The 144,179-nt window shown below is 32.3% G+C and overlaps 13 protein-coding genes, 1 long non-coding RNA gene and 1 pseudogene across 22 annotated transcripts in view; 7 read left to right on the top strand and 8 right to left on the bottom strand.

Annotated features, from left to right (window-relative positions):
- The window catches only part of LOC123906766, a 6,036-nt gene extending 1,114 nt beyond the window's left edge, over positions 1–4,922 (bottom strand). Inside the window, exons 1-8 of one of the 6 annotated variants that reach the window (XR_006809018.1) lie at positions 4,205–4,476; positions 3,987–4,045; positions 3,625–3,804; positions 3,429–3,505; positions 1,417–1,633; positions 1,249–1,334; positions 979–1,036; positions 820–881 (exon numbers count right to left, since the gene is read on the bottom strand). This is a non-coding gene — a long non-coding RNA (uncharacterized LOC123906766). Of the gene's footprint in view, positions 1–405; positions 519–819; positions 882–978; positions 1,037–1,095; positions 1,176–1,248; positions 1,335–1,416; positions 1,634–3,428; positions 4,046–4,204 lie in introns of those variants that run through there. The other 5 variants (XR_006809016.1, XR_006809017.1, XR_006809020.1 and 2 more) reach the window with 5 other exon arrangements.
- An 11,607-nt stretch (positions 4,923–16,529) lies between these two features.
- LOC123906765 lies at positions 16,530–22,042 on the top strand (annotated as a pseudogene).
- Positions 22,043–24,066: 2,024 nt separating this feature from the next.
- Positions 24,067–28,087, bottom strand: LOC123906764 (methylsterol monooxygenase 2-2-like). The gene is made up of 7 exons (XM_045956749.1): positions 27,925–28,087; positions 26,736–26,873; positions 25,729–25,874; positions 25,480–25,599; positions 25,186–25,398; positions 24,997–25,077; positions 24,067–24,432 (listed from the first exon to the last, which is right to left on the bottom strand). The coding sequence occupies exons 1-7, from the start codon at positions 27,952–27,954 to the stop codon at positions 24,345–24,347; spliced, it is 816 nt and encodes a 271-aa protein (XP_045812705.1). The 5' UTR covers positions 27,955–28,087; the 3' UTR covers positions 24,067–24,344.
- Positions 28,088–30,789: 2,702 nt separating this feature from the next.
- Positions 30,790–35,768, bottom strand: LOC123906763 (nucleobase-ascorbate transporter 7-like). Its single transcript, XM_045956748.1, has 15 exons — positions 35,653–35,768; positions 35,349–35,502; positions 34,340–34,437; positions 34,065–34,241; positions 33,866–33,966; positions 33,587–33,662; positions 33,426–33,485; positions 33,150–33,334; positions 32,918–33,014; positions 32,711–32,797; positions 32,470–32,528; positions 32,304–32,395; positions 32,132–32,209; positions 31,497–31,657; positions 30,790–31,149 (listed from the first exon to the last, which is right to left on the bottom strand). The coding sequence occupies exons 2-15, from the start codon at positions 35,473–35,475 to the stop codon at positions 30,931–30,933; spliced, it is 1,617 nt and encodes a 538-aa protein (XP_045812704.1). The 5' UTR covers positions 35,476–35,502; positions 35,653–35,768; the 3' UTR covers positions 30,790–30,930.
- A 5,345-nt stretch (positions 35,769–41,113) lies between these two features.
- Positions 41,114–43,179, top strand: LOC123904365 (xyloglucan O-acetyltransferase 1-like). Its single transcript, XM_045954040.1, has 2 exons — positions 41,114–41,441; positions 42,089–43,179. The coding sequence occupies exons 1-2, from the start codon at positions 41,114–41,116 to the stop codon at positions 43,177–43,179; spliced, it is 1,419 nt and encodes a 472-aa protein (XP_045809996.1).
- A 7,492-nt stretch (positions 43,180–50,671) lies between these two features.
- LOC123906762 (xyloglucan O-acetyltransferase 1-like) lies at positions 50,672–52,849 on the bottom strand. The gene is made up of 2 exons (XM_045956747.1): positions 52,428–52,849; positions 50,672–51,952 (listed from the first exon to the last, which is right to left on the bottom strand). The coding sequence occupies exons 1-2, from the start codon at positions 52,654–52,656 to the stop codon at positions 50,865–50,867; spliced, it is 1,317 nt and encodes a 438-aa protein (XP_045812703.1). The 5' UTR covers positions 52,657–52,849; the 3' UTR covers positions 50,672–50,864.
- A 7,303-nt stretch (positions 52,850–60,152) lies between these two features.
- On the bottom strand, positions 60,153–63,712 carry LOC123904364 (xyloglucan O-acetyltransferase 1-like). Its single transcript, XM_045954039.1, has 2 exons — positions 63,253–63,712; positions 60,153–61,252 (listed from the first exon to the last, which is right to left on the bottom strand). The coding sequence occupies exons 1-2, from the start codon at positions 63,710–63,712 to the stop codon at positions 60,153–60,155; spliced, it is 1,560 nt and encodes a 519-aa protein (XP_045809995.1).
- Positions 63,713–74,257: 10,545 nt separating this feature from the next.
- On the top strand, positions 74,258–76,175 carry LOC123906761 (xyloglucan O-acetyltransferase 1-like). The gene is made up of 2 exons (XM_045956745.1): positions 74,258–74,573; positions 74,925–76,175. Exons 1-2 carry the CDS (start codon positions 74,345–74,347, stop codon positions 76,034–76,036), a joined length of 1,341 nt encoding a protein of 446 aa, XP_045812701.1. The 5' UTR covers positions 74,258–74,344; the 3' UTR covers positions 76,037–76,175.
- A 1,894-nt stretch (positions 76,176–78,069) lies between these two features.
- On the bottom strand, positions 78,070–80,971 carry LOC123906760 (xyloglucan O-acetyltransferase 1-like). Its single transcript, XM_045956744.1, has 2 exons — positions 80,012–80,971; positions 78,070–79,365 (listed from the first exon to the last, which is right to left on the bottom strand). Exons 1-2 carry the CDS (start codon positions 80,247–80,249, stop codon positions 78,260–78,262), a joined length of 1,344 nt encoding a protein of 447 aa, XP_045812700.1. The 5' UTR covers positions 80,250–80,971; the 3' UTR covers positions 78,070–78,259.
- A 7,575-nt stretch (positions 80,972–88,546) lies between these two features.
- Positions 88,547–90,755, top strand: LOC123906759 (xyloglucan O-acetyltransferase 1). The gene is made up of 2 exons (XM_045956743.1): positions 88,547–89,016; positions 89,164–90,755. The coding sequence occupies exons 1-2, from the start codon at positions 88,791–88,793 to the stop codon at positions 90,267–90,269; spliced, it is 1,332 nt and encodes a 443-aa protein (XP_045812699.1). The 5' UTR covers positions 88,547–88,790; the 3' UTR covers positions 90,270–90,755.
- A 3,116-nt stretch (positions 90,756–93,871) lies between these two features.
- Positions 93,872–99,187, top strand: LOC123906757. 3 transcript variants are annotated; one of them, XM_045956740.1, is made up of 5 exons: positions 93,873–94,593; positions 95,674–95,942; positions 96,106–96,220; positions 97,753–97,868; positions 98,830–99,187. In XM_045956740.1, the coding sequence occupies exons 1-2, from the start codon at positions 93,944–93,946 to the stop codon at positions 95,930–95,932; spliced, it is 909 nt and encodes a 302-aa protein (XP_045812696.1). In that variant the 5' UTR covers positions 93,873–93,943; the 3' UTR covers positions 95,933–95,942; positions 96,106–96,220; positions 97,753–97,868; positions 98,830–99,187. The 3 variants fall into 3 exon arrangements, with proteins under 3 accessions (XP_045812697.1, XP_045812696.1, XP_045812695.1); XM_045956741.1 differs by lacking the exon at positions 97,753–97,868 and having other exon boundaries at positions 93,872–94,593; positions 95,674–95,955; XM_045956739.1 differs by lacking the exon at positions 97,753–97,868.
- LOC123906756 (probable serine/threonine-protein kinase PBL28) lies at positions 96,287–99,941 on the bottom strand. The gene is made up of 7 exons (XM_045956738.1): positions 99,487–99,941; positions 99,194–99,381; positions 98,811–99,009; positions 98,561–98,724; positions 98,370–98,474; positions 97,340–97,462; positions 96,287–97,069 (listed from the first exon to the last, which is right to left on the bottom strand). The coding sequence occupies exons 1-7, from the start codon at positions 99,554–99,556 to the stop codon at positions 96,833–96,835; spliced, it is 1,086 nt and encodes a 361-aa protein (XP_045812694.1). The 5' UTR covers positions 99,557–99,941; the 3' UTR covers positions 96,287–96,832.
- Positions 99,942–103,606: 3,665 nt separating this feature from the next.
- LOC123906758 (MLP-like protein 423) lies at positions 103,607–104,855 on the top strand. Its single transcript, XM_045956742.1, has 2 exons — positions 103,607–103,857; positions 104,399–104,855. Exons 1-2 carry the CDS (start codon positions 103,668–103,670, stop codon positions 104,671–104,673), a joined length of 465 nt encoding a protein of 154 aa, XP_045812698.1. The 5' UTR covers positions 103,607–103,667; the 3' UTR covers positions 104,674–104,855.
- Positions 104,856–108,402: 3,547 nt separating this feature from the next.
- Positions 108,403–109,988, top strand: LOC123906755 (MLP-like protein 423). The gene is made up of 2 exons (XM_045956736.1): positions 108,403–108,665; positions 109,494–109,988. The coding sequence occupies exons 1-2, from the start codon at positions 108,476–108,478 to the stop codon at positions 109,766–109,768; spliced, it is 465 nt and encodes a 154-aa protein (XP_045812692.1). The 5' UTR covers positions 108,403–108,475; the 3' UTR covers positions 109,769–109,988.
- Positions 109,989–128,052: 18,064 nt separating this feature from the next.
- LOC123906754 (WAT1-related protein At3g28070-like) lies at positions 128,053–134,851 on the bottom strand. Of its 2 annotated transcripts, none has more exons than XM_045956735.1 (6): positions 134,637–134,851; positions 134,441–134,503; positions 133,480–133,593; positions 132,388–132,619; positions 131,984–132,142; positions 128,053–128,330 (listed from the first exon to the last, which is right to left on the bottom strand). In XM_045956735.1, exons 1-6 carry the CDS (start codon positions 134,825–134,827, stop codon positions 128,196–128,198), a joined length of 894 nt encoding a protein of 297 aa, XP_045812691.1. In that variant the 5' UTR covers positions 134,828–134,851; the 3' UTR covers positions 128,053–128,195. The 2 variants fall into 2 exon arrangements, with proteins under 2 accessions (XP_045812691.1, XP_045812690.1); XM_045956734.1 differs by lacking the exon at positions 134,441–134,503 and adding an exon at positions 129,803–129,954.
- Positions 134,852–144,179: the final 9,328 nt, after the last annotated feature.

The following is a 144,179-nucleotide window of genomic DNA, read 5'->3' as shown; positions in this document are numbered from 1 at the left end:
GTGACTAAGTTGGTGACTCTTCCTTTTGCAGACTTCAGAGTCTTCCATATCAAGTTTGTAACTTCTTATGTCATTACACTATCGTGCAATCAACCAATTGATTTCATATTGAGAGAAAAAAACAACACCTACTGTAGTCTTAATTTATGAAGCATATGCATATAATTTGATCAAAAAGTAATAAAGAACCATAAATGCAAATATAATAACATCAAAACAGAATGCAGAATAAAAAAATACTTGAAATCAAAACAAAAGGTAAAAAAGAAAAATTGAAGAGTATATTCAATATAAAACTAAACAAAGATCATTGTTTGTGGCTTCCTCATTTACAATCAAATTAACATTCCATTTATAGAACCATAAAACATAGTAAATAAAAAAGAGGAAGAAACTACTATTTACCATGTGGTCAACACTCTCAAGTCATCAAAGGTAGATCCTACGGGGATCATGCAATAATGGATTCAACGAATATTTACTCATATATCTTTTATACTTGATAAATGAAGCCAAATCTGCCACAAAAGATAAAACTTAAAGTATGAAAGAAATGAAAAATAATAGAGGCTAGTATTCCCATTTGTCAGATGGAATCCTATTTTCCATTTGTATTTCATAAAAAAATGTGGTGTAATCCTACTAAATATATTACCGACAAACCTATACTAATGACCATGTCAATATGATGTCATTTTCAGAGATATGCCAATCATAACCAAATCATTTATCCGCATATACATACCAATAATTATTTTTGCAAATGGTGTGTATTGCAATCCAAAAAAAATGGGACAAAAGAATATGATGCAAACATACCTTTTCATACTCTTTTCCTTCGTAGCAATGGTAAACTATATAAATACGCTTTAACTCGATTCCTAAAAAAAGATAAATCAAAATTACAGTGGCAAGAAGCAAGCAAAAAAGTTGCAGTAAAAGCAAAATGAAAACAAAAAGATTGTCCCTCGTTTGTACCGTCTGACAGGGCGAGGACCATGAAACTTGAAAAATTAATGACTTGAAGACAGAGATGCTGCAAAGTGGACATAGTCCAGAGAAGGGCAAATATCATCATATTATGAGAGAAGGACGCATCTAGATTTTTCACTCTAATGATATTATCATATTATTAAGTCCTCTATCAACTTCAAAATCAAGTTATCAGTGACTTCCTATGATGAAAAATAAAACATCAGGAAAGAGGAAATGATGATAAAAAACCATAAATTATTTTACTTCAAAAACCTGAGTGTGAACTTTAGCAAGCTTTTTAATCTCCTCAGCATGACCAACACATTATTGCATATGCTCTTTCAATTTAGGTTTATTTCCTGAACAACAAATAAATCAAAATGATGCATGTCAACACAGCCAAATAGAAGGGAAAAAAACATTGTAAGATGTGCTAAATACCCAAGGATAGGCTGAAGCTGCACATTCCTTCGATCATGTTCAAGTTACTGTGTAGGTTGAAGGAGTGATGCCGCTGACGATGGATTGAGGAACGAATGGTTTGTTGCCATTACTTGTTTTTTATAGAACAAAAACATATCACACTGATTGTGTTGCTAAGCAAAGGCCCAATAATATGAAATATTTCAAAGCCTTTGAAACTGTGCATTTGGTCAATCTGTGGGGAAATTGGAATAATGAAAAACAACACATTTAAAACCATATTATTGACTTGCACAAATTAATTAAGAGAATCAATTCTACAGTTTATGAGTTTAAAACGGCTACTTAGTAATAAAAAGTAAAATAAACATTGTTACAGTTTTCCCTGGTTGCAATAAACATTATCAAAGACGTCATAATTACCGAACTGCGAGTGAGTTTCTTGTAACAACTATTCAAATAAATTATTAAACTAAACAAAGAAAGAAATAAACTGAGCCGATATGCAAGCTCGGATACAGCACAAGCATTAAGAGCATAACAAATAATTATCCAACCATTTTATCAATATTAACACGCAATTTGATTAAAAACACGCATACACATCTTAATTATACTTAGAGCGAAGAGACTAATTATGAATTAATTATTGTATAAGTGTTCTGTCCAGAAATTAGGAAAAACATGTTAAAGAGAAACTAAACCACATTATGCAGAGAAAAATTTTCTAACTCTAACCTAACAACGTCAAAAAATTTCTAACTCAACATGACAACACAATAAGAAGGATTGAGTATATCTATTATCTGTATTTATTCGATCAATCAATCAAATAAACAAATCAAAATTTCCAAAATCAAAATTTTCCAGAAAACTAAAACCTAGAAAAATTATAGATTTTTTAACAAATTGTACCTTTCTGTCGCATGGAGAAGAGAGAGTGAGAGACAAAAGGGAGAAGGAGATAGAGAAATTTTTCGTGGTGGTGGCGGAGACTGGCTTTTCCGGTGATTTTGATTTGATTATAGATTTGATTATGAGACATTAATGCCAAAACAATATTATAAGAGGATTCATCTGAGAGTACCACGTGTACAATAAAACTTGAAAAAAAGTTCTCAAATAATATATAAATAGATAGATTTCAAATAAGATCACTGTGGCATTATTGGTCCAATCGTAAACTCTAATCCCTTTCAAATACTCCCCAACCAAGACCGGCTACAGATGCACACCCAATGCTGAATAAGGTTAACTAAATGTATTAGGAAGGCCAACTCTAAATGTAGCATAATGCAAACTTCAAAAATATATATATGATAAAGCCACGTCAAGAATGTTGTACAAAAAAAAGGCAACATCAATAATGGATGCAAAACTAATGAATATATGCCCGCGAGACAATAAAATGTATCATTAATGATACAAATAATGGGAAAGAAAGTAAGCCAACCACAATTATCATAAGCTCTACAACTGAGAGATGTTAGCGGTTTTTAAGCAACTCGGCATGGTAGGGGATAATTTAAGTAAATTCAATATGTAGTACTTAGAGAAATGATAAATCACAAATATACCTATCCTGCAACCTATCCCAAGGGATCTAAACTTTCGAATCTCAGTAACATGAAACTGAATTGTTCTTTAAAAGAAAAGTATACCAACAAAAATAGGCCCCCTTTAAACACTTATCATGTGCTTGGAATGTCAAAGAAGGCATCCTTACAAAAATAGGCCCTTAAACTCTTTTAATGTGTTTGAATTGAATTAACAATGACAAAAACAATGCACTGCATTTATATATAAATTAATTGATTAAAATCTATGAGTATGTTTTGTTTTGTCGTGATCTTTGATTAGGTATTCAAGTTATCTCGTTAACTTTTGGTTGACATACGGAAAAAATATAAAATAAATGGTAGTTGATGAAAGTATATATGCTAAATCTAATTTAACTTCCTAATGGATATATAATTGTGCTATAATTTATAAAGATACAATCACAAACATGAAGTTTATAGTTGTATTACCACTTGTCCAATTTGAAGAAAATATTACATTAATGCAAGGACTGTGTCTATAGCTGGACCCTTAAGTTGCACCCCACCTGAAAATTATAGCAATTTATAATTACTACAGAAATTGCTGGACATAAATGATATGCTGCAAATTCCAGAAATTCAAACATTTTCTACCAATGTAAAAGGACTAAATTATAAAAGCTACCAGTATGTTTTAGCTTGTACATCTTCAACGCAATTGATGCGCTGTAACAACTATTTCTCCTTTACCAACTTTGGCCAATTTCGTTTGGGAAGAAGGCATTTGGTTTCAAGTTATGCATTTTCCAAATCATTCACTTATCAATCTGAAAGTAGAGCCTACACTTCATATAGAAATGAAGACCTTAATAAAAAATAAGTGAATGATTATAAAGAATTAGACTTATTTAAAGTTTTGCAATTGATATTTCTATAATTTACTTGCTATATAGTTCATAATCAAATTGCATTCTAGAATTTACTTGCTATATAGTTCATAATCAAATTGCATTCACTCTTATGATAGAAAGTAATTAGATAACATACAACATCCAGATTCAATGGTAGACCAAAAATGAATTCTTCATCAAGCTTGGTAGTTTGTCCTGAAACAAAAATTCAAAAGTTACAAAATCTTATCACGGCCGAATTCCCAATATGCGCATACTTTTGAAATTTTGTCCTCAAATAATTTTTTTAATGGTACTGAATATTACCAAATACTTGGCGATTAAAAATTTTGGTTGCACCTGTAAAAATTTTACCTCTTTGGGTCCGACAACTGCACACAATATTTGGTGTGGTTTTTACAGTCTCAATAGAACAAAGAGTCCATTTCCACTTGTGATAGCACTGCGCACATGTTTTTTAGTCCCTTCATCTAGCATGACACACTGTCACGTGAATTTCTATATATAAATAAGAAATTCGTTCAGTTCAATATGTGATAGAGAAGGTCAAGTTCTAATGCTAATACATCTTTAAATGTATAGTGCAGTTATTGAGAAGAAAATTGCATTAGACAAAATTAAAATCATATATTAAACTATATACTATTAATCTCAACTTGTAGAACATGGTAAGCTTCTAAATGTGAATGTGGCCGAACATCATTTCAAATTGTGTGAAAAAGTACAATTATTTGTTTTGTCGGTCAATATATAGTCTAGATGTATAGATTAAAAATGTCCATTTTCCTCAAATAACATCATTGTACCATGAAATGTATCAACAAAATGGTTAAAATGGACACCGAGAGTGAGGTATTTAAAAATAGGAACCATAAAAGAACTACCATATGCCAATGACTAACGGTCCAAATACACCAAGACATGACGATACACATAAATTTGAATGAATAAACCATTATAATCACAGACCTCTTCTTTCAATAATCAATAAATTATGTTACCGGGCCGAATAGTAAAGCACAATATGTAGATTAATCCTATAAACAAAGCCACACCATTATGCTTCAAAGGAGAATCCTGAATATTAAAATAAAAGATGAAATCAAATTGCATTTGTAATCATTAAATTACAAACCAATATATTAAAAATAAAAAATAAGATTCATTTATTCTAATTCTAATAAACCTTAAAAAAAGAAAAGAAGGGGAAAACAAACTTGCCTTGATTCCCTGGACCATGATGCATTCCATTCATGTATATGTACCACCACTAATCAGAGATTGGAAAAGCATGGTAACATGCTTAATCGATGCTTAATTGTCTATGTACCATTTCATGTCTATCTACCTTCATGTCTAAATTGATGATTAAAATTAGAAAGGGCAAGATGGAAGGGAAAAAAAAGACATGCGTTAAAATTGGAACGAAGAAACAAATAATCAGATATTGAAGACAATTGATTTGATGCAAAGTGCAAACACACCTTTCAAAATCTTTTTCTTCATAGCAATGGTGAACACAAATATGTAACCTTTAAGTCAATTTATATGACGGGAATAGTTAAAATTACAGAACAAAAAGCACCCCGATTGAAGGAGAGAAAAAAACAATTGTAGAAATCAAACAAATCAATAACCAAAGTCGAGATTCTTATGATTCCATACTTCTGAAAACAAAAACACAGAGCGAACAAAATATCAAAATGAAAACGAAAACATATTCACTTGTTTGTACCGTATGACAAAGCGAACGAAGACGACACATTGGGACTGTGGCGATTTGAGGACTAAGACCGCGCAAGGAAGACAATGACAGGGAGTGATGTAAGAAGACATGCTGGGGAGGGCGATGCTACAACGTGAAGAGGACAACCACCCTGCGACGTGAGGAGAAGGTGGAGCGGCGTGAGGACGACGACGGCACTGTGACGGTGTGAGGAGGGAGATGATAAAAAAGAGTGAGAGAGATGAGGAATTTCAATTGCCTCTAGGAGAAAAATTGACTTGGGATGCAAAATTTTAGGCCGAAAAGTATTCCGAATCAATTTCCAATTAAACAATGACCATTAAAATTCATAATTATATTAAATGTGAGGAATGAAGTTGAATGAGGAGAGGATAGATTATAGTGAGTAATTAAATGTGAGGAATTAAATTTGAGGAATGAGGTTGAATGAGGAGAGGAGAGAGAAAGGGAAATATGTCTGGCTTATTACATATTATAGATATGGGGGACTAGAGGTGATCGCGGTGCGGTTTGGTTCGGTTTTGAGCATAAAAGTCATCCTAACCGCGAGATAAAAATGCATGCGGTTCGGTTTGGTTCGGTTGATTTTTAAAAAGTCATCCAAACCAAACCAAACCAAACCAATGCGGTTTGGATCGGTTCGGTTGGTGCGGTTTAAAATATAACGATTGTACCGAACAATTTTAAGCATAAAAAAAAAATAAAAAATTGAAGTTCCAAAATAACATTGTAGTACCAACAAAAATTATTTATCCAAAATAACATTATAGTAACTTACAATTTTAAATATATAAAAAAATTGAATTTTCAAAATAACATCACGGTACCGATAAAATTTGTTTATTTAAAATAACATTACAACACCAAAATAAAATTTCAGTACAAAAAATAAAAACAACTTGAAGTTCGATTAATTTGGTCGACTGACTTGGTAATTGGGCATGTATATTGGAATATAAATATATTTTCTTTTACGATATTGGAATATAAATATATAATAGTAACTTAATGCGGTTTTTGCGGTTATCCGCGGTTTTTGCGGTTTGCGGTTTTTGTAACACCCAAACCCGTTATTTAATTAACTCTGCCTTTATAAAATCTTTTTCGAAAATACGCAGCGGAAAAATTGAAAATCTGATTTATAAAGCGCTGGTTTGAATATCACAAACTTCATTCAAAGATAATACTAATACATTTATCTAGTAAAATATTCGAATGAACTAAAAACAAAACCTCGCATCGAACGATGCGTTATTAGTTATACAAAACGGATACTTTTCAAATGAAAGCTTAAGACCAACAGAGTATACTAAGAGGACTACATGCATATACATATAAAAACCCCTTTTTCCCGTGTCTCAATCAGAGCAGAGCTTCACCATTGCACTCGGACGAGGCTAACACATAACCTGTCAACCTGGACCCCCAAAGGTCCAGCAATTAACACAAAGCAGAGAGTTAGAAAACATAAACATAAATATAAGTGTGAGTAGTATACTACACACTTCACACGCTATCATACATTTCTAACTCACGCACATACATCGTCAAATACGACTACCAATTAATCATTCATTTACAAACACACCAATCATATAGTTTCACGTCTTCTCGGACACTACCAAAGTGTTCATTTTATAGTCATGACGGACTCTACACTTGTTCATTTTATAGTCATGACGGACTCTACTCACATATCAAGTCATGGCAACAATCACAGTATTAAACAATTAGTAAATACCAACGCTTAACACATACGGAAAACACATTACAATCCAATCAGATATTGTCACATAACAATTATCAAATACATGTGCATTTACCCTAATGCATCTAATGTCAATTATCCAATGTCATGTCATCCCTAGACACGACTAATGCATGTGGTACCCATTTACATTGTTCAGATTTCAGTCATGACGGACTGTTCAGATTATAGTCATGTACGGACTGTTCAGATTATAGTCATGCACGGACTGTTCAGATTATAGTCATGCACGGACTCTACATCAGTTTTACATCATGCAGGATGCTGGCCAACTTAGACCATCTCATTCAGTTTTACATCGTTGTTGGATGGTGTCAGTTTTAGATCATGCAGGATCATCATCAATACAGTTTAAAATCATGTCGGATCTTGGTTATCATCAACCATCTCACTCATAAAGAGGAGTCACACAGTTTTATATCATGTTTGGATATGGGCTCTAGATTTCGGATAACATAATCCCATCTTCGGCCACTTTTGGAAAACATAGTCCATTTACTCTATTGGAATACACATGATTCCAATATCACAATTTTTTCATGAATGCATGATTACTTTTAAACACATCAAATACATGACGCTATCTAGCTCGAAGCTATTCATTCACTGATGCGGAAACACAATTCCAACATCTAACACATTAGGATAACACAATATCCTATCACTCGAATCATAATTATTCACATGATAATTATCTGCATAACCATTTTTATACACATAAAGTTTCATTTACACTTATGTCATAAAACACACATCATTTCCTTAACATTGCAAATTAATGCTAAAACATCACATTGCTCACTTTAAGCTACAACTTATTGCATACACGTTTATCAATCATATAACGATTAACAATAAGCATTAACAGTATCAACATGTATCAATGATCATGTAAGGATACCCTTAAACCATGTTACAAGTGCCTAATTACACTTATAAACATCAACAACAATTGCTGTCACAGAGGCCTTCGCTAAGCGAGGGCTTAGCGAGACATGGCGAACCTCACCAGGGGATCACCTGCTCATAGCGAGCTTCGGCGAGCTTCAGCGAACCTGTTCGCTACAGCGAACTCCTGGTCGCTTAGCGAACTATACCAGAAAAATATCTGTTCTTGAGTTTCAATAAGGCGGTTTAACCTCAAATCAACTCAAAAATCCATCTAGACATGTTATAAATTCTTATAAACAGCTAATTCAAGCATATATGGTATCAAGGAACATTAATCCTCCCTTCCAAACATCCAAATACATCAAACAATCAAAATCATGTCAATTTCTTGCAAAATAAGCAAGTTTAACAAAACATGCAAATCATTGATCAAACATCTACATATACCCACTTTCAACTCCCCAAAGTTGTTTACCTCATCTACCATGAGTTCACTACACATGTTAGGATCAAAAGAATCCATTTTCCATCAAGAAAATCACCCACAAAACCCACAAGAAAATAGAGTGGAAAGAGTTTGGGAATGGAGGAATCGACATCCTCCCCTCTTTCGAATCACTCACGAATATGCAATCTAACTCTCGTACCTTAGCTCGACGAATCCACAAGCTTGCTCTTCTCTTTCTCTCCCATGAGCTCTCCCTCTCCCTCATGAGCTCCTCCTCTTGCTCTTTCTCAAGAATTGCAACTTATGAGACTATTCATTGGTTTGACTTGGCTACTTATAGAGCTCCCATTGTTCTCATGGATCCAAGCCCACTTGGCTTAGGCCCAATAACCACTTACACGCCCCAAGGCCCAAACAACATAACTTCTCGCTCAATAACTTACGTTCTCGCTAAATGATTATTCGCCACTTAATAATTTAATTATAAATCACGCCCTCGCGTAATAAAATAATTAAATAACAAATACTAAATTTTGGGTCGTTACAACTCTACCCCCCTTAAAAGATTTTCGCCCTCGAAAATTACCCGACTAAAACACAACTCCGGATAAACTCCCTCATCCGACTTTCTAATTCCCAACTTGCATTCTAACCAACGGGTTTTCTTAGTCATAACACCTTAACCAATACGGTCTCTTACACAAACCCCGATTCAAATTCACACTTCTTCCGGATTCGTACCAACAAAACATACAAACTCCAAACCAAACCAAGTTTGACAAAATCAGTCAATCCCAATCGACACAATCTCGTCTACTCATCAACAATAGATCAAGGACAGCTAATCCCTTGATTTGTCGATAGATAGTCAACAATCGTGATGATGGCATAAACCATTCTCATCAAACTACTTAAAACTTTCTCTTAACATCTTACGGTACTCGCAGCACCACTCCAAAACAAAACCACTTAACCCAAAATACTCCGAAAGACCCTTCCGTTGCATACTTCACAACTTTTCAAACTCCATAAGTTCTTGACTGCGTCGAATCTCACTCCAACCATTCATTCGGTAGCACAACCTCTACACTCATCTGCTGTCTAACTTCTCAAATTTCTTAACACATGCCAAAAATATACTATCCAACCGTCAAATTCTTTTTCCTTGCAATTCCCCAAATCATTGCGTCGAACATTCAACATAACTGTTTTATTTTCCAAATAATCTCTTATCCAATTTCTGACTTCCTTAACATGACCTTCCCGATATCATTTCCCGTCGAAATATTCTTATCCAAAATATTACCTTAAGTCACTCGTCGACTCACTATCATCCCACCGTTCACGACGAAAATATCCATAATCATTTATTTCCTTCCCACATGGTATTACTATACTATTCCCATAGATACGATGTGTCCGACATCTCTAATCTCCACCGACTTTTCCATTTCATAAATAATTTTCCAATTGCTACAAAACATCTCTGATACTTACTTCAAGCATCACTTCCAAATTCTCAACACACATTTTCCAAACACAACAATCACTTATGTGTGAGATAGTCCTTTCCGCAATTTCTTACTTGACATAAGTCACTTTCTTACGTCTCTCTAATACTCGTGCTTGACACGTTTCCAAAGGCTAACTTTCTTATCCCCAAACATCCAAAGGTAACACTTCGCACTTAGCTTCTCAAATCCTTCCAAGAAATGACTACTCGGTTCAAACATACTCAACCTTTATAAATCCTTCCTAGGCTCTTCTTGATCACCTAGTAATTCTGTATTTAAATCTCAGCTACTATCAAAAGTTGATTTCCAAACAACCATGATCTCCGTCTTGTTGATTCCAACACAACTCTCATCAGATTCCTCTGAAAACTTTTCATCAACAAAGCTTCCATCTTTATCACTCTTCCTCCTCTTTGAGGATGAACCATCAAGTGAAAGACAACCAAACAATGGAACATTCTTGCTACGAGTTCCGCTAGAAACACCACCAGTCCCACTTATTGTAATCGGGTTTTCAGTTCCTTAACCACACCTTCCATCCTTGACATCAATCTCCCACTTAACTTAACCCTCAAGGTATCCACCATTCGCATACTCGTCGTATGATCATCACTAGGTTTTCTTACCCTCGACGCACACGTCTTCTCCGTTTCCCAGCAACGGTGTTCACTTAACATTCAATCTGCTCCATCGTTCCCCAATGGCCACATTCTCCCTACGGCTAAACAACTTCATTCCGACTCACTCCGAAATGATCATCTGATACTTTCTCCAAAATATTCTCCAAACAAGAACTCCACTTCGAACAATGCTACTCAATCTTAAATAATCCACTTCAAGAACATCTCTATTCGTCCTTACTTCTCGCGTTCGAAACATCTTGGAGAGACAAAATCTTCTCCCCCACTTATCTCAAACCCACCTTTACACTTCCACTAGAACATCCGGTGTAAGCACCTAACCGTCCTATCGATTCCAAATTTATTCCTCCCAAGAGAAGTCTAATACCGACAGCATTCACATGCATGTCGTATGCAAAGGGTAAACATAAGGTAAGATATCTAAGCATCTACTCAAAACCCCGGTGCAGTCCTCTTGACATACACACCACTGCAAAATACATAAACACACTATTCCAGTCTATGCTAACGTAACAACCTACGTAACAACTAGCATACATAATTACTACCACATGTCTATACATATATTTATAACTAAACTATATGTAAGACAATGAAACATCCATGTACACAAGACATCGAGTCAAGTACATGCATTACATTCCATATCACTCACAGATATGAATCCCACAAAATCAATTCAAACATGTATATATATATACATATAGAATATAGCATGCTTTCAACAACTTCTCAACACGAGAATACATTCACACTTAAGTAAACACTCAAGCTATAAACATAATAATACACAACAAAAACAGACAGACACAACTGGCACACATGCTCACTCGATCTGAATGCACAGACCGGCTCTGATTGACACCTAACCTCACAGTCCGAAGACGACCTGCTCTGATACCACTTTGTAACACCCAAACCCGTTATTTAATTAACTCTGCCTTTATAAAATCTTTTTCGAAAATACGCAGCGGAAAAATTGAAAATCTGATTTATAAAGCGCTGGTTTGAATATCACAAACTTCATTCAAAGATAATACTAATACATTTATCTAGTAAAATATTCGAATGAACTAAAAACAAAACCTCGCATCGAACGATGCGTTATTAGTTATACAAAACGGATACTTTTCAAATGAAAGCTTAAGACCAACAGAGTATACTAAGAGGACTACATGCATATACATATAAAAACCCCTTTTTCCCGTGTCTCAATCAGAGCAGAGCTTCACCATTGCACTCGGACGAGGCTAACACATAACCTGTCAACCTGGACCCCCAAAGGTCCAGCAATTAACACAAAGCAGAGAGTTAGAAAACATAAACATAAATATAAGTGTGAGTAGTATACTACACACTTCACACGCTATCATACATTTCTAACTCACGCACATACATCGTCAAATACGACTACCAATTAATCATTCATTTACAAACACACCAATCATATAGTTTCACGTCTTCTCGGACACTACCAAAGTGTTCATTTTATAGTCATGACGGACTCTACACTTGTTCATTTTATAGTCATGACGGACTCTACTCACATATCAAGTCATGGCAACAATCACAGTATTAAACAATTAGTAAATACCAACGCTTAACATATACGGAAAACACATTACAATCCAATCAGATATTGTCACATAACAATTATCAAATACATGTGCATTTACCCTAATGCATCTAATGTCAATTATCCAATGTCATGTCATCCCTAGACACGACTAATGCATGTGGTACCCATTTACATTGTTCAGATTTCAGTCATGACGGACTGTTCAGATTATAGTCATGTACGGACTGTTCAGATTATAGTCATGCACGGACTGTTCAGATTATAGTCATGCACGGACTCTACATCAGTTTTACATCATGCAGGATGCTGGCCAACTTAGACCATCTCATTCAGTTTTACATCGTTGTTGGATGGTGTCAGTTTTAGATCATGCAGGATCATCATCAATACAGTTTAAAATCATGTCGGATCTCGGTTATCATCAACCATCTCACTCATAAAGAGGAGTCACACAGTTTTATATCATGTTTGGATATGGGCTCTAGATTTCGGATAACATAATCCCATCTTCGGCCACTTTTGGAAAACATAGTCCATTTACTCTATTGGAATACACATGATTCCAATATCACAATTTATTCATGAATGCATGATTACTTTTAAACACATCAAATACATGACGCTATCTAGCTCGAAGCTATTCATTCACTGATGCGGAAACACAATTCCAACATCTAACACATTAGGATAACACAATATCCTATCACTCGAATCATAATTATTCACATGATAATTATCTGCATAACCATTTTTATACACATAAGGTTTCATTTACACTTATGTCATAAAACACACATCATTTCCTTAACATTGCAAATTAATGCTAAAACATCACATTGCTCACTTTAAGCTACAACTTATTGCATACACGTTTATCAATCATATAACGATTAACAATAAGCATTAACAGTATCAACATGTATCAATGATCATGTAAGGATACCCTTAAACCATGTTACAAGTGCCTAATTACACTTATAAACATCAACAACAATTGCTGTCACAGAGGCCTTCGCTAAGCGAGGGCTTAGCGAGACATGGCGAACCTCACCAGGGGATCACCTGCTCATAGCGAGCTTCGGCGAGCTTCAGCGAACCTGTTCGCTACAGCGAACTCCTGGTCGCTTAGCGAACTATACCAGAAAAATATCTGTTCTTGAGTTTCAATAAGGCGGTTTAACCTCAAATCAACTCAAAAATCCATCTAGACATGTTATAAATTCTTATAAACAGCTAATTCAAGCATATATGGTATCAAGGAACATTAATCCTCCCTTCCAAACATCCAAATACATCAAACAATCAAAATCATGTCAATTTCTTGCAAAATAAGCAAGTTTAACAAAACATGCAAATCATTGATCAAACATCTACATATACCCACTTTCAACTCCCCAAAGTTGTTTACCTCATCTACCATGAGTTCACTACACATGTTAGGATCAAAAGAATCCATTTTCCATCAAGAAAATCACCCACAAAACCCACAAGAAAATAGAGTGGAAAGAGTTTGGGAATGGAGGAATCGACATCCTCCCCTCTTTCGAATCACTCACGAATATGCAATCTAACTCTCGTACCTTAGCTCGACGAATCCACAAGCTTGCTCTTCTCTTTCTCTCCCACGAGCTCTCCCTCTCCCTCATGAGCTCCTCCTCTTGCTCTTTCTCAAGAATTGCAACTTATGAGACTATTCATTGGTTTGACTTGGCTACTTATAGAGCTCCCATTGTTCTCATGGATCCAAGCCCACTTGGCTTAGGCCCAATAACCACTTACACGCCCCAAGGCCCAAACAACATAACTTCTCGCTCAATAACTTACGTTCTCGCTAAATGATTATTCGCCGCTTAATAATTTAATTATAAATCACGCCCTCGCGTAATAAAATAATTAAATAACAAATACTAAATTTTGGGTCGTTACAGTTTTGCGGTTTGCGGTTCAGTAAGAAAGCCATCCAAATACATCCAAACCAAATGCGGTTTTTGCGGTTTTCGGTTTGGTTTGGTTCGATTTGCGGTTTTACTTTTGGATTGGTTCGGATACGATCACCCCTATATGGGACGCATCAGTTTTGAGTTTAATTTGCATGCTAACCATAGTGGAAGTTCTGAAGCTTATAAAATAAGGGTCGTGCTAAACCGTGCCTCCGGGGCACTTGTTAAGCATATCTAAAAAGGAAATAAAAAATAAAATTTATATTGAAAAGACAACTTTTTATACTTTTGAGGCATTGAATGCACGCATTTCGAGACAGAATTTCTATTTTAACATGCTTAACTAGTGCCCCTGGGACACTATTTAGCATTTTTCATAAAATAAAATAGTGGAAGTTCTGAGTTTAATTTGCTTATTGATAGCATTAAGAATTTGTTAGTTTTAAATTCCAACTTTAAGGTAAATAAATTCCAACTTTAATCTTTCAAGAAATTTATCAAAATAAGTCAATAATAGAAAGTGAAAGACACCGTTTAAAACAAGACTGAAGGAAAGGATTAATGATTTTCTGCCCAATTTGAGCTATAACTATAATGAAATTCCTCCAACTGATCTAGTTGACAAACCTATTGTTAGTATATTTTTCTCAAGTCCATCCATAATTCACCTATACAGGGATGGATCCAGAAAGTTATTGTACCGGGGGCCAAAAATAATAGTTATATATAATAAAATTAAGAGAAAATAGGATATGAACCGACATATAATAACAACCATTTATTTTGCCAAATCATTCTACTACACCCCACTTTAAACAATTTTTTTTTATTTTCATTGGATGTTGGTGTAAACTTTTTTTTTTGTCAACAAATACAAATAATCATATCCTTTTAGACAATAGACAAAATAATAAACACTACCGAAATTCAGATATAATCGCAAAGTTTAGAGTTCAAACCAAAATAAAACTGTCTTTACTTATTTAATGTATATAATCTATGCTAATATAGAGTTTATATGTATATTCACAATATCATTATTTTCCATACATATATAATTGGAGTGGGTGAATGTATACATATAAATATAAATGATACGTGAGAGGGAGGGGGGGGGGGGGGGGTTTGGCCACTGCCTGCCCCCCTCTATATCCGTCCCTCTGCACCTATAACATCTTCTTACATGTGATATACACTTTGTTGTATGTATCACATTTGTCCTGTGTCATGTACCGTAGTTTCTTTACCACTTGTCTTGTCGCATGTTTTTCTTTTGACACTTGTCTTCATTCATGTAAGTCATTGTAATTACTCCTTCTCCAATACCCTTTTGTATTTTCTTACACCTAGCAATATGCTCAATAATCTCTCGATTTTTCTTGAATTTAACTTTTATGATGTTTCACTTGCAACAGAACACCACCTTTTAAATCACATTCCTCACTTTGTCTCAGTCAAGAATGACTTCGACAAAGTAAACAAAGAACCTCAACCATGGTAGTCAGGTCAAGTTGGTAACTATTTAAACAAATTTCTAATTTAAACTACTTAAAATATTTAAAAAGGCATACTCAACTTTCAATACAATATTTTACAACTATATCCTTTCATCATAATTACCGTCACGACTTTCAAATAGGTCATCAATACATTTTAAGAACAATGCACATTTTATTTTTTTTTAATTATTACATTTTCTTAAATTGTATAAAATAATTATAAATACATCATTGAAAATGCAATAGAGGAGTATAAACATTTTCAAAAAATTATATTAGACGAGCTTTGATAAAATTTGGCCAAAAATATTACTCCAACAATCCCTAATTATTTTTTTTGTCTATTAATTTAATGGCTAAAAATTCCACCTTAAAAGAAAATAAGTGGAGTATCTGGGTTTCGAACCCGACTCTGCATAAAAACAACACCATCCATGAAGTTTCGGCCTGATATTAATGTAAGATATCTGTTTATTTAATCTAATATTATGTCATTTTCATCAGCTTGTTTCCACCAAGTTCCAAATTTTCAATGAAACAATAAAAAATTGATGAGCATTAACATTAATGGCTGTCATTTTCATCTAATTAGTTTCCACGAAATTTTAATCACACATAACTTTTCACCTTCATTTCTTATTAAACTTTTTGTTTGATCAAATACAATTATACAACCACTGCATTTCTCATTCAAACAAATTTTGCACTTTCATTTTGATAGTTATAGAACTTTGAAGATGGCTGAAGCTGTGCTTGAACTTGTGCTTCACAATTTGAACTCACTCATTCACAAGAAGTTGACTCTATTTCTTGGTTTCGATCAAGACTTTAAAAGTCTTTCAAGCTTGCTCACTACAATCAAGGCTACTCTTGAAGATGCTGAGGAGAAACAATTCACTGACAGAGCGATCAAAGATTGGCTGCTAAAGCTTAAAGATGCTGCTCATGTGCTCGATGACATCTTGGACGAGTGTGCCACTCAAGCATTGGAGATGGAGTGTAAAGGACTATCAAACAAGGTACAAAGCTCTTTCGTATCCTCCTTTCATCCAAAGCATGTTGCTTTCCGTTACAAAATTGCTAAGAAAATGAAAAGCATACGAGAGAGGTTAGATGAAATAGCTGAAGAGAGGAGTAAGTTTCATTTGACTGAGATGGTTAGAGAGAAGAGAAGTGGATTTCTTGATTGGCGCCAAACAACATCGATCATTACTCAACCTCGAGTCTATGGAAGAGACGAACAAAAGGAAAAAATTGTAGACTTTTTGGTTGGTGATGCGTCTCAATTGGAGGACTTATCCGTCTATCCAATAGTAGGCCTTGGTGGATTAGGTAAAACAACACTTGCCCAACTCGTCTTCAATCACGAGAGGGCAGTCAACCACTTCGAGATGAGAATTTGGGTGTGTGTTTCTGATAATTTTAGTCTGAAAAAAATGACTAAAGCCATCATAGAATCGGCAACTAAGAAGGCTTGTGAGGATTTGGATATAGAGCCAGCACAAAGAAGACTTCAAGACCTATTGCAAGGGAAAAGATTTTTACTTGTTTTAGATGACGTGTGGAACGAGAAACAAGAGAATTGGCATAGATTGAGATCTATGTTGGCTTGTGGGGGAAGTGGTGCTTCGATTTTGGTCACTACTCGTCTTGCAAAGGTAGCAGAAATCATGGGAACAGTTCCTCGTTATGAATTAACAAAGATATCTGACAAAGATTGTTGGGAATTGTTTAAACAACAAGCTTTTGGACCAAATGAGGTAGAACGAGCAGAGCTTGTGGTCATAGGAAAGGAGATTCTAAAGAAGTGTGGGGGAGTGCCTCTTGCGGCAATAGCACTAGGAAGTCTCTTACGCTTAAAAGAGAGGAAATTGAGTGGCTCAATGTCAAGGAAAGCAAACTATGGAATTTACAAGATGAAGATTATGTGATGCCGGCCTTGAGATTAAGTTACTTGAATTTGCCAATAAAATTGAGACAATGTTTTGCCTTTTGTGCTCTTTTTCTCAAAGACGAAAGAATAAGTAAGAAGTTTCTAATTGAGCTATGGATGGCTAATGGCTTTATTTCATCCAATGAAATGTTGGACGAGGAAGATATTGGTAATGGGGTGTGGAATGAATTATACTGGAGATCATTTTTTCAAGATATTGAGACAGATATATTTGGCAAAATTACAAGTTTCAAGATGCATGATCTTGTTCATGATCTTGCACAATCTGTTTCTGAAGAGGTGTGTTGCATTATAGACAATGATGACATGCCTAGTATGTCTGAAAGAATCCGCCATCTCTCATTTTATATGGGAATTTCATATAGGGAAGTCGATCCAGTCCAGCTGCGTAGCATCAAATCATTGAAGACTTGCACAGTGACATCGGTTAATGGTGACGAACTTCTACCTCGTATATTGAAATTTTATTCTTTGCGGGCTCTTGATTTGAAATGTATTAAAGAAGTTCCCTCTTCAATAAGTCATTTAAAACATCTAAGGTATTTGAACCTTTCTTCGGGTGACTTTGAAACTCTTCCAGAATCCATATGTAAGTTGTGGAATTTGCAAATTTTGAAATTAGATGAATGTTATAAACTCCAAAAGTTGCCTAATAATTTGATAAGATTGAAAGCTCTACAACATCTATCATTGAATTTTTGCAATAACCTGTCAAGCTTGCCTCCCCATATAGGGAAGTTGACTTCCCTAAGGACTTTGAGCATGTATGTAGTTGGCCACAAAAGAGGGTTCCTTTTGGAAGAATTAGGACAACTAAATCTTAAAGGAGAGCTTCACATCAAGCATCTTGAGAGAGTGAAAAGTGTAACGGATGCTAAAAAAGCCAATATGTTTAGTAAGCACTTGAACCTTTTGTCGTTGTCGTGGGAGAAAACTGAAGAGTCCCAATTGCAGGAAAATGTTGAGCAGATTCTTGAAGTTCTTCAACCTCATATCCATCAGCTTCATGTATTGGGTGTGGAAGGATATACCGGTGTCCATTTCCCACAATGGATGTCTAGTCCTTCTTTCAAAGATTTACAGTGTGTACATCTCAAGGATTGCGAAAGCTGTTTACACCTCCCACAGTTGGGGAAACTACCTTTTCTAAAGGAACTATTTATATCCAACATCAGTTGTATAACATACTTAGAAGAGGAATCCTACGATGGTGGAGTTGCGGGTGGATTCATAGCTCTGGAACATCTGTCATTTGAGAAGCTGCCAAACCTGATAAAGATATCAAGGGAGGATAGAGAGGAAATGTTCCCGCACCTTTCCGAACTTGTAATAATTGAATGTCCTAATTTGTTAGGCTTGCCTTGCATTCCATCTCTCGAGCATATGTGTATACAAGGAAAATGCAACCAAGGTTTACTAAGTTCAATTCATAGATATGGTAGCCTTGAATCGCTTTGTTTCTACGATAATGAAGAGCTAACATGTTTTCCAGATGGTATGCTAAGAAACCTCATTTCTCTTAAGTTACTGATGATTTGGAGTTGGTCAAAAATAGAAGGTTTGGATGAGGCTTTACAACATATGACTGTCCTTGAATCGTTAATATTGAGGGATCTTCCCAACCTTGCATCCTTGCCTGAATCGTTAGGAAACCTAGGTTTTCTTCGCCATCTAAAAATTTCTAATTGTCCGAAGTTGATGTGTCTTCCGATGAGCATTCAAAGCCTTACTGGTCTGGAAAGTTTGGGAATTTATAGCTGCAGTGAGTTAGAGAAAAGATGTGACAATGAAACAGGTGAGGATTGGCCAAAGATAGCTCATGTTCAAAATATTGAAATACGAAACACCAGATTGATCTTTTGAGTAGGAATACGGCGCCACCTTGTTATGCTGCAAAAGTTCTTCAATCACAGGTACATGTCTATGTATGCGTATTATACATTTTAATTGGATTAGTATATCACTATAACCTGGGGGCAAAGAAAGTTTAATGTATCACTATATGTTCTTTGGTAGATAATGTGGGTAAGATACTTGTAGGTATTGAACGATTCAGCCAAACACGCTAGTGGAGTTGCAAGGGTCACAGCTGTATTCGATATGGTTCTTCTGCATATAACAACAGATGTTACCCAAAGTTTTGGCTTATTACTTTGAGGACAAGTTGCTTCTGTTAGATTCAATTGACTTTTCATTGAAGGTGAGTGTTAGAACTTAAAGTCGAGTCATTCAACTATTTTATACTTTCTCCTGTTACTTATGTACATATTGGATTGTCTGCCACTTCTGCAGAATGCAGAATTTGGTTTATCATTTTTAGCTTTCAATTGTGTTTATGCATTGCTAAATTTTTCAAATTAGGATAGCTACTGATTAATTTAGTCTTTTGTATTTCTGTTTTAATCGGAACATACGCAGCTTAAATGCTAGTTTTGTATAGAAGCCACATTGCTGACCACAAGCATTGTCTGAGGCTGTATCCTTCTATTATCTAATGCAGATTGTGCTCACTGATATTTTCTCTCTTGGTTGATAGAAAGGAGAAGGTACCTTCTGTGAGCAATCTTTTCCACAATCTGTTGGTTTGCACGTGCAACAGCCAATTCAATCTGCAAAAAGACAAAATCAAGAAAGATATGGAACTATTGTGGCAGAACAACCAACACAGAATGAATCCAATTCCAAGGATTCACAACCCATCACATATGGAAATTCACGTGCAAGCTATGCCTTGTGCGGTAAATGACTCTGCCTGGAAGGGAGAGTAACAGTTTCTTGGATGCTCGATCAAGTCAAACCAGGGAAATTAACGTCGAATTTGTAAAGCTCTCCTTTTGAACTGAGTTGATATTTGCCAATTTGATTTTCCTTTCTTCACAAGAAAACATGATTCATTTGAGTCATCATCATCAATGATGGTAAACAAAAACAATAATGATGTCAAAGAGCTTCTTGATGGGGAAGGTATGGAAGTCGATAATAGAAAGTGAAGGACAGAATATAAACAAGATTGAAAGATTTATGCTTTCTGGCCAATTTCAGCTATAGAGTTCCTTCAAATAATCTAGTTGAGAAACCAATATTGATAGTGATCTGCAATATGCTCAACAATCTTTTGATTTTTCTGGAATTTAACTCTTGTAAAGTCGTCATTATATTGTATTATACATTTTGCGATTTATAGCAAATTGAAGTTTGCTTCAGTAATACTTTTTCTTTTAATTTCCATTTGTGAACAAATACATGGACAACTTAGCAGTAGATATCTACTGAAAAACCGAGACTACAGTAAGTAATCGTCTAATTTGAAATCAGTGCCAACAAAAACAGTTAAGAAAGAAAGTATGTGTATAAACAGTAATCGTCTAATTTGAAATCAGTGGCAACAAAAACAGTTAAGAAAGAAAGTATGTGTATAAACAGACCCTCCATTTTAATTCTAGAAATGACAAGATAGCTTAAATAGAAAAATTTCTTGGCAATTCATTCCAAGCAATCCTAAACAAGGTTTCAAAACTATAGCACGCGCGTTATTGGCATAGGCCTCTCACCAGTAAGAATCACCACAATACAATGCCAACTTAAAAGCTCTGCAAGGTTCACTTTTGCTTTCCAGGTATTGTATATTAACTATTGCAGCAACATCAATTCATTAACATGTCATCAGGTTTACAGTATCTAACTTGTCTCAAGACATTGGCAATTGGTAACTGTTCAAAAGTCGAAGGTTTGCACGAGGCTTTACAGCATATGACTACTTTGCAATCCTTAACATTGTCTGATCTTCCAAACATAGAATCCTGGCCTGAATGCTTCGAAAACCTTACCTCGCTTCGTGAGTTAAGGATTTATGTGTGTCCCAAATTGGCTTGTCTTCCAACAACCATCCAACACCTTAGTGGTATGAAAACATCGCGTATATGTGGTTGCTCCGACTTAGAGATGAATGTCGAAAGCAAATAGGCGAGGACTGGCCAAAAATAGCTCATGTTGAGTATATTGACATACAAAATTTTGACATATATCATGGTGGACTTGGTGATAGCTACTTTGATGAAGATGCAGATTTCCTATGGCCCTCTTTATTACTTGTAAGATATCTTAGAAATTGTGCACATGTGAATTGCTAAATTTTATCAGGTATATTATATTAGACAATTTCTTTTTATTAATTTCTTTAGTTTATGGTAAACAATTTCTCTATATGATTTTAAGTTATGGTTTTGTTTTTTGTTATCAGATCCTTAACTGGTTCTCCCACAGAGATAGAGAGCTATGCAAGGCCAATTTGTACCATGTTGACTATATATCTGCAATGAAAAATCTACATATGATGAGGGTATTGTTTGATTATATAATACTCTATCTAGATTTTCTATTGGAGCCCTCAAAATAATAAATCTAAATCTGCTTAATTAATAATACTATTTGATAATGCAATTATGCTATAATCTAGGTGCCTTCTTGCATGAGGAAGCTTCTTGATGTATCAAATGCTTCATTTGGAGAACATGATGGGAATATATATTGAAGGGTAACTTTTCTGCATAATGGTTTGTTCTCTGTTACTGTATTTGTTGCATGCAGTCTTCTCATGTGATTATATTTCAATTATCACTATAAACTTCTACAATAAAAAAGATGCGAGAAAGACACAATTTTCAGATATGATTATGATAGCATAGACATATAGTCAAATAATATGGTCACTTATTTTATATCTTCAATATAGATTTCTAATGTAATTTATACATTCTCACTATCAATTTCCATGAATACAAACACCTGCAAAACATATAAAAGTGGTTTTATTCATGGCTCGACGAAGTTTTTATTTATATTCGGATCAAGTAATATCAGAATTGAGGTGGAAGATACAATGAGGCAACTAACTCAAGGAGAGTTATTTCACAAATGAACAAGCCTCCTTAAGTTAGTTGCGAGGCAACTAACCTTGAAAAGGAGGACATGGAATTATGTAATATCTATCTCGAATATATTATTTTGGAAGTATGATGGGATAGAAATTTACATTTTACTGATTTTAGTATTTTACCATATTTCAATTTTATTGCAAACTAGGGTGCTGATCTAGTTTTTTTTTTTTACTTCATTGGGTATCAATATAACTAGGGTGCAACTAATTCAAAAAAATTTAGAGTTTTTTTTTTGCCACTCTGCCTGCTTCTCACGCGTCCTATGCATTTCCATTTTTACCCTTCTGCTATTTAAGTAACAGACATTATAAAAAACAAATCTGGTAAGGTGTTTTTGGGATGTATCCGCTATCTAAGTAGCAAACAAGGGTATTTTTATAATTTCGTAGGGCACGCAATAAAATATGTAGGGTGGCAAAAGAAAATCTAAAAATTTTATATGCTTGTTGTCCAACCCTAGATTCTACTATGTTTATTTACTTTGGAGAACTTTCTTTCAAAGATGCTCAATTTTGGCATTGGTTGTCAGTGTTACCAAACAAATGTATTCACATATATAATTTTTTGTTTTTAATATTTTTGGGATATAAAAGGGATCCAAATTGATCAACCGGCAATTCCAATATTGCTAAGCCGGACACCTTCACCCGGGTTCAAACACAAAACCTCACATATTGGAATTTTTCTTTCCACCCCATGTTTCTTTTCTACCCTGTTTTTCTATTTTTGCCCTTGTTAAAAACTTCGGAACATGTTTTCCGAAAGTTTTTCTAGTTCAAATTCGGAAAACACATTCCGAAATTTTTTTCCAAGGCAAAAAAAATCAGAACGCATTCCGAAATATTTATCCAAGGACAAAAATGGAAACGCGAGGGGTAAAAAAGAAACATTGGGTGTGGAATGAGAAAATTTAGCATCTGTGTGTGTTATATACCCAAAAAAGAAAAGGGATCCAAATTGACTGCAGTCAGTAAAGTCAATTGTTAGATAGGGATCTCATCATTTGTGTTTTAACTTACAACTTAAAATCATTCAGGTGTTGGAATCCATTTCCATATAAAATGTATCAACCATCTCTGTTCTAAACTTCCAATACAAAGCAACAACACAGAGGTCTTTTTTTTTAAAATGACTGCAAAAACTTGTAGTCAGGTAGTATGCAGTATGTGTTACTTAAACTAACAACCATAGGCCTTTGGCTTCAAGTGGTTGCATGCACCCTACTTTTATTGAGCCAAATGCAATTCTATCCATATCAATAAAAATTTATGAATAATAATTATATTAAGCCAAACACATGCATGAAGTAATTATGTTCATATATGGGTTTATATCAAACAAATAACAGTCATGAAATGAAGAGGTATTCCAAAATTTAAAGCACCTTAACTAAGTTTTTTGCATAACAAGCATGAATGTCCACAAAAAAACAATCAATACTCACTTTGTCAACAAGACCAGCTACAACAACAAAAAACACAAATACAATGTGGTTATAGGACAAGCATTTTTCAAATATACCCTTAAGTTGGGAATCAACTTTCTAACCATTCTAGATGTTCCCAAGAATCTATTCTTATTGTTTCTTTTGCTCATAATTGTCTTCGAATTCTGAGTTCTTCAATGCTTTTAACTTTCTGTATCCTACATCAGTTCCAAATATCCTAATACATAGCAAGGAAGTCACGTACCCTTGTCAGTATAGAAAACTGTTAAAGCATCCAAATTACAAGGCATTATTAAATGTGAAGTAAATTGTCATTTTTGTACTTAAATGTGTGAGGCGGTGTCACTATAGTCGATGAACGTATTGAAATTACAAAAACATCCCTTTGAGTGTCTTTTGTTAGTAATTTTATGGACTAAACTAACTATAGTCGATGAGAAAGTTCACACTTCACATATATATGATCATGATATATAGTAATTCAATCACCCTTCATTTTCAAAAATATTTTATAGTAATTCAATCATGATATATGATCATATATATAGTAATTCAATCACACTTCATTTTCAAAAATATTTTATAGCTTGCTTAATTTAAAAAAGAAAAACAAGTCCTCCCAAACAGACCCTAAGGAAACACACATTCGGGGATGTTTTTGTAGTTTTGATACGTTGAAAGACTATAGTGACAATATTTGACACATTCAAAGACTAAAATGACCGTTCACTCCAAAAGTAATAACAACTATCCTTAAAGGACAATATGTTTTGATACTTACCGGTCCATGTAAGTGAAAGTTGATGAATAGTTTCCGGACTTGGTGTACAACAAACGGTGATGATAATCGTGGAAATCAGCGCTGAAACGCAAGGGCACAAAGTTTAACATCAAGAAGTACAACAGCAGAATGAACAAACCAGCTGATATTAACTGATATTAAGTGAAGGTCGAGGAACTTGACACTCACCCGCCGTATAATGGAAAGAAGTTTGAGGGACTCCATGGAAAATGGTAACCACTATGTGCCTCAACTGTCTCTAGGACTCTCAGAACCATCCATAACCACAAAGTTATCAAGTGGGGCCCAGTTATGGCAGGACCGAAAATGGTTGCAAATCCAAGGAAAAGTATTTCGGCAGGATGAGCATATTCTGAAGTAAGTCCGAATGGTGTCGCATACCTTCACAATAGAGCAAAACCCTATAGTAGTTCATAGATGATCAATATAACAAGCATAAATTGCATAACACGTAACACTCACTCGTGATGTACACTGTGAACATGCTTATATAACCATTTTGTGTGCAGTATCCTGTGTCCCCAGTAGAATATGAAGTCCTCCAAAATGAAGTAAAACATTATTTGAGTTAGAATTATGTTCCTGCAAAACCAAATTTCATATTTTTAAGTAACCTTAATAGAAACACATTAGAAATATTTACAGGGAAAGCACCTAACAAGCGACTCCTATCTTCAGAACAATGAAAGGGATCAAAAAAAGATAAAGTACCAGGACGGTAGGGGAAGACTACTCCGCATGCCCATGTATTTGAAGACGGGATATGAAAAAATCATAACAGGTAGATTGACACCAAAATGATAAAGCAACAAGCGACCAATACATCTATCCTGAGCTGCAGGGCTATTATTTTTTGCCTGCATGAAAGGAAGTGTTAGAAAAAGGACCAGAAAACGAACTGGTGATACTGATAATAGCATAAAGTGGAATAACAGGAAAATTTGATTGCATACCAAAACCAGGAAAAAAAATAACTTTTGTTTTCTCTATAGAAGTATACAACTACACATTTACAAGTGAAAGTGGAAAACAATTGTAATTTTCTGTCACCAGTCACCACAGAGTCTAGCACAAGTGGTTGGTGCGTAGCGTGTGAGTGTTGTAAATCTAGGGTTCTTAGTTTGACTGCTAATCATTAAAAAAAAAAATTGTAATTACATGTCTGTATTGGGGCAATTCAGTTAATAAGTTAATCGAATATAGCATGCACAAGGCTCAAAAAAGAGAATAAATAACTGAACACTCGCAATTAGTTATTCAAACTAAATCACTGCAACATGCATTGTGATGCAGTTTTGTGGATTCTATTGCAACCACAGTATTGGAGCCGCATCATATGATGTGATCTGCAAATTAAAACGATGGTTACCAAATTTTGGAGAAAAAGTTGTGTGAATGCAACCTAAGGGTGAGAATCAGCACCGAAAGGCACTATTGAAAGTTGAAACATCCACCTATCACCACCAATGTTATGTAACACATACAAATAAGGAAGAAGAGCTTTCACTTGTAAAAGCCTAAATATCACTGTTCTTAGCACCATGAATAACAATGTGTGCGCTACCGAATATGCATATTATGTTGAAGCAAACAATGTTGGATCGGTTGAGTTATGAATGATGAACTTCCAAATACAACAACAGATCATTCATATCAAGGAGGACAAAAGGATGAATCTACAACATAAAGATAAACAACAAATTTTGTCAACTGCGGACCTGAATCTTGTACTTGCTCAACCAACCTGCCCTCTCGATCCATACAAAAGGAAGTCCGGATAAGAAGAAAACACTTTCATGTAGAAAGAAACTTCCCAAACATGCCAGTTGAAAGTCACTGAAATTTGTGATCAAGTACTGCGACACAAAAAAGAAGAAAATAATAATGAGAGAGAATTTCATTTCTCAAAATAGTTATAGTTAAAAGGAACAAACATCAAATATGTTATTCCAAAAAAAGTACAGGTATGAAAGCATGCAATCTAAAGAATGTTATGACAGTTAACTACACAAAATCACAACAAGGCAAATGAAATTATGTCCAAAACATGATAAATAAAATCACTAAGTTCCTTGCTTTGTCACTTTTCACACCTTGCTTTTAACAAATATTTCAATAATGGTTAACTTATATGCATCTTAAAATCCAAAGTAGTTCAAGACTACTTGCATGTTTCGATTGACAATGTGATTGGCAGTATCACAGTGGCATCATGATTTCGTGGAAAAGATCTAAAGTGTAGCTTTTGCCAAAATCAACTGGCACACCATGATTCAGCCAAACTCACCGTCAATCCAAACTGACAATAGCATCATGATTTCGTCGAAGCTCTAAAGTATAGTTTTTTCCAAAATCAAGGTGGCCCACCATGATTCAGTCACACTCATCATCAATCCAAACATACATCAAGATTCAAGAGTCTCAACTTCCAATTTTCACAATAAATGCTTGGACCAACAAAAAGTAAAAAAAAATAAAAAAAATCCCATGATTTGATTTCAAAAACTATCATCACTAACACTGATCTACAAGAATCTAGTTGACATCACACTAAAACCAATCCAACTTCCAAAAAGAGAAACAACCCAACATTTATTACACTAGCATCAATCTATACACTCATAAAAAACACAATGCATCATGAAATCCCATTTCTCATTCCAAACTCCAATGTCAAAACTCTCATCAACTTTATCAAATAAACAAAAAAAAAACTAACAATAACGTCATAAATCAAATCTAACAATAAACCCATTAATCTAAAACATAAAAAAAATCATGGGGTTTGAAAAAAGATAGTAAATTTACAAAGAAAACAGCAGAATAAAAAAGAAAGCGTTAAAGGGGTATTAGTGATAGTAGTAAGAAAGTAGAAAGAATGAAGGAAATGGAAGAAAGAGAGAGAACCTTCCAGGCAGATTCGAAGATGGAAGCCATAAGCGAGATTTGAGAATGAGTGATGGAGAGGAGAGGAGAGGAGAGGAGAGGAGAAGTGAGGAAGGTGGAAGAAGCAAAAGGCAATGCCAAAACGGCAGGCAGGCAACACCATCCAATACACAACAAAGTAAGGTAAAAGACAGACTGGATTAACTCTTAATTATATGCCACCTGTTAATTAGTTGCATTTTTTTTTTCCTAGGATTTACTTTTTTTGAGTATAATTTATAAAACCTTTTTTTTTCTATTTTTTTTATAATTGATTTTTTATTCCTAGAAAAAGATGGTCTGATGTCACGAGGTAACTAAAGTATGGCTAAAAATTATTTTTACTAGAAATCGAATTCGAATTCTTTCGAACGATTCATTTTTGAGACAGTTCAGTTCATTAACTACTTTGAGACAATTCATTAAACTAATCAAGTCATTGTCTGTGGTTAATTAGTTTTCCTTAAACACGAAATTAGAGAAAATTGAAGGTTCATTTATGTTGAAAAATAATTTTTTATCTGATTTTACTTATCTTTATGTTAAATTTTTTTTGATATTTTGGGATATAAAAGAAATTTTAAATCATTTGATATCACACTTTTAAATTTATATTTCAAAAAATGCTATAGTAATAAAAAAAATTGTAACCAAAAAAAAAAAAAGAAATAGAAAGAATACAAAACAAAGAGGATCTCAACTTACATTTAACATTAGATGAAAAATGAGATCGATGCATTTGATGACAATTTTGGTGGAAGGATAAACTTTATTAATATTTTATAAATCCAAATATTTCAAGGATTATTTATGAATATATTGATAATATAGATGAAAAAGTTGATCTGCTCCAAAAAATTTAAGATTAGATTGAGCATTTACTCAAATAAATTGTTGTGTGTAATATTCATGTTGAATTATTTTTGTTTAAAGGTAAGTAATTGGTTAAGATTTAAGAAACTCACTTGGATTCGTCTGGTAGTATTGTTTTGTGACCTAAGATTGTACTCCTTATTAAGGTCTCATGTTCAATTTTCTCTGGTGTCAATTTAAGTTGACTAATTTAGCTTCTTAAAAAAAAAAAAAACTTAAGAGTAATCAGTTCCTTTAGAACATTGTATAAAGAAATAATCTCAAATACACTTTTATAGTTTTACAACTAGCAGATCTTGACCTTTAGTTTTCTTTTCTTTTTTTTGTTGTTTATTAGATAGCAAGAGCAACATGTTATGCCATAGATACTTCAATAAATACAAACTCTAGGACCAGAAAATTAAACTGACTTTTTTTGTTTCACATTACATGCAACAGAATTTTATAGATTTTATTTTATGATTTTTCATGTGTTTTGAATTTCACGGTTGGAAATAAAGATACGTGTGTGCGAAATATACCAACATTTTGTATGAGATTTTTCTTTCGTAAGATATTTATTTTAGAATATTAAAAGACATTTTATAATAATAGCATTTTTTTTTTTACTATTCATAGCATTTAACAATATAAAGTTGGTATGGTAAAAAAAAAAAAAAACAATATAAAGTTGAACTTTCTTTGTTTATAATTTCACCAACAAACGTGACTTCTTATTTATATTTGACTTGAGTATCTAACAAAGATAAAACATAGAATTTCAAGTATTTGGTCTAATGATAAAAAACCAAGTTTTTGAAAATTTTCGAATTTGAGTCCCGCTAAATGCTAATGAAGGAATATAAATATAAATATATATATAAAAAAAAAAAGAAGATAAAACTCTATAAAGGTCCAACATATATTGACAACATACATGTGACAATCATAGAGAAAGTGTGCTCACTAGGGTGGCTAAAATTCAATCTATTGTCGATTATTGTTCTATCGCGTTTGGTACTCCGTCGTGAGTATCACAGATCACTATGAATCCTCGCTATGTTTCGTGGTATCGACCCGCAAAAGATACAATTTATTTTGCCTCAATGTTGATGGGAGTGTGGTGGGGTCGTCTAACACAACCAGATATGGTGGTATGTTGCGAGACCACAATGGAGACTTTATTTGGGGTTTCTATGGTGTTGCAGTTGTTCATATATAACATTTTATTTACAGAGCTTATGCCAATATCAATGCTACATGGTCCAAGACTGGGGTGGGAGAATGGTTAAGGAAGATTATATGTTGCTTGAACTCGTTACTCTCTTTCAAGTTAATCCAAGAAGGAATCTCAATTCATCACCACGATGCTAATAAAGTTTAGTGTATTTGTCAACTTTTAGCTAAGGACTAGGAGGTTGTTATCAAGCATACTCTTCGTGAGGGCAATGTGTGATGTTTTGAAAAAATTTGGTGTTGTTTCTAACTCGATGTTGGTGAAGATACTGTTCCTACTAGTGAGCTGATTAGACCACTCCTTGATGATGTTTGGAGTATAGAATTTATCAAGGAGTTTTGTATTTTCTTTTTTATTTTTCACTACGTCGTAACAAAAAAAGATACATGTGACGATACATATGTTTTTATCTTTATCTCTCTCCTACTTGTTAGTATTACACTACACAAATTTTTAAAAATACACACAAATTACACTTGACAATAATTTTTTGTTGTACAAAACATCATTTCTTTTAATTAATATAAAAAATTAATGATACACATAAAAAAATGAAAAAAATAAAATTAAAAGATATAGTTTTTTTAAAAAAAATAGATAATTTAATCACATAATTTATCATTGTTTAATTTCTTTTCTCCTTTATTTTTTATTTGTGTGTCTAAATAAATTTTTTTATTTAGAGTTAAGTACGAGTAAATACTCTATAAATTAGATCATAATGTACAAAACATGGGCCAGACCCGAACCGGTAATGGGAAGAATAAAGAAATTAACCTTTGTAAGTTATTAATTATTATAGACAATATTTAGTACCTACAATGAGAGACATTGCAGGAACATATTCTATAACTTCACACACCTAAATTTTTAATAACATGGTCCAATCCAATGCATAATCACACAGAAGGGAAAAACTTGTTGAGATTGAAAGGTAGAGAGTAAAACTCCTCACTTCTTGTATCTTTCTTGAATGAACTGAATCTGTCCCACCAATGCATGCCTCTGTCTTTACGAGTTTGGCTATCATTCTTGCGCAATGTTGCATCCAAGAATATTGCCAAAATACCAGCAACAAATGCTTCTGATGAGAAAGGGACATTGATCATGTCGTTGAACTGCAAAAACAAGAAAATTTAAAACTTTTAAGTATACTTTGAATAACCCTTTTACAAAAGAATGCACTTTCAACCAATGTTTTAAAAATCAGAGCGAACAAACCAGCTCAATCGAAAACAGACTAGTTTGCCGGTTAGTTTGGTTCAACCGATTTTATTTTATTTTTTTATTTATATTTTTACTTTTTTTATTTTACTTATCATATGGATAAACCGTGATTGAACTGATCAAATCAAGTTATCCATGTGACGTGACCGATAAGTCTCACTGATTTTATCTCTGGTCCGGTTTTTAAAATATTGCATTAAACAATAAGAAAAATGAGAACGAGAAGAGGTGGATATACCCATGTAGCATGAGTGTGCACAGCACCATAGTGCTTAATTGCTGTGTACTCCTTGAAGTATTGCGGTATAGAGAATCCCATGAAAATGGAGAATCCTATGATGAATTTGGTTCTAAAGCTGTTCAAATTGCAGAACTGAAGGAAACCGAGGCCTGCCGAACCTGTTTTAAGGAGAAAAAGAAATCAAATCCGAAAACGGGTGAACAAATCAAAGTTAAGGCTATATTTGGGGAAACAGCTTAATTAAGTGCTTATGTATAAGTTGTTTCTATAACAAAAAATAAAATAAAGTCAAATTGGTTTCATATTAGCTAATAGTTGTTTTGATAAGCTATCGTTGAGAGCTTATGGAAATAAGCTGAAAACAACTTATGAACATGTCATAAGCCAAGTTATGAACAACTTATGGAATTTACTTTAACTTATGAATGTATCATAAGCCATCTTGGAGAACTTATGGAAATAAATTGAAAAACAACTTATGAGCATGTCAAAAGTAGTTTCCATAAGCTCTCCCAAACAATCTCACAAGTATTAACTTATGTGAGTGGATAAGTTCAATAAGGCAATTCGAATAAGCCCTCGAATGAAATTTTGACCAGTGAAAGCTAAATTTTTGAGTTGATTATACATACCGACATAGGAAAAGAATAGGCAATATAATGCTGCAACTATTGGTGCTGGGATTGAAGCAAACACAGCTCCAAACTTTCCTGCATATAAAAAAAAAAAAAAACACTTCATTGTAACTAAATTGGTTAACAAAGGAGGAAAATGAAATCAGAAATGTTAGCCTCGTGAACTTACCGAGAATGGAGAAAAAGATCATGAATAAGGCGGATATTTGAACAACCCTTCGGCTACCAACTCGCGTCAAAGCTAACAGTCCAGCGTTCTCTCTGCAGAAAATGCAAGAATGTTTCTTAAACGATTCATATCACGTCCATAGAGAAATTTTGAACAAAAATCTTACATGGAAACTGATGATCCATTCCCGGTCCCAAAGATCCCGGACAACATAATTCCTACCCCCTGATACATAACAAACAACAATCAGTGATAATCACAAATGATGAGAAAAATGCAAGCTTGACAGTCAAACAAATCTAGATCAAGCACGAAACCGACAATGGCCAAGTAATGAAGGTGTCAATGGAGTTGCATTTGCGTATATACCTTGAAAATATACTTTTGATTAGTAAAATTATGTTTACCTGCCAACCGATGCCACGGCTAAGTACTGAAGGTGGCAATGGAGTCGCACTTGCATACCTTGAAACAGCAATATAACCACCAGTTGACTGCAGAAAATTGAAAAGTATGCAAAAAAGAAACAATCATTCATTATAAAGATATGAACAAAACTTTATAGAAATGATGGAGAAAAAAAGCGTTTATCACAAGCATAAAAATAAACACACCTCTATTAATGCAACAAATGAAGCAACCATCATAGCAAAAGCTTCTCCGGCATCAAATGTAGGAGCTCCCCATTGAAAAGGATATGGAACATAAATCCTGATTAATATATATTGTAAGAAGCAAAAGTTGCAAATTAATCAAAACTGAATTCATTTTTCTTGTCATCTAAGATGATCAAAATAACAAGTGTCATCGATCGTGTCCTCCAAAGGAAAAACACAAGACACTTACCACTTTGCGCCACTTATGAGTCCGGCACGGTCAGTTCTGCAAGTATTCTGAGTCTCAGTTTGTGCGTTTTTATAAGCTCCACCGACAGTGAGAATATGAGCATAAGTCCACACAATTGCCACAGAGAATATAACCGCAAAGCGATCAAAGATATGCCTATCTCCTTTTATCACATGAGGAATGTACTGTCCAAAAAAAAGCCGCTGCTTTAGAATATAAGACTAAAATGGAAGAAAAAATGCAACGGGAAGGAAAACAAGAATCGACAAAAACCACCTGTGAAAACAGTAGTAGGATTACAATTTCTGGCAGTCCAATCTCGACACATTTAGCAAGCTAAGATTCAAAAGACACAATCAAGAATGTGAATCATAACAATTATAAATTCATAAATGCAGGGGAACAAAAGGAGTAGATGTTGATGTAAATATTCCAACCATAGGAAAACCGAGCTGATAAAGTCCAAAGCCTGACAGAGCAACCAAGGGAACAGCAGAGAGAGGGCTTATGAACCTGAACAAAAATTTATCAAATTATTCACCAAGTGAATAACTTTCGAAATCGAAATAACAATCATATCTATCAAATATTTTTCCTAGTAGTGACCAAACATTTGTATTTTAGTTAGAATCACGTTTGGCATAGACAATAAATTCTGATAGCATTCACCACGAAATCAAACATTTTTGAGTAAAGTTATTGTGCCAAGTATCAACCTCACTACATTGCGCCAAAGGCCACTGAATCCAACAACAATTTGGAGGGATGAAGCAACAATAAGCGCGCCCTGCGTTCCACGCATTATCCTCTTAAATTTCTGTATTTTAATTACAAACCAAGTTAAACGAAAAGGATGTCTAATATAACGAAAATCGAAAAAACAATTTAAATAAAAAAGGTCTGTAATGAACCAACCTCCTGAGGATCCACAATATCATCATAGCGACCAGCCAAGATTATCGAAATGGTTGTTGGCACAAAGGTATACGATCCTCCAACAACTGCTGGTAGACGTGTCCCAAAAAATGTTTGAACCAAAGTGTTTATACCAGCGACAAACAAAAGAGTCTGAATCACCTTTGCTTTTTCTTCCTATTCAAGCGCAGATTCAGAACTTTGTTAGACTTAAGAAAGAACCACACAACATCATAATTTTCCTTTTTTCCTTTAACTTACTCAACAAGACTTACATTTCCTCCTCCCATCTGTGAAACTAGAGAAGCTGGTATCAAAACAGTTGTCCCCAGCATGACCAAGTAGTGTTGAAAACCAAGTATAATCGCCTCCGCTACATTAACATCAAAATTCTAAAGTCAAAAATCACATTGAATACAAAAAGTATAAATAACACTACTTAAATCAAAAAACAAAACATTTGGGAGAACCCAAATTCGTTTCCTTGTGGGAACAATTGTTGGCCAGACTTTACTTACCTCGTGGCCGAACTCTGGATTAGCGGGCCCCCTTCCCCCGGGAACCAGAGGGTTAATACAAAAAAAAAAAAAAAACACGTTCCTCGTAAAACATTGAAGGGCTATTGCATCATAAAGGTTGAAACTTTCAATCACGCAGACAACCATACGAAGAACTCAAACAGTCAAACTCACTCAAGCAAAACAGAATAACCCTTCATACACACCGGAAAAAAAATCGAAAAAATGATCTTATTGAGTTCTTCCGAAAAACAAAGATTAGAAACAAAAGTGATAAGTTGATGAAAAAGCATAATCACATTACAATTCACAAATAGAGGACTAATGCATTATAAAGGCAGAAACTTTCATCAAGTAAACAGAACACAAAAACTCTTCACACACACATGAAGGAAAAAAAACCATCTTAAGGATTCATTCCATATAACAAAGAAAGAAATTAAAGTGAGAAGTGAAAAAGCATAATCAGTAATCACACAACAAACTAATAAACATTCACACCAAAAAACAAAAGGGTCAGAAAAAAGCTCAAATTTTTAACATGAAACCAAATTGATAAATGAACAACAACAATAATCACATTACAATTCACAAAAAAGGGACTAATGCATGATCTTTATGAGTTCTTCCAAAAAAAACAAAAAATTGATGAATGAAGAAGCATAATCATTTATCACATAACAAACTAGTAATCATTCACAAAAAAGGGTCAGAAAAAAAAAAGTTCAAATTTTTAACATTCCAATGAACATTAAATTAAACTCACGCCATGGAGGGGGACTAGTGATACAGTATGAAACATTTGGTAGCTGATCTTTAACAGGATGAGGCAAAAGCTCTTCCTGTTTAGGTGGTGCTGCAGCTCCTCCTCCTCCACCTCCACCTCCAGCCATTTTTTCTTCTTCTGTTACTCCTATGAACTTGATCAATACCACAAATAAACCCAAAATAGAAAAATGAAAACTTTTTAGTACCTTGTAATACAAAATGAAAACTTTTTATTTTCTTTAGAGTTTTTAATGGGATTGGAAAAATGAGAAAAGGACGATGAAAAGTTAAGGGTGACACACCTCGTCGTTAGTGAGTGTGATGCAATGCAGCAAATGGTGGGAAGGTGAGAAGGTTACTTAGTACAAGAGAGAAAAAGAGAGAGAAGATGTGGAAAAAAGTAAAAGAGGCAAATGTGTGTGTGTGTATTCCCAACCTTACTAAGCAAGAAAGAAACAAATCAAATTCATCAAATAAAGTAATTTTTTCTAACCTCCGATTTTCTCGTGAAGGTTATCTGATAATTCAGAGTTCGATCGGAAAGTATGTAAAATTTGATAAAAAAAATTATTTATTTGAAAAAATAAACTTAAATTTCATCGAACGATTCATTTTTAGAGGAGATCAGTAATCACTTAAATTTGATTATTTGTTTCGTTGTTTTATTCCAATTTTTTTAAAATTTTAAATTAGTACTTAATAGCATTGCCTTTCTTTTCTTCACCAGACAAATACTAAAAAGTTTTCATGAAAATATTTTTACTTTGACTTTTATTGACCTTAGCATTTAGTTTAGCGTGATCCTTTAATTAATGCAAATATTTCTGAAAATTTTATTGAATTACTTAATTAATGAAAAGCATACAAGAAGCCCTCTATCACCTCTAAGCATCTCCTTATGTAATAAGTGATTTATATGACTATTTCACAAAAATACAAATATTAATCTTAAGAAATTATTTATTTAAAAAATAAATATTTTAATTTTTAATGTATTGACTCTACATATTTTATAAAATTTATTACTTCCTCCCGTCACTATTATATTCAAAAAATCATTTTATATATTCAATGAAAAACTGATGTATTTTGTCGTATATTAACAAGTGGTCCCTTTTATATGTATTTTTTAACTGAAATTAATGATATTAAATTGATGATACGGTACCTTAAATAAGGTATCGAATCATCAATTTTGATACCATGTATGTCACGTCATGGAACTCCAATGATAAAAAAAAAAAGGTACGGATCATTACCCATGATACTCTCTTTGATACTCTTATTGGAGATGCTCAAATAAGAAAGTTTTATCTTAAAACTTGTGAATTCAACACCTTAAAAATATAAAAATTATCTTTTTAACATTAAATTTATGGTTAATTTTGTACAAAAAAAATGACGGTTAATTTCATTTTTTAGCATGTTTAACAAGTTGTGCCCCTTGAGGCACTATTTAGCATGACTCTTTAATAAATTATATACTTATATTATGTATTCTAAGTTTCTAACCAAGTTATTTGACTCGATGGTTAATGAACTTCACCAAAAAACAGATCGTTTGAGAGAATTCGAATTCGATTCTTGAATTGAACAATTCTTTAACCATATTTTATTTCCTTAATGCCTCCGGATTATTAGGATCCTTTATAGAAACCGGAGTTTGAACACAAACATCATATACCTACCATATTTATAAGGTGAACAGCTTTTCTTTTTTTTTTTAAAAAATAATAATAATGACACAACTCAACTTTTATGTTACAAAAGTTCTTCTCTATATTAAAAAAGAAATTATAAAAAAAGTTGAACAAAAAAATAAAATGGTACTATTCAGTATTCACCAATACGAAGAGACGTGGGTTTTGGTGCTTGGTTTTGTATTCCAATAGCATTCCTAACTATAAATGTAAAGTGGATGAAATTATCTTGAATGTGGTACAAGTAATATTAATTAACAGACTTAATTAAGTAAAAAAATTAATAATGTATTAAAATAGAAGGGTCCTTTATTTAACGAATCATTATTTTATTATACAAACAATTTTTTTTTCACAAATTATAATATTGATAATAAAGATCGAACCTAGGACATTATGCATACTACCCAAATTCCTTATCATTCCAAACCTAATGACTTTCTTATACAAACAAGTTAAGTATTGTGAGAGAGAGGTATCACAAAATTATTGCGAGACTCAAATAAAGAAAACAAAAATGTCATGCCATGTCATTGTGTACCTTATTAAAATACATCTTAGGATATTTAAATATGAGAATTTTGTGTTAAACAATAAAAAGAAAATTTCAAAAAATTGAATCTACATTTTTCAAGAATATTTATATATTTACCTCTTTAACTATAGCATTTTCTATAATGGAATAAGTTGCATGGCTTTGTCTAACATGAACAAGTGGTGAAAGTCTTCCATAGCGCACAAGTTAGCAATTATACTATAATGAATACGAATTTTATAAAATTCACCGTTGGATTGAAAATTTATATCATATAGATCATCCATAAAAATTTTGTAAAAAATTGAAAATCATTTGATATGTCATTGAGACCCATCAAAATTAACGGTTTGTGGTTTTTTATTGACTACCGTTAATATTGATGGGTCTCAATGAACAATGATATGTTAGACTTGTGCACCGTGGAGGGCTTTCTCGTGCATGTTAGACTTGGCCTTTGATGCATAATACCAACTTTGTGTCACCGCGTTTAGTCACGTACTGGTCAAACATTCACATACAACTCATGCACACACTGAATCATAAGAAGTTGGAAATGTGTCATGGCTTGTGCCAATGGCAAATTATATTTTGACTAACACAATCTTGCTAACTTTTTAGCTAACTAAGGAGAATTGAATTGAAACTTTGTGTAAATTACCAAGAAAAGAACCATGAATGCAGGCATTTCTATATATTGTAAATTTAATTCAAATTCAAGTTCATTTTATAAGAAAAAATTGTAATTAAAATTTAAGCTTAAGAAATAATTAATTACAGGGTTTTTTTTAAGCAATTAATTATAGGCTTAAATTGTATATTTGGATTCTTGCGTTTAATTTATTTTATATTTTAATTTAATCTCTTACGTTCAAAAAGTTTCAAGTTAGTCATTTTAGTCAAATTTCTATTTAAATCGTTCATGTGACTAACATATTTGCATATGTGGACAACTTATGAGGGTGTCATGTGAAAGTTTTAGACAAAATTAGTTCAAAATTTAATGGAAATTTAGATGAAATTAATTCAAAATTTAATGAAAATGACGAACTTATGTTTACATCAGTGACATAAGGGACTAAATTGAAACTTTTTAAAAGTAAGAAATCAAATTAAAACTTAAAATAAACGTAAGAGATTAAATATGCAATAATTGCAAAACTCTTCCTGAATGCACCTGGATGTCTACACTCATCATAGTCAAATTAGTGCGCTAATACTACTTGTTGAAAAAACTAACGTGAGGAACAACGAGACAATAATTCAAGGCCACATGAGAGGAGAACACCACATCTCCATCGGAACCTTAAGAGATCAGGATATTAATATATGGGGGTAATGTAGTTTTTTTTTTAAGGTCAAAAAGCTAGCAAAATTATGTATTTGTAAAAGAATAATGGGGGCAGCAGCTCCAATTGTTTGGCATTCGACCATGCACATAATAACTAAGAATTTAGATGAAGATATGATGTCCAATCAACTTGTATATGAGGGTCGTCTAACAATCTTGTGAAGAATTTGAATTTTGAAAGGAAGTATCGCAAACTATTTTCCAAAAAATTATTATTTTTAAATAATTTTAATAAAATTATTCTTTGACAAAAGTTACCGTTAACCTAGAAAAAAACCGTTAATTATCACGGGAGAAAAAAGTTATAGATAAGTTGATTCGCGAATTTAAACATATCCATTTCACTTCACAAGGACTGCAAGTTGGTACTTGAGAAAATTTCTCCACCTTGAATATGAACAAAGGTGATAAGCATATATACCAAACCATATAGGCAATTGAATGAAGATTGATAATGCAAATTTGAAATTCCCATCAAGCAAGGACAAACATATCTACGTTAATGGCAGTGGAGATACTTCAGATTTGGACATATAGACCAATACTTTTTTAAAGAGAAAACAAACAACTGATTTTCTTTTTGGCCTCTAAGCCTTTCTCGTCCACCCGAAAAATTAAAAATATTTCGTTCAACTTCTAAAACTGAAACACTCAAAAATACAATTTGAGTCAAATTTAATTTGATCGCTTTACATATACACTTCATCCCCTCCATTTCCTGAGTTCCTAAAAAAAAACCAAAATTGTTAGAAGTCCCACATTGGTTAGAGATATGGCAAAGATAGCCTTTATAAGTGTAGTGCAAACCTCAACTCTCAAGCTAGCTTTTGTGGTTGAGTATAGGCCTCTCAAATTCTAATAAAAATACTTCAAATCCAAAACCACCTATATTGCGTCATTTTTCACCAAATCTTTATTAAATCTACTATTTCGCAGTAGTTTCCAACCAGAAAACAACAACTTAGTTTTACCGAAAAATAACCGTATTCATTCATTCCAATATTTAATATAGTAGAGTATATTAGATGCAAATACGAATTCAATATATATCGTTAAAAACAAAAAGGATGAACCTATAAATAAACTCATAACATATCTAAGTTAATAACATGCAACGACAACACTTACAAAAAATATAATAAAATTAAAGTGACCGAAATGTTAGCGCAACAATCGAGGAGGGTCAAGGGAGGAGCATTCACTTTTGTGAGACTTTTTCTTTTGAGCAACACACTTTTGTAGGAGACAGACCACTTGTCCACCCAACATCTTAAGGTGATAGGGGAATGAGTTCTCACAGTTATAAATGCTCAAAGTCACCACATTCCTATCTAATGTGAGACTATTTTCACAAACTCACACTTGCTATATTCTCAACATGCCCCCTCAAGTGTGAGTCCACAATGCTCCCTCTCAAGTGGAAGCACTTTCTTCCACATACACTTTGTACCGCCGTTGACTCTCTTCAACGGGACACTCTTTTACCCACACGTGGGACACTTATCCATGACCATGTGAGGTACTTTTCGATACAAGTAAGCCGGTCCCTTTCTTGAAACCAAAGACTCGTGATACCATTTGTTGGCGCAACTATTGGGGAGGGTCGAGCGAGGAACATTCACTTTTGTGGCACTTTTTCGTTTGAGCAATACACCTTTGTGAGAGACACTTGTGACTTGTTATATTCTCAACACGAAATTCACGCTTCCGGATCGGCAATCTCGACACCCGAATCATTGATTGATTTGTAATTAATTGAAGCTGATCTTTTAATAGTATGAAATAAACGAACACTACACACACAAAAAAAAAATTTAACAAACTCAATCTATGTAAAATCATTTATCATTTAAATTAAATGAAGAAAAAAAAATGCAAATGGGTTATTTTAAACCAAAAAATAACGTAAAACCACCCTACACCGTTGAATGAAGAAGAAAAACCTAGAGAAAGAAAACTTTGGGCGGGCTCAAACAAAGTAAACAAATTTTAAATCTTTGACCAAAATTAAAATAAGTATTTTGAGGGAAAAGCTATATTATTAAATTTTTGCTAATTTAAAAGCATTTGTCATGCATGGTCAAAAAAAGATCAAAACATATTTTGAATTTTTGACTCACGTTATTAGAGAAAACTTACAGATCTAACAATTATGGAAGAAATTGATAGAAAAATAAATGGGAAAGACATTGAGGGATACAAATTATTTGACTCTATTTTTCTTGCTTGAAAAACCTTCTCATCCAACAACACCACAAAACAGTCATTGGAGGAAGAGAAAGGTTTTGAAAATGGGAAGCACAAACCCCTTCAATGATAATTCTCTCTCCATTTTCAAAAGAATTTTTCATTTGATTCTTTATTTTTTGCTTTCCATATCCCTTATTTGTTTTTACTTCGATCTCTTTTACCTTACTCATTCACCAACTCAACTTATTCATTCTACCACCATTTTCACCTACAATTCCTCTATTTCTTCTTCTCCTCCTTCAAATTCTTCTATAGGTATATATGCATGCTTATTTTATATTTTGGCTACAATATATGGGACCTGGATTATAGCTACCAGACTACTTTCACGCAGTTTCATGCGGTTAATCATCTCGGCAGTTGAAATATATATAATCATACGGTTTAAATTAATTTAGTACTATAATTTAATTAATATTTTACAATTTCAATCTCAACTGTTAATATTTGATCGGACGGTTGCTAGTAATTACCCAATTAATGCAGTAACTACGTTAAATCCGTTTCTTACAATATTATAATCGTGTAAAAAAATTATAATTTTTAGTGAGAATTTTTTTAAATTGGGACCGTTAATTGCAATTTTTTACTTGCAAAAAATTGTGCTTAATTACAGATAGAATTAGTATATATATCTGAAAAACATTATTTGTATAATATCAATTTTTTTTAAGGGACTCAAATATCTACCACTTATATCTTGGACTTCCAAACTCCTTTTAGTCTATAACTCAATCAGTTGAGCTACTCATTCCACTTCTATAAAGTAGCTACAATTGTGTTGATAAAATAGCAAAATGTTTGGTGTTGCGGCCACAAATAAACTTATTTTAAAACCATTAATTATTGTGGATTTTGTCATAAATTCTAACTAGGAATTTGGTATTTAATTATTTTTGTAGGGAAGGACAAGACTTATGATTACAAGAAATCATCTTGCGACTATTCAAATGGAGATTGGGTTAGTGAAATGAGAGGCCCTATATACAATGTCACAACATGTGGCACAATCAAAGAGAGTGAGAATTGCATCACAAATGGGAGACCTGATTTAGGCTATCTTTATTGGAGATGGAAGCCAAATGAATGCAATCTTCCAAGGTTTGAACCAAACACTTTCCTCAAACTCATTAAGAACAAACACATAGCTTTTGTGGGAGACTCATTGGCTAGGAACCAATTAGAGTCACTTCTTTGCATGTTAGCAACTACTTCAACACCTAATCTTATTTACCAAAATGGTAAGGACAATAAATTTCGTAAGTGGCATTTCCCTTCTCATAATGCTAATTTTTCTTTATATTGGTCACCATTTCTAGTACATGGTGTTGAAAGAACAAATGAAGGAAATTATTATAATACAATGTTTTTGGATATTGTTAATGAAATTTGGGCAAGGGATATTGATCAATTGGACATGATTGTTATATCAACAGGTCGTTGGTTTTTGCTTCCTTCAATTTATTATGAGAATGATTTAGTTATTGGTAGCTTAAATTGTCCTAAGCATAATCATACTCAAATGGATTTTTATGGTCCATTAAGAAAGGCTTTAAGGACAACCCTTAATAGTATAATTGAGAGGAAAGTTGCTAAAGGAAACAAAATTGATGTGATTGTGAAAACATTTTCACCAGATCATTTTGAAGGTGATTGGGATAAAGATGGTACTTGTTCAAAGACTAAGCCTTATAGAAAAGATGAGAAGGTATTAGGAGGAATGGAGACTGAGATAAGAAAGATTGAGATTGAAGAAGTTGAAAGTGCTAAGGTAAAAGTTAAAAAATTTGAAGGGATTAAATTTGAGTTATTGGATATAACTAAATTGGCATTATTGAGGCCAGATGGTCATCCAGGTCCTTATATGAATTATTTTCCATTTGCTAATGGAGTTTTAAAATATGTACAAAGTGATTGTGTTCATTGGTGTTTGCCTGGACCTATTGATACTTGGAATGAGATTTTATTAGAGATAATCAAGAAGTGGAAGTAAGATTCTTATAGAGAAGGGTGAGGCATTTCTCATTTATACTTATAACTTACTTTTATTTCAATAATTCCACCATCCATGAGATGGATATTGCATTACAGAATAATAGAATAAGAATTTTTTTTTCTTCTATTGATTAGGAGATTTTAATGGAAAAATTATTGTTTGTTTATTTATCTTTTGCTTAATTGCACAAGGGAAAAAAATATGAGTTAGGACTAAAATTACAACAAATGTAAAAATAGAAGGATAAAAAATTTTGATTTTAAAATAAGAGACTATATTCGTGAGTTTGATATAATAGTGGGATCAAAAGTGCAGTCTTTATCTTTTTATTCACAATTTTAATTAGTAGTGTGAATATATTTTTAAGGAAAATGTTAAATAGTGCACTCGATGTACTGGTTAAACACATAAATGTTAAATAGTGTGACTATATTTTTAAGATAACATTAACTAATTTAACTTTATGTTTTTTTTTTAAGCTTAACAAGTGCATTGGGTGCACCGTTTAAAGCTATTTTTAAAAGAAAAAACTTCCAATAATTTATCGCATTTAATATCAATACAAGTGTGGATTCTCAACAGTCGTAGTATAGTAGTGTAGTTGTAAGAAGTTCTTACAACTAAGAACCATTAAATTTATAGAGTTATAGTTGTTTCTTTCTCTAAATTTTATAGTCCCTATAGCTGCAACACTAATACTACAACCATAGAGGACCTAACCTAAGTCCTTATGAATAAAGAAAGCAAAGTAGGCAACTAGTGTTGTGACATGAAAGAAAATCTCACTTGATTAAATCATCACATTAGTTAATGGAAGATAACTTGATAATTCAAAGTTTGGCCACGAAATAAGTAAAATTTGACCAATAATTGTTGTTGTCAGGAATCGAATTCAGATTCTCTTGAACGATTCATCATAAAGGAAGCTCATTATTCAGTTGAAGCTAACATTTTAATTGAAAAGGATGATATTTTGCCGTTGAAGAATATACTTTCTCCACAAACTCAAACTGATAGATTTCGGAATAATTCTTTATACTGGAAAAATTGAGTTTTCCAAACTAAAAATTTACTTAATTAGAAAGTCAAAATTTAAATTATGTGAATAACTATACATTTTCATAAGTGAATAAAAGTATAAACCGACGATTTCAATACTTTTATGGGGTATGAGGACAAGATGAGGGGGTATATGAGAGAATTAGTTGGACCGATTAATACGGATAAAAAACAAAACGCTTAGTCACTTAAAAAATAAACGTCATTTTACCAAATAAATAAATAAAATAAACGTCATGTTTGAGTCTTTTATGTTGTTGTTAGGGAGTAATCAGTTAGTTTATTCATTCACAATGAGGCCTTTTATAGGCGCAAGGTACAATAGATTGCAATCGAAGCCAACCAGTTGGCTAGCAAGCCTGCAGGCAAGGCAAGGCAGGCCAGGCCAAGGCACGCGCGCGCACATCTGCAGGCCAGCAGGCTTGGCTTGGCTTAGGCTGCAACTAGTTACTTAACATACAAGCTAACCAATCCTAACATACCCTCCCTTAATTGAACACATACAAACACAACACAAATGTTCAATGTACAAGACTACTAACATCACACATGCCTAAGCCCTCCCTTAATTTGCAAAAAGCTTCTAACTTCAAAGGCTTAGTGAGCAGGTCTGCTAACTGCTCCTCACTTCTGCAGTGAACCAATTCAATAGCTCGATCCTTAGTGAGATCTCTAAGGAAATGAAACCTGACATCATTGTGCTTTGATCTTCCATGCATAATTGGATTCTTTGAAAGCTTTATTGAGGAACTGTTGTCACAATAGATCATGATACACTCTGATTGCTTCAACTTTAAGTAATTCAACACATTTTTCAGCCATATCCCTTGACAAGCACAAGCAGCTGCTGATACATACTCAGCTTCAGTGGTTGACAGAGTCACAATTGGTTGTTTTTTAGAAGACCAAGAAACAACACCACCTCCCAACATGAACACAAAACCTGTAGTGCTTTTCCTATCATCCAAATCACCAGCATAATCTGAGTCACACCACCCTTTCAAACACAAACCAGACTTGGAATTAAACTTGTACTGAATTCCAAACCCTAAAGTACCTTTCAGATATCTCATAATCCTTTTTACCGCAGTCACATGCATCTCAGTTGGCCTTTCCATGAATCTAGCCACCAAACATACTGAGTAGGCCAAGTCAGGCCTTGTAGCAAGTAAATACATTAGGCACCCTATCATTTGCTTATAGACAGTTGCATCTGTGCCTTGCTCAGTTTCATCTTTGACAAGCTTGCAACCAGACACTATAGGACTGCTTACTTGGTTACATTGTTCCATACCAAACCTAGATAGAACTTCTGCTGCATACTTCTGCTGAGTAATGAAGATACCATTGCTGTTTTGATGAACTTCCACACCAAGAAAGAACCTCATCTTTCCTAAATCAGTCATAGCAAACTTCTTCTTCATAGATGACTTAAATTCATCCATCAATTTCTGATTGTTCCCAGTGTAGATCAAATCATCTACATACAAACTTACCAACAAAATTTTATTCTCCATACCATACTTGACAAATAAGGCATGCTCATATGGACACTTTTCAAACTTCTCTGTGCTGAAATAGGACTCAATTTTGCTGTACCAAGCCCTTGGAGCTTGCTTTAATCCATACAATGCCTTCTTCAATCTATACACCATGGACTTGTCTTTGCTGATATACCCTAATGGCTGACTTACATAAATGTTTTCTGACAATTCACCATGTAAGAAAGCAGATTTAACATCTAGCTGATAGATTTTCCATCCATTATTGGCTGCAAATGCTAGAATTGATCTGATGGTGTCCCATCTAGCAACTGGTGCAAAGACCTCATGATAGTCAATGCCATGCTTCTGTGTGTATCCTTTAGCCACTAGTCTTGCTTTGTGCTTATCAATCTCTCCCTTTTCATTATACTTTGTCTTGTAAATCCACTTCACACCAATGGAGTTGCAACCAGCTGGTAGAGTAGTGAGCTCCCAGGTATCATTATTCTTGATTGACTCCATCTCAATATCCATTGCATTTCTCCAAACCTCATGTTTAACTGCTTCATTGTAAGAAACTGGATCATTGTTGGTGTTAATCATTGCAAGATTGTGCAGCTCCAACTCATCTTCATCTACTTCTGTAGCCTGACCAGTTACATAGTCATTCAATCTTACTGAGGGCTTTCTTATCCTTGGACCAAGTGGTGAGCTTCTCTCAGCTTCACTATCACTAGATGTTTCATTGACCACATTTTCATTGTTGGTAGCTGGAAATTGATCATTAGCATCAACTGGCTTCTCATCATTACTACCATCTGCTGATTCAATTTCCTCCCAATCATCATCAGTTCTACCTGGCTTCTTTGACTTGTTCCAATTCCAGCTCTTGGATTCTTCAAATATCACATCTCTACTGATTATGATCTTATTCTCAACAGGGTCATAAAGCTTATATGCTTTAGACTCTTCACTAACACCAAGCAAAACACACTTTTTGCTCTTGTCATCTAACTTCTTTCTTTGACTGTCATGAATGTGCACATGAGCCACACATCCAAAAACTTTAAAATGATGCACAGATGGCTTCTTCCCACTCCATGCTTCTTCTGGTGTCATATCTTTTACACTAAGTGTAGGACTTCTATTCATCACATAGGTTGCCCATTTGACTGCTTCAGGCCAGAATTTCTTTGGAACATTTCTTGCATGAATCATACTTCTAACAATGTTCAGCAATGTTCTATTTTTCCTCTCAAATACTCCATTCTGCTGTGGAGTATAGGTTGCAGTTAGCTGTCTTTTAATCCATTCCTTACTGCAAAAGTCACTAAAGGCATTAGAGGTATACCCACCACCTCTATCTGTCCTAAGACACTGTATAGCACATTTAGCTTCTTTCTCAACAAGGGCCTTAAAAGACTTGAAACACTCAAGAGCAAGGGACTTTTCTTTTAACACATACAACCAAGTTTTTCTGCTAAAATCATCAGTGAAGGTTATGAAGTACCTGCTTCCTCCATTTGACTGAGGAGTGATAGGGCCACAAATATCTGAATGAACTAATTCAAGTTTTGCAGATGCTCTCCAATTTGCTTGTTTTGGGATAGAATCTCTGGATTGCTTACCAGCCAAGCAATCAACACAATTATCTTCTATTTCTTCCAGCTCTGGTAATCCCTTAACCATTTGCTTCTTGGAAAGGGTGTTCAATCCCTTGAAATGCAAGTGACCATATCTTCCATGCCACAACACAGTTGCATCTTGTTTTGCAGACATCAAACATCTAGGGTTGATAACAGTTGCAGAAATCATGTACATTCTATTGCTAGACATAGCAGTGGTGAACAACAAACCCTTTTCTTCATGATAGATCTTGCAAACATCATCTTTGAAGATAACTGTGACTCTTTTCTGCTGTAATTGGCCTATACTGATGAGGTTGGTTTTTAATCCAGGCACAAAGTACACATTGGTAATCACATGAACCAAATCATTAATCTTTAACCTCACATTGCCTTTTCCCATCACAGCCATTCTTGAATCATCACCAAGTTTGACTGAGTCTCTATAACTATCATCAAAATCAATAAACCAATCTTGATGACCTATCATGTGATTACTACATCCAGAGTCAAGATACCATGGTTCAATTGCATTGCCTTTTGATTCTTGATTGGTTCTTGACATGAGCAGCATTTCTTCTACACTATTGTACTCAGCATAATGAGCATTACCTTCATACTCAGGACACTCACTCTGATAATGTCCAAGCTTGTGGCACTTGAAACACTCAACAAACTCTTTGTTTTGCCTTCCCCTGCCACGACCTCTACCACCATTGTTTCTTCCTCTCCCTCTACCAGCTCCTTTCTCAGGATTAGAGATTTTCAAAGCCTGTTCATCTGTTACTTCAATCTGTCTCTTCATTCTCTGCTCTTGCACAATCAAACTACTCTGCAGGCTATCAATGGACATAGCTGTAACATCATTTGATTCCTCTATAGAGCAAACCACATAATTGAACTTTGAAGACAAAGGTCGCAAGATCTTTTCAACAACTTCAACTTCTTGCAGTGTTTGACCTTGAGCACTCATGCGATTTGCAATTGCAAGAGTTCTTGAGAAGTATTGTTCAACTGTTTCATTATCTTTCATTTCAAGAACTTCAAATTCTCGTTTCAATGCTTGCAGATGAGCACGTTTCACCTTTGTGGATCCTTAATACTTACGTTTCATAGCATCCCAAATATCTTTGGATGTGTTGCGAACAAGAATCGTTTCCATAATGGAACGCTCAATAGATTGAAAGAGATAGTTCTTTACTTTTAAGTCTTTCAATTTGAGCGCTTCAATTGCTTGCAATTGCTCAGCTGTAGCATCAGGTGGCGCCACCGTGATGCCTGGTTCAATTAAGCTCCATAGCTCCTTCGATCGAATGAGATTCTCCATTAGCATTGCCCAATGCTCGTAATAGCCATCAAATTTAGGAACTTTTGTGTGATTATACTTCGTTTCTTCCGCCATTGATGAAGAAAGAAAGCTTCAGATGAGAAAGAACGAAGAAGAATCTAACTGAAAACGGTTGCTAAAACGGTTGTAACGGATTTTGGTTAGAAATTGCAATTTCTCTCTCCACATGTCCCTAGAATAGGAGAACCTGATACCAATTGTTGTTGTTAGGGAGTAATCAGCTAGTTTATTCATTCACAATGAGGCCTTTTATAGGCAAGGTACAATAGATTGCAATCCAAGCCAACCAGTTGGCTAGCAAGCCTGCAGGCAAGGCAAGGCAGGCCAGGCCAAGGCACGCGCGCGCACATCTGTAGGCCAGCAGGCTTGGCTTGGCTTAGGCTGCAACTAGTTACTTAACATACAAGCTAACCAATCCTAACATTTTAACTAATTTTTTAGTTCGTGCACAAAGTCGCAATATTCATCTTCTTCCTTTCATCAATATCTTCAACACATCTCGGATTTTTTTTAAGCAATCCAAACTCATTTCCATTCTTCAACAACAAATTCAAAATTAAAATCTAATGATATAGAGTAGAATAGAGAAAGAACATGACGAAGAAGGTTGGAAGAAAGAGGATGAAGAAAAGTAGAATAGAGTTAGGTGGTGATGGTTACCATCATATAATAATATAGACGTACATGATCCAATGATTTTTTTAAACAAAAAAAATCAAATGATTAAAATTAAAATAATTAGTGAAGTCTATGATGGATCATCTATAATGTTGGTCCACCTTATACATTTGGGATTAGAAATTAACTGGAATGATCTTTTTGGCTAACGGAGATAAATTTAAAGGACCATAGCGTAATATTTATTAATTAAGAGAACAAAATAAAACCTAAAAATTAGTTAAGGGATTAAAACAGTAATTAAGCGAAAACAAAAAGTGTTAATTTTTTTTTTGACGAAAAAACTGTTATACTTTCTTTTTGAAGGAGAAAAAAAGTGTTATACTTGTCGGGGACTCGGGGCTAAACATAGGAAAATAATTATAGTGACCGAAAATAAAAAAATTGTATATTTAAAAGTAAAATTCCCTCAATCTAAAAATTTGTATTTAGATGAAACTATTTGTTTCGAAGTTTTTATTTGCACGAAATAACAACTCATCACTACACAATATAGTGTTCAATATTGGTCTTTGAAAAAGAAAGGAGGAAGAAGAAGATCGATGGTCATTACGATAAAAGTGAAAGTGGTAACAAATTTTATTGTGCAAAATAGTTTCAATAACAAAAGAACTAATGTGATTAACCACTTTGAATTGTCATATTTTTATTTACTCTTTCCTTCGCCTCATCAATTTTTGATCCTTTTAGAGTTTGACACATGAATTAAAGAAATAATAAATGTTGATAAGTTAAATCTATTTTTTTTACTATTAATTTATTCCTTGATTAAACCCACTTGAGTTGGTGCATTGGTATTGGCTTGGGACCTGAGAGTATGTTCCTCTTGAGGTCTGAGGTTCGATTCTCTCTGGTGCCAATTTAAGTGGACTAATTTAGCTTCTTCAAAAAAAAATTATTCCTTGATTAATATGGCAAAACAATATATGCAACAAAACTTTTTTTGAAAAAAAATTAAAAGAATTATATGATATGGAACAAAGATAATATTGTTTACTTTCGTTTTCTCCAATTGAAAACGTTCTTCATTTCTTGCCCTTAGATTATATTTGGGAGTTGAGTTTTTGAGGGAAGAAAAGAGGAGGACTTGTTCTCCAATTCTGAAAAGGTTTCTCAAATTTATTAAAATAGTGATTGTAAGTATTATACGTTCTTCAACGTAATACGTAAGAGTTGGAGTTCAAATTTGAATTTGGAATTTCAACTATTTATTTTAAGAGGTAAAATTATGACCACTAAACAAATAAAAGTAAGATGCATGTAAGATTGAACAAATGTATGATAAAAGATGGATCTGAGTAACTAATTCTATAATGTATTATTATCGGGATAAACATTCGATCATTCTTCCATTAAAATCACCTAATCAATAAAAAAAAACTCTTATTTATAATGCAATATCCATCACATGGATGGTGGAATTATTGAAATAAAATTAATTAGTTATAAGTATAAATGAGAAATGCCTCACCCTTCTCTATAAGAATCTTACTTCCACTTCTTGATCATCTCTAAAAAAATCTCATTCCAAGTATCAATAGGTCCAGGCAAACACCAATGAACACAATCATTTTGTACATTTTTTGGAACACCATTTGCAAATGGAAAAGGATTCATATAAGGACCAGGATGACCATCTGGTCTCAATAATGCCAATTTAGTTACATCCAACACCTCAAATCTAACCGCTCCAATTTTTTTTACTTTTACCTTAGCACTTTCAACTTCTTCTATCTCAATCTTTCTAATCTCACCTTCCATTCCTCCAACTACCTTTTCCTCTTTTCTATAAGGCTTAGTCTTTGAACAAGTACCAGCTTTATCCCAATCACCTTCAAAATGAGATGGTGAAAATGTTTTCACAATCACATCAATTTTTTTTCCTTTAGCAACTTTCTTCTCAATTATACTATTAAGGGTTGTCCTTAAAGCCTTTCTTAATGGACCATAAAAATCAATTTGAGTATGATTAAGCTTAGGACAATTTAAGCTACCAAGAACTAAATCATTCTCATAATAAATTGAAGGAAGCAAAAACCAATGACCAATCGATATAACAATCATGTCCAATTGATTAATATCCCTTGCCCACCTTTCATCAACAAGATCCAAAAACATTGTATTATAATAATTTCCTTCATTTGATTTTTCAATACCATGTACTAGAAATGGAGACCAATACAAAGAAAAATTAGCATTATGAGAAGGGAAGTGCCACCTACGAAATTTATTGTCCTTACCATTTTGGTAAACAAGGTTAGGTGTTGAAGTAGTTGCTAACAAGCAAAGAAGTGACTCTAATTGGTTCCTAGCTAAAGAGTCCCCAACAAAAGCTATGTGTTTGTTTTTAATGAGTTTGAGGAAAGTGTTTGGTTCAAACCTTGGTAGATTGCATTCATTTGGCTTCCATCTCCAATAAAGATAGCCTAAATCAGGCCTCCCATTTGTGATGCATTTCTCACTCTCTTTGATTGTGCCACATGTTGTGACATTGTATATAGGGCCTCTCATGTCACTTACCCAATCTCCCTTTGAGTAGTCACATGATTTTTCATAATCATAATCATTGTGTTTCACTGCAAAAAATATATTAAATAAAAATTAGTAAACAAATAAGTAATTTTTTTTCTATAAAAAAAAAAAAAAATTATTAGTATCACGTTGCTGAGACTGAATCCTCTCCAGTAAAATTCAAACCACATAAAAATAAAAATAAAAAATAACAAAATTTAAATAACAAAAAAAATGTTAAAGGTGTGGATATCACTATAAGTATCCATAAGTGAATTCCACGAGGGGAAATTCTTTCTCCAAGTAGCATGATTTTATTTAAAAAAAAAAAAAAGGAAATTACGACTGCAATTGTAGCTGCAACATCAAACTTTTGTATTATTGCAACGCAATTGTACTTGTTGCATCATATATATGTTTAACTAAGATTTTGTAAGATATTAAGAAAATTGCAATTGTGATTGGTACACAATTTAAATATTTGCCCCCTAAATTAAGAATGTAGAATATTCATTAAAAGATAATTATGCATGGATATACCTATAGAAGAATTTGAAGGAGGAGAAGAACAAATAGAGGAGTGGTAAGTGAAAATGTTGCTAGAATGAAGAAGTTGAGTTGGTGAAAAAGGAGTAGAGGAGAAAATGTTGAAGTATAAACAAAGAAGGGATATAGGAATCAAGGAATATAGATTCAATTGAAAAATTCTCTTAAAGATGGGTGGAGGATTATCATTGAAAGGGTTTTTGCTTCCCATTTTCAAAGACATTGTATGTTTTGTTTCATGCCACTAAATCACTGTTTTGTGGTGTTGTCGGTTGTGAAGAATGAAGCAAGCAAGAGTATTTGTATTTCACTTGTTTATTGCATTGTACTTGTCAAGATAGGATGAGAAAGGACACCCATTGATTTTTTGTCTCGTGACTTTATTTTATGTCTCTCTTTTTCTCAACTTTATTTCTCTATCTCTTCTTTCTTCCATGATTGTTGGATCTTGTTGAATAATTAAGTGTTTGTTTATTGTATCACGATAAACCTATTAGCTATTATTTTATATTGAATCTAACCCATTTTTTCTTGTACATATAAATCATCATATTCTATTATAAAGTTAAACATGAAAGGAAAAAAATACCAAAAAAAAAAGAAAATCATGAAAGGAAAAGAATAGATGATATTTTTGTTCACCGACAACAACTAGTATACAAAATACTATGTACTAAAATAAGAAACAAAAAATATTTATTTTTTTCTTTTACACAAAAAAAATTCTTTTACATTAGTCAGAATTATGATAATTGAATATTAAAAGTTTGATAAAAATAATTTCAATATTGATATCCGACAAATAATAAAGCTAAATCTTAATGTCAATTATTGATTCGGCTTCTTTAAAGTGAGTGGTTCACTTTAAAGTGTAAAACAAGTCATACCAACTGTAACTAATAAGGAACCTTTGACATATACTCAGTTTATGCATCTGACTTTGGACACTGATTCAATGTGAGCTTAAAATGATTCATCAATGGAGTATTCACAACCTTCGAATTACTCATGTCAATTTTGTCTAACACCTTTTCAACATAGCTTTTTCTGATAGAGCCACAATTTTCCAGCCCCCCTATTCTTGTGAATTTACATCCCAAGAATCTTCTTAGCAACATCTAAGTCTTTTGAGTCAAATTTTTTACCCAACTGAATTTTCAATTCATTTACATCATGTAAATGATTAGCAGCAATTAACATAAAGTAACAGAAAAATAAAAGAACCATCAACAGCTCCAAAAGTAAACACATATACACCGCTTGTAGTTAATGTAAAGCATGTAAGAATCAAATCGTTTGTACCACTATCTTGGGGATTGGTTTAGACCATACAAAGACCTCTTCAAGCAATCCCCAACATAGTAGTGCAAACAATTTGATTCTTACATGCTTCATATTAGCTATAAGGGGCACAAAAATGATCCGATTATCTATTACTGACCAGTATGACATGCTTGTAGAAATTCTTTTTATAACTTAACAAATAATAGGACTATAGGAGATTACAAAGCTATATATGTATGTATATATATATAGGGGGCTGCTAATTTAGACCCAGTTGGGTCTAAATTAGCAAAGTGCACCTTTTCAGTTGGACCAAAATACCCATTCTTTTTAATTAATTAACCAAATTACCATCAATGGACGCGGATCCAGTGTCGCGCGCGTACCGCAGGACCATGGTTACAGGCCGTTAATTTCCATCAGACAGCCAAGATCTGATCTCATCAAGACTGTCTGATCAATCAGACAGCCCATATCATCCGAATCCATCAGATTCCAGCGCGTGCACCACACTGGATTACAACCTGGAGAGAGAAGAATCTACTTTTTAAAAGCAGGACACGTGTCGCTGTCTGATTGGCTGGGCGTGATTTTTTTCCATTTAATACTTTGAACTCAATTATTTCGTTGTAAATTAATTTTTTATTTTTTATTTTTATACCAAAATTCATAATTTTTTTTTCTCTACAAATAGAGACTTGGTTCGTTTGATTTGGACACAGAAAAAAAAACCAAATTTTTCACTACCTTAATCTCATTTTTCACTGCCTTACATTAACTCACTGAAACCATTCTACCAGGAAAATGGTTTCAGAGTACAAATCTCTGAAACCATTCTACCAGCTAAATGGTTTCAAAAGCAAACACAATTAATAAATTACTCACTGAAACCATTCTACCAGTAAAATAGTTTCAGAGTACAACTATGTGCAACCATTCTACAAGCTAAATGGTTTCAGAAGCAAATAACTAATAATCAACTTACTGAAACCATTCTACCAGCAAAATGGTTTCAGATTACAACTCTCTGAAACCATTGTACCAGATAAATGGTTTCAGAAGCAAACACAATTAATAAATTACTCATTGAAACCATTCTACCAGTAAAATGGTTTCAGAATACAACTATGTGCAACCATTCTACCAGTAAAATGGTTTCAGAAGCAAACATTAGTTTTTAATTACCGTTTTATCTCATTTAATTAACTAAAAATAGTTTCAAGTCTCCAAAAATTTCATAAAATATACCAAAAGTTTCAGAATATTATCTACTATTTTCCTGGTATAATGGTTTCAGTGAGTTGGTTGAGTGGTGCGTGTTAAATTACAACACACAAGTAACGTATTTAGTAGACAAAAAATGAGATTAAGGTAGTGAAAAATTGCATTTTTTTTCTGTGTCCAAATCAAACGAACCAAGTCTCTATTTGTAGAAAAAAAAAATTATGAATTTTGGTATAAAATAAAAAAAATAAAAAATTAATTTACAACGAAATAATTGAGTTCAAAGTATTAAATGAACAAAAATCACGTACAGCCAACCATTGTGTGACACGTGTCCTACTTTTAAAAAGCAAATTTTCTCTCTCCAGGGTGTAATCCAGTGTGGCGCACGCGTTGGAATCTGATGGATCAGGATGATCTGGACTGTCGGATTGATCAGACAGTCTTGATGAGATCAGATCTTGGCTGTCTGATGGAAATCAACGGTCTGTAACCATGGTCCTTCGGTACGCGCGCGACACTGGATCCGCGTCTATTAATGGGTATTTTGGTTAATTAATTAAAAAGAATGGGTATTTTGGTCCAATTGAAAATGTGCACCTTGCTAACTTAGACCTAACTAGGGTCTAAGTTAGAAAACCCCATATATATATATATATATATATATATATATACACAAATGGGCTTATGGCCCAATACCTAATACTCTTAACAATGTTTCCCACCATCCTTAATGTCTTTTGATAGATGAATTGTGTACTGGATTGTGAATTTTTGTAAGCATGTGCTTGTATGATTTTGTGCATGTATGTTACAGAGTCTTGAACGACAATGCCTATAAATTATTGGCGTGTGTGTGTGTGTGTGTGTGTGTGTGTGTGTGTGTGATTGATGGATGCAGTATACAATCAATTGATCTATTTGCATTCTCTGTTAGACTTAATGGCTATATTCTCACATCTTTGTTATTGTATGCATGTTCAAATTATTTATTTTAGTACTTTTTATCAACTGACAAATTGATTTAATTATTGTAGTTAATCATACTCTTCCTACTTCTACCTTCAGATATGTTGCACTAAATGTGCTAATGAGAGCTGTAACTGCTGATGCTCAGGCGGGACAGAGGCACCGTGCAACAATTCTAGAATGAAACTAATGTTCAATTCGGAAAAGAGCCCTTGAACTTGTATATGTTCTGGTGAATGAAACTAATGTGAAGCCATTATTGGAAGTCAGCCTTACTACCAAAATTTGTCACTTCCTTACTTAGGGAGAACTAGAATAGAAAATTTGTATAGATCTGTGTAAAACTAGATTACTTACATGTGACTAGTCATTAGTTTAGATGCAAAATACATAATATTACTTACATTTTTTCCTGCTAAGGTTGGGTAGTTCCAGCCATTGATATCCCCACTTAGCTGAACTAATAGGGAATGGTTGATTTTGTTACCTCTAAAATTCAACCCAACTCTATTAAATTCTTTCTCCCCAAAATTTGTCCATCCAATCTCCTTCTGCATTTCACATATTTTTAAATATTATTAATTAAACATAATTTATTGTAAAAAAAAAATAATTAAACATAATTTGAAAAACAAAGATTTAGATCAAATCAATTTTATTTTAATTACCCTTGAATGCTTTGCATATAATTCCAAAATGTATGTCTTTCCTGGTTCGGTCTTCAAGAACTCATCAATGTAACCTATTAATTAAGAATTTTTGTTAGAATTTACACAATAATATAGTGTTCAACAATAAAAAAGTGAATTAAATTTATTTTTACCTTGAATAACTGGGTCAATTTTTGTCTCTATGAATTCTTTTCCTTCCTCTGAGTTGAGAAAGTTGATTGCTTTTTCGTAAATTATAGAAGCGGATTTGATTGCTTTGTTTTGAGCTATAGAAATGGATTTTTCCTTCAAATTGTCCTTCGAGTCGTTAAATATGTTTAAGATGTCCTCAATTTTCATCTTGCTGTGTACAGTGGAAATAATGCTGGAAAATCTCTAAAACCCCTTTCTTGCTGTGTTCACAGTGGAATAGTAACGCAAATCTCTAAAACCCCTTTGGTTCCATATTCATCTTGTTCTTGCTGTTTTCAGTGAAAACGCTAAAACCCCTTTCTTGCTACACAGTGGAATAATGTGTCTTTATTTTATTTTTGGTAATGTCAATTGTGTTCTTTAAAAATTACAAATAATGTCTATTTTATTTTTTTATGATGGAGATGAGAATCAAACCCAGGATCTCATGCATACTAAATTTATCCGATCTAAAGAAAAAATTATTTGCAATTCGGTTTGATTTTAGATGGCTAATTATATTTTTTGATTCGATCCAATTTAGTTATGTTTAATTTGGATCGATTTTTGGATGTACAAATTGTAACAACCCAACTCTAAATAATAATAGAGTTAAAATTGAGATTTCAACTACAAGATAAAATTAAGAATTTATTGAGTAATTGGAAATTATTCTTTAAGAGTACAGTGTTGGTTTGTAGTAAGTTTGTAATAACCCAACACTTTATTATTAAATGGAGGCTGTAATGGTAGAATTGTTATAAAATAGCTCATTCGTTATTTTGTTATACTTATTTTGTTATATCAGAAACACCTACACTCCCTGAAGATTCAAAGTAACCAAAGATTTGTGATGTATGTTTTGATTTCGTCTTTATCAATTGAATTAGTAATCGTGTTTGTTTCTTTGTTTTTTGGAAAATTTGATTCTGGTTCGGTCGCTCTTGTTTGTTAATTGTTAAAATTTCATCTATTTCATCTATATATCTACATATCAAATTCAAATTCAATTCGATCCATCTAGATCTCTATTTCATCTGTTTTTGATGTATGGTTTGTGTGTATGTATGTATGTATGTATGTATGTATGTATGTATGTATGTATGTATGTATGTATGTATGTATGTATGTATGTATGTATGTATGTGTGAGCATTATTCAATTCAATTCAATTCAATATATGTTGCTTTTTCAATTCAAATTATGTGTGAGAATTATTCAATATATCTATATATCAAAAAATTCAATTCGATACACAAGAACAAGAACCCCACGAATCAACCATTGAAACTTCACTGTTTGATGATTTTCGTGTGCTATGTGACTCAACTCCAATAAACTCACCTCTCCGCCTTCTCCTTCTGCTCCCTCTACTTCTATAGCTAACATCTTCGCCTCTCCATTCTCGTCCTCTTCATCTTCCATTATCATTACACGTAGTTGCCTATCAGGGCATTGGTGCAAAGGGTGAAATGCACCCCCACATTTAAAACACAACCTCTTCCTTCTTCTATCCATCAGCTCCTGATAAGGTAGACGGGTAAAACCTCTATCACGAGGCCCATTTTTTTCTTCTCATGTTGGGCTTGATTTTCATTCATTTGCCCGACAGATGGCCCTCTAGAACCTCCTGCTTATTTTTCTTTCACAAACACCTAGTCAGAATTGCTACTCTTACCCCCTCCAAAAGAGTTGGGACGATTTGGGCCAAACCCAGATCTAGGCCCACATTGGAAATTAGATCCACTTCCTCCTTTGACTTCTCTTTCTACAGCTCTGGTCACCTGTAGTAATTTAGTAGTGATAGAAAAGGCCCATTGTTTCTATCAGGTACGATTCAAATCACCTATTATTTGTTCTATGGACCCAAACTAGTATGTTGACTACTGAATATGGAGTAGCTATCACTTTTAATGCTAGTCCTTCTTTTAAGAGGCACAATAATGATCCGGTTATCTATTACTGACCAGTATGACATGCTTGCAGAAATTCTTTTTATAACGTAACAAATAATAGGACTATAGGAGATTACAAAGCTATATATATATATATATATATATATATATATATATATATATATATATATATATATATACACAAATGGGCTTATGGCCCAATACCTAATACTCTTAACAATGTTTCCCACCATTCTTAATGTCTTTTGATAGATGAATTGTGTACTGGATTGTGAATTTTTGTAAGCATGTGCTTGTATGATTTTGTGCATGTATGTTACAGAGTCTTGAACGACAATGCCTATAAATTATTGGCGTGTGTGTGTGTGTGTGTGTGATTGATGGATGCAGTATACAATCAATTGATCTATTTGCATTCTCTGTTAGACTTAATGGCTATATTCTCACATCTTTGTTATTGTATGCATGTTCAAATTATTTATTTTAGTACTTTTTATCAACTGACAAATTGATTTAATTATTGTAGTTAATCATACTCTTCCTACTTCTACCTTCAGATATGTTGCACTAAATGTGCTAATGAGAGCTGTAACTGCTGATGCTCAGGCTGGACAGAGGCACCGTGCAACAATTCTAGAATGAAACTAATGTTCAATTCGGAAAAGAGCCCTTGAACTTGTATATGTTCTGGTGAATGAAACTAATGTGAAGCCATTATTGGATGTCAGCCTTACTACCAAAATTTGTCACTTCCTTACTTAGGGAGAACTAGAATAGAAAATTTGTATAGATCTGTATAAAACTAGATTACTTACATGTGACTAGGCATTAGTTTAGATGCAAGCATATATATTCTATTCCAACTAATCCAATAATAAAATTTCTTATCTTACAATTACTCATCTATTCTAAAGTAAGTGACATAATTGGAGTAAACATCCACTTTTTTTTTCAAGTAGTGTGGCTAGAAATTACACTCTTAAGGTAGATAAGTAGGATGATCAGGATTTAAACTTCGGCCCCCTACATATATAATGCAATGTCTTGCCAATTGAGCTAAGCTCATTGGATAACACCCTCTATTTTTTATCCTTTCCATTTTTGTTATTACTAATGTTTTGAGAATATAAATATAATAATGTGACATTTGGTAGATTCAATTATTTAATATATTATAATAATTGAGAGAAAAAATGGAGAATTTAAACGCTTAGGTATATTCTGATGTGCATTCTAATCCTATTAGGACTTGAACCATCAACCTCCAACTTCTTAACCCTAGTTAAGCTAGTCATCCCAACCCTATGATACGTATCAATGCTATATAAAATGTATCAATTTTGTTTTAAAAACTTGTAACTTAGATGAAAATTAAGATCACTCTCATATAATAATAGCATTATTTACATCATGTATGAAAAGATCTTAATCAAAATAAACATGATAAATCATTCCTCAATAACAATTAACATATGCCAAATGTATCACTTTTCTCTTTGTGCATGATACTTGCCCTTTTTCATCATCTCAGAAAAAATCTCATTCCAAGTATCAATAGGCCCAGGCAAACACCAATGAACACAATCATTTTGTACATTTTTTGGAACTCCATTTGCAAATGGAAAAGGATTCATATAAGCACCTGGATGACCATCTGGTCTTAACAATGCCAATTTTGTTACATCAAGCACTTCAAAATTTAATCCAAATTTTTTAGCTTTTTCCTTAGCATTTTCCAATTCCTCAATTTCAATACTTCTTATCTTAGCATCCATTCCTTCAATTTTCTTCTCCTCATTTCTATATGGTTCTCTCTTTGAACAAGTGCCACCCTTATCCCAATCACCTTCAAAATGAGTAGGTGAAAATGTTCTCACAATCACATCAATGCCATTCCCTTTACCAACTTTCCTCTCAATTATAGTATTAAGAGTAGTCCTTAAAGCCTTTCTCATTGGATCATAAAATCCAATATCTTTGTAATTAAATTTAAAATCATGACATTTTAAACAACCTATAATAGAATCACCCTCATAGTAAATTGAAGGAATATCCAAAAGCCAATGACCAAATGATAACACAATCAAGTCCATTTGATCTATATCCTTAGCCCACATCTCATTTACATGATCCAAATATATTTTATTATATGGTGGCCCTTCTTTTTTTCTTTGATCACCCTTCACAAGAAATGGTGACCAATATAATGACAAATTTGCATTGTGAGAAGGAAAGTACCACTTTGAATCGGTGCCAATATGAGGGACAAGTTTAGGTTTTGAAATAGTGGATAATAGGCAAATAAGGGACTCCATTTGGTTATTTGCTAATGAGTCCCCAATAAAAACTATGTTCATGTTTTTTATGAGCTTAAGAAAAGTGTTTGGATCAAATATTGGAAGATGACACTCACTTGGTTTCCATCTCCAATTAAGGTAGTTTGAGTCTGGTCTTCCATTGACAATGCAATTTTGACTTTTTTTTATGTTACTACATGTTGTTCCATTATACAAAGGGCCTTTCTTGTCATAAATCCATTTTCCATTTGTATAGTCACATGGCTTCTCATAAAGTTTTTCCTTTTCTGCAAAAAAAAAAAATTATAAGAATAATTCATGTATAGAAACAAGAATAACATGGTAACCAAAAATAAAATACTAAACTTTTAAAATATATTTGATTTGATGTCGTAATTAAATACGACATCAAAGTTTTTGAAACATGTGTACCCATAACAACGTCAACACAATTGATATATTATAGAGCTATGTTATATTAACAATTTTCTATGGACAAAAACTGACACAAATACAGATACGTAAGTTGTCGTATTTTTGTTTAAAAATTTGTGTTTAAATAACATTTTTCTATATTATTATATACATAAAATATGGAATTAACTATACACTATATCAAAGGTACATTGTTAGTGAATTTACCTTTTGTCAAATGAGTGGAAGTAGAAGAAAGTGAAGAGTTGTGAATGATGGAAGGAGTGAGGAATGGAGCAATGGAGTAATGGGGGTAGAAGTATATGCAAATTAGAGCTATGAGTGGTAGAGCATAGAAAATAGAGTGAAAAAATATTTTGGTGAGTTTATAATTATTATCTTTGAATGTGTTTGTAATTGTCATCTTCTTCCTTCAAAGCCTTTTCTCCTTTTTTGTTGAGTTTATCAATGTCACTCCTTCAGTTCATAGCAAATGCTATGACCATAAAAAAAATATCATCACATGCTGAAGAGATTCCTAATATTATAACTTATTGACATTTAATTAATTAAAACTTTTTTAAGGCAAATTAAACTTTTAAATTTAAAACTTCTACCTTAGACAAAACGTTTGTTTTTTTGGTTACACTTTAGACAAAACGTTTTAATTGAAAACATCTATTTTAAGTGAAAACTAACATTATTGGTTCTATTCTTTTTTAAGTTGTCTTTACAAATTAATTAAGGATATATATTTTGTTTTTATTAAATCATTAGTCCTTTTACCATTATCTATACTAATACTAATACTATTATTTAGGACTTTTTTTCAAAACAAAATGTACACGTGGTATTCCCACAATATTCTTCTCTCATATTGTTTTGACATTAAATATCATTTTAGATTGAATAATTTTTAAATTTGAAAAAAACAGAAAAAGTATATTATTACCTGGCGCATATGCATTAAAGGGATTAAATGAATTGGTGATGTTATTATCTGGCACGTACCAAATTTTATTTAAAAATACTCATTAATTAATTCAATTTTAATAAATGCAAATATTATTCTTTCAGTGTTTTAATCATCCTACTTGGCAATGATCATGTTAGTCGACTGTTTGAAAACATATAAGGCAATAAAACAATAGCATAAAAAAAAATCAATGAATATAATCATCATCATCAATGAATATAAAGGGAACTTAATGTTATTATTTGAATTCATACGATTTTTTTTTTCATTTGAAATGAAAGAATAACAGCATTTCCAATGGTTATACGGTTATACCACTTTGAATATCATACATTACTAATAAGGGGTTGCTACAATATCATGTAATATTTATGCAACTCATATATATTTTGCTCCAATAATGATATCATTTTGGATAACATACATTAATAACAAGTGATCCATTTTATAGGCTTAAATATGATTTTGGTCCATGCAAATATCACTCATTTTGATTTTAGTCCCCATAAAAAAAAAGTTTTGATTTACATCCCTATAAAATTACAAAAGTTTTATAATAGCCCCTGAGTTGAATTTTATGCTGATGTGGCCAATTTCTGTTGATGTGGCAGTTGCTGACTGTGTATTGTCAGCTAACGTGGCTTTTATATTAACTTTAATATTAATTTATTGAATTAAAATATTATTTTCAATTTATATTAAAAACAAAATAATAAAAAAAAAAAAACATTAGTAAAAAAACAGAATTTTACTTAACAAAATATTTTTTTTTTTTTTTTAAACTTCAAATATCATAGATAAAAATAAAAAGTGGGATACAAAAGAGGGGGGACCAAACCTAAACCCTCAACAAAGGAAACAAAACAACTAGCTAGCAACATCTAAAATAAGGAAAACCTAACCTATTTCTAGTTAAATCTTCCCTAATTTCAACTGGAGCAGATGTCCACCATGTGAAACCTTGCAAAGATAGCCCGAGATTAGCAAGCTTGTCTGCACAATGATTGCCCTCCCTATAGATGTGAGATATAATGAAGCTCATGTTTCTAGTCATGTATATACAGTTCATCCATCTGTTCTTTAGTTTCCAAGGAATGATATTCGGAGATTTAAAGGCCAAGGAGACTAGTTTAGAATCACTTTCTATCCAAAGATGAGACCAATTCTGAGCATATGCATGTTCAATAGCAAGAATGACCCCCATTGCTTCCGCAAACAAAGCATTAGCCAACCCCAAATGCTTGGAAAAACAACTAACCATTTCACCTCTATGGTTTCTAAAAATACCAGAACAAGCAGCAATACCAGGATTACCCAATGAAGCTCCATCTGTGTTACATTTATACCAACCAAACATAGGTGGTTGCCACAAAACCTCAATGATCTTAGGGGGCCTAACATGATGTATATTGATTTTAAAAAATTTCAAGATACTAAAAACAAAAGAAGAAGAAATTGCAATCCCATTATTTCGATAAAACCCAGAAAAACAAAAGAAGAATAAACATTCGGATTGGAACAAACAGCAAACACCACACTTCAAAAGGGAATTAGGATTTGCAAAGAGAGAAGAAATTGAGGTTGTGACAGAACCATAAATTTGAGTGCCCAAATTTTCATTGGAAAAAACTCAACCTTTTTTCTATTTTTCTTCATACCCCACTGCCCACTTGTCAATTGTATGGACCACTTTGCGACCCTAAGTCGCATGAATGATCCCACAACCCTTTCTCATGCGACCCTAATCTCCCTGTGACCCTCCCTAAAATCCTAATTACAATTTGGGGATTTTTCCCCAACACTTATTGAGTCCATCTCACAACTGATGTGAGACTTCTTAACATGTGAAGATATGGCAGGTGAAAGAAGGGGTATTGTCGAAAGAGGTCGTAACGACCTGTGAAATGGTGATCGTCGCAGATCTGGACAGATGTATTTCAAGGACGACATTTCATAGCATCACGTTTTAGAAGATGAATTTAATTCAATTAAATCCTTTTATTTTTTTACTTTAAAAATTAAATGAATTGTTTTTTAGTTTTAAATAATTTTAAAAGGGAGTCAGCAACATTTATACGGTCACCACGTACCACATCATCAAAATTTAGCCACCTAATCATGTTTTCATTAAAAAATTACATGAAGGACTTATTTAAAACTTTTTGAAAATTGCAAGGGTATAAATCAAAACTTTTTTTTATAGGGACTAAAATCAAAATGAGTGGTATTTACAGGGACTAAAATCATATTTAAGCCTTTATGTTTTTAACTTTGTCTTAATTAAAAAGGTCATATTAAATTGATGATACGATAGTTTAAATAAGGTCTCGAACCGAGTTCCTCTATATTAGATTAACTCTTCAACCAAGGGGAGACAGATGTCGTATCTTCAATTTTGATATCCTTTATGCCACGTCATTGAACTCCAATAATAAAAATAAATAAGGAATGAATCATTAGTTTATGAAACTCTATATGATACTCTTATCAGATATGTTCTATTCTATGTTTATTTTTTCCACACGTTTCATCCCTAAATTAAGGGGCAGAATTTTTAGCTATAAATATTGTCTTTGAGATTCCGATTTTTCACACCACTTATTTGGATATCTCCCATTCTCTTTGATAATCATTTTTAAACAATAATTACATTTTTAATTAATGTTTTTTATTGTGTCAAGAAAAAAAAATGTTTTTCTAATTTTATTCACTGTTGCCAAAAAAAATGCAGTATACAACGCAGGAAATTTAATTATTGGTAGACACAATCCGATAAAATTAGAATTTCATAAGAGCATTTCCAATAAGAGTATTAAAGAGATTAACATTTGTTAATAATCTGTACCTTAATTTTATCATTGGAGTTCCATGACGTGACATAGAGGATATCCAAGTTGATGATACGGTACCTATCATTAATTTCAGTTAAAAAATAAATATAAAATGGACCACTTGTTAATAATTAAATGTATGATCCCGAAAGAGATATCACCATTGGAGCAAACTATGTATAAGTTGCATAAGTATTATATGGCATTGTAGGGACCACTTATTAGTAAATAGTAATGTGTGATATCCACAGTGATATCACCATTGGAGATGCTCTAATGTGCATAATCACGCCTTTATTTCACCATGAAATCAATATTAGCTTTTTCTTGGTCAAGATATTAGCTTATTTAATTTCCATTTGAAATTAACTAAAACCAAACTAAATAATTAAATGACCTCCATGCAAATTTAAATAAAGAATAAAATAAAAATATAATTTTTTTACTTAAGTAGTGGAGCTTACATATATTTTTGCTTAAATATTTAATAAATGACCATATATTTCTGCTTAAATATTAATACGAGAATTACTTTTTTTTTTGTTATTTATATTGTAGCCTATATTAGTATTACTACTCATGATTAGAGCAGGGTATACGGACTAAGGTCCGCGGGCCGACCCGTTTAACCCGCAGCCCGCACTGACTTAAGACCAATATTTTTTTGTCCGTTTATATTTTTGCCCGTGTGGGTTGGACCGTTAAAATCGCGGGTTATGCGGGTTAAATCCGTGAGTTAGCGCGTGGTCCGCCTTATTTTTTTTATATAATTAATTACAAAATTTATCACTTATAAATAACTTAGTCCATGTCCAAATTCAAATTTTTTAACAAAAAAAAACTTAATCTAAACATAATCTCTTATATAGAGAAGATAGATAAACTCAATGATATCACAAACTTTATTTATTTGTATTTGTTAGTTACAAGTTATCACATAAAATTATTAATATATAGTTTTTTTTTAGCTTTCATTATATCAATATTTTACTAATTTTGTTTATTTTTTTAAGAAAGTGGTTTTTTTTTGTAATAGTCCGCGGGTTAAACGAACTTAATATTATAACTTGTTTATATTTGCTGACTGGCTTGTTCGCCCCGTTTAATATGCGGGCTTATGCGGGGCGGGTTAAACGGGACGGGTTTGCCCGCATACCCAGCTCTACTCATGATCATATATTGATACACATACAATATTTTTTTTTAATTGATATCCACCTCAAAACTTTTTTACGAAACCTCGAAGTCTCTTCCATATATCCCATAGAGAAGTTATTTTTCATCAACTATATAATTCTTTTAGTGGAGAGTAATATAAATAACAGCTATGATACATTGTTAATTTGATAAAAAAATTAGGAACTATAGGAATTTTCCCTAAGAAAATTTATAACCATACATAAATTTTACAGTTAGTTTATATCACAAAATATTATTTTAATTATTAAATTATATAAAATTAAAAATATCTATGTAGTTGACATTAATTATCTTTCATTAATGATTAAAATTTTCAATTTAAAATAAAATATATTATTTATAAGTTAATAAATCTAGAAACGCATTTTTTACCCGTCCTTAGCACAAGTCTGGATACTAGTTGTTTTTAAGTAACAGATCGTTTTGCCATTCCACTTATTGTTGCAATAAATAGAGTTAATCTTTTATCAGAACAAACAAGAGTCCAATCCATCACAACTTTACTTCGATCTTAGTAGAGCTGGATGAGCCGCTATAAATATAAATCGAATATCTAAAAAATTTACTAAAAAAAAATATTCATAATTTATGATATATTTTAAAAATAGTTAAAAGATGGACCATTACCATTAAAAAAAATATAATTTTAAGAATATTTTATGATATATATTTTAAGAATATATATCTCAAAAATATATTTTAAGACTTTTATTATACAATTGTGAATTTTGAGATATTTGAAATACATGTATCTTATTATATGTTATGCTATTACCTATGGTGTTATTTTTAAGGATTTCATAAAATTTTAGTCCTTATAAATATATTATATTTCAATTTGAATCTCTTTATATTATATTATATTATGTTTGGGCTAGTTTCCATAGATTTGAGATTATTCTCTTATGTATTGAACAGTTATTAGTTAATGATATGAATTAAGTTTGTTTGGTTCAAAAAAAAAATAGCAAGAGTTGGGTCTTCCCGAATGTTTTTCATCACGACATTTAGTCCTATTTTTAAGTCAATTCCGACATATAGTCCAATTTTTAAGTCAATTCATATGTAAGCTTCACATTTTTTAATTAGTTCTTGTATTTATGATTGTAGTATTATATGAATGTCCCCCCCCCCCCACAAATATTTATAAAAATGGCAGATTATACGATAAAATTAAGTGTAGAATTCAGTGTTATTGGTTTACAATAAGCTGATGATCGAACTCGGAACCTCTAGCATATTACCCAACCCCTCACCACTAGACCAAACCTAGTGACTTAGTGTGGAATTCACTGTTGGATAACTATTTTTTTTTAAAAAAAATTATATGGTTCAATTTAATGCGGCAATATCCGAAATAAGATACGTTAAAATAATAAGTTTGATGCGAAATATAACATATAATATACATTACGTTTAAGTGCTTAATGAGTTCTCCTAGGACAAATCATTTTGGAGAACCTGAGTTTAATTCTTGGTGGGATCAACTCTTGAAAATTAGAGGGCTAGCACAAAAATTTAAAATTATAGAATGATAATGATCGATTGTGTTTGAAATAAATGAAACAGTAAAAATATTACATTAAACTAATAAGTAGTATTTAAAAAACTAAAAATCAACTAATAATAGATTAATACAATATATCATTCAAAAAAATAGTAATATGCAATATATCATATTATAAAGACACATCTATAATATTTGATTTTGTGTGGTTTTTATTTTTTTTAGATTGATTTGTAGTTTTAATTTGACTTAACTAGTAAAATGGTCCCTTAAAGATATTTTTGGTTTCACATTGGTCCCTTAAAGAAAAAAAAAGACCTGAATAGGTTCCTTAAAGACATCTTCGTTAATCAGTTTGGTCCCTTAAAGACATCTCTGTTAATCAGTTTGGTCCTCGAAAAAATGGACGGAAAGGATCAAACTGATTAACGGAGATGTCTTTAAGGGACCTATTCGGACATTTTTTTCTTTAAGGGATCTATTCAGACATTTTTTTTCTTTAAGGGACCAATGTGAAATTAAAAATATTTTAAGGGACTATTTTACTAATTAAACCTTTTAATTTATATAGGTTTGAATTTTTACTTTTTTTTTTTACGCAATGGGTTTGAATTTAAACACCCATATATAGTTGTAAAATTTGATTTCTTCAATTTTTTTTTTAATGATTTGATGAATTTAAATACATCCGATATGAATTCAATTGTAGTGCGCAAAGATGAAAATTTGCCGACAATAATGATACTCGCAACTAACTACTCCCCTGTATCGTGACTATTGACATATAAGAGGACAATGAAGCTAATGGATTTTCAGTCGCAATGGCAACTAATGGACTTGGTCTAAGCATAGATGGCCAAATTTAATGTTCGAAAAGTGCTTGTGGATGAAGTCAGCTCATGCGACATTATATTATAGGTTTAAATACATTGATCCTTTACATTTATTTTAGTTTTTAATTTGGTCTCTTACGTTTCTGCCGTTATGATAAGTTAGTCTATTTCATTAAACTTAAACTTAACTCCGTTTAAACTGATGACGTGGCTAACGGAAATGTCGATACGGATATTAATTTACTTAAAACTCAGATAAACCAATGAACACAGAAATTCATCACTAAAACTCAAATAAAACCTAACAAATTCAACTCATTTTTGTCTCTAATTATTGATTGTTGGACAAATTCAATATATGGGTGTTTGAGTTTGTGATGAGAGAGGATGATGGAGGTGGTTACATGGTTGCTGTGTACAGAGGATAAGGGTGAGTGTGGACGGGGTATTTTTTTTTATTTTTTTTAAAAAAAATTATAAAAACTTATTCTACTATATAAGAAAAGAAAGTACATATGAAATTCCTAATTTGTCCCTTTTTCATTTTTTGACACATAATCAATTCAGGGTTATTTTGTGTCTTTATTAAAAAAAGTTAGTAGAAAAATGCTAAAAAATTTCTTAGTAGGAATTGAACCCTTAACCTTTTAGTTACACTTCTTATTAGATTTACCACTAAGCCATATGAATTAATTTGTTATATTTTTGGAATCAACATATAATCAACATGAGTTAAGTTAAAAGAAGAAAGGGGAAGTGTTTATTTATTTTTTCTTTTGGTTTTTTTTTTTTTACAATATAGAGGTACATGGTATTGTTTCCATTTATTTATGATATTTTATTTGAGTCCAACCCTTTCTTTAGTGTAATTTTATCATTTATTGTTTATGTTTCGTTATTTTAGATTCACTCAACTTGATTTATGGACTTCAATCCAATATTTAATTAAGTTAATTTTTAATTTGTAGTTCAACTCAATAAATTTAATTAATTTAATACAAGAATATGGTGGGAGAAAAACTGAAAAACTCCGGTAAAAAATGGTGAGACAAAAACAATAAAAATTGTCAGTTACCTCAAGAGGATTATTCTCCACAGTTACGCGTGAATGATACATTTAGTTTTAAAAAAAAAACAGTAAAAATTAAATACAAAGTTGAAAATAGTTGAAAAATAAATGACATTTTTTAGAAGTTTTTTTTTTTAAAGATTTTTTGTTTTTGATATAAGGACTAATATTTTTTTTAACAAACCAAAATGAGATATATTAACATAGAAAACCTCCCCAACACAAGACGTACCGAGGTAGACTACAAAAGTTTACAAAGAGTCAGAGAAACAAAACCATAAACAAATCACACAAGAAAGATATGACTTTCGTTCTTATGAGATTTTTCTATGCGGAAGAAAATTATTGGAGAAAAAAAAGGACTAAAATATTATGTTGCCTATTTTTTTTATAATAATTTTACGGGTTATATTCAAATTAATACGGGAACCTAATTTTTATGGATATATCTACGGGTCTTATATTTTTACTCATATATTAGTAAAGTTGTTTATTTTTTTTTATAATTTTACGAGTTATAGTCATATATTAATATGGGGACATAATCTTTCGTGTAAATTCTACGGGACCTATGTTTTTCTTTTTTTAAAGACTAACAACAAACAATATTCTTTTATTCAAGTAAGTAGAGTACGTGTGAATCTGCACTGAATCTGAATCGGAGCAAATCTGCAAATCTGAACAAAACAAACATTGTACTACAACGGAATTAAACCGGATACCGTACCAAGACGTGAACTCAAGACAAAAAAACTCTGCACTAAGACGGGATTAAAACAACATCAGACAAGAACAACAAAAGAAAACTCAAATGAAACATAAGAATGTGTGAAAAATCACTTATTTAAATAAAAAAAATATAAAACAATCAAAAAGGAGTGATTTTATATCAAAATTGATCCAAAATCACCCCTCTTTGAAAGATGAACAAGAATAAAAAGCAAAAAGTAGGGTTTACTATGTTGTTGTTGTGGGGCGGCTATGAAAAAACAAAAAGTGACATATGTTTTTCCTCTTATTAATAAGATTTCATGTTCTTTAATAATTTATGTAGGACTATATATATTTATACTCATCAATTAATAAGATAACCTTTTTTTTTTATTTGTACGAGACTTATAATTTTAATCATATATTAATAAAGTTGTTTATTTTTTTATAATTTTACGGATTATACTAGATCAAATATTAATACAATGACCTAATTATTTTGTTCATTTTTACGAGCCATATATATTTTTTATTAATATATTAATAAGGTTGCTCATTCTTGACATATATTTATACTCATGCATTAACAGAAGGATATAATTTTTTGTGTGATTTATGCGGTGCCTGTTTTTTTTTTGAACAAACTAAAATGAATTTTATTATTAATAATGAGTCCTGATTGGCACAAGGTGTGCCAAACAAAACAACAACAGTTTATATCATACACGTACGCGGGGCCTATGTTTTTACTCTTATTAATAAAATTTACAGTTTTTAACTATTTTTTGTGAACATATATTTATACTCATATATTAATATACGATAATCTGATCTTCTGTGTGGTTTATGCGGGACCTATGTTTTTTACTCATATTAATACGATTAATATGTTTGTTCGTTCTTTTATAACATATACGGAACTTATAAAATACTCATATATTAATATGGAAACTTTTTTTTTGTGATTTCTACGGAGCTTATACTTTTATTTATATATTAATTAAGTTGCCTATTTTGTTTTACAATTTTACGGGTTATACTCATATTTAATATGGTGACCTAATTATTTTGATGATTTTTGTGAGACCTATATTTTCACTAACATATTAACAAGGTTACCTATTTTTTAATAATTTTAAAAGGATATATTTATACTCATATATTTAATACAGGGACCTAATTTTTTGGTGGTTTTTACAAGGCCTATGTTTTTACTAATATATTAATAAGGTAACCTATTTTTCCATAATTTCTACATTATCATTTATATTCAAATATTAATACGGAGACATAAGGTTTTTTTGTGATAGTTTTACCATTGTTCTTTTTCTATTTTTTTTACCAAATATTATATCTTTCTATTTTTTTAATCTTTTAATCTACTTCCCAATAAATTACTATTTTATGTTATCAAGTGAAGTTTTCAATTTTTTACTATTTTTTTAGACCTATATTTATAATTATATATTAATACGAGATCCTAATCTTTTGTGTGATTTCTGGGGACCTATGTGTTTTTTTTTGGTACATGGGGACCTATGTGTTTTACTCATATTAATAAGTTTGCCCATTCTTTTATAACATCTGCGAGACCTATATTTAAACTCATATATTAATATGGAAACTTTTTTGTTTGTATGGTTTCTACGGGACTTATACTTTTAATTATATATTAATTAAGTTGTTTGAAACAAAAATAAAATAAAAATTAAGTTGTCTATTTTTTTTTTACAATTTTTCTGGTTATACTCATATTTAATACGATGACCTAATTATTTTGATGACTGTTGCGAGACCTATCCTATATTTTCACTAACATTTTAATATGATTGCCTATTTTTTAATAATTTTTACGGGACTATATTTATACTCATATATTAATACGTGGACATAAGTTTTTTTTGTGATTTTTCAACACATATGTTTTTACTAATATATTAATAAGGTAGCCTATTTTTTTTCTTCATAATTTCTACATTATCTATATTTATATTCCTAAATTAATACGGAGACCTAAAGTTTTTTTGTGATGGTTTTACCATTGTTCTTTTTCTATTTTTTTTACCAAATATTATATCATTTCATCTTACCAAGTGAGGAGCGGCAACGCCGCGACTTCCGTGCGGACGCACGGGTGTCCTGCTAGTTTTTTAAGAAAAAGAAATTGATACTGTAAAAAAAAAAGAAATTGATGACTAAGAAAAATTAATTAATGTTTTAAGCAAATTAATATCCACATCAGCATTTTCGTTAGCCACGTCATCGGTGTAAACAGAGTTAAGTTTAAATTTAACGAAAATGACTAACTTATCATAACGGCATAAACGTAGGGGACCAATTTGTAACGTTTTAAATATAAGAGACCAAATTGAAACCTAAAATAAACGTAAGAGACTAAATGTGTAGTTAAACCTATATTATACTATCTAGTGTGAATACATGCTTCCTATAATCGTAGATTGTGCTACATTCCTTGCCGGAGGGAGCTTTTGTTAAGGCAAATGGAACCTCTACTTTCATTATGCATAAGAAAGGCCTTATGTAGCCAAGTTACAAGCAACACAAAACATGTTACAACAACAAAACTAACTCACACATGACATGAGGTGACTTGGCCCTCAAGCTAGCTCTCGCGCGCGCCAACAACACATACACATACACATACACATACACATATGCTTATGCAACAAGCCTAAACAATGCTTACAAACAACTAACACACATCTAACAACTTTGGAATATGTAGCTATTTCTGAGATTTAGTTTTGGTATGTTGTGTCCACGTGTTTAATTTAGTTTGTTTATTTTCAGATTATTTAGAGTTCGTTTGTTTTACCGTTAAAAAAATGATTTTTATGATAACTTAATTTTTTTTTTTATAAATTAAAAGAGTACTTTTGACATTCAATAACTTAAATATTCAAGTTAAATATTTTAACTTAATAAAAATTACATTTTTTTAAAAAAAAAACTCTCGAAAATAAATTTTATCCACTAAATTACTTGATAAAATTTTAAAAGTTAATGGGATTCAATCTAAAATCTCTCATGCAAGGAAATTTTTTTTGACATTAAATACAAAATAAGTAAACATTAATAACTTGCCATTTTTTAGGATACATAATACACGACACATATTAGTTCAATCGGTTAAAAATTGATTCATATTTGCGGGAGTATGAGTTCAATTTTCACAATAACTACCTCTTTGCTCATTCATCAGCCTCTCCATCCAAATTCACATAATTTGTTTTTTTTTTTAAGAAAATAGTCAGCTAGTGACAAAAAATTTATTCCTAAAAGCGAATAAATGAAAAATAACAGGTTGAATTTCAATCTTACAAATTATGATGTCTTTACGATAAAATTCACCTATACTATGAAAAGGAACGGTATAAAGAAATAACGATAAAATTGAGATATATACTAGTTTTATATGCCAATAAAAATTATTGATATAGTTCTTTGAGTTTAGCTCAGGATATTATTATATTATATATATAGGGATTTGGGGTTTGAACCTCCAATCATTCTATTTTTTCATATTTTAAGGATGAAATTTCTAACAAGAAGACTAGAAGAAAAAAATCCTTTACATAATTTCAAGATAAGAATAAGTTAATAAATTATGGATTCTGACGTGTTGTTTTCTACAACTCAATCAATCAATTAGCCACTAAACCTGCTTGCCTTTTTGACTTTCTCTTCACCTAATGTTAATGACTAATGCATAAACCATCCAAAACAAAACATAACAAAACAAAAAAAGTGTTTTTTATCATTGATCAAAACTGAAAACACATAAGGAGTGACAAACAAATTAAGCACAAAAAAAGCTATGAAAATTAGAACTTCGAATTTCATGAAAGATAAATCAAATTTTCTTTACATGAGAGTTCTACCTTTGACTATTTGTTCTTTGCTTTCAATATCTTTGCTTCTTCTATACTTCTACAATCTACCCTTTTCTCCATCTTCAAAAAATGAGTTTGCTCAATCCAAACCCATCATTAACATCATTTCTCAATCTTCTCTTCTTGTTCCTCCTCCTACATCTTCTTATTCAGGTATGTGTGTATTCATAATTTATTTTGTCAAAATTATACAATTGCTAGTAGATTTTGTTTTCAATAACACCGACACTTCTGATTAAAGATGTGTCACGTAACCGATGTGTGTCGGAGTTGTGTTAGTAGCACAGCCGAAACATGTGATTTACAATCAATTAATTCAATTGTATTAATCAATTTAGTCCATAAAACTACTAACAAAACACAATTTTAGTGTTGTTTTATAATTTCGAGATATTCAGCCATGATCATCGCGGAGATTCATAAAAAATGACTATTTACTCATTCTAATAAGTAACTTGAGATTGTTTTGTTGGTTAACAAGACTTTTACATTTCTTAATTTCAGAAAAGAAAAAAGCTTACCAAAAGCAATGTGATTACTCAAAGGGTGATTGGATCAAAGACACCAAAGGCCCTTTGTACAATGATACAACATGTAGTTTGATGAAAGAAGGAAGAAATTGCATCAAACATGGAAGACCAGATTCTGATTATCTTTATTGGAGATGGAAACCAAATGAATGCTATCTTCCAAGGTTTGAACCTAAAACTTTTCTCCAACTCATTAACAATAAACACATAGCTTTTGTTGGAGATTCTATGGCAAGAAACCAATTAGAGTCACTTCTTTGCATGTTATCAACTACTTCAATTCCTAAACTTGTGTACAAAAATAGCATTGGTAAAGACAGTCAATTTTCTAGGTGGTACTTTTCTTCATATAATGTAACTATTTCATTATATTGGTCACCATTTTTAGTGCAAGGTATTGAAAAATCAAATAATAGGCCAAATAATGAGTTATATTTGGATCATGTTGATGAGAAATGGGCTAAGGATATGGATCAAATGGACATGATTGTGTTTTCAATTGGTCATTGGTTTTTGCTACAAGCTATTTACCATGAGGGTAATTCAATATTAGGATGTCACTATTGTGGTCTTAATTACACTGATGTTGGGTTTTATGATGTATTAAGAAAGTCTTTAAGGACTAGCCTTAATAGTATAATTGATAGAAGAGGACATAAGGGTAAAAATGGAATTGATGTAGTTGTGACAACATTTACACCACATCATTTTGAAGGTGCATGGGATAAGGCTGGTGCATGTCCAAAAACTAAGCCTTATAAAAGTGAGGAGAAGAAAGTTGAAGGAATGGATAATGAGATGAGAAAAGTTGAGGTTGAAGAAGTGGAAAATGCTAAGAACAAAGGAAATGAATTTGGAAGGTTTAGATTTGAGGTATTGGATATTACAAATTTAGCCTTGTTAAGACCAGATGGCCATCCAGGTCCTTATATGAATCCTTTTCCATTTTTTAATGGAGTTCAAGAATATGTGCAAAATGATTGTGTTCATTGGTGTTTGCCTGGACCAATTGATACATGGAATGAGATTTTTCTAGAATTGATTAAGAAGTGGGAGGAACAACCTAGAATTAATTTATCTAGTTAATTTATTTATATTTTACTCTCTGCATTATGTCATAACATTGCCTTGGAATAGAGAATTTTTGTGCCTACTTAGGTATCAAAAGGAAATACTTTGTTACATATTGGTGAGAGTAAATTTTATATGACATCTTTTTTAATCATTTTTTTATTAGTATTTTTTTGTTTGATGAAAATTTTAGGGTAAGTGGGCCTAAGAGTTTGTAAACTTTGAAGGTAACATTTTGGGAAGTTTCTTCTGGTGTTCTATGAGTTTTTCGCGCTCTGTAGTTTTACTCATCCGTTATTTAAGTAGCGGATATTATAAAATAAAAATTTTGAGAAAAAAAAACCGTCCGTTACTTAAGTAGCGAATGGTGTTTAAGAAACTTATAGAACATCAAAAGAAACTGCCAACATTTTGTGATTTGGATCCTATATAAAGCCATTGCTTCAGTGGATTGGGTAGTATAAGTAAATGTCTTGGTGGTGTTAGGATAACAGAACTGGCCCAACATAGTTGATTGCCTAAACAAAATTTTATAGGAGAGCCTTATTCGATTAAAATTCAATGCAGCCTAACCTTACAAGGTAAAACAAGAAGAAAAACACAAAATAAATCATATGCAGCTAGTCATAAAATGGATTAAAGGAAGTGTTAATTTAGGCCTTGACTAACATGAACAAGTAAAATAGTCTTGTACCGTATACAAATATATTTCTATTATTTCACCAATAAATCACGTCATATTTCATTTGATCAATTGATAAAAATTATCTATCAAAATTTTATGCATGATTTAAACTTGTCTCATTGCCTATTAATGTAAGACACTAGTGGCCCTAAAGCCTTTGAAGTAGATGCCTTAAGCCTCATTTAGAATTTGAAGTTGATAAAGATTTTATTTATTTTTTTAATTAGCCAGTGATTCTCATCACAGGATTTTGTCTAATATTATGACTTGACCAAAAGGACACATTAAACAACTCTTTCTTCATGTCTTCTGTTTTTACCATTTTCATCTTAAACTGTCCTGCAATGCAACCTACTTCCAGTGCTAAGGGTCCCTACTGCCTCACCAATAATAAGGAGTCATTTGTTGTAATCTCTTGAGAAAAGTTCTCTCTCTTAATCTAATGGCCCATGATAACTTTTTTTGTATCCTCCTCAACTTCTATAAATACCCACATCACATATTTGACTTTATCTATATAGTACCCTAATTTCTTAGGTTGACGAATATATCATAAAAAATATGAACGAACACCAAATTATATGTCACATTAAATAATTCGATATCTCTAAAAGAGTTACTTGAGAAATAGTAATTGTAGTCCAAGTTATAAAATCAAAATTTAGTAGTGAATTACTCCTCAAGTTAAATTCAATTATATGTCCTTTTATTTCTTATAGAACCAATTCTTATGGTGTTGACCATATATTGTTAATCGTATTTTGTTGTTAATGGTTCTATTGTGGTGGAGCTCTTCAAAGAGTTGAAGGAGTTGGTCTCAAATCCTATGCCCATCCCTTCCCTTAACCATGTCGCTGTCGCCAGGATGCAACAAATAGTTGATGAACATAAGCCTATTCGACAACCATTGCATTTTGCTTTGGTGAACAAGTTCCTCTCTTCTCTAACAGACATGACTGATATCCTTACCATTATTCATGCCTTTGAACAAGCTTCAGCGTCGAAGGATCAACTGCGCCAACAACTATTTGACTTTTATCCGGAGTCCGACACTGTTGGTAAGGCCAATAAGTTGGACAAGCTTAGACAGCAATTCATCAAACTTGAGGAATAAGAAAATGCTAATAAGGCTAAAATAACAAAACAGTTACTTTGTCTAACATAATTAATTCAGTCTTGTATCTCTGTATGCAGATCCTAGATAATTTATATACCTATATGTATTGAAAGATTTATTCTGCTGTTGCTAAAAAGTAGTAAACTATAAAGTATGTCTCAAATTTTTATGCATAATTTACTGGTCATTAATTAATCAAACACTTCATATATTGTCACACTATTTTAGTCCTTAATTCATCCAACATAAAAAGCAATTTTTATGGATAGACATTGTAACTTACAAGAATAATGTACATCAAACTTTAACTTCTACATATTGGTCCCAATAAACTATAAACAAAAATCCCTCCCATCAACATATACCAAAACAGAATAAACATAACCTTTCTATGCAAAGATTTAGATCAATAAATTAACAAGATAAGATGAAAATCTCACTCTTCACTCCTTGGTTGTCCCTTCCAATCCCACTTCATCATCTCAAGAAAAATCTCATTCCATGTATCTATAGGCCCCGGCAAACACCAATGAACACAATCATTTTGCACATGCTCAGAAACTCCATTAGCAAATGGAAAAGGATTCATATAAGCACCTGGATGACCATCTGGTCTCAACAATGCCAATTCAGTTACATCCAATACCTCAAATCTAATCCCTCCGAATTCATTCGCTTTCGCCTTAGCACTTTCGACTTCCTCTATTTGAATCCTTCGAATCTCACTTTCCATTTCTCCAACTTTCTTCTCTCCATTTCCGTAAGGTTCGGTCTTCGAACATGTTCCGGCCTTATCCCAATCACCATCAAAATGAGTAGGTGAAAAAGTTCTCACAATCACACTAATTTCTTTCCCTTTAGCTCTTTTCCTCTCAACTATAGCATTAAGACTAGTCCTTAAAGCCTTTCTTAATGGAACATAAAAACCGATATCGGTATAATTAAGACCAAAACTAGAACAATTCAAGCATCCTAAAACCAAACCATTTTCATAGTAAATTGAAGGAACATTAAACCAATTCCCAAATGATAAAAAAATCAAGTCCATTCCATCCATATCCTTCAGCCATCTCTCGTTAACGCGATCCAAATGCATTGTATTAAAACTTGGCCCTGATTTTGATCTTTCATCACCTTGTACAAGAAATGGTGACCAATAATCTGAAATAGTTGCATTATGAGAAGCAAAGTGCCACCAATGTGAACCTTTATGATGAACTGGTTTAGGCTTTGAAACAGTTGATAACATGCAAAGAAGGGACTCAAATTGGTTCCTAGCTAAAGAATCACCAATAAAAGCTATGTGTTTGTTTTTACTTAGTTGGAGAAAAGTGTTTGGTTCAAACCTTGGAAGATTGCATTCATTTGGTTTCCATCTATAGTAAAGGTAGTTTGAGTCTGGTCTTCCATTGGTCATACAATTTTGTCCTTCTTTGATTGTTCCACATGTTGTTCCATTGTACAAAGGGCCACTCTTGTCATGAATCCATTTTCCATTGAAGTAGTCACATGAGTTGTTTTCAGCTTTGATTTTGTTATTTACTGCAAATAAAATACCAAAGTATATATTAATTAGATATAATTCTAAAATGTAACATTCAAAATAGTTTAAATAAATCTAATCAGAGTAGCCCAGTTGACCATACACGTTGAGATTGTATATCAGAGTTAGAGGTTCAAGGTTCAATATTTAAAAACGCCATTGAAAAATGTGAGAAGCTTTAAGTGTGACTAAACTTTGAGGCCTACTAAACCGCTCAAAATGTCGATATCATAGAAAACTGCTCATTATTTAGACCCCTCATATGCTCACATGTCCCGTCTTTTTATAGGGGCAACCGTGAGCATATGAGAGGGCGTCGTGAGCATATGAGAGGACGTCAAGAGTAATTTTCGATATTATGAGAGGACAAGAGACCAAATGCCTTAATGATGCCTTGTACATAAGGATATGATTTGTAATAATGCCCTTATCTGTTTAGCATTTTCCTTATTTAATTAAATAGTACACACCTAATAATTCAACTACTACTATTTTCAACCACGATAAAACCATGACTACTTTCAACCATTAAAGTTAATAGACTAATAATTTTTCTAAAAAAATGTTCATTAACTTAAAAGAAACACACACATAATGAGACAAAGAAAATAGTATAAAATAACAAAAAAGTATGCATCCACATACCTGGATAAGGTGGAGGAGGAGGAGAAGAAATAGTGCCATAGTGAAGCTCATTTGTTTGAGATTTTGTAAGGAAGAGAGGGTAAAAGTATATACAAAGAAGAACTATAGGTAACAAAGCTATAGGAAGTAGAAATTGAAGTGTATATGGAACAAGGTTCTTAGAGAGGCAAAGAGAATCATCTTTTAATGTAGTAGTTGTTGAACTTTTCATTTTGAAAGCATATTTTTGTGCTTCCATTCCTACTTTGCTTTCTTCTCATAGTCTCTCTTTTGTTTTGTTCTTATTGGAAATGGAATAAATTTTTCTTCCAAATAATTGACGTGAAGTAAACGTTGTTTTAGTGTTTAATTTTCATGTCACATAATTTTAATTGATACACACTCACATAAGTTGAAAATAGTGCATATATTTTTATATTAAAGAATAAAGTACAAGGACATTTTTTTTTTGTTGGTGAATACAAGGACGAAATTCTTAATTAATATATGGTTGAGAGTAAAAAAAATATGGAAGTGAAATAAAATTTAAACTAATGGGTGAAGTGAGATTGAAGAAAGTTGTGACATATGTATAGAGAGACATAAATTTCTTGTGGGTTATACTCAAATAAATAATTCAATTGAAAAAACTCACCGTTCAATTGAAAAAAATTCTTGGAGATTTATTATCATAATGCTATGAATTGATGCTTTGAGGATTTCACAAATTTCTTGATGATTTTAGAGCTAAGGAAATTTGGAAGATGATTGTGATCCTAACTTAGGGTTCGTAAGGGTTTGTGATCATGATTAGATAAATTTTTCATTAAGAAATTTAAAAAAAAAATGAAGAAGATAAGATTGAAAGAATTGAGAGATGTTGTAACAAAGGAGAAAGAGAAATGCATGAATAATGGAGTCAATAGCATTTATGTGAGGTAATGAATGAGACACGTATAATAATGGTGTAGGGTCGTTTATGGTAAAAATGATTGGTTTGAGATTACTTTAAAGGGAAAATATCAAATTAATTAAAAGTAGTTGGCTTGGTTTGATTTCATCTTGCAATTTCTTTAACAAAATTTGGATCAAATATAAACCAATGTAAATTGTAAAATTGAACTCAAAATTCTTTAGTGTAGGTTTAGTTCGATGAATTAGAAATTTTACAAAATTTAGAATTCTAAGAAGAAGGCACATTTCTTCTATCAAACTAAATTATCTAGTATTATGGTTTTGTTTTTTACATGTTTCAACCTAAGAGCATCCACAACGGAGATATTAAGTTTTTAGTACTTAACTGGATCTCACATGTAGGAATGGCAACGGGTGCCCACGGGTACGGGTTTGACACTTACCAAACCCACACCCGAAATCATCACCCAAACCCAAACCTAAAGGATGTTCGGGTGGCAAAACAACACTCACGCCCACACCCATTGGGTTCGGGTTTTTTCCACCCAAACTCAAACCCGTAGTACATTTGAAAATAATTTGCAAATTTAAGAAATTAAATTACAACTAAAATTAAGGTCTTCCAAGGAAATTCAAACATAGACTTTCAAGAAATTACAACATAGATTTTCAAGAAATTAAATTACAACTAAAATTTAAGGTCTTCCAAGGAAATTGAGGGAGACTATGGGGTAATTAAAATAATTATAAAATATTTCGGGTGGGTGTATGGGTTTCGGGTGTGGGTTTGACTGATACCAAACCCACACCCATATTATCGGGTGTCACCCGAACCCAAACCCAAACCCAGTCAATCGGGTTTCGCCCGTTGACTTGGGTTTGGATTCGGGTGGATCTCTCGGGTTTGGGTTTTTTTGCCATCCCTACTCACATGTACACATCATGCATTTATAATTTTTTAATAATAGTACTTAATAAGTACTCAATCCCTCCAACCCAACATCTCTTAAAAAGTATTAAATGGGCCCTACCAATAACACATTTCACCAATAACTATACATCTTTATAAATGGGTCCCACAAAAACAAAATAGGTATTAATGCTTATTGTAGAACCAGTACCTATTAATATGTACTCAAATGAGTATTGCTCCAATGGTAATACCTAATAAGTATCATAAGACCATCTCCAATGGTCTTATGATACTTTATTAGATGATGTGTCTATGTGGGACCATTTAAGTACTCAAAAATGGAGTGCTCCATTGTGAATGCCTAATAGGTACTACACCATTGGAGATGGTCTAACTTCTTCTTTTTCTCCTGTATAACCATATTTGAAATGTAACTGCCACAATATTTATGAATTATATTATTTATTTATAACTTTATTTGCCTTTATTCAAATTGTATAACCATATATTTGAAATGTAACTGCCGCAATATTTATGAATTATATTATTTATTTATAACTTTATTTGCCTTTATTCAAATACGTTACTATTTTTTTTTATAACTCTATGATTTTTAGAGGAAAGAGCTCTAGTAGTCTAGAGTTCGGCCGCGAAGTAAATAAAGTTTGGCTAAGAAATTGTTCCACACATGAATCAAACCCGAGTTCTCCCAAAATCCGTTTTTTTGGTGAAGTTCATTAACCACTTGAGTCCGATGACTTGGTTAAATACGTTACTATTTTCTTTTAAAATAATTATTTATTTATAACTTTATTTGCCTTTATTCAAATACGTTACTTTAATTATATTAATTACGAAGCATTATTATTTCTAACATCTCTGATTTGATCTTGACTTGAAATAGCTACTTTAATTATATTAATTACGAAGGTTTTGATTTGATCTTTTATAGCAACTAGGAAAAATTAATTTACTCAATTATTTGAACAAAATGAAATCCATTAGGTTATCGCCATCATCATTGTTCATCATTTGCTTGTGTCTTTTTAATGTTGTTGTTCCAACATTATCTCTCAAATTGTATGAAATTGTATGTAAAGAGGCAAGACAAGATGAGAGTATTTGCTTGCATTATATGCTAGGTGACTATAAAATAGTTGCAGCCACAACTTATCATGAACTCTCTAATCATATCTTGAATTTAGCAATATTTGAAGCTGTTTCAGCTCAAGAATATATTAGAGCATTAGCAAAACGTATCCCCACTAATGATGCCCTTAAACAATGTGGAAATGATTTCTACAATGATATTGTTGTTGCATTCCTAAGTGCATCGACTGAGTTTAATAAGGATCCTCAAAGTGCAAAAACTAATGCACAAGCTGCTGGTGATGGAGCTGCGAGATGTGAGAAAGCTATTCAAGTTAAGGGGAAATATGATGCAGTAGTTCATGCTCGAAACAATGAGATGTTTGTACTTAGTGAAGTCGCATTTTTAGCCTTAAATCATCTTACATAGGAAATTGTTAGCCTAATAATTAATAATTTCAAATAAAATAACACGTGAAATAATATTGTATGGCTTTATATATACATGCCTTTATGAATTATTGCATAAAAAAAAGTGGCCATTTTACTTTTAGACGTTTATGCGGTGTTAAAAGTTCGACATTGTAACTCAAAAGACGTTTCAAATCATCATTAAACGGTCGTAAAATAATCATTAGTTATTTTAATTAATACTAGGGGTAAACTCATGCGTTGCACGGGTTGGTTCGATTAAAATACACAATTAAAATATTTTTATAAATTAAAAATAATAATTGTGATAAGTATAATCGCACATTCGATTAAAATACATTGTTAAATACTTTTTACGATATGGTTATATTCAATATTAGATATGTGTAAAAACAAATAAAGTTGTTCAGAATTAAAATATTTTTTATTGAAATGATGTATCATATTTTATTTTAATTGTGTTATCGTATAAAATCTTAGTTTTCATTATATGAATTGCAATTTTAGTCACAAATCACTTTACTTTTTTATTTTTAATGTATCACTTATTTATTTATTTTCAATAAGAGTTGAAGGTCATACATACTTATACTTGGTGAAAATATTGCTCATGAGTAATGTTTAACTAAGAAGTATGGTGATTTTGACATTTTTTATCACGTGATCTCGTGTTCTGAAAATTACCTATCAAATAGCAACGTTACTGTTTACTCTCTTCTATACAACTTAAGATGCCAAATAACTTATCTATTTATCTCCCTCTCGTTCTCTTGAAGTTTCTTATCAATTATTCACTTGGTAAAATTTTATTCCGATTTTATTAGTCTCGATTTTCAGGAAAATATACCAACCCAAAATTTAATTATGGGCTCGATTAAAATACACATTTAAAATATTTTCATAAATGAAAAATAATAATTATGATAAGTATTATTATATATAATTAAATGATTGATAATACTTTAAAATATAGTGAAATAGTAAGTTTAATATTAATTTATATTAAAAATAAGAGGGTTATTTAGAAATTTTACGTCAAACTTTCACTTGGTGGAATTTATTTTAACTACCAAAGAAATTGCAAATGAATGCATGCAGATTTGATTAGAACATACTTAAAATATATTATTACAAATGAAAAATAATAATTATGATAAGTATAACGACATATATATTTAAATTATAGTAACATGATTTAGTTGTAATTCTATTATATTAAAAATAAGAAAGTTGTTTAGGAAAATGAGATTTTATATTGTAGATTAAGGACACAATGAATATAATTTTTAGTGAGTCTCTTATAATATCTCATAAGTATGAAGAGCAGTGGCGGAGCCAGAAAAAAAATATTGGGTGGGCCGATAAAAAAATTACAACATATAAATTAAATACGAAAATTATATTGCATATAATAACAATTGAAGTTGTAATAAGTATAAAGTTAACGAAAATTATATTGCATATAACAATTGAAGTATAAAGTTAATCACTAAGATGAAATACCATAAGGGTCCGTTTGGTGTGCAGGATAGCATAGTGACAGGACATGATATAAAACAGGATAAGGATATGATATGATAACAGCAGGATAATAATTATACTCAGTTATCATATCCTGTGTTTGGTGCACACAGGATAACAAACATGATAACTATTATATTTTGTTTTTAATAGCTCATAATAATATGATAAGATATATAACATATTTAAATGACAATGACAAAATTACTATTGTAAAACAATTGTTATTTTTTTAAAATTATTTTGTAATACTTTTAATTTTATAAATAAAAAATATGAATAAGTAATCAAATAACTTTATATAATTTCAAATAAAAATTATCAGAAAATAATCAAGTTTAATTTTTTATATGAATCATGATCAAATAAATAACTCAATAATATATACATGTTAGATAAGCCAAATAAATATATGATATATCTCATACGTAAATAATAAAACTACTATTGCAAAAGAATTATATTTAATTTTTTATAAAATTTAAATTAATATCCCTATTTGTCAATTTTTTAATAATCATTTTACCTTAAAATATTGTAATTTTAGTAAAATTTTGATTTTTTAGAATATATAAATTACAAAATTACCCTTGTGAGAAAATCACATATATATTTAAAAATTAATTATTTTATTATTTATATTTTATTAATTTTATTTTATGTATTTTAAAATATATTTTATAAAATAAATCAGTAATTTTTTTTTCTTATCCTATCCTGCTGGTAACCCAGCTCAAATTCAGGATAAGAATTATAACTAGAGAGACAGGATAGGATAAGCTTCAGGATTAACTTATCATATCCTGCTGTATTACCAAACACTGGATTGCGACAGGATATGATACAGTTTTTTTTTTTGAAGAAAAGGATATGATACAGTTATCATATCCTGTCTCTTATCCTATGCACCAAACGGGCCCTAAGATTGCTCGCATAAAAAACAGTTGGTCCCTAAAAAATTAAACTGCGTACTTTAAAATAATATTTACGTTTACAAGTGACTCGGAATAATAAATAATTAATTTTGAACTAATACTTGCATAAAATTGATCATAAAAAATTATATTTTTTATTATATTACAGATATATATTCAAAAGAGAATAATTGTTTTTAATCGATTAAAAATTGTGTTTATTCATACAAAAAGCTAGTAAAAAAAATAATAGTATATATATATATATATATATATATATATATATATATATATAGGGGTTTTCTAACTTAGACCCTAGTTAGGTCTAAGTTAGCAAGGTGCACCTTTTCAATTGGACCAAAATACCCATTCTTTTTAATTAATTAACCAAAATACCCATTAATAGACGCGGATCCAGTGTCGCGCGCGTACCGAAGGACCATGGTTACAGACCGTTGATTTCCATCAGACAGCCAAGATCTGATCTCATCAAGACTGTCGGATGGAAATCAACGGCCTGTAACCATGGTCCTGCGGTACGTGCGCGACACTGGATCCGCGTCCATTGATGGTAATTTGGTTAATTAATTAAAAAGAATGGGTATTTTGGTCCAACTGAAAAGGTGTACTTTGCTAATTTAGACCCAACTGGGTCTAAATTAGCAGCCCCCATATATATATATATATACTTTACACAACAATGAAAGTTGATTTATTTAAAAAAACCAAAATAGAAAAATTAAAGAATCACAATGAAAAAGATTTGTTTAAGGAAAAAGATAGAAAAATTAAAACAATCTACAAGCAGGAGTCGAACCTGCAAGCTATCCGGAAATATATAAACAAGATATCCAAGTAATTTCCAATTTTTTGGGGTGGGCTGCGGCCCGGCCGGGCCACCCCTAGCTCTGCTACTGATGAAGAGATGTATCATATTTTATTCTAATAGTGTAATCGTATAAAATAAAATTAAAAATTTAAGCGTGTTAGTATAAAATAATAAATAAAAGGAAAAACTAATATATCTCGTAAGTTTGAAGAGATGCATCATATTTTCTTTTTATGGATCGTAGTGGAGCAGTCGTAAGTTGCGTTGCTTTTTTACTACGGTGCATTTCTTATTATTTTCAAAAAAAGTTAGAGGCGGTTTGCTAACAATATCTTCCATCCAATTTATGTTTTCTTATATTTTATGAAAATAAAATTTTTGTGCTGATATATTGACTTCTTTTAAAATTTTACGTCAAACTTTCACTTGGTGGAGTTTATTTTAACTACCAAAGAAATTGCAAATGAATGCATGCAGGTTTGATTAGAACATACTTAAAATATATTATTACAAATGAAAAATAATAATTATGATAAGTATAACGACATATATATTTAAATTATAGTAACATGATTTAGTTGTAATTCTGTTATATTAAAAATAAGAAAGTTGTTTAGGAAAATGAGATTTTATATTGTAGATTAAGGACACAATGAATATAATTTTTAGCGAGTCTCTTATAATATCTCATAAGTATGAAGAGCAGTGGCGGAGCCAGAAAAAAAATATTGGGTGGGCCGATAAAAAAATTACAACATATAAATTAAATACGAAAATTATATTGCATATAACAATTGAAGTTGTAATAAGTATAAAGTTAACGAAAATTATATTGCATATAACAATTGAATTATAAAGTTAACCACTAAGATGAAATACTATAAGATTGCTCGCATAAAAAACAGTTGGTCCCTAAAAAATTAAACTGCGTACTTTAAAATAATATTTACGTTTACAAGTGACTCGGAATAATAAATAATTAAACTGCGTACTTATTTAATGAGATGACTCATAAATTTAATGTCTTAGGGTTTTAGGTTAAGATGTGGTGTCCGATTCACTTCTATTGTTGCTCAATGCCCAATGTGATGATCTTAGATTCCCTTATGACTCAACAGTGGTATCAGAGTCGATGGTTAAACCAGTTTCTTCGGTCGAAAGTTTTCCTGACCAAGATATCTAAGTGACGTGCACCGTTGATCCAAGGAATTCAAAATAAATTTTCAACTGATGTTGTCATTAAGCTTTTTGTAATGACCCAATATAAGCTCAAGATAATATAGAAGTAACTTAAGAACTATAATGAGTCATACTTTCTAGAAGAATCTAGATAGGTCTAATTTTTGTTTTTGGTTTTCACCACCAATATTCGGCCCACTGGATCGCCTAATTTGGTTCGGGGGTCACTCAAGTGGTTCCAGCCTTCTCTCAACTGCAGTTTCGGGGGATCGAACAATGGTCTTTCCTACCAAGTTCATCGTCAATCACAACTGAATCAACTAACGATATGTTAATTTAATAACTCATGATTAGCTTCTTAGGGTGTCAATAATATAGATAAAGACATTAATAAATGTCTTGATAATCAAACAAATAAATGAAGAAGTTAGTTTTAGAGTGTGTTACTATAATTTTTAATCTTTTTAGAATCATAAAACTCTAACAATTTTTAGTTGGTCTAGTAATGAATGAACTTAGTATGAAAGATTACGATTCGATCTTCTGCAACTACGAACGAACGGCTAAAACCACTCAAAGTAGACTCTCGGACCAGATTAAGCGGTCCAGTATATCCTAGAAAACCATAACAAAGCTGCTGCTCTGCTCTAGTTATTATTATAAGAGAAAAGTTGAATACTATTTATTTTGTTTTTTTTTTTATAAATAACGACAAAAAGAGAGAAAAAATATATATTAAGATAAAAACAGAGCTAATTTAGAGAGACTTTAGGAAATAAATGAGGGAGTCACAAAACCGTTTTTAACAATTTAACAATTGATTTGAGTAAGTCAAGTAAGTAACATGCTTCTTCCTTCTTAGTCCATATGCTCCCACCAAGTCCCAAACTTTCCCCATTGACAATTGCTGTAAATTCCAAAATCTACTTTTATGTCCACTTTCTTGTTTCATCACAAATCTCAGCTCAAAACACCAAAAAAGAAACATAATCAGCAACAACAATAGCTATGAAAATGGCTATTTCAAACCCATACAAAGATCAATTCCACTCCCTTACTAAAAAGCTTTTCCCTTGGACTCTTTATGCTCTTCTTCCCATTGCTCTTCTTAGTTTATACCTCTACCCTCTTCCTTTTCTTCCATCTACAGAATCTGAACTTCCTCATTCAACTTCTAATATCATCATTTCCCACTCTACACCTCCTGCTTTTACTTCTACACCTCCTTCTTCAGGTAAATCTATGTCTAATCCTATCTTGTTAAAAATCATGTTTTTACAAATGGGTTTTGTCTTAAATGTTAATTAGAAACTAAAGATTTAAGATTTATTGGTTTTTTTTATAAGATTTGCTTGAATAGTTGAATGGTTTTTTGTTGCAGAAAAGGAAAATACTTTTGACACCCCCTCATGTGATTACTTTAATGGAAAATGGATCCGTGATAGAAGAGGTCCTTTATACAATGGAACAACATGTGGAACAATTAAAGAAGGACAAAATTGCATCAAACATGGAAGACCAGATTCTGGTTATCTTTATTGGAGATGGAAACCAAGTGAATGTAAGCTTCCAAGGTTTGAACCTAAAACTTTTCTTCAACTTGTTGAAAATAAACATATAGCTTTTGTTGGAGATTCTATGGCTAGGAACCAATTAGAGTCACTTCTTTGTATGTTATCAACTTTTTCAAATCCTAATCTTGTTTACACAAGTGGTGATGACAATAAATTTAGAAGGTGGCATTTTGATTCTCATAATGCAACTGTTTCTGTGTATTGGTCACCTTTTCTTGTTCAAGGTGTTGAGAAATCAAATGAAGGACCAAATCATAATAAGTTGTATTTGGATCTTGTTGATGAGAGATGGGCTAAGGATATGGATGAAATGGATTATGTCGTGCTTTCGATTGGTCATTGGTTTTTGCATCCTGCAGTTTATTTTGAAGGTGATTTAGTTTTAGGTTGTCATTATTGTGTTGGTCTTAATCATACTGAAATTGGGTTTTATGAAGTTTTAAGAAAGGCTTTAAGGACTACCCTTAATAGTATAATTGATAGGAGAGGAAATAAAGGTAGTAAAATTGATGTAATTGTTACAACATTTTCACCAGCTCATTTTGAAGGTGAATGGGATAAAGCTGGTGCTTGTCCTAAGACTAAGCCTTATAGAGATAGAGAGAAGGAACTTGAAGGAATGGATAGTGAGATGAGAAAGATTGAGATTGAAGAAGTTGAAGATGCTAAAGTTAAAGGTAGTGAATTTGGAGGGGTTAGATTTGAGGCACTTGATGTAACTAAATTGGCATTGTTAAGACCAGATGGTCATCCAGGTCCTTATATGTATCCTTTTCCATTTGCTAATGGTGTTCAAGAACGCGTGCAGAATGATTGTGTTCATTGGTGTTTGCCTGGACCTGTTGATACATGGAATGAGATTTTTCTTGAGATTATGAAGAAATGGGAGGACCATCCAAGAACTCAAGAGTGAACTGTGAGGTATTTGTCTTTATACCATCTTTTGTTTGTTGATTTGTTATACCCTACGAAGCACAGATTAAGTGTGTTCCGGTGTCGGACACCGACACAACACTGTCACGACACTGTCACTTATGATTACATTGAATTATGTTATTTTTTCAAATTATTATCGGCGTTGACGTGTCAATGTCCGTATCGTGGCCAATGTCTGTGTCCATGCTTCATAGGTTATACCTTTATATCTTATGGATATTGCATTGAAATAGGTCAAATTATGTTTTTGGTAGAATGTAGAAGTATTTATTTTTGTTCTTTAAGATCTTATCGGGAAAACTCACACACATTAAGTGTAGAGTAATAGGGGGAACTGCAGGTTCGAACACGCACCCATTATATCCAATGTCAATGTAGTTTTTACCATTTGAGTTGTACTTACTGGACAATAAAAGTATTTTTAATTGAGGAATAAATAGTTAATAATATTGTGTATTCTTCTGCTTTGTTTTTCTATAATAGAAAAGGAATTATTGACAAATGTTGGCTTCAAATTAAAGATAATGATGTTTATGGAATGTGTATAAGTTAGCCATATTTTAGAAATGTACAAAAGGGTTTAGTGGTAAAAAACTTGTGGAGTACTATAATTCATGAAACAATTAATGCAACAGGTATTATTCTGTCTTACTAAAATTAGTAGCCATTAATTTTATCCTGTTGGATATTTGTTTCAATTTTAATACTTAATCTTGTTTTAACTTGTGTCATGCAAATTTGGTCCATTATGTTGTTTTTCTATAATTCTTGAAAAGGTATTCAGCTAGCTGTTTAACCGTGTTGAATTGGTCAAATCAAAAGCCTATGGTTTTAAAAAACTTAGGTTACTAGTTGAAACCGTTGCACATGATAAATTAGCTGATTGCTCTCCTCCTCTCTCGACATTGCTCCCACAAACAAAATACACTATCGGAAGATATCTTTCCGATAAATGAGAGTGAGATGGGGGATTCTGTGAGCAATTCATAGAGGATGATGGAGATGGGTTATTAGTAATAAACTGTGAGAGTAGAATGAATCTAAATAATATTACTATATGATTTTGAGTTGGCATGAGTGCCACTACTTCTGCCCCTGAATTTATGGCTTGTAAGGTTCTGCTTTTAAAGATAATATAGTGTTGTTTTCAGCTATTAAAGAATTAAAGATAGTGGTTGTCTTATTTATTTTTCTTTGTCAATGTAGATTATAGAGACATCAGACATTTTTAGTTTTCACCTAACCACGTAGTATGATTTTGATATTCGTAAAAATACGATTATGCCCTTAAACACTCATTTTATTTAAAGTCATGTTTATGTTTTTTATTTTTTACCATTTAAATTTTAAAGCGATTATTTTCCGTTGGAAACCTACTTTTTATATAAGCAAGAGTCCAAGATCGAATACATAATTACTTATTTAAAAGACCTACTTTCTTTTTTTGACGAAAAAGAGCTTAAAGCGTTTCATTAATAATAATTTGTTCAATACAATGTGATATGTCAACCCATACTTGGGGACTAGCTAAAGATGTGGTCGCCTTAACAAGACTATGAGCAACCTACTTATTAATTCATTGATTTTATTTTTCTATGATTTTATTTTTTTCAAGTCACACCCAAGAAAACTTAGTCGTTACACCCAAATTTCATTAAAATTTAATCATAATACCAAAAAATTGTCCTTCTTTATAGAAATTTTTTAAAATTCTCTTTTCATCTTTCACTCTATTTTCTTCACTGTTCTCTCCCACAAACTCCATTAATGTGTCATTAAAATCAATGAAAGGTTAAAGGGTAAATTTGGATGTCTTTCATTAAGACTTTGGCTCTGTTTGGTAAAAAATAGCGGATAGCTGATAAGCTAGCTTATAGCGAATAGCTTATAAGCTAGCTTTTAGCTTTAGCGGATAAGCTAGCGGATTGAATTTGTAGTGTTTGGTAAAATTAACGGTTGAACTAGCTTATAAGTGTGAAATAATTTAAAAAATTAATTTTTTTTAAGTATGTGATAGGGGTAAAATTGGAAGAAAATATGATAAACTATAAATTCATAAGCTACTTGAAATAGCGTTTGAAAAATAAGCTATAAACTCTTTTAAAAACTGTTACCAAACAGAGCTTTTGACGCAGCTATCGATGGAGTGGAACCTAAAAGCACACAATTGGTAGATTCCACTGTTGTATTTATCATCGACAAAGTGTTTGCTAGATACGAATTACAGTCTCTACTTAAATTAGGGAAATCACCATGATAGAGAACACATACTTCTATAATACCAGCACCAACAATGACACTGAGCAACATTATATACTCCCATGCTACATCATACACAAGCTCATACTAATATTCAATAAATAGCAACATGAACGTGTTATAATCTTGTCATCACCAGGTCCAACATAATCCCTTAACATGCTGTATCAGTACCATACAGAAGCACAATTTTCCCTTCGATTGACTCCAAAAGAATAAGAACATACAATTTCATGATTCCCTGCAAGAATTTTATCCAAGTACATCTAATTCACTAACCGGTTAAACTTTCCGCACTTTCCAATATCACTTTGACGAAGAGTACTATGATCCTGTTTATGAAGAATTGATGAGCATGATAGAGGAGGAGGATGCTATGAGGTTTAATAAATCCTATGGGAGTTTGAAAGCATCTATTGTTCTAACTGGCGAAATAGCTTCCGACGAATATTTGTTGGAAACTGTATTCTATAGAGGGCAAGAAAATTTGGCAGAGGGAAATATAGGATTAGGATCTTTGGAAATGGGATTGGTAGGATTGCAAATGTTGAGATCTGGGTTTTCAGGATTGCTAAGGATGAGATCAAATTTCAATAAGACACGTTATGGAAAATTGAGGGTGGAAGTTGATGACGCTCAGAAAGTGAGCCGGGTTGGATTGACTCATTTATAAGGCGGCTTCCATTTTGATGCAAGAATCTATATTCATATCACACAAACATTAAGGTGTTTACGAGGCATTCGTCGAAAGACGGCACAACTGAGCTAAACTCAACAGACTTCAATATTATGTTATTATTGTATACCAGTATGTACTATGCTAATGTGATTTATTAAACAAATAATATTATTATTATAATTTTATTCTTAACAAAGGGAATGAATTAATGTTTTCTTTAAAGTATCTATTGCATATTGTAAAAAAAGCACTATTGAATTAGTAGGTCTAATGAAAAGAGACAAACAAAAATCTCAAAAATATTTCTTATTTAGAAATGAAGGTTAAGTACCCAACCAACCAGTAGTATGACTTAATTGATTTAGTTAACTTTATAAAAATATATAATGTCTTTCAATTTAAGGGAAGAATATGATAATTGAACTGAAAATTAAAATCTCAGTCTCAAGGAAAGTTAGTACTTTCATCAGCCGAAGAAGTATTTCTACTTTTTTACAAAGAAAAAGCATAATTTTTTATTTTTTTTTAAAAAGTGGGCCCACATCCTTAACATGCTTCCAATCCAAACCCTCAATCACATAATCAACGGTGAACAGTGATGCCATGTTACTTCTCTTCTCTCCTCATTACTATTATCCACAACAAAAATTTAGTTAATTCAGTTATATTAATTCTTCTTCTATTCATTCATCTTCAACTTCTTCGTTTCTACCATGGCCGCAACTCTTTCACTTTCCTTCTCCTCCATAGACCCTCAAAACCACCGCTTCACCGCCACCACCACCACCGCCACAAAAACCACTCGCCGATTCACTCTCTCAACCCCTCTCCACAAACCCCCAAACCCTCACTTCAAACTCTCCTCTTCTTCCCATTCTCAATCTCAAACCCTAACTGATCCTTTCATCAAACCAGGCAAATTCCTAACAAACTCCGAAATCACCACTCTCCAATACCTCGAATCATACCTCTACTCTCACCAACTCAAATCCGGTACCGTTTGGGTTCGAGTCATGAGAGATAGCGAAGTTGATGCTATTGTTTGCTTACTTGCGGATTCGTTTGCTGAATCGATGATGTTCCCGAAGGGTTATATTGAGGTTTTGAGGTTTCTTGTGAAACAGTATTTGATTGAAAGGAGAACTTCGATGCCGCATATGGCGACGTTGATTGCGTTTTATAGAGGAAATGGAAATGGAAATGGTGATTGTGATGATGATGATGATGAAGAGGAAATGCAATTGGCTGGGACTGTTGAGATTTCTTTTGATAAAAATGGTGCTAATGCTAATCTTCCTTCGCCTACTCCTCCTAGAGATTCGCCTTATATTTGTAACATGGCTGTGGATAAATCTCTCAGAAGGTAAAACATTGCACATACTCTAGTAGGGTCAATTTGTTAATTTTTTTTCTTTCATTTATTATGCAAGACTAAGTTTTACCAACATATTGCATAGAGCATAGTTAGACCAAACCTTGTAAGATACTTTCAAATAGATATCTGACTCTTTCAAATTTTACTCATGTTAGTAGTTAATATGTTAGGGACTAAATGAGAATAAGTGGATAAACTTAGGGACCAAATTGATAGTAAGTTGTAAAATATAGGGACTTAATCTATAAAGCATGGACACTCCTCAGATTAGGCGGGTGCGGTGGCGGACATGCGTCGGTATCGGACACCGACACAACACGGACACTTATGATTACACTAACTTATGTCATTTTCTCAAATTATCATCGGTGTCGACGTGTCGGTGTCGTATCCGGTGTCCATGTGTGTCTGTGCTTCATAGGACTTAATTGATAATAAGTAGTTAAATATAGGGACTAATTTGACATTTTAAGAGTCATAGACCTGTTTGAGATATTCATAAAGTCAGATCCTATTTGAGAGGGTCCTACGAAGACAGGGACTAACTTGGTAAAGTGAATAGGGAAATTGATGTCTGACATTGTGGGTATTGGTCAAAGTAGAAATTTTACTAGTTGACAAATGACAATTATATCCTAAAATTGTAATGCTTCAGTTAAAATCGTTCCTTTGTTTTACTTGTGTTATAAGAGCTTATAACATTGCATGTTAAATGAACATGTGATCTTCCCTGTGGATCACATGTCAATGACCGAAATTTATGCGGCACCTTACATTTAGACTTTATATCTCATAAATTTTATATGCAATTGTTTACGTTTTCTTATGGTCTAGTACTTTCCATGCATCAATGCATGGTATGGAAAAGCCTATAATAGTAACTTTAAGCATCCAAGGTTAAGATTGAGGTAATCAAAGACGTATTCTCATCCCAAAATTCCGATGGCTCATATCTTCAAACACATGTTATGATGTCTTTTGATTAAGCAAAAGAATGAAATGCTGTGTATCTGTTTTACACCTGAAAGTAACTGAATTCTAATTTTCTAAGAGTGTGTTTCCCTTCAGGAGGGGCATTGGATGGCATCTTCTAAAGGCAAGTGAAGAACTGATTTCTCAGATGAGTTCATCAGGAGAAGCTTACTTGCATTGTCGAATGATCGATGAAGCTCCATTTACGATGTATACAAAAGCTGATTACAAAATTGTAACAACAGATAGTGTTTTAGTCCTGCTGATGTTGCAGAGACGCAAGCACTTGATGTGCAAGAAACTTCCCCTCAAAAGTATGCCTTCAGAAACAGACATGTCATGTTCTGATGAGTAAAACACAACATGTATGTGTTCAAGGTTGCTTAATATTTTGATGTAATTTTGCCAATATCTCTTATCGTTGATGAAAGGTCATGTTTATGTCTAGCTTCCATATGGTCTTATACTCAAAATGTTTCCCATGACAAAGTCTATTATTTATATTTGTTTGTTTTTGTTTTGTTTCAGCAATGGTAGCAAATACGATCACATTGCTTTTAAGTTCGACTGGAGAATGGAGATGGGTTTCAGGCATCCTTATATATTTGTCTTATCTATAGGAAAGAGACCTGTTGTGTTACAGGTAAATTACGAAAGAGTGTTATCTAAATTCTTATTCACTTTCTGGCTTTGACAGTTAAATGAAGAATTTATTTTGTAAAGCTGGTACTTTGTCATAAATTACTAAGTTAGGCACATTGTTTTTTCTTGAAGAACCAAAAAACATTAAAGATGCATGAAAATTACACATAAAATTTGCTATGGATTTCATTAATTCAATCAAAACAATGATTTGTGTATGCATAGAGGATTGTATATCAATCTTGAAATTAGAACGCGTCACACATGATCTGTAGAACAGTACCATTCATTGCCGTAAAAAAATAATAATGCTAGGAGTTCATTGGACATTTTTGTCGGAAGTGGTCAACTCTTGTCATGGTCTCTTAGGTACTCTGTATAGTTGAAGAATAATAAAGGAAATGCCCGTTTAGATTTTTCCGCAATGGGCATAGTTCCACATCTTCTAAGATCGTCAAATTAGTTATGTTTTGTTCACAATTGTGCAAAATATTTGTGCTCATATTAATTGGTCTGGTGTATATATATGGAAAACTTCCGAATAGAGTTCACTCTTTTTATTTTCAATAAGAAACCACCATAACTCTGGTGTCTGTCTAAACTTGTGATTTTATTAGATCAGTCTCAAGCTATGCATAACCATTCCCAAGCCTTTTGAATTTGTATAGATAATCATTTGGATCTCTTTTACACAATCTGCCATTGAAGGCCGCTCATTACTTTCCGCTCGTACACATCTTGATGCCAAATTGGCAAACATGACTATAGACTGAATGGTGTAGGAATTTCGAGCCATCTCTGGATCTATCACCTTCTGTAGCTTCTTGCGGTCATTCAGTATGTGCCTCACCTGCATATAAATGTAAAACATATCAAAGTCTTGCTGCTTCTCAACATTCTGGAACTTGTGAATTCAGGATTTGTTCTTCTCTCCCTTACAATATTCCATTTCTCACTTGATTTACTCATTTGTGTGTGTGTAATTCTGGCGTCCAATGATTTTAAAGGGAAATGAAAAAAAAAAACCCACTATTGCAAATTTCAAAGTTATATAGGTTATTTATTGCTTTGAAATCCCTATGGATATCTTGTGTGAATGTATGCACATGTGCATTTCTACCTGTAGTACAAGGTTCTGATCATTAGGACCCTGGTTTAGATCTACAGCTCGACGTCCAGTCAAAAGCTCCAGAAGAACAACACCAAAAGCATAAACATCACTCTGGAGAGTGAGTTTCCCTGTCTGTTGTCAAATGCAATAAATTAGTGTGAAAATACTGGTGTAACAGTCATAAGATACCAGATATAAGTAGATATAAGTTTAAGATTGCATTGCAGGATTATATTTTTAATTATAAACATTTGATTTGGGTTATAGAATTAGTTGGAGGGATTGATAGATAAACAGAATCGATTTTTGTAGAAAATATATGTATCCTTTTTTGATTGAATAATGGTCCTTACAGGTCATACCCCCTGTAAAATAAAAGGAAACTGAGACTTGTTTGAAATTGGATAATATTTCTACTTCAGGCTTTTAATGCAGACCAGATTTTCAAAACTAAGACGACTTTTACTGAATGAGTAGATGTTGGATTTGCTAGCTTAATTTACTAATTATTTTATGGTGGCCTAGCCAATCACAACAGGTACTAGTTGGTGTTGCATTGCTGTTGTTCACTAAATGATTTATATACAGTATGCATGACATGGAAATATAAGTCATGCATATAATGTAATCCTATTTTGCAGCAGTACTGGATCTATAATGTTTGAAAATATGAAGCTGGTCACACCTTGTGTTTGTGATAATTGCATAAGAAATTGATATATTATGTATATGAAATCTCTTTTTTTATCTTTTTGACTGAATAACACGAAATATGTAGAGCCCTGTATGTGCAGCTCAGAATCAGATGGTAAAAGACTATGGGGGTATTTGATGTGTTGGGGTGTGGGTTTGAACCCGCAATACCCCCTTTCTGCACAATTAGTGTGTAGCTCTTTGAAACAAAAAATAAAAGTAAAAATAATCATGAAGTATGGAGAAGAAACTTTATCTGAATTATTGAAACTTGTAAGTTGAAGCAAGGGAAGATACTTTTTTTGGCCATGGGGATGGGGGTTATGGTATAGATATAGATGTGTACCGATGTATACTCGGGATCAAAGTAACCAAAGGTGCCAAGTACTCTGGCAGTCACATGTGTCTCCTGTCCTTCTGGCATTAACTTGGCGAGCCCAAAATCAGATATCTACAAAAAGACTTTATTATAGTTTATATAATATTATTGTTAGAAGGAAATATTATAAATAGTCAACACTAGTAATTTATTTATACCTTTGCTTCAAAGTTGGCATCTAAGAGAATGTTGGTCGATTTGAAATCTCTATGAACAATAGGAATTCCAACATCAGAACTTGAATGGAGATAAGCAAGCCCTTTTGCAGCTCCCAATGCCACCTGTAGTCTTCGAGGCCAATCCATGTTTCTTTCTCCAATTCCTAAAATTAGTTTTAGATTAATAGAAGCTTGATGAAATAACTTTTTATAGTGGTGTGGATTTTTGGTATATGATAAAGTAACAAACCATTCAAATGATCTTGCAGGTTCCCATTAATCATATATCCATATACTAGGAATCTATGTTTTCCATCAGCACAGTAGCCTATCAAAGAAACAAGATTTGGGTGGCTTAGTCTGCTCAAAATGTCAACTTCGACTCGGAATTCACGTTCCCCCTCTGCTTCTTTAATTGCCGGAAGCTCCATTTTCTTGATTGCTACAACCTTCAAAGGGAGACATATTGTATGAGTATGTATTCATTTTCAATTTTTCATCAAAATCACAAATTTCAAACCATTTTGTAAAAAGCATGGTTTCTGTTTGGAAGCTACAATTGTTGTTGAAAAAATCTTGAAAATTATGATGAATTCTTGTGGATTATATAAACTTTTATCCAGAGTACATTACCTCTCCTGATCGCAAAGTGCCTCGGTAGACTTTGCCAAATCCTCCCTTTCCAAGCAGATTTTCTTCACTGAATGAACATGTTGCCTCTTCCATCTCCTTGAGTGTGAAAACGGTTGATCCATGCAACTTCTTTGTAGGACGCGGCGATTTATCATCAAGTTGCCAAAGTTGTGCAGGTTTGTAAATCCCTGTATAGTGTATAAATGTTACAAATTGGTTGTGCAATGCAATGAAACTATAAACATGCTTAAAAGATAAAACACGAGAAAGAATAAAACAAAAAAAGAAAATACATGGATCTGTATGATCTTGAGACTTGCTTCTTCGGCGCTTGTTCCAGGCCGAGACCAAACCGAATGGCATGATTGGCTGCTCTATCTAAAGTGTTCTCTGTATAACGATTGAAATGTTAGGTTCTAACATAGGAAACATGCAATAGGATAGAGATGATTTATTTCATTACACACTCAGCTACAGCCCTACAGGTAGATGTTGCCTATAGAGCTTCCAAGAGAACACTTTTTTGGTACTATATGGGTGTGAAATAAATAACTTTAGAATAATCTGCATGTCCTTGATAGAGTTTTTATTCCATCTAAAAGTAATTTTGATGGCATTGGGAATCCTCTATATGGAATACGTATGGAGCAAGTGAAGTTAGATTAGAAGAATACTTAACAAAACATCTTCCAACAACACATGGAGAGAGACATAAATATGTACTTTAAGCTTAAGAGTAAGCTTAGAAAAAGTAGGTATTGCTATGGTTGGGGGGTGTATATAGTTTGACAAGGAAATGGTAACTGCAACCTCATTCTCCATTTTAATCATCTTTTATACGTTTTACCGTTTACAGATTGAAAATAAAGGGTGGGTGGGATGGCATTTTCATTTGTTCTCTTCATTATAAATATGTTGTGTTACCTTATTTCTAAATCTTTCTCTTGTATGGTGCAACCGTCATTGTTAATATTAAAATACCATCATCAGCTTTTGACAAATATTTTCCTTAGGACAAATAATGGCCCTTGGACTTCTTTATGGATCCTATTACTAAGAGATCCTAATACTAAGAGTTGATTAGTTAGCATCACCTCTAAATGAAGATTTGTCTTCTCCAAAGTGAGTAATTAGGAAAGTGAGAAATTAGGACTTTGTATTTCACTCATCCATAAAGTAGCAAAGGAATAAATATGATAAAGTATTTTAGGTTGATAAAGTAGAATATCGTCACTATAAGTTTAGCTTAGTTGATAAGAACATTATATTTTATATAAAGGGATTTTTTAGTCTCGGATATTCCACTTATCCACATTAAAAAGTGAAATTTCCCGACCAAAAGAAAAAATAAAATATTTTTCAAGAGATATATTTTTGAGTTAAATATATTTTTAATTTTTACAAAACTAAGACTTTTTTTGGGATTTAGTTCCTACATAAAACTTATTTCATTTTAGTTCTTATTTTACTTTTATAGAGAATGCAAATTTTCATTTTTGTTAGAATTAAATTCAAAACGTCATAATTGTTGAGATGAAAAACATATTTAATTTCATTTTGTATAATAAGGGAAATAAAGTGTGGTGAAAAACGAACAAAATTGGTTGATTAATTTATACATCCATATCTCCTTTTTCCGCCAAAAAGTTGATTTTATATTGCTACCATTTTTAGATTGATTAGTACATTTTTTTGACACAAATTATACAAGTTCGTGTGTTTGTGACAAAAATATTTAGACACATGATTTACCTATCATTATGATCTCATACATGAAAGACATGTATGAGTTATATCTTGTTGGTAAATATTGGGTACAATATCCAGGAGCGTTTAGAATAGTATAAATCTCTTCTAATTTGGATATTAAAATAAAATTTATAGGGAGAATTTGCCACTCATTTGAATTTCACAAGACACGAAAAAAATATTGGTTACGCTTTTTTAACTTTAAAAAATAATAATTTTGTTTTGAAAAATTTAAAATTTTCTTTTGGAGATTTTTAAAATAATTTAAAGTTGTTTTCTGTTTGGTTACTATTATAAAATTTTATTTTTTAAAAAATTTGAAATTCCTACACTTAATTTTCTTAGTTTTAAAATAATTTTCAAAAAAATCTATAACAAACACAATTAAACGATAAAAATATTTATTTCTATAAAATAGTTTTTTTTTTCTTTTCTAAAAAATCATCTCAAACAAACGCACTCCTAATGTCTTTGAGATTATGGTATATTGGGGCATTGTTATTTCACACATATTTTACTCATAGACCCTTTCCCTTTTCTCAAATTATCCCAAAAATATCTCCCTCTCTTTTAAAGTAATATTTGTAATAATTTGAATGAATGAGCTGATTTTTTTAAAAACAAATAAAAATAATTGTAATAATTTGAGTGCCTTACTATTGGCCACGTGGGAAGGTAAATGATAGCTCACCTCACATATTAATGGAGATGTTTAAAAGGGTTAATTTGTATAGTCTTGAGAATAATGTAATATATTAATTAATTTAAGATAAAATGTAGATAAAATTTATCTACCAAAAAAAAATGTAGATAAAATTTAATAAAAGATCATAAAATTTTTAATAAAATATCAACACTAGGTATTAACCAAAATTTAATAATGTAAATATATTAATTTAAGATAAAATGTAGATAAAATACCTATCTGATAATAATTATATTTAGTAAAAAGAAAAAATCTCATAATAATTATAAGTCAAAGATTAAAGAAGTGAGAGGTTGGTAATTCAAACAACTAATTTATTAATTTTGGCCTTTTTTTGGGTACATAAATGGGGGCAGAGCCTCTAACTTTGGCCGTTTTAAAAAATAAATAAAAGTATTTTAAAAATATATTTTTTTTGTTGTAAATTGGGTGTCATTTGCGCGCACTTGCAGAGACTAATTTCTCAAGCCTTTTGGAATTTAAATGGGCGGCAATATCTCTCTAAGAGTTTTAATGCTGAAGCATTCCCAAGCCAAATATTGAAACCAATATCTTGGTTAAGGTAGAAGAGATGCGTATCATTTCATCTAAGCACTCTTGGATAAATTTCAAAATATATTTGATTCCAAATAATTGTCATTTTATAATTTTTAATAACATTTTAATCAAATACTAGTACTTATTTTTCCATTGTACACTTCATTTTGTTCAGTATATTTATTTATTTTTTTCGGGTTCAAGTTTTGGTTCTGGCCGTATGTTTCTTTATCGCACCTTCAAAAATCTGATCATGATTTATGAGATCCTATTGATATATATATTTTTTTTAGAGATACTTCCTCCGGTCACATTTATAATAAATTTTTTTACTTTTTTGGCACATTGAAAAATGAATGTATGTGGCCTATAGTATTGGTCACTGTTACCTCGAAATTTCACATTCATTTTCCAATGTAGCAAAAAAGTCAAATTTATTTATAAATGTGACCAAAGAGAGTATCACCAACAACATTGTCAAGTCATAGTTAATTTAAGAAAAATGTTAATTAGTGCTTCAGAATAGTAGTTAAGGAAATAAATAATTAAAGTAAAAGAGTATTCAAACTTGTATAATTTACTTTTAAATATATAAAGAATACCCTTTAATACAAAATTTATTCTTGTAGTTCTTTAACTAGTGTTACACAACATTAGTAAGCATGATCTATACTTTAAAAATAGAAATAAAATCTAAGAATGAACTTAGAATAACGATCAAATCTATCTAAATATGCAATCCAATCTAATGTTATCAAAGCATTCATCGAGTATCGGTACCTTAAATGAGAATATGAAGTCATTCCTTGCTCTCCAAATAATCCACAACATTGCATGGCACCGCTAGCAACCCCTTTAAACCTTTTTAACCTTCATAACTAAACTATTTATTCCTTTTGTTCACCCAAAAAAAACTATTTCTTCCTTAGACTCTCTACTCAAATTATCGATATATAATATGGGATAGAAAGAGTAGTTAGTAGTATATCTTAACCAAAAAAAAATAAAATAAAGAGTAGTATATATTTTACAATAATGACTTTTTTATGGGGTATTTTTACTAAGACTATTTTTCATGTTATTTACAATTTAAATAGAGAATAATTCATTTTAAACTTTTTATGTCTTTTTAAGAGTCTATTTTTAATATTCAAACAGGACCTCTAAAAGTCAGCCCTACCTTTCATAATTGGTGGTTTATCAGAGTCATTTAGTGGGAATTTCCCAAAAAAAATGAAATTTATCACGAGGATGAGCTAACTAGTGTCCCAACCCAATTTCCATTAATGAGGAATGGTTATTAACTTCACCTCAAAAGTTAGCCGTGGCTACTAAACATGGTAGGTGAATTAGCAACTGATGAATTTATGACCTTTGTTTTTGATCACACAATTTTTGTCACTATAAATTAACATGCATGTCATCACATTATCTCATCACATTCTCATATCATATCAATCTACATTGCATTATAGTTGAATCATGGCAGCTCTTCGAGGTAAGCTAGAGGTAGACATTGAACTTAAGTCTAATGCTGATAAGTACTGGCAAACCATAAGGGATTCTACAACTATTTTTCCTAAGGCTTTCCCACATGACTACAAAAGCATTGAGATCCTTGAAGGTGATGGTAAAGCTGCTGGTTCTATTCGCCACTTCACTTATGCTGAAGGTAAAATTTATAGACTTTCTTCTTTGGTATAGAATCAAGGGCATTTTGGGTATAAATGAAATTGTTGTTTTATTTTCTTCTTTGTTTGAAGTAATTTGGACTATTTTTAACTCTAGTTTAATGGATCTATATTGCTTGCTGTAAAAGTAAGACATAGTTATACGTTGTTTTATATCTGGGTCATTACTTAAAAATCAGATAGTTTAGACTTCAGAGATTATGTACTAACAAAATTAACTATAAACAATCTCAGCTGTTGATTTCAGATTGGACATTTAAGACGAGTAATAGTATATGCAAAATATTGATATTAAGCATGAAGAGAGAAAAGTGAAACTAACATTGTATATGCTCTTTATATAGATCTCAAAGTAACTATTACAACCAACTAGAAACTAATTTAACTAATATGCAACTAATATAACTAATTTGCAACTAACATAAACTAATTCTAACAACGATTATGGCACAATTACTTTGTGACAAATAGAAAATCAGTTAGATTTTTCTATGTTCTTATGTTAGGTGGTTTGTCTTGTAGGATCACAACTTGCGAAATCGTCGACCGAGAGGATTGAGGCTGCTGATGATGAAAAGAAGACAGCAACCTATTCTATAATTCAAGGGGATCTTCTTCAGTACTACACAAAATTCTTGGGACACATTGCTGTGATACCAGTTGGAGAAGGGTGTGAGGTGAAATGGACAGGTGAATATATAAAAACTCAGAATGATATTCCTGATCCAACAATTGTCAAAGATTTTGCAGTCAAGAATTTCATTGAGGTGGATGACTATATTCAACAAAATGCATAGAAGTTCAATATGAATTTGATGAAGGACAAGCTAGTCTTTTAATAAATGTATTGTTACATAATGTGGTGGAATAATGGAACCATTTCTTGTTTAATGTAATGTGATGTATGAAGTAATGAGCTTGTCCTTTGTTGTTGTTGGCTTAATGAGATATGTACTATGTCTTCTATTATTGTTCTGAAGTATTATGTGATCATCATTTCATTTTCTTTCTTTGCTTACATATTCATTATTCATACATATATGTTTGTTAATAGTGTGTGTTAAAAGAAGTCTCACGGTTGCGAGATGCCTGAATATATGTTTATAAAGTAGAGACAATTATCACTTTACAAGCCGGTTTTGTAAATGATGAGTTAGGTCCGTCCAACTCTCAATTCTAAGATGGTATCAAAGCCTTCCAATTCTGATTGGGCCATCTACTATTTATATTTGCGGCCCAAGACCGTCAGTGTTGGACGCGAGGGGGTGTATTAAAGAAGTCTCACATCGGTTATGTGTTTATAAAGTAGGTGCAATAGGCTCAAATCTCAATTTTAAGAGTGAGTAATAATAATAACATAGACAGAACATTAATATTCACCGGTACATATTTTTAAAGTTTAGAACTTCAACCATATGAGCTATCAAAAGCTTATAAAAAAAAATATGAGCTATCAAAATCAAGTTCTGATCGGGCTCACTGGGCCGCTTGCTATTAAGTTTTTATAGGGTCATCCACCATTTATATCTGTGTCCCAAGCCCAACCGTGGGCACGAGAGGGTGTTTTAAAGAAGTCTCACATGTCACATGGGTTATGTGTTTATAAAGTAGGTGCGATCCGCACCTTACAAACTGATTTTGTAATGATAAGTTAGACCCAACTCCCAAATTTAAGAATGACTAATAATAATAACATAGACATAACATTAATAGTCACCGGTACATATTTTTAAAGTTAAGTACCTCAAACAAACATATGAGCTATCAAAATCAGATTTGGATCACTAAAACAGTGCACATAATCAATGTATTCAACACTGTATCAGCTGCATTATGTTGTTAAACAATGATTTGGGGGCCTCAAAAGTGTCACTCATGCATATTATTTGAAATGGATCAATATAAGGCTGTTAAATTTGTTTTTTGCTGGCTTTATTTAAGTCTATAAAGCAATGTTTTAAAAATTAGATCGAATTAGATCAACTAGATCATCAGTTGATTTAATCCCGTTCACATTATAGTCAGCTGGTTGTACCGGTTTTCATTTTTTACATTACTGTGGTTGAACCAATTGATGAATTATGATCCAGAAATTTTTTGTTAGTCGTATTATCTGATTTTTTGTTACATGCATGGATCCTGAATTCGTTAACACCTTCAATTGCTTGGAGTATATTGTGCACATTAATCTAACTCCAATGGCTTGGAACACCTTAAAATTTCCCTCAAAAATATATAAACCAACAACTTTTTATATTTAAATATAAACATAGATCTATTTCTGAGTACAAGTTTTCATTTAACTTAAAACTCTTAAAAATCAACATTATATTATTCTGACAAATTATGAATAACATTTGAAAAAAGTAAATTAAAAAATTGAAAATATTTACCTAATAACTAATGCGAATAAGTTATGTTATAGATTTTATGTAGTACCTAGCTACAAATCAACTTTTACTTTACTTACAAATTTACTTATGTGACTAATAATTTTCATTTATTGTTAGATAAACTATCCACAGGTTTTTAAGGATACTTAAAAAAAAAAACCTACATATAAATATCATCGAAATTGTGTCCCTTAAAAATAGAAGAACGTATAGTAATTTTAGTAATTTTAAAATGTAAATAGTACAAATAGTACCTATAGTAATTTTTTGGTACAAGGTTTGGTGGTATGTTTCTTTATTGCACCTTCTCAATAATTTTTTTATAAATGCACCTTCTCAATTATTACTGTTCCCTTCCAAATATCTAATTTTGATTTATGTGGCCCTATTGATAATTTGATAATATCACCAACGACGCTGGCAAGTCATAACTAATTTAATTCAGGTTCGTGCTACTGATTTCATGAGTAGGTAGCTAGGTTGATAATTTTCACAGATCTGGATCCTCTCCAATTTTTCATGTTATCTCTCTTTTATAATCTAATATTTGGATTATTTTTAAATGGTTGAGAAATTATAAAGAGCAAATAAATATTTAAGAAGAGTTAAAAAAAATGAATGACTAAGATTACTACAACAACATTATTAACATGAGAGAAAAAAATTGAAGATATCCAAATTCTTAGATTAAAAGAAGAGAGATAACATAAAAAAATTTTTTGAAGAGGATCCAAATCATCTCTTTATTTTATAGTGATTTATACCAAAAGGTACATCCTATACAATAAGAAAACTATTTTTTTTTTCTTTCTGATAGGCAAAGATATATTAATATAAGAAAAATGGGTACTCAAAACCCAAAACAAAAAAAAATAAAGAGAACGTGCATCTACTCAATGGTTGCTTTATTTAACACAGGGTCCCAACTCATTAAATCGCTCCGTATATTAATATTGGAGGATAAATAAAGAGTGGCCAATTTTAACAGCATATAGTAGGCCCCAAGATGAAGTGAATTCCACCATATCATTTTTAAAACGTTTTTTAAATGATGTTCTTCATATTTTCTTTCTATGTTTTTTATTCGTTGAACTTTTTTTCATTTCTTTTAGAAAACATTGGCACACCTTTTCATTTGGGAGGAGGAATTATTTGTGGATTGTCTTGGATCACTTTTTTTTATAGGTTGATGTGGTATTATTGGAAGTGACATGCTGATCCCGATTCAGGGTATACTGTTCATAGGGTTTATCAAGTGATAATTCTTATAGCTCCAGCATAGGTAGATGTTCATAAAGAGGTTATTTGGAACATTTTTAATTTGTCTAATTGAAATCTAGTAAAAAATGTTTTAGTTATGATTTAGGTATATGGTGGTTAAAGTTAATTGGATTGGATTTTGTGAAAAATCTGTATATTTTGTGTCAAATTCGAACCGACTTAATTCGGTGGTGAGTGAGTTGGGTTAACAAGTCATAACATTTAAAATTTCTAAATGTTTTCTATATAAATTTATAGTTAAATGATTTAAGTAATAAATTTCCTTTAAAAAATGATTTAAGTAATAAGTTCAATTAGTTACTTTATATACTATAAACAATAAAAATTTAATTATTGTGTACTGTCAGTGTAAAATTATTTTACACATGCTTTTAATAATGTGTTGCAACATCATTTAATGAATGTGACACATCATATGTTTTAGAATACATTACATGATGTGTCAATATATTATTAGATGCATGTTTAAAATAAATTTACAACGACAGTGTATATAAATTCAATTCAAACAATAAATTATAAATTACTATTTGCTACAAATTAATCCGCAATAAACTAATTTATTATCTATATCCACTATTTTTTTTAAACACAACCTCAAGATTCACTGTTTTTGCAGTTTACCACATTATTTATCATTCTCAACAATTAAATTTAGATAGGACCGTTGAAATTAAATACACAGTTAAACGATTTTATCTGTTGATTCAGATCGGACGGTCCACAGCTCTAACTACGTCACACATTTACGGCAGAAAATCAATTTCCCTCAAAGTGGTAGCTGTACTGGTAACTAATGAATTTATGACCAGTCCTAAATAATGCAAGTATATTGTTTCTATATAATATGCATGCATGTGATCATATTATATATCTCATCATCACATTCTCATATCATATCATATCATATCAATATAGTTGAATCATGGCTGCTCTTCGTGGTAAGCTAGAGGTAGACATTGAACTCAAGTCTAATGCTGACAAGTACTGGAATATCATAAGCGATACTACAACTATTTTCCCTAAGGCCTTCCCACATGACTACAAAAGCATTGAAGTCCTTTCTGGTGATGGTAGATCTGCTGGTTCTATCCGCCACTTCACTTATGCTGAAGGTAAAATTTTGATATTTTCTTTTTGTATAATGAAGGGCTTTTTCGGTATAAACTAAAATGTTATTTTATTTTTCTTTGTGTTTTACCCTTACATTATATACTTTGTAATTTGGCCTATTTTTTACTCTTGTTTTATATATTGACCTAGATTGTCTGTTCTAAAAAGAGCACGGCAACACCCATGTTACACATGTTGTTTTACATCTCAGCCATTAATTGAAAATCAGACGATTCATATTATTACACACTTATAAACTGGACGCAAATTGATTTGAATTTCCTGTTGTAATAGTTGGACGCAATACAACTCATACTCATGTTTAGTATATTATATGAATCTCTGTTACAAAAGTTTAATTTTTTTTAACAAGAAATGAATTTTTTAGTTTTTTGCACGTAAAAATTCATAAATAATTCATCTTATGTTAAAAAAACCTAAATTTTTATCGGAGATGTTCTTATAATATTATAAACATAAATATAAAAGATCATTCAAAAATGTGAAAGTATACAATAGTTTGATTAAAAGTAGGGATTAAAAACCTTGAGTGAAGAAACTTCAGGGACTAAAAAGTGTGAAAACAAACTTCAAGGACTAAAACGAAAATTCTGTGAAACTATAGGAACCAAAAACATATTTAACCCTAATTTTTTTTACTGTGTAATTGGAATCATCCAATCTCAAATCAACGGTCGAGATTTTATATAACGTCAAACTACGGTAAATGACTACTGTAGCCAATCCTAGTTCATTTCCGATTGGCCACTTAATTGAAAATCAATTGTACATTTTTATATGTTCTTATCTTTGGTGATTTGTTGGTGTAGGTTCACTACTTGCGAAATCATCGACACAAAGGACTGATGCTATTGATGATGAAAAGAAGACACTAACCTATTCTATAATTGAAGGGGATCTCCTCCAGTACTTCAGTAAGTTTCAGGCACACGTTGCTGTAATACCTGTTGGAGAAGGGACTGAGGTGAAATGGACTGCTGAATTTACTAAAGTCAAGCATGATATTCCTGATCCAACTATTGTCAAAGATTTTGCAGTCAAGAACTTCATTGAGGTTGATGACTATATTCAACAAAATGCATAGAAGTTCAATGCATTTGATGAAGGACAAGCTAGTATTTTAATATAAATGTATTGTTACTTAATGTTGTGGAATAATGGAGTCATTTCCTATTTAATGTAATGTGATGTATGTGGTAATGAGTTTGTCCTTTGATGCTGTTTGCTTAATGTATTTTGTACTATATCCTATTTAATTTTTCTGATCTAATTAATGTGATGAGTTTGGAAGTATTATGTGATTATCATTTCATTTTCTTTCTTTTTTGCTTACATATTCATACACACATGACTGAGTAATAAAATCATACACAACATTAATCGTTGTGATGCCTTGAAATTTCCTGTGAAATGTTGTAATTTTGTGTTGGAGGAAAGCGGGATTCGCTTAGCGAGTTTTGACTGTTATGAGATCTTTGGTTTCTGCCTCAGACGTGAGGCGTCCAGGAGGCTATCTGACATGTTTTAGATAATAAAATAATAGGCTATGTTATTGGGTCCGTTAGTTAGAGTCCATTAGATTTTATATATATTCTACAGTAACTTTTTGTAATGTTAAACTATTGGTATTCTAATGAAATCTTAGCCTCTTTTGTTATTTTCTTAGTTTGTATCTCTGTGTCTAACAAGACGTTCATCGCCTTATTATTTATTAAAAACTACGTTCTTTGATAGTTTTGGACAATTTTTAGGTTTTTTAAGAAACATTTAGAGAGATAAATTGAGGGAATCATTGAGTAATAGAGAGCCTTCAATTGAGATTTCTTTAGGGTTGATCTAAGGTTGGAAAACACATCATAAACATCTTGAGAGTGAGATTCATCGTTCATGTTTATTCTTTTAAGGTTGGATAAAAACGAGTTGAAATTAAGGATTCTTTCTTGATACTAATATCTTGTAACTCATTTGAGATATCATTGTAAACATTATTTATATTGATTGGAGAAGTGCTCTCTTCCCCAAACGTGGGTCATTATTGGGCTGGACAGGTAAACAATTTCTTAATGTTCTTTGCTCTTTCTTTACTTTTTCTCGCTTGAGGTTTTAGTGCTTAGATTGAAATCATTATCGATAGAAAGAAGACAAATGTTGGGAAATTTCAATGGTTTTACCTCAAGTTCAATAGGTTCACCAGATGATGGTTACGAGAGTGTGGGTGCATTAGTGGTGTCAACTTTCGAATCGGACAAATGTTGGGTCATAGACTCAAGTTGCTTTTATAACATGTGTAAAAGAAGACATATAACTCCTTATGGGCTGGACTGGGCCGCGGCCCGCTCCATTTAATACTATGGGGGAAATTATAGTTATACCCTTGTTAAATATTGATCAATTAAAACCCTAAAAATCCTATTTTCTCTCACATTCTCTTCTCTCTTGAGTCTTGTCTTCAGCGGCGCCTTAGACTCATGTCCTCAGTATAGTGATTATGCCATAAACTCATATCTATGTCTCACCTTACTATGCCATATGTCAGCAGGTTCTCTCTATCATCATACCTCATCGCACCACCAACTCTTCTCTCTTGTGTCTCACCTTGCTCACTGATTCACATCGAGTTCGACAACAGGTTAAGTTATTGATTTGATTTATTGTGAGGTTGATTGTTGATTTCTTGTGAGGTTATTGATTTTTTCTTTTTAGGGTATTGATTTTTGCTTTTTAGGGTGTTGATTTTTAAATTCTTATTGTGATTTCTGGTTCTTTGTTTATTGTGAGGTTGGTTGTTGATTTTGGGATTCTGGTTGTGATTGTTGATTTGTTGATATGTTTACATATTTGTTGTTTTATTGTTATTGTTGAATATTTATTTCTTGATTTGTTGTTGTTGATTTGTTAGGTTTTTGAATGTTGATTTCTTGATTTATTGATGCAAGTATTAGAGACTATTGTTAACGATTTCAAGTCGTACTCGACGCGTAATGCATCATTTTTAGGTATTTTAAATTATGTATTTTAATTTTGTTATACAATATGATTTGCTTAATTGACTTATAAATTATATGGCCACTTTAAACTTTAACTTATTTAAAAAATGTTTTTGTTTTAAAAATATCTAAAGATTCTTTTTTAGAGATTTTTTAAAAAAATATAAAGCTATTTTATGTTTTAAAAAAAAGGAAAATTATAAATAATGTTCTGGGGCACTGGGCCGGAGATCGATTTTATGTGCTTGTTGTTTCACCATTGATTTGTTTATCGGCAAAGGTTGAATTTCCTTTGGCTTAAGGAGGAAAAAATCTCTTAGCCTAATTGCCTTGGATTAGGCTACAAAATATTATGACGGTACACCAAGGAATAGAAGGATAAGAAGCTAGTTTCTTCAATACAAGGAAGTTCCGAATTTCGGTAATGGTGTATATTATTGTGTAAATGAAAAACGTTTGAGAGGTACTTGGACATAACTTTTTTGATTTTGACAATCTTTCAATTAGCAGTCCTCTCAAAATGAGGTCATCTTTCTTTCCTCGCAAATCTGGTAGGATAGTTGATTTTATGTGGTCTTCAAATGTTTTCTTGTAATTTTCATACATTATGTGTAATCAAAAGCCTCATCATAACTATTCTGATGAACTGTACGAAAATTACATGGAAACATTTGAAGAGTACATAGAACTAATTTTTCAGCCATCTTTGCAAGGAAAGAAAGACGAACTTGTTGAGAGAACCGATTGAAAGATGGTCAAATCAAAAAATTAAGACGAAGTATCTCTAAAATTATTTTCATGTACTCTATAATATACACTATAATCAAAGTTGGGAACTTCCTTCTCTTAAAGAAACAAGCTTCTTATCATTATATTCTTTGGTGTATCATCATAATATTTTGTAGTCCAGTCCAAGGCATTTAAGCTGACATGCCTAGCCAACATATATACTTATCAACCATGTTGAATCACCAAAGGCTAGATATTATGAGAATGTGGCGAGCATTATTCGCCTGGCGAATGGCGTTCGTCACTTGTATCTAGCCTTCAGTGGTTTCACAAGGCTGTCGTGTTATATATATGTGAGCTTCGCATATCAGTCCAATTGCCTTAATTAAGACAGTACACACTACTACAAAATTTAGAATAGACAGCGCATTAGCACAAAAATGGACCAGATCAAAACATTGAGACGGTGTGGGTTATGTAGGGTGACGGGCCATAATCGTGACAATTGTCCAAATTCCACTTAATTACCACTTTTTGTATTGTATTATAAAAAAAAGTATTAAATATCAGTATTGCATGGTTTTTCGTTATTATTACACAAAATCATTTGTTTTACATTTACTTCCAATTTTTGTTGGCAACAAAGAATAAAATAAAAACATAATTACTCAATCAACTTAAAAACTTAAAAAAAAAAAAAAACCACCTAAAACCCTAAAAATATAAAATGTTAAAAAATAATTTTTGCTTGTTGTACTTGAAGGTGTGAAAACACAAGAAGGGGGGGGGGGGGGGGGGGGGGGGGTGAATTGTGTTTTAGCCAAGTTAAAACTTTTTCAAGTTCTTAACTCAACTACGTTAGCAGCGGATAAATAACACAAATAAAAGCAAGATAGAGAGAGAGAAATCACACAGGCAATTTATACTGGTTCCTCTCACAAAACGAGAGTAGTCCAGTCCCCTTGCACTTCCAAGGGAGTTCACTATAATCACACAAGATTACACCTGCTCAAGCACACAAGCAAGAGACTTCTCAACAATGCTCAAGCACACAAGCTTAAGACTTCACACTTAAGCACACAAGCTTAAGTTTCCTCAAGTAATAGTAAAGTATATAAAAATATACAAATGCTCTTAGGTGAACCTAAAGAGAGCAAATACAAATAGTACAGAGTATTTGACTAAAGTGCAAAAACACTTGATGAAAGGTTCAGAGCTTGTATACAACGAGTTCAGAGTTTGTTCAGCGCACGTTCAATCCTTGATAATTGTATATATGTTGCAGCTGATCCTTCTAGTATATATAGTACCAGAAAAGAGTCGTTGCAAAAAGAACCGTTGGAGTTGATAATCTTTTGTCTTCAAGCAGTCTGTCTTGATGCAGTTTGGTTGTATCCAAAACTAAGAAAGAGTTTCAGGTACTTTGACTACTGCAGAGTGGACTTTCCTTATTCAGCTAACAAAACTGAAAACCCACGTTCTCAAGCGAGGACAGACAAACAGAGGGTAGCTGAACTGATCAGGCTTGAAAGGTCCTTTTCTTCATTGGTAGAAGAGTTGACTTGCAAAGAGAATCTTCACAGATATCAAAAAGATCTTCAGAGGTTGATGACGCTTTTAGTCACTTAAGAAGTTCTGAAGACTTCATCCTCTGAAGGTTGTAACTTCTGAAGTCCAACATCTTCTGAGCGCTTGTGAACTTCTGAATTCACATCCTCTGAACTTCACTCAGAGCTTATATGATGCTTATATCTGCGCACTTAAAATAAATTTTTAGTCCATCCAATTGTTTATTAATACTTTGTTATCATCAAAACCTTTATAGATTTAGGGGCTAACATTTTAAATCAATTTTGTTCCAACAATCTCCCCCTTTTTGATGATGACAAACATAAGTATTAATTGACAATTGTTGTTAAATTAACTTATCATGTTTCTCTTAGGTTTATGAGGTTTGCAAGCTCCCCCTAAGATTGATACTCCATAAAGTCTGAACTTTATGTTTTATCCATGATATTTTAATTTAGTATAAGATTAAGATGGTTTGAAATAGAACAGATTTCATATCTTTCTTCAGAGTGAGAGGTTTTTAAGCTCTCCCCCTAAGTCTCATAAGGCTAAGTTAAAATTGCACTCTTAACTTATCCTTACTTATGAAATTTATTTCAGTTTCAACTAACTTAGTCTCCACATTGAAATACGTAAAACAACTTAAAAGTAACAACTTTTAACATAACGGATAAAAGCGAGATAAAAGTGTGGTTTCAGTTTTGAACTTATCACTTATCAATTAATGCGTAACTACTCCCCCTTTTGTCATTATCAAAAAGTAAAAAAAATTTATATAACCAAGACAGTCAAAGAAGAAGAGTGGTTGTTACAAAGGTGAATTAATTTCAAAAACGAAAACCAACGCGCTCAAAGGTGTATAAAAAGGTGAACGAGTTAACATGCCTGCTTCACGTAAAAACAAGAATAAACAAGTGAAGCAAGAGAGATTGGGAATAATGAAAAGATTTAGTTTACGCATCGCAGAGTTTAAGAGAAAGAAGGATGACGAGCAACGCGAAAAAGATGAGAAGGATAAAGAAGACAACAAGAAACCACAAGATGCGGAGATAATAATCATCTCATCAGACTCTGAAGCTAAAGAGAATGAAGATGATGCTGACTATGTTGAGTTCTTGGCTGGCTATGTTCCAGAAGAAGAACAGGAAGAAGAAGAAGAAGAGCAAAACCCAGATCCCATAGAAATTTCATCAGATGATGCTGAGGAGAAATCAGAGATTTCTTCTGAGTTTTATCCATCTGATTAGGATTAGGTTGTCTTTTTCTTTTTCTTTTTACCAATGTACTCAACATTGTTAGAGCATTAAAAAAAAATTTCGTTTTAAAAGGCATCTTGTGTTCTTATGTTGTTATTTATCAAAGACAAATTAGTATAAGCAAAACATAAACACAATAACGTGAAATATATAAACCAGACAAAAAGAAAATTGTTCAGAAGATAAACAGAAAACAGCTTAAAACAAAAACAACTTAAAATAAGTGCATAGAATCCTAGGGTTTCTTAAGGAAGGCTAAGAGTTGGTCGAATTTGTCGTTCAGAGATCCCACGTTAGAAACAAGACCATCCACTTTGGATTCCAAGTTGAGGTGAGCTGTCCTTTGCCTTTCCAAACCTTCTTGCTGCTCCCTCAGAGCTTCTTGAAAGATCTGCAACTGATCACCAACAACAGGAGCTTGATCTTGAACCAAAGGCGCTTGTTCTTCAACCAAAGGTGCCTTGCCTTTATCAGAGGGTTCACCTTCCTCTGGGTAATCAATCATCAGGACATCATCCTGGTTCAACACATTCAGTACATCCTCTTCTGTGGCATCCTCATTATGTAGCTCATTTGCCAACTCGGCAACTCTAGCAGCAGCTTCTTCCAGACGTTCATTCTCAATCCGTTGATCCTCAAGACTTTGTAAAAGAGTAGAATCAACCCAGCAATCCTTGAATGCAGACAGACGCCTCACAGCAGCAGATATAGCGGCAAGCTTAGCACGCTCATGTTCTTCATGATTGAACGGCGTTAACCTCTTTAACTCAGCCCTAGCCAAACTGTCCCTCATGAAGCTTATCACATCCAGATCCCTCTTACCAACAACAGTCTTAATCTCTTCAGCAGCATCATCCAAAGCATTGCAAATCCTTGCCTTAATGCTTGACACTTCTAGGTCCACATCAGAAGGACAAACTAAGAACCTGTCCTTTATCTTAGATAATCTACGTAAGTCATCATGAAACTGAGTGGATAGTTTACAAAAAGGGTTAGATGATGAGGGTGAAGGATTGGGAATGGTAGAGAGATTAGGTGTTTCAGTAGCAGGGTTGTCAATAATCACAACTTCTGCCTCTGAAGGCTTGGGAGCACAAGTGTGAATACGCTCAGGAGAAGCATGTTCAGCACTTGGGTTAGGATGGGGTTCAGGGGTTGGTTCAGAAGATGAGATGTCAGAAGTTGATTCAGGGTAAATATGTTCAGGAGATGGTTCAGGAGATTTATGTTCAGGGGTTGGTTCAAGTTGTTCAGGGGTTGGTTCAGGAGAGGGTTGTTTGATGGGAGATGTTGGTTCAGCATTTGGAATATCTGGTTGAGGTTCAGATGTTGGAATGTCAGGTGATAGTTGTTGTGGTTGAGGTAGAGGTGATTTTGGTTTAGAAGATGAGCTAGATTTGTGGGTTTCATGAGAAAGAGGTTGATTATTGAGAGGGTCAGGGCTCATATGTTTTTCTAGTTCAGAGAGAGGGTTATCAGAGGTTGGAATAATTGTGGGTTCAGGAAGTATAGTCCTAAGTGGTTTAGTATAACCTATTCCAATTTCAGCTTCATTAAAGATGTACTTAGGAGTCTTACCTTTAGGATCAGGAACATGTTTCTGACGCAGCCTAGTGTTGAGAGTTTCTTCATCAGACTCAGTTTCTGATTCAGAGGATTCACTTTCTTCACTTTCCTCTTCATCATCAACAATGATAGGCTCCTTTGATGATGGTGCAGCAGCTTTTCCAGTCAAAGCTTCATGTTTCCTCTTTGTTCTTTGCTCAGCAGTAGCTTCTTCTACCTTAACCTTCTTCTGAGCCAGAAGATCTGGTTTTACTTGTTCAGCTTTCCTCTTTGGTTTCCTCTTAGGATTATACATGTTTACAGGAGCTGGAGGAACCATACTTCTATCAACAACAAATCCTTCTTGTCTGAGCACTTCCAAATAGTCCTGAATGATGTGCTCAGCATCAGCTTCTGAGATAACTGGATATCCATCCACATACAGACGATCTTCAAGACTGGCTGTAAACTCTTGTGGAGGTGGAACCACTTTGGATGAGATGAGACGCATCTTGGTGAGAAAGCTGGCATTCAGAATCTCAGGAGTGAATTTCTTTTCAACAAGTTCCGGATGGAACTTCTTCAGATTCTCAACAACATGACCTTGATATAGAAGGTCTGAGAGTAATCTTGGATAGGCTATAGCTGTCTTCCTCTGAGATTTGCTTAAGAAGATTGCCTCACAGATCCTCTCAAAGAAATATTCTCCCAGATTCACCTTCATTTCTTTCAGAAGAAAGTAGATCAGATGACGATGAGTCCAGGAAATGGTATCAGTACCACCAACTCTTGGACTGATAGCAGCTAGTATGATCTTGAATATTACTCTGCAGACGTCAGTCAAACCCTTGACTTTACCCTTCAGTTTCAAATCTGTACACATCAGAGCCAGAAGATCATCTCTGTACCTTGTGTCCTTCTCAAAAACATCCAACTCTATCCCAGAGTTATCCAAACCAAGCAACGCATTAAAATGAATAGGTGAGAAAGCTAGGTTCATACCACAGATGTTAGACCTAATTTGTTTTCCAGTGAATTCCAATAAACCCATTTCTTTCCTAGATTTACCTTTTAAACTAGGATTTCTCTCAATAGCAGCACGTTCTTCTTCCTTAGCTTCATGCTTGTCAAAGACCTTAGCTTTCATCCAGAATTTCTTCAAGAGATCTGGGTAAATGGGACCATTTAACATGCTGAAGTACTTATCCCAACCTTGAGCGGAGAAGTAATGTTTCACATCAAACCCATTTGCCTTTATACTGTCGAAGTCGATCATCTTTTCAGAAAGAAATATGAGCTCAGATTCTGGAAACTCCATCTCGTTCCCAACGATTTGGAGATTCTTGAACATAAACGGTGGAATCTTTGTTGAAGAAGATGACGAAGGTCCGGCCATTGTTGGAGATTATGGTAGGGCTTGGAAAACTAACGAGAGAGAAAGAAAGTGTGTTGGAGGTTTAGAGAGAATATGAAAGTGTAGGTTGTGAAAGTGAGAAGTGTGCAAGTGTATTGTGTAAGTTTTATTTAAATGTACACAGTTAACACGAAAATAGCAAATTTGGGAAGTTACGCTAATTGACAGAAAGTTGAATACCAAAAGTCATCATTAACCACCCACTACCTGACACACGTAGACCACGTGCAGAAATTTACTTGGTAACTGCTATTTTAGTGGACAACTGTTCAGCAGTGAATACTAAACGTTTCCCACTTAAATAGTTCAGAGCCTCTGAATTATTTAAAATTCTCTATCAGAGTCAAGTACTTCAGAGCTTGTGTTTCAGATGTTCTGAATCATAAGTTCTGATATACATAACCTCTTACACTTTAAATGCCAAAAAAAATTTTTCATTCAGAGATTGAAAACATGTTCAGATGTTTTTTAATAAAATCAAATCTTTCAACAGGTAAGGCTTTAGTAAATATGTCAGCCCATTGATTTTCAGTATCAACAAACTTAATATATATAATGCCTCTCTGAACATAATCTCTGATAAAATGGTGTTTAATTTCAATATGTTTGGCTCTAGATTGTAGGATAGGATTTTTAGATAAATGAATGGCTGCAGTATTGTCACAATATAAAGGAATATTGTTACTGCTTACCTGATAATCTTCTAACTGATATTTTAACCAGAGTAGTTGTGTACAACACTTAGCTGCTGAAATGTATTCTGCTTCTGCTGTAGACAAAGCTATAGTAGTTTGTCTCTTACTAGCCCAGGAGATAAGGTTTTCACCAACAAATTGACAATTGCCACTTGTGGATTTTCTTTCAATTTTATCTCCAGCATAGTCAGCATCACAGAATCCATTTAGCACATAATCATTGGATTTCTTATAGAGAGGTCCAAGATTAGTTGTTCCTTTCAGATACCTAAAGATTCTCTTTACAGCAGTAAGATGAGACTCTCTAGGATCTGACTGGAATCTTGCACATAAGCATACACTGAATAAAATATCTGGTCTAGAGGCTGTCAGATAGAGTAAGGAACCAATCATACCTCTGTAGACCTTTTGATCTACTTTTCCTTCATCATCTGACTTGCTCATGTTGGTAGTTGAATGCATAGGAGTGTTCATTATCTTGCAGTCATCTAGATTGAATTTCTTCAGAAGTTCCTTGGTGTACTTTGATTGATGAACATAAGTTCCTTCCTTCTTCTGATTGATTTGAATCCCAAGAAAGAATTTCAATTCTCCCATCATGCTCATTTCAAATTCATCCTGCATTATCTTAGAAAAATTCTTGCACAAGGAAGCATTAGTTGAACCAAAAATAATATCATCAACATAAATTTGAATGATTAAAATGTCTTCTTTGGTTGTTTTTCTAAAGAGTGTGCAGTCAACCTTTCCTTTTTCAAAACCCTTTTCAAGAAGGAAATTACTGAGTCTATCATACCAAGCTCTTGGAGCTTGTTTCAGACCATACAGTGATTTCTTCAATTTAAAAACATGTTCTGGGTTTGAGACATCTTCAAAACCAGGAGGTTGCTTAACATACACTTCTTCAGAAATAAAACCATTTAAGAAGGCACTTTTAACATCCATCTGATACAAGGTTATTCCATGATTAACAGCATAGGATAGAAGTAACCTGATTGCTTCAAGTCTAGCAACTGGTGCAAAGGTTTCAGTATAGTCAATCCCCTCTTGTTGACTATAACCTTGTGCAACCAATCTAGCCTTGTTTCTTACCACTTCACCTTGTTCATTCAGCTTGTTTCTGAATACCCATTTTGTTCCAATAATGTTCTTGTGTGAAGGTTTGGGCACTAGAGTCCATACATCATTCCTTTGAAATTGATTCAGCTCTTCTTGCATTGCTACAATCCAAGCATCATCTTTCAGAGCTTCATCAATCTTTGAAGGTTCCATCATTGAGATAAGACCAACTAAAGATTCCTCATTTCTCAGTTGAGATCTTGTCTTTCTTGGAATATCCTTGTTGCCTAAGATCAGTTCCTCTGGATGTGATGATTTGTATTTGAAGGTATTTCTTGGGGGCTCATCATCTTCAGACTCATTAACTTCAGGTTCAGCAGTTGCTTCTGCTCTTTGTTGTTCAGAGTCTGTAGGAACTGTTGTGTTCAGAGGTTCTTCAGAGAATGGATGTTCTGAGTAGTTAGGAATATCTGAATATTGATCCTCTGATACCTGAAATCTAGACAAACCTTCCACAAGCTCTGACACTTGGTCAGGCTCTTTGTCATCAAATTTGACATGCATACTTTCTTCCACAGTGTGTGTTTCAGAAATATACAGTCTGTATGCTTTTGAGCGTTCAGAGTATCCTATAAAGATACCCTTATAACCTCTAGCATCAAATTTCTTTAGATGGACTTTGTTGTTTAAGATAAACACGTACATCCAAACTGATGAAAATAAGAAATATCAGGTTTTCTTCCTTTGAACAATTCATAAGCCGTTTTGTTCAACTTAGATCTGATATAGATTCTATTTTGAACATAACATGCTGTGTTTACAGCTTCTGCCCATAAAAACTTTGCTACATTAGTTTCATGCATCATGGTTCTGGCCATTTCTTGCAGAGTTCTATTCTTCCTTTCAACAACCCCATTTTGTTGAGGAGTTCTAGGAGAAGAGAATTCATGCAGAATGCCATATTTTTCACAAAAGTTTTCAAAAGGTTCATTTTCAAATTCTCCACCATGATCACTTCTAACTTTTAAAATAGTGTAGCCTTTTTCATTTTGAATTTGTTTGCAGAAGATGCTAAACTCATCATAAGCTTCATCTTTTGTTCTTAGGAATTTTACCCAAGTCCACCTACTGTAGTCATCAACAATCACTAATCCATACTTCTTTCCATTGATAGAGGCAGTGTGAACTGGCCCAAAAAGATCAATGTGAAGAAGTTCCAATGGTCTTGAGGTAGAGACAATGTTCTTAGGTTTAAAAGATGATTTTGTAATCTTTCCTTTTTGACATGAACCACAAAGTGTGTTTGAGTGATATTTGATTTTAGGTAAACCTCTGACAAGGTCAAGCTTACTAAGCTTAGAGATTAACCTCCAGTTAGCATGGCCTAACCTCTTATGCCAGATCCATTTTTCTTCACTCAAGGTCAAAAGACACATCACTTTTTGTTCATTCAAATCAGAAAGATTAATTTTATAAACATTGTTCTTTCTCAGACCTTTGAATATCATGGAGTTATCAGATTGTTTAGACACAGTACATGATTCCTTATTAAAGACAACTACATAACCATTGTCGCAAAATTGACTTATGCTCAATAGATTATGCTTAAGTCCATCAACTAACCAAACATCATTAATAGATAGAGAAGAATTACCTACTGTACCTGTACCTATTATCTTTCCTTTTTGATTACCTCCAAAGCCAACAGATCCTCCTTCTTTCATAGTCAGCTTAGAAAATAGTTGTTTGTCACCAGTCATATGCCTTGAACATCCACTATCCAAATACCATGAATGATTCATGATACTTCTTTGAGTGGCAGGCTGTATGAGAAACAACTTTAATCATTGCGATAGAACTCTTCATCAAGGTTAATGATAAAGTCATCCCAGTATTCTTCCTCTTCATTTATCAAGTTCTGATTGTTAACTTGAGAACTTGTCAGCCATTGGTCTAGGACATAAGCCCTTCTTCCTTTGCATAAGACTTGTTTCCACACTCTAGGTAGGACATATCCTTTCCTAGTTGGTAAATCTGAATGGTACGTAATTTCAGCTTTTGGTACCCATCTTCTGGGTCCACGCTTGTTAGTCCACAAATGCTTATTATGTTGTCTAGTGTTGGAGAAAGACCTTGGTTTGGAATAATAACCTTTTTGAAATCTTTTCTTTGTTTGAAATCTGTTATTGTTCCAAGATTTGGATTGTTTATGATTCCAGGGTTTGTATTTATCATCAATCCCATGTTCTGATTGATTATATCTACTGACTCTAGAATCATAAATAATCTGAGTCTTGTACTTCATCTGAGATTTGGAGTTTGAATTTTTCTTTTTAAAAACTTCTGATGTTTTAGATTGACTAGCTTCAGGTACTGAAGTTCCTTTGAATCCAAAATTTGAAGTCTCAGATGTTGAAGCTTTCAGAACTTCTGAACTAATGTTCTCAGGTTCTGAACAACTTCTATCTTCTGAACTTTTCTTTCCAGATCCTGAGGAACTAGGTTCCTCTGAGCTGTCAGCTTCTAAATCACTTAGATCATCATTGTCATTTTCACAAATACCAGGATTCTTTCCCTCTTCACTTGGTGGAACAACATAATAAACCCAAGATTTTCCAACCTTCTTGGCAAAGGTCTTCAGCTTTGAATATGTTCTACCATATTCATAGCCAAGTCCTTCTCCTCTATGTCTCAAAACATTATAAATTCTATTAGCAGCTTTGCTCTTCCCAAGATTGAGATGCACAAACTGTTGAAGAGCTATTTCCTGCTCATCAATAGGTTTGTGACAAACAGCACAACCCTTTTCAAAGTCATTTACTCTATTCAGAGTTTCTTGATAAAGACCTTGAAAATGTTCTGCTTGTTCAGTCAGGGTGTTAAGCTTTTCTTGTAAAACTTTTTGTTTACTTAACACTCTGAGATGTTTCTCAATAACCTTGTTAAGTGCAGTTATAAGTTGAGATTTAGAGCAGTCAGAAAATACCTCATCAGTTACTTCTGAATCTGATTCTGATTCATCGTCTGAGTCTGCATCTGAGTCAGCTGAAGCCATCAAGGCTAGATTTGCCTCTTCTTCTTCCTCAACTTCTTCCTCAGATGATAGCTCTTCAAAAGTAGCCATCAGACTCTTTTTCAATTTGCTCTTGAATTGTTGCTTCTTTGAGCTGTATCTTTTGCTTTTGTCTTTAGCAGACATTTCTGGACAATCAGCAATAAAGTGTTCTGGCTTCTTACAGTTGAAGCAGTTCTTCTGATCATCCTTTTTGCTGACAAAATTTCTGGAGCTGTTACCTCTGAAATTTCTTTTGTTAAATCTGTTCCATTGCTGAAACTTGGTGAATAAAGCAAACTCATCCTCATTCATCTCATCCTCTTGACCATCAGCAGAAGATTCTTCTTCAATATCAAGAAGCTGAGTCTTAAGAGCCTTAGAAGTAGTCCTAGTTGACTGTAAAGCCACTGACTTGGACTTCTTCTTAGTTTCTGAGTCAGCATCCAGAACCATCTCATGGCTTCTGAGATTGCTTATCAGAGCTTCAAGACTCAGAGTCTTGAGATTTTGAGCTTCCTCTATTGCAGTGACCTTAGGTCTCCAAGCAATAGGAAGACTTCTCAGAATCTTCTGAACATGGTCATAGGTGGAATAACTTCTCTTAAGAGCTTTAAGACCAGATACAAGGATTTGAAACCTTGTAAACATAGTCTCAATGTTTTCATCTTGTTGCATAGTGAATAGTTCATATTGCCTTATCAAAAGACTAGCTTTAGCCTCTTGAACCTTTTCATTACCATCATAGGTAGCACACATAGAGTCAAAAATAGATTTAGCAGTAGACTTGTCCTCTATTCTGACATAATCTTCATGTCTAATAGCACCAACAACAATGTCCTTTACTCTATGATGCTTAGTGTAGGTTTTTAAGTTAGCTGGTGTGAGTAACTTTCTATGCTCGATGGACAACCTTCCATGTTCATTTAAGTTTTCAAAAGTTACTCCCAGCTCAACCAAATCCCACAACTCATGATCAATAGCAGTAATATTGCTATACAGTCTTTCCTTCCACCACTCAAATAATGATGCATCACCATTGAATATAGGGGCTTTTCTATTGCCACTATGTTCATGTGATTCATTACTTAAGTAGTCATAATCAAAAGCATTTCTAGGACCACCACCACCACTGTTAGCAGCAGTACTGTCCTCACCAGTTCTAGGACTACTATCTTCTCCTCCAGACATAGTGTTCTCACAAGATCTTTTACTGTCTCACTGTTAAGTGAAAGTAACAGACCAGTGCTCTAGATACCAATTGAAGGTGTGAAAACACAAGAAGGGGGGTTGAATTGTGTTTTAGCCAAGTTAAAACTTTTTCAAGTTCTTAACTCAACTACGTTAGCAGCGGATAAATAACACAAATAAAAGCAAGATAGAGAGAGAGAGAAATCACACAGGCAATTTATACTGGTTCCTCTCACAAAACGAGAGTAGTCCAGTCCCCTTGCACTTCCAAGGGAGTTCACTATAATCACACAAGATTACACCTGCTCAAGCACACAAGCAAGAGACTTCTCAACAATGCTCAAGCACACAAGCTTAAGACTTCACACTTAAGCACACAAGCTTAAGTTTCCTCAAGTAATAGTAAAGTATATAAAAATATACAAATGCTCTTAGATGAACCTAAAGAGAGCAAATACAAATAGTACAGAGTATTTGACTAAAGTGCAAAAACACTTGATGAAAGGTTCAGAGCTTGTATACAACGAGTTCAGAGTTTGTTCAGCGCACGTTCAATCCTTGATAATTGTATATATGTTGCAGCTGATCCTTCTAGTATATATAGTACCAGAAAAGAGTCGTTGCAAAAAGAACCGTTGGAGTTGATAATCTTTTGTCTTCAAGCAGTCTGTCTTGATGCAGTTTGGTTGTATCCAAAACTAAGAAAGAGTTTCAGGTACTTTGACTACTGCAGAGTGGACTTTCCTTATTCAGCTAACAAAACTGAAAACCCACGTTCTCAAGCGAGGACAGACAAACAGAGGGTAGCTGAACTGATCAGGCTTGAAAGGTCCTTTTCTTCATTGGTAGAAGAGTTGACTTGCAAAGAGAATCTTCACAGATATCAAAAAGATCTTCAGAGGTTGATGACGCTTTTAGTCACTTAAGAAGTTCTGAAGACTTCATCCTCTGAAGGTTGTAACTTCTGAAGTCCAACATCTTCTGAGCGCTTGTGAACTTCTGAATTCACATCCTCTGAACTTCACTCAGAGCTTATATGATGCTTATATCTGCGCACTTAAAATAAATTTTTAGTCCATCCAATTGTTTATTAATACTTTGTTATCATCAAAACCTTTATAGATTTAGGGGCTAACATTTTAAATCAATTTTGTTCCAACAGTACTGTGTTTATATTAATTAATATATTTTTTGTACAATTTTTTTCAAAAATTTTTACAACAAAAAAAAACCTAAACCCTAACCCTCAAAACCCAATATAACCCTAAACTTTCAAAACTCTTTTAACCCCCAACCAATATGCAAAAACGAAAAGAAAAAAAAAGCAACTAAGGACGCTGCCTTGGGGATGGTGTGTCCTTCATGTAGACGCTGCCTTGCCAATGGCGCGTCCCACTCACAAAAATCCACTAGGGTATTTCAGTGTCTTCTTCCTCAGGTAGGGTGTTTTGGTGTTTTTTGTTTGTTACAGATGTAGTTAAAAAAAAATATAATAAGTGTTGTCTATACTTTTAATAGCGCCAGAATAGACAGCGCTTTATAAGCATTGTCTAAGGCAAAAAAAAAAAACGTTGTCTAAAGCCTTTTTGGTATAGTGACACCAAGGAATAAAAGAATAAGAAGCTGGTTTCTTTAAGAGAAAGGAAGTTCTGAATTTAGGTAATGATGTATTGGTAAATGAAAAACATTTTAGAAGTACTTGGTCATAATTTTGTGATTTGCCCATCTTCCAAGCCATCCTCTCAACATATGAGTTGATCTTACTTTCCTCGCAAAGATGACAGAACAGTTGATTTGATGTATTCTTTAAATGTTTCGTTATACCTTTCATACATTATGCGTCCTTGAAATTCTCCTCATAACTATTCTAATGAATAGTATGAAAAGTACAAGAAAATATTAGAAGAGTACATCAAATCAATTGTTCTGCCATCTTTGCGAGGAATGAAAGACAAACTTCCGTTGAGAGAAGTTTGAAAGATGGTAAAATCACAAAATTACGACGATGTACCTCTCAAATTATTTTCATTTACTTGATAATATACACTATACCCAAAGTTGTGAACTTCCTTCTCTTAGCCTTTGATTGGGTTTTTCAAGATGAATGAAAAGTCATCTAGAGAAGCTGACTTGCCGGCCGGCCACACCCGTCCGTGTGTTAAAGCCGCAATAGAAAGCATAAATCATAAAACATAGAATTGTCAAGACTCCATGAGATGCATTGTTTTTATAGCTTCCTTTTTTGTAGACAAAGCTGATTCGGAATTTCATTTCAAGGCATAACTTGTCTAATATTCGCCGGGAGTTGCCTCCTAGATAGAAATCCTTTTTTTCTTAAAAACGGGCTAAGATCAACTATGAATAGAAAGCATCAATGGGTAACTAATTAGTAGTGAATATGCAAATTTAAAGTAGAATGAATAGATCGAAATAATGAATAGATACATGAATCTAATAGAAATAAGTCAACCAAAAATCGTAGTGGACGCGAATAACATAACAACTAATTCAATATCATTCTTAGTCAATTTCAAGTTAATTCAAATTGACTAGGAATGAATATGAATCCGGTATATTTTCCACATTCCAATTTCATTTTATATATAAATAAATATAAATAATAATGTATCGATATCGATTTATATATATCCATTAGAATTATCAAAAATTGGATAAGTAATTAGAAATTTCTATTGAATGAATTTATAAATGAATATCGAATTTAAAATTAATAAATAGATTTTGGATTCTTATTTTGTTATAATAAGGTCTGTATCTGTCCGCTCTAAGGAAAAAAGAAAAAAAAAAGAATCGAACGTTAGAGTATTCTAACTTCATATCAAAAAATCATAGAAGGAGAGACATATAAAATACAGTAGTATATATCTCTGTATATTGAATTGCGAATAGAGAGATAATAGAATCATTTCTGATTCGACTAAATATGGGTATCTGATATAGATGAAAGAAAATCAATCAAACAAAAACAAATAGAAGGAAATTTTCTCCAACCACGTGGGTAGATATCTAGGAAATTCAACAGTTTCGACATATAATTCTAATAATACAAATGAAAAAAACATCCTAATGAGATAACAATCTCAAAGAAAAAATGGGGGATATGGCGAAATTGGTAGACGCTACGGACTTAATTGGATTGAGCTTTGGTATGAAAGCTTACCAAGTGAAAACTTTCAAATTCAGAGAAACCCTAGAATTAAAAAGTGACAATCCTGAGCCAAATTCTTCTTTCTGAATATAGAATACTCCTTGGTGTAACATCAAAATATTTTGTAGCCCAGTCTAAAACAATTGGGCTGATATGTGTAACCAACAGATATAATTCATTAGCCATGTGGAATCGTTGAAGGCTAGATATTAAGAATAAGATTGTTACCCCATGCACTCATGGTTACCTCCTGAAAATCTCATTTTACCCCTCTAGCTACTTAGAAAATGAGTGTGTAAATAGCAAAAATTAGGGAGGGGGGGGGGGAGAGTTCGCTTTCTAGAATGCAAACTGCAGCTGAGTTCGCTTCCTATAATGCAAACTGCTGCTGAGTTCGCTTTCTAGATAGCATATTGCAGTCAGTTCACTTTCTAGAATGTGAACTGCAGTTGAGTTCGTTTTCTAGATAGCAAACTGCAGCTGAGTTCGCTTTTAGAATGCAAACTTCTTTTTTCATGATTTTTTTCATTCAAGGGGGTGGATTTGAGCTAAAAATATTGACACTCGCATCTTAGAAAGCGAGATGGTTAGTTTGGTAATTTCATGGGATGACCGAGTATATTCAAGAGGTGCGAAAAGTTAGAATCTAAGAATAAATGGCGAGCGTCATTCGCCTAGGAAAAGGGGAACGTGGAACTGATCTTGAGAGAAGGGAATGTGGTAGCCATATAGTACTGCCCTTTTCAGGTATATGGCTACCACAAAGTTAAATTACTTAGAAGTTGCCATATGGAATAAGTTATTTACAATATCGTCACATTTATACTAGGATAGATTCATATAGATTAGATTATGCTTTGTTTTGTAATAGTGGAGCAACATTGCACGGTGTCTCCAAGTTTTGAATCCCTTTCTCTTCTGATGCTTTCCCCCATTGCACAGCATAAAATCCTACCACGATTATAACCGCACCAATCAAACTGCAGAGTATTTACAAAAGTGTTATAAATAAATAATGTTAGGAGAATGAATGCAAAAAAAAATAAAAAATATGTTAGGAGATAAAAAAATCAATTTGACAGAAAAGCAGAAGTATTAGAATTTAATTGATCGGAGGATCTACACACAATTATTTGTCAAAAAAAAGAAAAAAGAAAAAGAAATAAGTCATATTTGTTGGGTATAAAAATAATAAAGGAAAACAAAAAAGGAGAGAAATAATTTAAATAGCTTGTGATGGATCTTTTTCTTGAACTTATTTAAGTCTTAGATGAAAATTATACATATGCTGTTAGAATATTTTATAATGTTCCAATAATATTTTGTGGGTAAATATCTTTATATATAATTATATTAGTTATTTATTAATTAAGAGTCTTAATTGATTAAATGATTAAATAAAGTTAAAAGGTTAATTAGATTTCTATTTAGAAATTACTTAATTGGATATGGGCTCAATATGAGTGGATGTCAGGATGACCCGTTTCGGAATAATGGGAACCCTAATTGGTCATCACAGTGTATATAGGCTATGGTCCCCAATATACCGTACATAAGCAAATAATCTCTTCTCCCCGTCTGAAGAAAACTCAAGGCATTAGGGTACCGGTTGAGGAAGAACCATAAAAGCCAACGGATGCTAGTCGTCCATCTACGGTCAGTTCATCTAATAAATTCATCACCAAAGTATTCCTAATACTAATCCTTGATAAATCAACATGTCGTATATCCTGTTTTATATACATGCTCATGTTTATTAAGCTTCCGCACTAAAGTAAGATTATGAATTTAATCTTTATTATTGAAAGCATGATTTATATGATTAATTGTTAAATTAATTCCAACATATGCGTGTTTTAATGAACTTATTTAAATTTATCAACTGACCTAAATTTTGTGAGACTGTTTTATATATTTCATAGAAGCAACTTTTAACATTTTATATGAGTTTTTCAGCTTATTTTTATAAATTATCCAAGATAGTTTACAAAACCGACTTATAGCATATATAAAAATATTTATATTTAATGTTATAAAAATATTTTATGCAAGTTTATACATAAACAATTATTACGATAAATGTTTGTGTTATAAGTTGCAAATAAAATATTTATTCAAACAGGACAGTAGTTATACTTTTTTTTTTTGTCAGATGGCATAGTGGCTGAAAATTCCACAATTAAGGTGAATAAGTGAAGTGTTCGGGATTCGAACTCCAACTCATACCTATAAAATGTGATGTTCATACACCAACTGAGCTAAACTCGCGATGACTAGTTGAATGTTGGTTTAAATATGAAATTTTTTTATTTATATGCTAAACATAAATTTCATTATTTTCTCTAATTTTAATCAAAGGCATAACTCCCCATAAAATAAGAGACTTTAAAGGACGTCTCAAGATATAAGTCATCTCCTTGAAAAATTGATTGATTAGTTTTAAATTATTTACCTTCCAAGATAGAAATCATCTCCTAGGAAAATTGAACCCAATAAAACAGTGAAGACGATTCCCACAGGCTTGAACATAGCACAAAACAGAGGACCAGCTCTTTGTACGCACCATGTTTGTAGTAAGTACCGAATCCCTATTGCACCTATTGCCTGTTTAAATTAATGTTAAAAATATAATAATTTTTTAAAGGAAAATGTTAACATGTACCCTAAGGACATATGTTAACATAACTCTTTTTTAAAATTTTTAAGATATTAAATGTATAAGTATTAAGATAATTTTTTTTTAATATACTTAATTAGTATTTCAATGACACTGTTTAGCATTAACTTTATTTATTTATGAAAATTTAAATTGTACATTATTTGTATAAAGGAGACAAATATTAATCTAACAACTAATTATTAATATTCACTGAATAAAAAAAATTGCCCAAATAAATTAACAATTTGTAAAACATTTTGATTACAAGATAACACTTTTATCCTTAACTAATGTCTAGTGCCGCCTCCCGCACTAGTTAGCATGACACAACAATTTAATATGTATACATATTGAAATTATTTTTTTAAAGATTGTACAACATTTATGTTTGGTTTGAGAGAAAAAAATATGAATAAATGAAAGATGAGATGACTTTTGTGTTATGACACTTTTATGAAACACATATAAAAGGAGTACGTACTCATGAAATAATTTAACAAAGACATGTCAACAAAAAATTAATTAATTTAACAAGAAAATTTGAAAGCTACATGTCCAAATAATTTAACAAAGACTTGTCAACAAAAAAAATAATAATTTAACAAGAAATCTTGAAAGCTACATGTCCAAATAATTTAACAATTTGTACAATATTTAAGTGACAGATGAAAATAAATACATGTTTCAAAAGATAAATGACTGAAATGAACTATAAAAATAAGATGAGGACCAAATTGATTTTGAAAAACAAAGGTTAGCACCATTAGCAACTTCATCACTAGATTTAATGTTTGGGAGATAAATGACAAAAGGAAAAGAATAGGCCATAAGATAATGGAACAAAAATATATTTTAGTCTGAAATATATTATGATAAGGCTTCTCTATCATGATTTTAAACGGTGGTTGTAGTCGTAAATATGAGAAAGATTTTTGAAATTGTGGACGCGACATTGTCAATTGATATTTAATGTGGCCGTTATAGTGGAAGAATTCTCTTCCTCCTCCCCAAGATTCTTTTCTTCCCCTAAAAAGAATTTTTTGTTCTTAATAAAAATTTCGGAACGCATTTTTCAAAAAAAACTTTGCATTTAAAATAACATTATATACTAGAGAAAGTTCGGAAAATATTTCCAAACTTTTTATGCATGGACAAAAAAGTCTTTTTTAGATTCTGGTCAATGCACGACATAGAATATTGCGACCGGATTACATGATGCACTATTTAAACTTAAAACTATCCCAATTAATTTTGTGTTTATAGATAATAATGAATGTATAAATGAGCGGAGGTGTGCCTCCTTAGAGCATCATTATCCCATGAACTCATATGAGTTCTTTAAATGGGTCCCGTTATATTATTTATATTATTTTACACTTCTCAATTATTTAAATTAAACAACTCAACCACATTTCTCAAATATTCATACAACTCATCAAAAACTCTTAAATGAGTCTCATTAAATTCCACACATAATAGAAATTTATTTTTTTATAATTTAAAAAGTTAGTCTTGTAATGAGAAAGAAAGCTTTTATCATGTGCACAGTCCACGTGGCCAATAAGCAACGTATATGAACAGAACCACGCTCTTTATATTAGGAACAAGGGAATGCAACTAATTATCGGTCTTGTCCTGACAACACACGTTTGTTTCAGTTAAAACACGGTGAAAATTCAACCGATGTTGGTGCTCTTAGATCTGGTAGGTTGGCGATCTATTGAGTTTGTCCTTTTTCGTGGTTACTGTGCACAAATCACGTCTTTTATAGGTTTCAGATCTTCTTGTTATGGCAGGTTAATTTTTGTTTGGTGTGCCTCTGACATTGTATGTGTGTGGTTTTTAGAGCATTTTAGCCGCATGTGGAGAGTACCTCTAATACCTCTTGTTTTATGTTTTTCCCTTATATTTTTTTAATATAATATATTTTTGCGATTCAAAAAATAAAATAAAATGATAATGAATGATTATTACCTGGTAAAAAATGACAATCAATCCCATATCAAGCTTTAGTTCCCATTCACTTGGATCTCTAACCACAATTAAGGCAAATAGTCCTGATTGAATTGTAATAAAAAATACTTGGAAGAAGACTATGACTATTACAGCAGGGTATTTCCTTGTTACCGAAACCTGAAATAGCAAGAAAAGGAAAAAAATCAATTTACCTTCTAGCTAGTAAGAACACATTACTAAAAAATTCTTACATAATTTTTTTTAAAAAAAAAATACTTAAGTAAAATGTTAAGAAGTGTACACGCTTCGGTCACATTTATAAATAAATTTTATATTTTGATACAATGACAAATTTTCAATGTACAAAAAAAGTCAAATTTATTTTTATAAGTGACCGGAGTATAAGAAATAATTAGCCCAACCTGATATATGTACCATATGGATGAAAGTAAAGAATCCCCGGCACATAACAACCCACCCAAAATCCAATTCAAATTTGGTGAAAATTGAAGTGTGTTGTAAGAACTTGATGAATGTATCTTGAAGATTGGTGGACCCTTGTAAAATATAACAACAAATGCTCCAGCCACTGATGCTATAGTTCCTACCACTTTAGCTTGGCTTCTAGAATGTCTCCAGTATATTTTTTCCATCCTAAAATATATAGCCACATATGTCTGAATCTTAATCAAAATTGACTGCCATTACTCTAATTATATGGCAACCACAAACTGTATAATCTAGAATATTTAAAATAAATAATTTTTTACAATAAAGTAAACCATTTGAATTTTATCATATATAGACTAAGTTTACGAAGATTTCCTCGAGTCTGTCAGCATATACAAATTGTGGATATTATTATAACGAATATAAAATTTACTGTTAGATTGAAATTTCATATTTTATAAACCTCCATAAAATTTTAAAAAGAAATTGAAAATTATTTGACATCTTCCTGAGACCCATCAAGATAAAGGTGGGTCTAATTAACATATCAAATTATTTTCAATTTTTTTGAAAAAATTTATCGATGATCTATATCATATAAACTTTCACTCCAACGATAAATTTTGTAAAATTCATATTCTTTATAATGTTATTCGTGATTTGTGCACAGTAAAAGACAACCATATATGTCTAGGGATATTCTTGTCTAGACACAAAGCATTTTGACACAAATTTAGACACGCACATAGATTTACAAAATTAAAGAAAAAAAGAAGTCACATCAATCAACATCATTTTAATTATTTTTTCTTTAATTTTTTACTTTTACTATGAGCGCGCCAAAATAAAATGATTTGGAGTTATGCCCATATTAAAATTTCCCATTATGTGTAATGTTTTGTGACATGCCTAATGATTTGTGAAATCTCTAAGAATAGTATAATACTATGTAACAATTAAAGTAGTTACAACTTACTCACCAAAAAAAAAAAAAAAGTAGTTACAACTTGATTGCAGTGCACTAAAAAATCTCCAATAATTCACTTAAAATAAATATGCAGAACCTGAAAAGCAGTGCAAGTACGAAAGTGAAAGCTGGAATGAGGTTAAGCATTGCTGATGCAAGAGTGGGTGAGCTGAGTTCTATGCCACCATAAGTCATTATCTGTCCTAAAGTTCTGCATAGTAAAATGACTTCATGTAAGAGAAAAAAATTATGCAAAAATGGATTTAAATGCAGTTTTAACTTTTAAGTTTTATAATTGTTTAATTTTGATTTCTAAATTTTAATTGCTTGATTTAACCCTCTATATTATACAATTGCTTAATTTTTGCCCCTAAATTTACCCCATTTAGCATATGTTAGTCTCCAGTTGATTTTTTTTTTTACTAAAAACTACTTATGTGCCATTTTATAATTAAAAAATTTAAAATAAAAAAAATCTTTTCACAATAAATATATGAAAATTTGTTTTTTAAAAATAGTTTACCAAATGAACTCCTTTAAATTGAAAATTTATATAATGAGTTTTGTTTGATAGTGTAGTTGTGTGGTTGAGAGTACTGTATTTGACAAGGAATATTACCAACATCCAATGACCATGTGTTATCATAATTAATTAATGAACTATGTGATAAATAATTATTTTAGTGGAGATTAGATAAATAATAATAATAATAATAATAATAATTTGAAATAAATTTTTAAAACAGCAACCAGTAACTATTGAGAAATCAAACTAAGGTTCATATTACAAGAATACTCCTAAACCATACTCAGACAACAAAATAATTTGATGTAATGAAACTTTTGACCACACACAAAGGGCAAATGGCAAGAGGCGGCAGAGGTTGCTACACTTGCTCGGCTCGTCTACTGCCTCTTGACCACATACAGAGGTTTATGAATGTAGTTTTTTAAAGATTTAATTTTGCTATACAAAAAAATTTAACGGCACAAGTTGTATTCATCTACCTTTTGTTCATGTGAGCCATACTCGACAAAATTAAAATAGAAATACTAACCCCATGAGAGCAAGCAAAAAGAAGCTGCAAAGTGCAGAGAAAGTTAGAGGAGGGCGCTCTGACCTGCCAATGAAAGAAGGGAAAAGCTAAAATAACAACAAAAAAAAATTAAACTTAAATTATATTTTGAAACAAAGCAAACATGTTATATACCTTCCCATACAAGAAAATTAAAAAAAAAAAAAAAAAAGGGAACCTGTTGATAAAAAAGGCAAAAGGAAGAAGCAAGATGGTGGAAAGTGCCATGGAATACACAACCAATACATATTTGTTCATTCCATCTTTCATTGCAACTTTAATTACAACCATGCTTCCACTTTGTGCTAAAACAGCTATAATCATTCCCACAAATGGTAATAATTTGTTTCTACCATTCATGTTCACCATCTTCCTCTTTCTCTCTCTCTCTCTCTCTCTCTCTCTCTCTCTCTCTCTCTATGCTTTTCTGTTTCTCTCACATCATATGTACAAAGTCCCAGTGTTATGATTTTTCTACATGGTAAAGTCAATGATATGTACTGTATTACAAATTAAGCACTATTATAGGAAGATTAATTAAAGGTTTAATAAATTTGCCACTTAAGAAAGTACTCCCTCTTATACCATATATATAAGCAAAAAAATTCACTTAAGTTGGTTCGGTTGTATTGGCTTGGAACTTGTAAGTGTGCTCCTTCTTAAGGTTTCAGGTTCAATTCTCTCCGGTTTTCTCTAGTGCAAATTTGAATTGGCTAGTTTAAATTTTTCAAAAATAAAATAATATATAAACAAAAATCATCTTTTTAGGTTCATCGCCCAGGCCTGGTCACTGCGACCACTGATGAGATCCTCATCGGTCGCTATTTTAGAGTTTTTTTTAATTAAGTTTTAATAAAATTTTATTAGTTTAGTGTTTAATTTAAAGTCATTTTAAATAAATTGCAAGTTTTGATTTATTGAGTCAAATAAATATTTTTCTCTATTAAAATAATATTTTGTGTAGTTTTTATTTTCTTTGTTCAACTTAATAATATGTTTATGGGTGAGTGTGGTGTGAATAGTAAATTAAAAGATAAAGACATTTGCTTATATTGACACTTGGCCCAGTAGAAAAAGCCTTTAGGTCTTGAAATTGAAGGACACATGAAAAAGGAATGGACAACAACATAGTGCTGGTGGCTATAAGAAAGAGGAAGAACACATGAACAGGAGGGGAGTTACGCTGGGAAAGAAAAGGAGAAACAGAGGAACAGTGCGATAGAAGAGAGATTGACGTGGGTGACACCATGATGCAAGTTCTTGGTTCTATTTTCTTTCTTTCACTGTTTATTTAGTTTAATGTGTAGCTAAATTGTCTTCCATTGGGTTTTGTAAGATGAACTTGTATGAATCTATGGGTTTCACATGTTAGTTTTGTATTGATACTCTTTTGATTAATTCAATTTTCTATTCAATCAATATTTGTGTTTAATGCTTATGTGCATTGATGAATGTTCATGTATGATTTGAGATTCATATTGATTAAGAGATTAATTGTATGAATTGGACCTAAATTGATCGTTCAACCTTGTAATTGATCTAGAAATAGAGAATTAGGGGTTGTGACTTATGGTTTAACGTTCAATGTTTGCCTATTTTAACTATTCAATTGGCCTAAGAGATTAGAGGATTATAGTGTAAAATAGTGAGTTATACACCATGAGAATGGGTATAGTGGCTTAGTTGAACTGTCGTGATAATTGAATTGATCATCATAAGGGTATTAGACGCTAACATCCATAGTGAAATATGAGGGATTCGAAACAAACCCAATCTTTTTTTTTAATTGTTGAATTCAATATTTTTACTTTCAAATTGTCAAACAACTTGCAGTGCAAACCCCCCAAATGTATTTTAATTTCCTCTTAAGTAATAGTTTAATTGTTTTGCTTTATATTAATCTCAATCCCTGAGGATCGATAATTTTTACTACTAGCGATTATTTTGTATACTTGCAAAATTTCTATCAAGTTTTTGGCGCCGTTGCCGGGGATTGTTGATTAATTTTTACAAGACAATTTAGCTTTACTTAGGATTTTAGTACATAATTATTATTTTTCTTTTTATTATTTAGCCTTATTAGTTTTTCTTTTATATTGCTGGGCTGCTTGGGTATTTGTTTGTTTGTGTTTGCTCAGGTACAATTGAAATGGCGGAGGTGCAACCACCGCCACCACCAAGGAGAACCTTGGGAGATTATGGTAGAGGAGCAAATGGAGATCAAGATCTTAGAGGGTTTCAACCGGCAAACCCGGTAGCTTTTGATATCAGAAGTTCCGTCATAAAAGCTCTAAAGGAGAACAAGTTTTCTGGGGCCGACTCAGAGTGTCCAAATCTGCATTTGAGTAACTTCTTAGATGTGTGTGATTACACCGACCCTCCGGGTGTCTCGGAATGTGCCAAAAGGTTGAGGCTATTCAAATTTTCTCTTACCGGAAGAGCCAGAGATTGGCTGGATACCTTGCCTAACGGGACAATTAAAACATGGAACGAATTGAGAGTCAAATTTTCGGAGCGCTTTTTCCCAATTTACAAGTTCCTAGAAAAAAAAGCCGAGATCACAAACTTCGAACAAGGAGATTCCGAGTCTCTTTATGACGGATGGGAAAGGTTCAAACTCCTCTTGAAGAAGTGTCCCGATCATGGTGTGGATAATTTGGCTCAAATGCAATATTTTACTCAAGGTTTAAGAGCACAAACTCGCATGTTACTTGATGTATCCGCGAGTGGTTCCATTAATAACAAGGTTGCAAATGAGGCTAAAGAGCTTGTGGAAACCATGGCGCAAAATGAATATAGAGCTCTTAATGAGAAAGGAGCTAAGAATAAAGTTAGTACGTTGGAGCTTGACACTCAAAGGGCTTTGTTAGCAAATTTCAAGCTCATGAATGCTCACATGGAGACTTTTATAAAACACTTGACCACCAACAAGCTTGTTCAGGCTCAAGTACAACAAGTGTCAACATCACAAGCTCAACTTCCACCAAGTAGACCTTCACCATTGGAAGAAACTCTTTCTCAAGTTATGAAGACGATACAAGTAAATTTCGAGGCTATGAAGACAAGTCAAGAAGCTATGAAGATAAGTCAAGAATCAACGAATAAAAATCATGAAGCCTACATCAAGAATTTAGAAACGCAAATGGGCCAATTGTCTAGGCAAGTTGCATCGTCATCTATTGGCGGATTTGAAGGAAACATATGCAATAATCCTAAAAAAGAGAGTTGTAATGCAATTCATTTGCGAAGTAGAGTGGTGCCTACACCGGTAAGTGAGCCACGTTCCAAGGAAAATATGTTAAATGAAGTTGAGGATGAGGTGGTAAAAGGAAGGAGTGGAAAGGAAAAATATCACGAGGGAGAAGTTGAAAATGAGAGAAATGGTGAGCTTGAGAAAGAAGTCAAAAATAAGAGTGAAAATGAAAAAATAGAAAAAAGTGAGAAAGAAAAAGAAAAAGAAGGAGGAGTTGAAAATGAGAGAAAGGTGGAAGAGAAGAAAAAAGATGATGCAAGATTTGTCGATAACGACTCAAATTTGAAGAAAATTAAGAGTAAAATTTTGAAAGATGGAGAAAAAGCTCAAGTAGTTCTACCTCATGAAAAGCTACCCTACCCTCACAAAAAGAAGAGTAAGAGAAAAGATATTGACTTTAAGAAGTTTATGGAGATGTTTAATAACCTTCAAGCCACAATTCCGTTTATGGAAGCTTTGGAGCAAATGCCTATGTATGCCAAGTTCATGAAGGAGTTGTTGACTAAGAAGAGGAAGCCTAAAGAGGATGAAACCGTGTTGTTGACGGAAGAGTGTAGCGCAATTCTTCAAAGAAAACTCCCACAAAAGAAGAAAGATCCCGGTAGTTTCACTATACCTTGTTCTATTGGGAATTTACATGTTGGGAGAGCACTTTGTGACTTAGGAGCAAGCATCAACTTGATGCCCCTCTCTATGATGAAAAAAATACCCGGTGCCATAGCTAAACCCACCAAGATGCAATTATCTCTTGCGGACCGGTCAATCACGTACCCCTATGGAATCTTACAAGATGTTTTGGTAAGAGTGGCCGAATTTGTCTTTCCGGCGGATTTTGTAATTCTCGATATGGAGGAAAATGCCGAAGTGCCTCTTTTATTGGGAAGACCCTTTTTGGCAACCGGGAGAGCTCTAATTGATGTGGAGATGGGTGATTTAATGTTGAGGTTCAATGAAGAGAAAGTTAACTTCAACATCTTTGAAGGTATGATAAATCAAGATGAGATTCCACAATGCTTTAAAGCGGATGTCATTGAAGATGAGAGTGAGAACTCAAAGAAAGAAGCAACAAAGTCAATTTCTCCGAATTTGAAAGCAGTCCCTTCTAATGGGAAATTTGTATTTTTGGGAGATGATTATAAGCAACCGGTGATCGTTGGTAGGTTGCTCACCCCTTTGAAGAAGGAGGAAAAGAGGAGTCGAGTGGAATCAAATTTGAAGTATCCTCCCTAACGTGGATGATGATGCGTCGAGCTCGGGACGTTAAACACGCGCTTCATGGGAGGCAACCCATGGGATCTCTATGGTCCATTTATATCCTTTTTCTCTCCCTTTATATTTAAGTACTTTTATCTTTTCTTTGTAGTGTCTATAATAATTGACTGATCTTGGATGACTGTGATGATCACTTGCACATTTTACTTTGTTTTTAATGAGCACCTTTATCTTTTGGAAAGTCCCATTTGTTTGACACCATCTTTTCATTCACTTTTATATACAATTATCTTGGTTTTTAATTTGAGCATCTGAAATGAAATTTCTTGCAGTGCAACGGATTTTTGTGATTGATGGATTGAAAGACAAGCTGATGAACATTCACAATTTTGACCGTTCGATAATCCGGCCGTTTAAACCGTGAGATTTTGAGCCTAAACACTTGGATTGTTTCTCGCTATGTGAGTCCACTACTTTACTTATTCTCTAGAACTTGCTCGTGTTCTTTTAATTGATTAACTGCAATAATTACACACCGAGGCAACTTTTGTTGGTATCTTGAGCCTTTGTAGCCTACCCTTGCATGCTTATATCCTTTGCTTAGCCCCTTTGAGCCTTACATTTATTTGTTGATTGATCACTTAACCCATATTTTTTTTAAAAAAAAAAAAATCATTTTCTTGGAGTTAAGTTGATTTTCATTACATATTGCAAATGCTTAAGTTTGGGGTTGCTTTTGGAATTAGCAACCAAATAAGTTTGGGGTGAGTATACTAGAGAACTTGAATTGTGAAAAAAAATGAAAATGAAAAATGTTGAAAAATCAAGAAGTCAAATGTTTGTAATTTTGAAAAGAAAAAAAAAACGGTGACTACTTCAAAAAAAAAAAAAAAATGAAGAGAAAAGAATGAAAAGAACGAAAAATAATTTGTGGTTGCTTGATGTTTTTATGTGTTGAGATTGAAAGATAAAGTGGAAATAAGTTGTTCTCTAGTGTGTTTCTTGAAAATTTTGTGAAATTGGGTATGTCCTTAACTCCAAGTTTTTAACTCACTTCCCAAAAAAATCCAACCATACCTAAGCCAAATTACGACCTTTTAAGACCTCAAAAGTGTGTATTTAATTTGCTTATCGATTGATTGTTAGAATTCTTGCAAGCTTATGGTAGAATAGTTTGGTTTGTGTTGATTGAGTGATTGCCCGATTAAACAGTTGAGAGAAAGCGAGTGAGTGAAGTGATTATTGAGCTTGGTCAAATATTGTGAATAATTTTTTTAGTCTTGTTTGGATTGAGATCATTGTGAAGAGAAGTTGCATTGAAGGTTTGATAATTGAAGTGCTTAGAGGAATTTCCAAGTTGATTGTATTTGAAGTTGTGTAAGGAAGTTGTCAACCCTTTGTGATTGTTCATTTGATAAATTTGTTCCTTGAGGACAAGTAACAGACTAAGTTTGGGGTTGTGATGAGATCCTCATCGGTCGCTATTTTAGAGTTTTTTTTAATTAAGTTTTAATAAAATTTTATTAGTTTAGTGTTTAATTTAAAGTCATTTTAAATAAATTGCAAGTTTTGATTTATTGAGTCAAATAAATATTTTTCTCTATTAAAATAATATTTTGTGTAGTTTTTATTTTCTTTGTTCAACTTAATAATATGTTTATGGGTGAGTGTGGTGTGAATAGTAAATTAAAAGATAAAGACATTTGCTTATATTGACACTTGGCCCAGTAGAAAAAGCCTTTAGGTCTTGAAATTGAAGGACACATGAAAAAGGAATGGACAACAACATAGTGCTGGTGGCTATAAGAAAGAGGAAGAACACATGAACAGGAGGGGAGTTACGCTGGGAAAGAAAAGGAGAAACAGAGGAACAGTGCGATAGAAGAGAGATTGACGTGGGTGACACCATGATGCAAGTTCTTGGTTCTATTTTCTTTCTTTCACTGTTTATTTAGTTTAATGTGTAGCTAAATTGTCTTCCATTGGGTTTTGTAAGATGAACTTGTATGAATCTATGGGTTTCACATGTTAGTTTTGTATTGATACTCTTTTGATTAATTCAATTTTCTATTCAATCAATATTTGTGTTTAATGCTTATGTGCATTGATGAATGTTCATGTATGATTTGAGATTCATATTGATTAAGAGATTAATTGTATGAATTGGACCTAAATTGATCGTTCAACCTTGTAATTGATCTAGAAATAGAGAATTAGGGGTTGTGACTTATGGTTTAACGTTCAATGTTTGCCTATTTTAACTATTCAATTGGCCTAAGAGATTAGAGGATTATAGTGTAAAATAGTGAGTTATACACCATGAGAATGGGTATAGTGGCTTAGTTGAACTGTCGTGATAATTGAATTGATCATCATAAGGGTATTAGACGCTAACATCCATAGTGAAATATGAGGGATTCGAAACAAACCCAATCTTTTTTTTTAATTGTTGAATTCAATATTTTTACTTTCAAATTGTCAAACAACTTGCAGTGCAAACCCCCCAAATGTATTTTAATTTCCTCTTAAGTAATAGTTTAATTGTTTTGCTTTATATTAATCTCAATCCCTGAGGATCGATAATTTTTACTACTAGCGATTATTTTGTATACTTGCAAAATTTCTATCAACCACCTTAGAAGCACACGTTCTCTTATATATTATAAAAGATTAAGTACTAATTAATTATTGATGATTGATAATATTTTTTGTAGATATTTTACTCCGTCCCTTATTATAGAAACTTCTATAGGGTCAGGTGTGCTTAGATCATTTGGCATGGACATTAAATTATATATGCACGTGTGTCTAACTATTACTAAATTATATTTTTTTAAAGATATATTCGTTTTATACTTGTTAGTTAGTTCTGATTTTCCGTTTTTATACTTGTTAGTTGGAAAATAATGACAAAGCAAAAAAGTTACTTTTTTTCAGTATTGAAATAGAATATGGTTATACAGAAAAAAAAATATTTATTAAATTTCTTTTTTTGTTTTTAAAAAATGGTTACAAATAATAAATTGATTCAAGAGTTAAGAAATTTAAAATTTTAAAAAAGGTGATCATGAGTTCGATTCCACACTGTTGCATATGTAAAAAGAATTAGTTCTAATGAGAAAACATATATATATATATATATAAAATAGGCAGAATTACACAGATAGTCCTTTATCTTATTTATTTGTAACACTTTAGTCCTCTATCTTTTTTTGTAACATATAGGTCCTTTATCTATCAAAATATGCACAAATTAGTCCTTTTGTCAATTTTTTCTATTAAAAAACACTAAAATAATACCTTTATTAATAACTTTAATTTTAAAATATATTTTAATTAAAAACCCAGAAATTCGTCATTAGCTCTTCATCTTCATCATCAACTTCATACAATCCCAGAAATTTATCTTCATTTTCATATAATCCCAACACACACACAAAAATTAACATAAACCCAAAATAAGAAAAAGAACAAAAACATTCTGGAAATTTGGTTCCACTTGAAGATCTAAGTTAATAATATATATATATATATATATATATATATATATATATATATATATATATATATATATATATATATATATATATATATATATATATATATGATTGTAGTTTCCAGTTGCATATCTAACTTAACAATCATACAATGGTTTTGCTCGGAAACAATAATTTGAACTTTGAAGGATAGATGGAAATTCGCTAATTTCCTTTCACTATTAAGCCCTATTTCTTTCAATTGAATTTGAGGATTTTAAATTTTTATTTTAGAAGAAGATATGCAAGCAATTTGGATGAGCATTTTCTTTTTTAATTTAAGGAATAAGGATGAACATGAGGATAAAGATGATGAACATCAGGAAGGAAGAAGATGTTCATAAAATTTATGGCTTTATGCATTTCTGGGTTTTTAATTAAAATAGATTTTAAAAATTAAAGTTATTAATAAAGGTATTATTTTAGTGTTTTTTAATAGAAAAAACTGACAAAAGGACTAATTTGTGCATATTTTGATAGATAAAGGACCTATATGTTACGAAAAAAAGATAAAGGACTAAAGTGTTACAAATAAATAAGATAAAGGACTATCGGTGTAATTCTGCCTATAAAATATCTCTGTTGGAGTTCAGAATCAGACATAGTATTATTTGAAGTGTGATAATTAGTATTTCCCACAACATTGATTCGTCATGTTGTCAGCCTAACATCTTCCGCTAGACATATTTTTTTTAGTATTTAATTTATTTTTATACTTATGCATATTATTATATGGGATTAAATGTTCTTTTAATTTCTATAAAATAATTAAGCTTTATTTTTCGTCCCCATAACAAAATTTTATTTTTCAGTCTCTACAAAATTAATATGTGATCAGTTTTATAGTCCTTGTGAATGTATACTGATACAAAATTAATTTGTTAAATTATCCTTTAATTTTAAAATTTTGACTAATTTTTTAAGTTAGAGTAAACTTATTTTTAAACATTTTATAATATTCTAATTTTATTTTTGCAAAAAGTCATCCAAGAATATAAGTTGACTTAATAGAGACTAAAATTCTTGCAAGAAAATTTTGTAAGGACTAAAAAGTATAATTATTATTTTTAATAGGTTGGAAAACAAAATTTGATAATTTAGTGTACATGAAAAAAATATTATTAGCCCTATTACATATTTTTATATTGTCAAATTAAAATATTGCAAGATAAAAAAATAAAACAAAATGCTGCTAAATTTGAGTTAAACAATTACCATAGAAAAAGCTGATTTAAAAAATAGAAGAGAATATAGAATTCGATAATATAAATTAATTTTACACTGTCATTTAATATTAATTATTTTTTTTCAAGTTATTCTTCTCTACGGCTCGCTTTAATTATATGATCGGAGGATTTTCCAAATAGCCATCTATATACATCAACTAATTTTGGTTTTTTTGTAAATAAAAAATAAATTATCAATTTAAATTTATTTTTTTGGTTAATTTTTTATATTAAGATCAATTTTTTTGTATTAACCCTAACAAGCGAAAGAAATTCAATAATTCAAAATTTAACTACAAGATAAATAAAATGTGACAAAAGATAATTCCTACCAAGAATTGAATTAAAATGGTTTATTTTATTTTATTTTGGTTTTTCACTATCAGTTCAATAGGATTCGGGGATCAGTTCTGAATTAAAATGTTTGATATTTAATTTGAGTGGTTACAAAGCCATGGCCTTCTATTTGTTGGCCCACGCGTCCTTTTCCTGTG

This window comes from Trifolium pratense, linkage group LG2 (genome assembly GCF_020283565.1).
Source record: "Trifolium pratense cultivar HEN17-A07 linkage group LG2, ARS_RC_1.1, whole genome shotgun sequence".
Lineage (NCBI taxonomy): Eukaryota > Viridiplantae > Streptophyta > Magnoliopsida > Fabales > Fabaceae > Trifolium > Trifolium pratense.
The sequence above is the reverse complement of the archived record's forward strand: the minus strand, read 5'-3'. Positions and strand labels throughout refer to the sequence as shown.

Excerpts from the sequence above, each read along its gene's own strand:
- LOC123906764 (XM_045956749.1), bottom strand. The coding sequence starts at position 27,954 with ATGGCTTCCATCTTCGAATCTGCCTGGAAG. Across the intron at positions 26,874-27,924 it reads TCTTCGAATCTGCCTGGAAG|TACTTGATCACAAATTTCAG; the intron begins GTTCTCTCTCTT and ends TTTGTGTCGCAG. Across the intron at positions 25,600-25,728 it reads AGTCTTCCCCTACCGTCCTG|GAACATAATTCTAACTCAAA; the intron begins GTACTTTATCTT and ends TTGGTTTTGCAG.
- LOC123906763 (XM_045956748.1), bottom strand. The coding sequence starts at position 35,475 with ATGGCTGGAGGTGGAGGTGGAGGAGGAGGAGCTGCAGCACCACCTAAA. Across the intron at positions 32,529-32,710 it reads GCCGTGGCATCGGTTGGCAG|GGGGTAGGAATTATGTTGTC; the intron begins GTAAACATAATT and ends GTTATGTATCAG. Across the intron at positions 32,396-32,469 it reads AATGGATCATCAGTTTCCAT|AGAGAACGCTGGACTGTTAG; the intron begins GTAAGATTTTTG and ends CATTTTCTGCAG.
- LOC123904365 (XM_045954040.1), top strand. The coding sequence starts at position 41,114 with ATGGGAAAGACATTGAGGGATACAAATTATTTGACTCTATTTTTCTTG. Across the intron at positions 41,442-42,088 it reads TCCTTCAAATTCTTCTATAG|GGAAGGACAAGACTTATGAT; the intron begins GTATATATGCAT and ends TTATTTTTGTAG.
- LOC123906762 (XM_045956747.1), bottom strand. The coding sequence starts at position 52,656 with ATGTCTTTGAAAATGGGAAGCAAAAACCCTTTCAATGATAATCCTCCA. Across the intron at positions 51,953-52,427 it reads TCCTTCAAATTCTTCTATAG|TGAAACACAATGATTATGAT; the intron begins GTATATCCATGC and ends TATTTTTTGCAG.
- LOC123904364 (XM_045954039.1), bottom strand. The coding sequence starts at position 63,712 with ATGTTTGGTTGGTATAAATGTAACACAGATGGAGCTTCATTGGGTAAT. Across the intron at positions 61,253-63,252 it reads TTTAACTAGAAATAGGTTAG|AAAAGGAAAAACTTTATGAG; the intron begins GTTTTCCTTATT and ends TTTTTTTTGCAG.
- LOC123906761 (XM_045956745.1), top strand. The coding sequence starts at position 74,345 with ATGAAAATTAGAACTTCGAATTTCATGAAAGATAAATCAAATTTTCTT. Across the intron at positions 74,574-74,924 it reads TCCTACATCTTCTTATTCAG|AAAAGAAAAAAGCTTACCAA; the intron begins GTATGTGTGTAT and ends TCTTAATTTCAG.
- LOC123906760 (XM_045956744.1), bottom strand. The coding sequence starts at position 80,249 with ATGGAAGCACAAAAATATGCTTTCAAAATGAAAAGTTCAACAACTACT. Across the intron at positions 79,366-80,011 it reads TCCTCCTCCACCTTATCCAG|TAAATAACAAAATCAAAGCT; the intron begins GTATGTGGATGC and ends TTTTATTTGCAG.
- LOC123906759 (XM_045956743.1), top strand. The coding sequence starts at position 88,791 with ATGAAAATGGCTATTTCAAACCCATACAAAGATCAATTCCACTCCCTT. Across the intron at positions 89,017-89,163 it reads TTCTACACCTCCTTCTTCAG|AAAAGGAAAATACTTTTGAC; the intron begins GTAAATCTATGT and ends TTTTTGTTGCAG.
- LOC123906757 (XM_045956741.1), top strand. The coding sequence starts at position 93,944 with ATGGCCGCAACTCTTTCACTTTCCTTCTCCTCCATAGACCCTCAAAAC. Across the intron at positions 94,594-95,673 it reads GTGGATAAATCTCTCAGAAG|GAGGGGCATTGGATGGCATC; the intron begins GTAAAACATTGC and ends GTTTCCCTTCAG.
- LOC123906756 (XM_045956738.1), bottom strand. The coding sequence starts at position 99,556 with ATGCCATTCGGTTTGGTCTCGGCCTGGAACAAGCGCCGAAGAAGCAAG. Across the intron at positions 99,010-99,193 it reads GCACTTTGCGATCAGGAGAG|GTTGTAGCAATCAAGAAAAT; the intron begins GTAATGTACTCT and ends CTCCCTTTGAAG. Across the intron at positions 98,725-98,810 it reads CCTGCAAGATCATTTGAATG|GAATTGGAGAAAGAAACATG; the intron begins GTTTGTTACTTT and ends AACTAATTTTAG.
- LOC123906758 (XM_045956742.1), top strand. The coding sequence starts at position 103,668 with ATGGCAGCTCTTCGAGGTAAGCTAGAGGTAGACATTGAACTTAAGTCT. Across the intron at positions 103,858-104,398 it reads CCACTTCACTTATGCTGAAG|GATCACAACTTGCGAAATCG; the intron begins GTAAAATTTATA and ends TTTGTCTTGTAG.
- LOC123906755 (XM_045956736.1), top strand. The coding sequence starts at position 108,476 with ATGGCTGCTCTTCGTGGTAAGCTAGAGGTAGACATTGAACTCAAGTCT. Across the intron at positions 108,666-109,493 it reads CCACTTCACTTATGCTGAAG|GTTCACTACTTGCGAAATCA; the intron begins GTAAAATTTTGA and ends TTGTTGGTGTAG.
- LOC123906754 (XM_045956734.1), bottom strand. The coding sequence starts at position 134,827 with ATGGTGAACATGAATGGTAGAAACAAATTATTACCATTTGTGGGAATG. Across the intron at positions 133,594-134,636 it reads TTTGCCTTTTTTATCAACAG|AACTTTAGGACAGATAATGA; the intron begins GTTCCCTTTTTT and ends TTTACTATGCAG. Across the intron at positions 129,955-131,983 it reads TGATTGTCATTTTTTACCAG|GCAATAGGTGCAATAGGGAT; the intron begins GTAATAATCATT and ends TAATTTAAACAG.